The following is a 124,018-nucleotide window of genomic DNA, read 5'->3' on the forward strand; positions in this document are numbered from 1 at the left end:
GGAAATTGTGGTTGACAAAGACAGATGGCAAATGGCAAAGATACGTGAACTATTGATTTTCCACATTGAACTGGTTGTTGACCATGAAAAAGCTATATTCATTGTATATCACTTTGAGGAAACTACATATATTATCAAATAGACAGACATTTTCCGAATTGAGAATGTTAAATTATCACATGCTTAAATCGATAACCCTAGTCTGTTATGATTTCGGTGCATTTTGTGCTTTATATAATATCAAAGAAAATTTCAAATCTCAGTATAAATTGCAGTAGAGTAATTTGCTAACCATGAAGGACTTTGATATATTTATGTTAACTTATTAATCTTAATTAAGAGTGCTGGTTGTATGTGACATAATGACATCTCATAGATACAGTAATCCTGCTTTATTATAGCGTCACTATATGGTTTACACTTTTCTTTTTGCATTCTATCAACTGACGGGTCATTAATATGTAATAAACGAAACAACCGTGCATGGTGAGTTGTTTCATTGGCAATCATACCAAATCTTCTTATTTCTATTTACTGTTAGTACCATAACTTTCGCTATGACTCTGCGTATCACGGTACTTAAAGCAAAACATATTGAAATAGTTAGGTCCCTGTTTATCGCCAAGTACAGTTCTATAAATTGATTTCAATAAGTATGACACGTATTAATGGAAAAGCCTTCATCGTATATACACGCAATCATAAGATTATATAAAAAAAACCAAACGAATGGGAACATTGAAACCACGTGATCGCCTTACATCAAGTTGTTTGAATTTATGTAACGTAACAGTATCCCGCCAATACAAATCATAATCCAAAAAAGGATGTTCCCCAAGTACTTCTTATAAAGGGTGAACATCAGATATGTTTACACAGTAAATGGTCATGAATTTACAATTATAAAATGGGAATGAAATGTAATATAATATCTCTTTCTTTATTTGTTACCTTATAAATAAATAGATGATGACATTTAGCTGTGGTATTCTAAAGAAACGAGTTTATATTCGAGACACTCAATTTGATATGATTAATTCTTTAAAGTGTCAGATTTAAATATCTAATTGATATTTTTAGCGTTTAATAACAAACTTCACCACACTTTTTTGGAATATCATAGGGTTTTCTATCAATAATAATTTGTTTAACAATTGAGTACGAGACCCCTAGGTTAGATTTTGGCATTTGTGTTGAATAGCGTAAAACCGGTGTATTGTAAAGAGTGTTGTATTGCCTTCTGTGGGTGATTAAGTGCATCTCATTCGATGTATTTATATCTAAGAATGTGTACTGACTCAGCCTTACCTCGTAACATGATATAACTGTATAGAGGATTTCTCACGCTATATATCAAGCAGTTTCTTTTAAAATCTCATTTTTGCGCTTCTTACCTATTAAGAATGCATGTTTTATTTCTAATCAAACAGAAACAAAGTATTAAAATGTCAACATTTATTTTTTTCTTCTCTTATTCTAATTTTTTGCTGTGATCGAAATAGAAAACAGCAAGATTCGACTTTATACAGTACTTGTACTGTGTGACCTCGAGTCAAAGCTAACCAATGAAAACATCAAGATATGTTTCTTAACTGTTTTTTTTCTTCTGTCTATTCGGAGAATTTTCGGATGATAGTTAATACTTGAGTAGTTATTTTATGAAACCGCAAAATAATATGGTGGCGAATTTTAAATCAACCGAGACTGAAAGTAGTTTGTATGGGTTATATATCCCCTCGATCACAGGTCAGTATCATCATTGTTTATACATATATATATATATTTCTTGTACAGATACACCCTGCTATTGTAGATGCCACCAGATGTCACCGAATGGCATATTGAAATCAATTAAGTTTTTACTTTTATTCAATTTACAAAGTAAGAAACAATTTAAAATTGTGTGCAATCTCAACCAGATATTCATAAATAAACTTTAAATTATTAGAAAAATAAAAATCCCCGACGAGTTCAAATGCAATAATATATATGTTATTTTGTTGATATTACGTAGGTTATGTGCCTAAATAAAGCAAGAAAAACTCGTTAATCATTTGACCCTTAAAAAATTTCATTGTATAAAATAGAAGATGTTGTATGATTGCCAATGAGACAACTACCCACAAAAGACCAAAATGACACAAACATTAACAACTATAGGTCACCATACGGCCTATATTGTGTATGATTCACATGTAAACATTGTTTTCAATTTAATGTTCATAAACTTAAACTGTAGTTTTGACAATTCCAAAAATATTATAGTGGGTACATGGGATGTTCAAATGTGATCTCAATAACATTGTAACTTGAGCTTTACCTGTGTAAACTGTAATAAAAATTCACCAATGTCTACATCTAATTATAAGATAAAACTATTGATAATAATAATAATTATATTAAAAATAAAAATGTTTGACTCACTCTTAGGTTGAGTTGTTGTCTCTTTGACACGTTATCCATTTCCATTCCTAATCTTAATATTTGTTTAATTGAAACGGGTAATAATGATAACGAATGGAACCTAATAAACTAATATATATGAACCTATATATTGTCTTTTAAAACATGAATTTCACATAGATCTATGCTGGTATTTAATTATTATTTAAAATGTTGTAAAAAGTTTCACTAAAGGGTTCATTGGACCTAAATGCTCCCCATCTTTGTACTTTATTGGGCCTTTTATTTGTTATAGCGCTTTGTTTTGAGGACGAAACGCGCGTCTGGTGCATTCAATTTCCAGCCTCGTAATGTTGGTTGCAAGGGATTCATTGCCTCCCTTTTTGCACAAATACTGCAACCACATTTTTTTTAATTTTTTTTTTATTAATTTATTTATTTATTTATTTATTTATTTATTTATTTATTTATTTATTTATTTATTTATTTATTTATTTATTTATTTATTTATTTATTTATTTATTTATTTATTTATTTATTTATTTATTTAAATATTCAAAGTTGATTTCTCTTGCTTATGAATCTTATATAATTGATTTAATTTTTGTTCAAGATTTATTTATAAAGTCAACAATTTTAAGGTGATCTCCAACATATATTATTGGTTATAAGATATTTTCCTCAAATAATTTAAATTCTTATTTATTTATTTATGTTTTTTATTTTATTTTTTTTCATACAACAATCATGATAATAATGGTATAATTTCATATAGCACACATACAAAATTCTGGTGGAATAATTCAAAATTTAAAATTTCAATTGAAAAAAAATGACTCCCTCATTACATGATTCCAATATGCTTGATATGATTGTCGCATCAAATCTAAAAATAGAAAATGCTTACAGATAACGAGCTCACTGAAATTTATCTAAAAATATATCTCGGTTAAGAGCAAGCTGATTGAATAAAGAACCGCATCACTTGTAGAAGTCATGTCGGAAGTACGTGTTTTTATTGCACATTACAGCCTCAAAAATTAGAGAAACATTATGAAACTTGATATTTCCGTAATTTTTAAATAGGCGTTTAAAAAAAAAATCATAATTAAAAATCACGTAATGAAATAAAGTGCCAAAATTGTAGAAGAATGACCTTTCATTTGGGTTAAATCTTATTGATATAAATCACTTATAGGAGTACTTTAACTTTGTAATATAATCAATCCAAAAAGATGTTAGTTAGTGCAATATCTGTCTAAAAAGAAACCAGAGTTTGATAGTATGATGTATAGGAGAAATTAAGATATTAAATTTTATAGAAACCGCTGACGAAAAAGTTTGAGATAGTACTAATTTTATACACATTCTATGTTACATTGATGCTATTTATTCCGATTCTATTAAACAGGGTTTGAAAACGGAATACTATTAAGCTCTACGCGGAGCTTATCAAATTCTTTTTGGGTGCATTGCAATTTGTTTGTCAACTTATGTTTTGCCTATTTTTAAAATGTGTCAGTTTTGGTTTTACTAACTTTTTGGATTGTCTCAACTAAGCTCAGGTTTTCGTGGTTCAGTCTATGTATATCGTAGGTTTTCTCAAATATGCTCCACGGATTGATTGGCTGGGGTATAGAATTATCATCATCGATTGGCTGGCGTATAGAATTATCATCATCCATTATCTTTTCGCGTTGTGACTGTAAAACTAGACAAAGTGATGCGTCTGTTTAGCTAGGCGGGCTGTATAAATACGCTGACATGTACGGTCGGAATGGGGTCAGAAAAGTAAATAAGTGTCTGGTTTTTGTCAGTCACTTAGTATCTGCCTCGAGGGGAGTAAAAGGGGGTTGGTATCTGCACGGGAGAACGCGTAATAATATTGCTATTTCACGATGAACGACAATTAAAAATGTCTTGCACATTGAACTTTTAACCGATTTCACGAAACACGATGAATAACGAACCTATTTCACGGCTGCACATGAAATAAAAATGGTAAAACACGTTGCACGAAAATAAACTTTTCCCAGTCCACCCTCTGCAACAGTTGTTTCAGCTGATTGTTAAGGTTTAAGTCAGAACGTGTCTTGGTTTCTATCATCGTTTGACTCAGTTATGTCTTTATGACTTATAATATAAATGTGGGTTTGAGCAGCTGTGTCGTAGTGTTTATTATGAGTTGTCATAGTTGTGTTTAAGTGTCTATTATGTCTTGTAACCCCATTATTCCTATGTGTTGACTCATAAGCTGTGTCTAAGACCCCGTTTACACTCGCAACGAAATTGAATCGATCTTTATTTGAATCGATCTTGAAAAGACCATTTCGCGTTTACATTCCACAAGCAAGATCGATCGAGATCGATCTTATTTAATCCAGTCCGTTTACACTACAACATAAAAAGAACCGGACTGACCTTTATTTTCTTATCTAAATATAACATTCACCTGAAAAAAGATCGATCGCGATCGATATAAGCGTTTACACTTAAAAAAAAAGATCGATTCAAATAAAATCGATCTTTTTAAATTCACATATCGAGGTGGACTTTTTAAGTTCGATTGAAGATCGATCTTACCCGTTTACACTGGACCAAAGATCGATCTTTTGTCAGTGTAAACGGGGTTTTAATGTCTAGCTTTTGTTGATATGGTTGTTTGTAAGTGGATATTATGGGTTGAATCCGTTGTATCTTAGTGTTTATCTGTATGGATTAACTGAATGAGACTCAAAGATATTAGGCTAATATATATTTTTGCCGCTGGACGTGCTTTTAATTTTACAAAGGAATCGTCTGTACGACGAGCAGCTGAAATTTAAGCTTAATAAGGGTTCTCCATCTGTGTGTTATTAACCCATGTCTCCTGTTTTTTGCTTGAATGATGAGTTGATTGATCCAACTGTATATAAAAAATGAAGATGTGGTATGATTGCCAATAAGACAACTGTCCACAAGAGACCAAAATGACACAGACATTAACAATATTTCGCTTGTTGTCTCAGACTTATTGAAGTCTTGTTCCATAATATCAATTTTCTGTGAAATTAGATGCTGAATATTTGACTGTAATAATGATTTTAAAGCAACTAGTATTCAAACAAACTAACATCCGTTGCTTGAAATTTTGAAGACAAAATATGTGTGACAATTGCTGGATGTTTCCTTCAGGAGAAAGTCGGCTTTACTATTGGAACCAAATGCATTTATTCTTGCCTGTTATTTCCTTTATTCGTATCAAACAGACTTCATACAGGAACTTCACAAGAAAAACGAAAAAAAACGTTAGCAAAAATCATATTCCTCTCTTTTGATATCACCGAATGAGGCTCGTTCCAGTAAAAAGAAATCTTCTGCAATTAGCAACACGACGAATGACTCAATTGAGCATAACCTGATAATCTTTTCATGGTACCTGTGTTCACTTGTCGTCTAAAATGAAAATGATCTTGTTAGTGTTAGACATGAGACTTATGCAGGTCTGTTTCGGAGTGATTCCTAACCACAATATATTCCATATTTTGATTTCAGCAGCAATAACAAGACTTGTATCACTATCTAGGGCACCAAAGTCCACTCCTTGCTTTTATGGGATTCGTTGTCCTCATCCTTGTGTGTTATGCGAAGATATTGTGGAATTTCGTTGGCTTTTATAATGTAGCTATATGGTGGGTTTTTTTTCTTTCTTTCTTTGACATAATGTTTTTATGGTCCCAATTTGTTCCCCCTTTTTAAACAAACTATGAATATACGTGTGTACAGTACCAAATTCGCAGTAGATGGCTATGTTTTTATTTATTTAAATCGGTTCACTTAACTACCTGTTTGTGTAAAAATTGCGTACAATCCAACACATATGTGAATATATGAACTAAATGAAGCTTTCAAAACCATTGATGAACCATGCTAAATAATTTCACACCTAAAAATAGAAAAATGAATTAGATTTTATAGCAATAAGTTTTATGCAATATTTTTTACGACGTGTATACAACAGCTTGTTTATATTGCATAAAAATTATATATCTTTTATTTGTTAATGCGGAAATTCAAATAATTTGTTAGTACTTAATAAATATTTGTCATATTTCATAAAATATATTGTATAACCGAGATCTATCATACAGTTTATAAGCCCGTGTATAATTAAAGATAAGATAAGAAAAAGTAAGAACCTTTATTAATAATTCTATTCTGCAAACTTTACAAAACAAGTTATAAAGAGATTTGACCACTACCCTCATCGATCTTGATAACTATATCATTAACGGGAAGCTTCATACAAAAATTTATGATAAACTGAGAGATGATTTTTCATTTCCTATCGTTAATTATCCATTTTTAGATGGTGACGTTCAATTGTCACCATCTTATGGTGTTAATATATCTCAACTTCTACGATTCGCTCGTGTATGTAACAACGTACTGTAGTAGATTTTAGCGAGTGAAATTTATGTGTTTGGCTAGAGGTATAGGGGGAGGGTTAGGCTCTCATAAACATGTTTAACCCCGCCGCAATTTTGCGCCTGTCCCAAGTTGGCAGCCGATGGCCTTTGTTAGTCTTGTATGATTTTTAATTTTAGTTTCTAGTGTATAATTCGGAGTTTAGTATGACGTCCATTATTACAGTACTAGTATACATATTTCTTAAGGGATCATCTATCCATACCCGTACGAAAAATCGTGATTTTTTTTCGTACGGGTATGGATAATAAACCCCATATTGACAGAAACAAGTACCTGTGGAAACGACACCTATGTACCGGAATGTAAGTGTTTTAGGTTATGCAAACGTCTTTTCAAATTACGAGAGGTTTAGTTGAAATGAACAAAATATCCGATGAATATTTTCTTTAGAAACACACGTTCAAAACATTTATATATTAAAAGTACGAATGTTTGTTCTTATAAATTATGCGCGAGTGCTGTTTTTTAGACTATTTGTGTTCCAGTTTTTTGTAATTTTGTGTGGTTTTTTTACTAGTGTCGTCGAAGGTGGAAGAATGTCTAGAAATCGCTCGACTCTATCCGTCCGTCCGAAGGAACACTTTCTTGTCTTCTATGAAAGGTACTGATGTACTAATTGGTCTGACGCTCGATAAAGATGATTTGTAGCGAGATGTTTTACATCTATTGTGTAGTCACTTCCTATTTGTTGATGGTTTGAAATTTTACAGCACTAGTTGTACAAGAAAAATTTCGTCACAGTTTTTTTGGCTTTTATGAAAGGGAATGATTTGATATTTGGTCTGCAGCTTTGACAATGTGCATAAGACATTTGTAGTGAGTAATCTTTTTCGACATCAGCCGTATAACCAATTCCTGTTCGCCAATAGTTTGAAATTTTCAACAGTCATTGGAAAATCTTCGTCACACTTTTCTTGACTCCTATTGAAGTTATGATCTGAAAGTGACCAGTCTTGCTTCTATATACATGATCATACATGTTATCTCATTCATTTGTATGCTGCGACACAGTTTCAGACCCAGTATTTGTCTAGTTTACATCCGGGTCTTTCGGATAAAATTGAGATGGAACATATAAAGGGATTAATCAAAACTTAAATGCTTTTATGTGTTTTGTGTATATCTTGATAGTTGTGTTATGACTTAGTTTATTTTACATTCGTGTGTGTGTGTGTGAATTTATATTCTTTCCGATTAATTGTGTGCTGGAATTGTACACTGCCTGTATATGGACGTTTCTTTCTGGTTTATCTTTTGTCGGGTTTTTAAAAGAGAGGCAAAAAATACCAGAAGTATAGTCAGACTCGTTAGTAGAAAACAAATTGAACAAAAAACAGTAGGTCCTGGCTCTGCAATACATAGAATTGAATTTCTCGTCAAAGAGATTTGTCTTATCATATGATATTTTTCAGCATTGTGAAATCAGGACTTTAGCTATTAACCTAATATGGTGATATATTCTTATATGGATGTATTTTATTTGTTATTAATGCTGCAGTTTAAAAGGACAATGACACGAATAAATACATAAACAAATAACACCTTTTCTTTTGACGTACTGTTGCATGCAAACACATTAACACATATAAAACAGAAGATGTGGTATGATTGCCAATGAGACAACTCTCCACAAGAGACCAAAATGACAAAGAAATTAACAACTATAGGTCATCGCATAGTCAGCTGTAAAAGGCCCCCGAAATGACAATGTAAAACAATTCAAACGAAAAAACTAACTACCTTATTTATATAAAAAAAATGAACATGTCTGTATTTTAAAATATTTTTTTTAAATTGTAATTTTTTGTTACCTTTAATTTTTTTCTGTAATTTAACTCTTTCTTTTTATACCTATGGGTTGAGTGATTATAATAAAGTTAATATATTGTTTCCAAAAGCTACATTCGCCGCGGTGCTCTCTTTGTAACAAGCTCGTCATGAGGACAGGAGGCCAGGACAAAACAAAGACTTGAAAATTTAAAACTGCTGCTTTTCCATTAGGAACAAACACTGGTGGGCTGAGTCAGAATATCTTGACGTGTTCGGAAATTTACAGACTTTTGTTTATTTTTGCGAACTACTTGTATATAAAAACAAAAGGTTGTAGCACGTTAAAATCCGAATCAGCTTTTCTGTAATTCCAACAGATTTTTTTTATATAAGATTGTGTTTATTAACAAGTAATTTGTGTGTTATTGAATTGGGTGGCAAATATTATTACACATTTACCTTAACCTTTGTTAGTCATTTCAATGTCATTTACAACGAAATGTCATTTCCTATACCATCTTCACGCCTCAACATGAGATTTTAATAATTTTATAATTATCACATTAGCTTAAATAATTTCATGACATATATCATTGTATGGCTATATTTGGTAAAATAGATAACGGTTTTGACGTAGTTCTTACTACTAAAACCTCAAACTGTTTTATACACTCAACTGAATTATATTGTGATTACCCTTAACATGAATGTTTTTCATCGTCACGTCTTCAAAGAAAATATTCCAGTCTTGAAAAGTCCTGACAGAAAATATCAAATTCAATTCACCAGTTGTTTAATTGCACGAGAGAGGGACGAGATGAGCAGTGTATATGGTATGTAGTATTTTTGTCTTGTTCTATTACTTGGAGATATTTTTAAAGTCCATGTATGTACGATGTTAATGTTCCTTCCAGTCGCAATTTATTTGTATCCACCTGCCCACTTTTTGGTCCTTTTTGAATGTTTTCTGTCCTTCTATAGTTATAATGGTTCACAAGTTTGATCTATTCCTTTAATGATTATCGGTTTGTAATTATCCTGTTTTTTCTGTGCCTTTTTTATCAATGTTCTTCAGTGTTTGACTACGATCATGGTTATATGCTTGTAATGTCAGCGGTCTTTAATTTTTGACTCCGGTCATGAATATATGCTCGTTAAGGCAGCGGTATCCAATGTTCGACTACGGTCATGAGTCTGTATGTGCCTAGATGATCAGCGATATATAATGTTTGGCTACAAGATTGGTTTGGCTACGGACATGAATATATGCTTGTTGAAGCAGTGGTCTCCAATGTTAGACTACGGTCATGAGTCTGGCTGTACCTAGATGATCAGCAGTCTCTAATGTTCGACTATGGTCATGATTTTGTCTGCACCTATATAATCAGCGGTCACGAATGTTTGACTACGGTCAAGATTGTGGCTGTGCCTAGATGATCAGCGGTCTTTAATGTTTGACTACGCTCATGATTTTGTCTGCACCTATATAATCAGCGGTCACGAATGTTTGACTACGGTCAAGATTGTGGCTGTGCCTAGATGATCAGCGGTCTTTAATGTTTGACTACGCTCATGATTTTGTCTGCACCTATATAATCAGCGGTCACGAATGTTTGACTTTGGTCATGATTTTGTCTGCACCTATATAATCAGCGGTCACGAATGTTTGACTACGGTCAAGATTGTGGCTGTGCCTAGATGATCAGTGGTCTTTAATGTTCGACTATGGTCATGATTTTGTTTGTGCCTATATGATCAGCGATCTCTAGTGTTTGACTACAGTAATGATTTTGTCTCTGCCTATATGATCTATGGTCTAGTTTGTCTCTGTCTATATGATCTATGGTCTAGTTTGTCTCTGCCTATATGATCTATGGTCTAGTTTGTCTCTGCCTATATGATCTATGGTCTAGTTTGTCTCTGCCTATATGATCTATGGTCTAGTTTGTCTCTGCCTATATGATTTATGGTCTAGTTTGTCTCTGTCTATATGATCTATGGTCTAGTTTGTCTCTGCCTATATGATCTATGGTCTAGTTTGTCTCTGCCTATATAATCTATGGTCTAGTTTGTCTCTGTCTATATAATCTATGGTCTAGTTTGTCTCTGTCTATATAATCTACGGTCTAGTTTGTCTCTGCCTAGAAGATCTACGAAAATGTTTTTGTCTGTGTCTTTATGATCATCTAGTAGTTTCTAATGGTTGACTATGGTTATAATTTTGTTTGGATGTATGATCAATGTCCTAGTATAGTTTTTTTTATTTGTAATCATAATTGTGCTTTGTCCTCGTATGATTTGTTAATTGTAATCAAGATTTGGGTTTCTTTATAAAAGTAGCGCTTTGTTGTGGTTCTCAATTCTACAGGCATAATTTGCTGTTGGGGATAATACGTTTATTTCATGGTTTTGTTTCTTTTTACATCTCATAATTTCCAACAGTTGTACATGTTTTTATTATAACAATATTTTTTTTATGTTTGCTTAGTGTGTGTTATGTAATTCTTCAGATAGTAAACGGACTTGTTTAAGATTTTTCTATTTTTAGACAATAAATATATATCAAAGCATACTTTGAGTATGAAGATATATTTTACGTTAATCTTCAACTGGAAATCAATGACATAGTTCTCTTGGTTCTTGCTTTTGGCTTTCTGACATCATCGTCTTCAAGTTTCACCTATATATTTTCAATTACGAGTATGTGTCAGAAGTAAGTTCTTAAACATTTAAATGCTTAGCATGTAACCACATTATATGCAAATTGCCTGAAAGCGCTCAAAACGCTCAAAATGCTTTTGATTGCCCCCTCCCTTTTTCCAAATTAAAAACTCAACCCCAGCAAGTTCATTTGTATTTATCAACAATGAAATGTGTAACATTTGAAATAAAAGCAGGTGAAAAAACTAGTCATGTTTCTGTTTTGCTTGACATTAATTCAGTTGTTACGCTTCTTCGTCAATGAACATAAAAATGTAATCACTTCTAAACGCATCCATCCATGTACCCGGAGGTAATCCTCTTTTGCATACCGTATTGTACTTGTTGTTCGCCGTTTATTTCATATGCAACAGGTTGCAGTGATATTTCTTTAATATATGATTTTACAGATGAATTACTATTCGTCTGTCATTACTTTAAAGTTTTTTTTCCTTTCTTAAAAGTTCTTAAATCAGTCATCCGTTAACAAGGAATACATTAGTACAATTACACTAGTTTTGTTCATTTCTCGCTGACAATTTCTTAACCCTTATTGAATATGTGAATATTATTCGGCTATTATAAATTTCTTCTCTTTTCACAAACTGCTACATTAGTTGATCAATTTGAGACAGCATTCGAATATTTGAAGTAAAAACACAAATAATTAGTAGTGGTTTGTAGATCATCAAAGGCTTGCAAAGTGTGCTTTTGAAATGTTAAATGACGCATTGTATTTTATGTACTTTGAAAATTGTATACGATATGATCATGTATCTCCCAAACATATTTCCCCAAAAAACTAACTTCACATCTTACAGATTTATTTTTGAAATAATGTAATTCAATTGCTTTAAAACAGAGATCACTGTTGTAATAAAACAAATCAAACTTCGAAATTTGCTTTAATGAGTTCTTATGCTCCATTTTCTATATAACAGTGATAACTTATTTACATAAAAACAAAAATAACTTCCCTCTCACTTTTTTTAAATTTTATTTCAATTGCTATATAACATGGATAAGTTTATGTTATTAAATTGAAACTAACTTCCCAAAGCGCTTATTTTCTATTAAAAGAGAACATTATATAGATTAGACCGTTGATTTTCCCGTTTGAATGGTTTTACACTAGTAATTTTGGGGCCCTTTATAGCTTGTTGTTCGGTGTGAGCCAAGGCTCCGTTTTGAAGGCCGTACCTTGACATATAATGGTTTACTTTTATAAATTGTTATTTGGATGGAGAGTTGTCTCATTGGCACTCATTCCATATCTTCCTATATCTAATCACAATGGCTATAGCACAGGTAACACTTTTGGACCTAAAACAGTCTAACTTTCCAGCTTGGCTTTCGTTTCTCTGGATATTGAATATGTCAGATGGTAAACGATAGGGGATCACAACTGTACTTAAAACCGGCTAAACTTTTCAGCCTTATTTTTTTTCTATATGGAAGTTGAATACGTCAATTGGTAAACAATAGGAACCATAGCTACATACTTCGTTGTCGGGATTTTGTTTCTATAGAAGTTGAATACGTTAATACGTAAACGGTAGAGATCATAGTCCTTTAAATAAAACCGACTAAACTTCCCTGCCTTTTTTTAATTTTTTTTTGGAAGTTGAATAAGTTAGTTGGTAAACCATAAGGTCATAGCCGTATGCTCTAAACAAGCTAGCCTTCCCTAAGCTGGCTTCTTATTTTTTAAAGTTGAATACGTTAGTTGGTAAACCATAAAGGTCGTAGCCGTATAATTAAAACAAGCTAAACCTCCCTATTCCTGGCTTTTGTTTCTGTGGAAGTTTAATACGTCAATTGATATACGACAGAGATCATAACTTTGTTAATCTTGTATGATTTTTGTTTTAGTTTCATGTGTATAATTCGGAGTTTGGTATGACGTCCATTGTCACTGAACCAGTGTACTTATTTGTTTGGGGGCCATCTGAAAGACTCCTCCGGGTGCGGGAGTTTATCGCTGCGTTGAAGACCCATTGGTGGCCTTCTGCTGTTGTCTGCTCTATGGTCGGGTTGTTGTCTCTTTGACACATTCCTCATTTCCATTCTCAATTTGATTAAAACACACTCAACTTCGAATCTTTTGTTTCTTTGGGTTACTGACTCATTAACGTTTACCCAATCTCGTTTAATTAAGTCATAGAAATGAAAAGAATTGATGTATAAATCTCGTCGATATAAGGTCTCGAAGTTAAGAGACATACTAGTAGTAGGATCGGATACCAACAGAGAAACTCGATGGTTCCAAACTGTGTTGGTGTCATCATGGTCATGTGTCCAAACAAATAGAACTCACAAAAAAATCGATACCTCCATAACATTTTAATTTTTGTACTAATAATTGGTATACCTTAAATATTCATATTTGTGACAGTTATTATTAAGTTTAGGATGTCTGCACCCAGGTGCACCATTAGTTTAGATGTAACACGTTGAGTTGTACTTAAAGAATATTTAATTAAAAATATGCAAATTTAAAGATTTTAATATGATAAAACCAGGAATTACAAAGCGACAGATATTTCTTATGGATATTGAGAAACTCATGTTGCCTTATTTATAAAACAATATTTGCTTTTGCATACATTACAATACGTCACGTGTATTCAAAAAAAAAAGCTTGTATCAAGTGTTAAACAAATTTCTAAATACTTTTGAATTGTATTTGATATTACTTTTTCGTCTTAGCTCGTTCCCTCCCTCGCTCTTTCTTTAAAAGTATGTTTAACACATGATACAATTTAAAAAAAAGCCTAGATTTAAAAACTAATACAAATTGACTAACATTTAAACTGTTTGAAACGTGGTCTTTAATATAATGTTTAACCGCATTATCTAATATAAGCAATAAAGGCAGTGTTCAAAGAAAACAGATTCGATATTTATTCATTTTATTTCTATTTTTATTATTTGTTTTAGATTGATTTGTTTTTTTGGTATGTGTGTTCTTTTTTTATTGGCATTTGTCTGTTTATATGACACACATTTTGCAATTGTGTGAATAAACTTACATAATTACATTTTAAAAGTTAAAAGTTTTTATTTGATTCCAGTAATAATAATGTAAAGATGTTAAAGATTATTATTACTCAGTGATATTGTTTGCCTTAAATTAATGGAGAATAAAGGCTTTTTCCCCCGGAGAAGAATCCCAATTTGAAAAAAAGGCTTAAAATTATTCCCAAAAAGACAAATGTTTTCCCAAACAGTGCAGTCTCAGTAGTAATTTTGCATGAATACAAACTGATAAACACTAGCTTATACATTTTTCATGCCTAAAATTACTATATGTATTGATTTGAGGGTCTATCACTGACAAAAAGGAGTCCTATTGTAAAGCAGGGTTTAACTCTTTAAAGGGGGTCTGTAAATTGAAGCTTCAGTCACATTCATGGTTTAATCTTAATTTCCCAATTTGATGAAAATTACCAGCACATTTTCCCAATAAAAAAGGTAGAGGTATAGTTTTGAAAAAAGCCAACAATATCACTTACTGGAATCCAATAAAAACCTTATCACGTTTCAAAGTTAATGATGGGATATCCAAATAACTTTGGTTTCGCGGGTCAAATATTATAGATAGTTGTGATTCTTAAATTTGTAGTATTAAATATCTTGCAGCAATGTAGGCACAGGCGTTTGGCAAGAGGACACTTTTTCCTAAACTTTTTTTTATTCTTTTAATTTCTTTTTAAGTTCATATTCTGTGTTTATATTTTAAGGTATTTTCAATTATTCAATGTGTTTTCTTGCTCGGTAGATCATAAATTTGTACCCTCTTTTATTATTGTCTCCATAATAATATTGCGTCAATTTTTTAAATCGTTCGGAATGTCATGATATACACATTTCATGTATGCAATTATCACATGGATGACTCCTTAAGCATGATAACTTATTGTCCTAATATGACGTTGAAACTACTAAACCAATTTCAACCAAAGTAAGGGTTTATGATTTTTAGTGCATGTAGTATAAAGTTTGTCAGTTAACACATAAAGTCGTCATTGCTAAAATATAACATACTGGTAACCTCCAGTCCTTTAGTTATCTTATATCTCAAAAACAACAATTGAGAACATTTGAGCAAACACGCTCAAAATGTCAACATCAACCTACTTCCTGATTCCATAATTAGATCATTCATGAAAGATTTTTTTGTCTTTAAAAGATGTTTTATACATCAATTTTCAAGTTGTTGTCAATCATCTTGAATACTTTAATAGAAATGTAGACAGCGTAAATGACAAAAAATATCAACAATACCAGATATCAAGTCGGAAAACATTGGGAGGAGTTATTGCCCTTAAATTACGAATTTCAGTACTTTAACTTATTTAAGTATTCTTGTCTGTTATCAAATAAAGGCAACAGTAGTATACCGCTGTTCAAAACTCTTTAATCTATCATGGACAATAAACAAAATCGGGGTAACAAACACACACATACACAGACTAAGCATAAGACAAAATCCCGATGAGAATAACAAATATAACAAAAACGATGATAGATAGTTAGGAACTGTAAACAGACAAATAATTAGGAATAAAAAATCTAAGAAATGACCAGCAACCAAAACCATCGGACGACTTCTTATAAGAGTTATTGTCCTTAAATAAATGGTGACTTCTTATAAGAGTTATTGTCCTAAAATAAATGGTGACGACTTCTTATAAGAGTTATTGTCCTTAAATAAATGGTGACTTCTTATAAGAGTTATTGTCCTAAAATAAATGGTGACGATTTCTTATAAGAGTTATTATCCTAAAGTAAATGGTGACGATTTCTTATAAGAGTTATTGTCCTAAAATAAATGGTGACGACTTCTTATAAGAGTTATTGTCCTAAAGTAAATGGTGACGATTTCTTATAAGAGTTATTGTCCTAAAATTAATGGTGACGACTTCTAATAAGAGTTATTGTCCTAAAATAAATGGTGACTAATTGGCAATATTTTACCTTTTATCTTGAAAACTATTAAATAGGCAAATAGGTAGAAATTGCAAACACAAAAAAAACCGACAGTACAAGACCTTTTTCAGCTAATTAGTGTCCGAAAACATTTGAAAATCTCAGATGTTTGGTTTAATTTACACGAGTTTTTGTTTATGACCCTGAAAAGAAACTATGAAAACCAAAATGATTAACAACTCAACACCTTTTCATCCCTACATAACTTTGATGACATCAAAGGAGTTAATGTCTTAAATGACGATGTCAAGTTCTATTACCTTGAAATCTATTATTAATGGTAGAAAAGGCGAAACTGTGAACAACAAAAATGACCAGCTGTACATGATCTACAAAAATGCCAACGTGACCTTATATGGAGTCGTTACAATAACATACGATTTTTGTAAATAACTTATGTCCGATCAATTGCCTCTGATCTTGAAAAATTTAAATTTTGATAGGTAAAACTATTACCACAATTACGATCGACTGTAATACAAGATCTACAAGAATGCCGTAATACAAGATCTACAAGAATGCCGTAATACAAGATCTACAAGAATGCCAAGATGACAGAAACCATTGGCTGGTTCTTTATCTTACACCTTATCACTATTTGTCCGCCATTACTGGACATCACATGTATCGGTTCCAGCAAAATTTTAAAGTCATATAAGAAAATACATGACGACACAATGGAAAAGTGATTGTTGTATGACATCAAAAGTTCTAGCGGAACAGATTATCGGGTCAAGCGGAACAGATTTCCAAATAGCAATAATGTTTTTAAATATTTACGAACTTTTAGATGTTTGACATATGATTCGATTTGCAGAGATTCATGCTGTTAGTAAGGCGCACTTGTATACTAGTAGAAGTTTTTCTTTTCTTTTTTTTCGATTCTTAGATGTTTTGGCAAATGTAGGCTACTTGCCCGTCTGGAAGGAAGAAACTGATAAATAAGTACAAACAGGGCAAATATGTTATGTAACATTCTAAAACCCGTCTTGCATCTATGTCTTGCATATCATTATAAGCCAACATCGTAATATAAGTCACATTGTAAAAGGTAAACATGCAAGTGAATGTCATGCACTAATGTATTTTTGTTTATGATTGAAACAGCAATGATGTTTTAAACAAATTCGTACAAACCAAATGCTTACACAATGTATGGCGAAAGAGAACCAACTGTAACGTAGACCAGTTGATATTTGCCTGAGTAAGCTTTACAAACCTATTGAAAATGTAAAAGTAAAATTAACAAACGGAAATTTAATAATTTCTGTTACACGTGAGTAACTTATTTGTCAGACCTTAGAATGGCTTTTATATTTAACGCCCTTTAATACCTTATTATTCTAGATTTACAATTATTGTTTTCTGAAAAGACATGATTCATAAAAAGAGTTATGACACAAAATGGACGATTATTTTAATTTAAACTGTTGGTCACGAATATTTTTTTGTGAGATCTTTAAAATAAAAGGCGAGCTACTTAAGTTACTTGATATAACCTTTTTATCATATGTAGGACGTACAATGATATGTGCATTCTCACTTGCGGAAGTCTATTTAAAGTCATAAGAAACCTCAAATCAAAAAAAAATAATAATGCATATGTTTTTAATAACTCAACGGATAGTTTTCATTATAAAACTTATGTACATATACTTTTTTCTAAAGAAAATTCTTTAATTTATTCATATTTAGAAGAAGTGTACTTTATTTTATTTTTTTTTTCGTAAAAATCCGGTGGTCACAATACGCATGAATGTCCTTAAAGTAAACTATTATCTAAATTTACATGTTAAACACGTGCTCTCGTTCCATGCTTTTTTCTTTATTTTTGGTCGATTGTTGACAAACAGGTGAACATCGTAAAACCTCGGCTTCAAAACACGAACTTTAATTACCTGCCATATTTTCACAACAACACTGACCGATTGAAAAAAAAATTGACGATCATACGAAATTTACACGAAAATATGATAAATTACGTGCACAGAGTATGAGGTTTGTATGCATTGGTTCAAGAATTGGAAGAACATTATTTTTTCACCGGTCACTCGTTTCTTATGACTTTAAATTGTCCTGCTACCACATGACCGTCCTATATCATGCAGCTGTATTGTTGGAGTCTAAAAAGTGTAAAAGAGACAACAACCCGACCAAGGAGCAGAACATATCAAATGGCTACGAATGGGTCTTGTCTGCTTCATAACAGAAGGAACCGAATTACTAGAAATCAACAAATTTTACCAATACTCCATCATCTAAAAATTGATAAATAACTTTAAAAACTTTAGGATGAGTATTAATGCATAAATGATTAAACCTTCTTTTTTCCTCTTAAAATATCCCTCTGATATGGCCTTCTAATGTGTGATTTTTTTTTACCCACGTCCAGTCTTACTCCTGGACTTATATATCGGCTTATTAATGTTTATTTTTCTGCGACAATAACACAGAGTACGACATAAACTGGTATCTGTAGTCTTTTTTCAACCAGTCCCCACTTAAGATCACTTAACGCCAGTGGATGAAAGGGCCTGGCTATATTCAGACTGGTATCTGTTAGGGTTATATGTTGTGCTTCCCGGTAATGTTTACTATAGTATAGACTATTTTCTATTATTTTTTATTTTGATATCTATAACTAATAGCATACCTCATTACCAATTATGGAAACACAATGGGCATTTTCATACATTTAAAGGAAAAGGTTATCTTCATTATCATAGACACATAACATATAAATACATCATTACAATACCTATTACATCATCAGTTAGACTGTATCAATGGCCAAGTTTTGTACGATACGAAGTCTCAGTTAACTAGTCCGTTACAATGTAATCAAAGGGGTACTCAACACGTTGACGGGGAAAACAATGGCTCGTTTAATTTTCATAACATTTAGGATGACATTATAATATAAAAATTTCAAGAAATTGTAATTCAGTGGTTGGTTGCTGACTGCCTAATTTAATGAGGTTCGTTTCTTGTTGTTTTTTGCAGGAATTGTGCCATTTTTTATCCTTTTATCTAAAGATCCATTAAGATTTTTAATAAAAAGCATATTTCAAATTTTAAAGTTCTAAGACAGCATTCATTCTGTATCAGAAACATATGATATGTCAAATATTTCATCGCAATTCAAATTTAGAGCTTTATCAATCTTGAATGTAGCATCAATATTTGACTCTCTGTGGTCGTATCAAGGTGCGTCCTGTAGAGCATTTTATCAAGATAACTATACGGTGTATGCTTTTAACTTATTGTCGATGGCCATACAGGTCCCTATAACTGGTTATATCGTCCGTCGTTTGGTCTTCAGTGGAAATTTTTCTCGTTGGCAATCATACCACATCCCCTTATGTAAATGATATATTGCAAGTCTTGCATTTTGCGCTTTAGAAGAACTCAACTAAATATAAAATCAAGATAAACTTTTTACACTACAGATATGAAATATATATAAGCAATTTTACTTAAAGAATCATCCATGTAAAACTTCGATGATTTTGAAGTTTATAATTATTGTGCATTAATAAAATGAAACTTTAAATTTTATAACTCGTGCAAACTTTTGATAATAATGTAAATTAGTAAAATTCAGAATATTTAGCTTTTTGCATTTTGAAGCGATCACAAAAATGAAATGTAAATTAGAAAACTACTGTCACGTGTTTCATTTCTTACGTCCCACAATATTTATATTCCGATCGTGAAATTATAATTTTATTTTGCTGATATCAAATCGCATCAAATTTCAGCCAGCTATGATATCCAACCGAGAGAATAAATATTGTCTATCTATCGAATGTGTTGATAAGTCTAAAGAAAAGGTGAATGATATCTCAAACATGTTCAATGACCCAGAGTACTTAAACATTTTTTTTTAAATATCGGCAATTACTGTGAGTACTTACGGAGATCGTCTAAGTATCAATTACTGCAGTACTTGCAAATGTTGTCTAAATATCAGTTACTATGAGTACTTACGCATATTGTCTTAATATCACTTACTATGAGTACTTACCCAGAATGTCTTCATATCAATTACTGTGAGTTCTTACCCAGAATGTCTTCATATCAATTACTGTGAGTACTTACACAGATTGTCTTAATATAAATTACTGTGATAACTTACACAGATTGTCTTAATATCAATTACTGTGAGTACTTTAACAGATTGTCTTAATATAAATTACTGTGAGAACTAACACAGATTGTCTTAATATCAATTACTGTGAGTACTTATACAGATTGTTTTCATATCAATTACTGTGAGAACTAACACAGATTGTCTTAATATCAATTATTGTGAGTACTAACCCAGATTGTCTTAATATCAATTATTGTGAGTACTTACCCAGAATGTCTTAATATCAATGACTGTGAGTACTTACGCAGATTATCTTAATATCAATCAATGTGAGTATTAACACAGATTGTCTTAATTCAAATTATTGTCAGTACTTACCCAGAATGTCTTAATATCAATTACTGTCACAGTGAGAACTAACACAGATTGTCTTAATATCAATTATTATGAGTACATACCCAGAATGTTTTAATATCAATTACTGTGAGAACTAACACAGATTATCATAATTTCAATTACTGTGAGAACTTACGCAGATTTTCTTAATATAAATTATTGTGAGAACTTGCACATATTGTCTTAATATCAATTACTGTGAGAACTAACACAGATTGTCTTAATATCAATTATTGTGAGTACTTACCCAGATTATCTTTATATCAATTAGTGTGAGTACTTACCCAGAATGTCTTAATATCAATGACTGTGAGTACTTAGGCAGATTGTCTTAATATCAATCAATGTGAGTATTTACACAGATTGTCTTAATATCAATGACTGTGAGTACTTTCGCAGATTGGCTTAATATCAATCAATGTGAGTACTTACGCAGATTGTTTTAATATCAATTATTGTGAGAACTAACACAGATTGTCTTAATATCAATTACTGTGAGTACTTATACAGATTGTTTTCATATCAATTACTGTGAGAACTAACACAGATTGTCTTAATATCAATTATTGTGAGTACTTACCCAGATTGTCTTAATATCAATTATTGTGAGTACTTACCCAGAATGTCTTAATATCAATGACTGTGAGTACTTACGCAGATTATCTTAATATCAATCAATGTGAGTATTAACACAGATTGTCTTAATTCAAATTATTGTCAGTACTTACCCAGAATGTCTTAATATCAATTACTGTCACAGTGAGAACTAACACAGATTGTCTTAATATCAATTATTATGAGTACATACCCAGAATGTTTTAATATCAATTACTGTGAGAACTAACACAGATTATCATAATTTCAATTACTGTGAGAACTTACGCAGATTGTCTTAATATAAATTATTGTGAGAACTTGCACATATTGTCTTAATATCAATTACTGTGAGAACTAACACAGATTGTCTTAATATCAATTATTGTGAGTACTTACCCAGATTATCTTTATATCAATTAGTGTGAGTACTTACCCAGAATGTCTTAATATCAATGACTGTGAGTACTTACGCAGATTGTCTTAATATCAATCAATGTGAGTATTTACACAGATTGTCTTAATATCAATGACTGTGAGTACTTTCGCAGATTGGCTTAATATCAATCAATGTGAGTACTTACGCAGATTGTCTTAATATCAATTATTGTGAGAACTAACACAGATTATCTTAATATCAATTACTGTGAGTATTTACACAGATTGTCTTAATATCAATTACTGTTAGTACTTTTAAAAATCTTAATATCAATAACTGTAAGTATTTACACAGTTTGTCTTTATATAAGTTAATGTGAGTTCATCCTTCGTATGCCCGAAAACCAACAAAATAAAACCATGGCAGCTGAGGCTAAAAATAAATATGCGTATCAAATAGCGTTTATAATATTGTCTTACAAAATTATCACATCAAAACAGACATTGCTCTATTATGCATGGTGATGTCTTTCTTTGGCATTGTTTTGATGTCACAAGGTATCTTTTTTTTATATACTTTCTGAAAAATTTCTTTCATCTAAACACGTCTATATGTAAGAGGTACAACAGCAAAGTACGCCTTGTCCAAATTTGGAAAAACGTGAAATATTAGGTTATCGTGAGTTGGAATACAATTTAACAGGTTTGAAAGTCAAGGCAAGTATAAATTACCGTCTTGAAATTTTTTATTATGGTTTACATAACTTAATATTTAATAAAAATGATGAATAAATGAACAAATCAACATGTTTAGTTATATAACCTACTCTCCCCTGTGCCACATGATATGGTCCTCGAAACAACACAAACAAAATATACAGACAGACGGAATTAATATTCAAATTAAACGTCATAACAATCATTTTCTAATATGCATTGCCATTATACATGTACATGTATTAAACTATGTCAATTAAATCACTTTCTTTTGATGCATCCTTTGACGCTTGGATAGATCCAGAATAAAGGAATCGTGTTTTAAAAAAAAATATTTTGATGTTGGAAGTTTTAGTCAATATTTTATAACACCGTAAGTAATATTAACAATGTTTAACGTGTGTATAAAATGTTCTTCTAATTATAATTGTTAATCCACGTTTGTTTCAATTGATTTGTAAACTATATAATAAAGCTTTTTGTACACCGCGCAAGACATTTTTGTCTGAATATAAGAATCATAGATACCCATTTATAGAGTTATTCTATTTTCATAGTATAACCAATGTGTTTACCACAAAGTGCAGCTCCTCTGTCCTATGTTTGTAATTCGGTGATGAAGTATCTGCAAACATATCTATATAAGAAGATTGTGCCTATAGGTAAAGCATAAATGAAATAGGACCTAGAATTTAACCTTGTGGAGTAACCTGCATGCTCTACAATGTTATTTTAAGTATTGAGTGCTTCTTTTTGTAACTTCATTGGGGTGTAAGAACGTTTACCGAAGTATATTTTTCATGAAGCGTGGAAGCGCTTTATTCTAAACATGTGCGCACGGTCAACGGCTTTTTCAACCCTATGAAGTTACCAAAAAAAGACGTTACGCGCGATGTTCGTACCTCATTGGAAAATCGGTGTAGTTGGCAAGATGCAAGTCCAAAATATTTAATTTTGTGATATCATATTCACTGCTATTGTACGCATTTAAAAAAAATGTTTTTTTTAAAAGAAAAAAGAAAAAAATAATTGTTGAAACTATGTTTTATGCTGCATGCGACAAGCTTCAGTTTTAAAAAACGGCTATTTATATATATAGGCTGTCCTGCGTAACATATAAATTTCATTTATTGTAACCAATAAACTGTGATTTTCGTCTAAACTATTTAACATTTTGAAACACGTTTTTTTTCCATTATTTAACAAAAAGGTTCCTTCAGTTTTTTATGCATTTTTATGACGTTATGATGACGTCATAGAAAAAATAAAGTGTTCCATACTACAAGGACAAATCTGTCCCACGGGGAAAAAAATTGGTATTCCAGATTTGAGAATCAAAAACATTTATCTAAAATGGAAAAAGGTTAGTATTTGTATTAAATACATCAATGTTAATTTGCTTAATTTTATGAATTTAAAGACAAATATCCTGCAAAATGATACTATGGTAATTTATGAGCGATTTTTCAAAGGCTTATAAGGTTGTCGCATCGCCATTTTTTTTAGCGTAAAAACGAACTCAACTAAAACTTACGTCAATTGTTTGCTTATCAGAGCTCTTATAATGGTAGAATTTTATTATTTTTTAAAATGTTATTTTTCTTAATTTTTCAAAAATCTAAAGTACATCAATTTTCGATAAGTAGTTAAAACGCACCGTCGATTTTGCGGAGTCTTACAAGAATGTCGCACATGCTCAAAACCAACGTTTCAGTCGAAGTTTTGGTTTGAACGTTACGAAATATAAGTGACGTTGTGTTACGCTTACATGCATGTACGAACATCGCGCGTAGTGTCGAAGCATTCAATACTTAAAATTACATTTTAAGCTAGGATCATGAAAACATTAGTTTTATCAATTTTGATTTAATTTACCTGTGCACTTTATTGTGGGACCTCGTGTTTGGATGATAAGTTTTATTGTGTAATGCAATTGCTTAAGGAATAACACGTGATGTGCAGTTAGCCAATCAGAATAACGTATTATAATGAAACATACATCTAGTGTAATTATAATGAAATAATATCTCCTATTGTATGCCATTGCATTACTAGTTTGTCTTTGACTTATGAGTTTGAATGTCCCTTTGTCTTTCTTGTGCAACTTGAGTTCTGTTATTCAAAAACGAGATTAACCATTTATTTTTCGGAAAATCTTCAAATACAATGAATATGCAGTTTAAGCACCAATATGAATATATCATTAGAAACTGAATCGAAAGCATAAAAATGTATACCAACGGGCCCGGCGGATCCAAAATTTGAAGTCACTGACCCGATCCTCCATAGTTTAGGTGAGTGGATAGACTCGGACGAATATCTTCTTTCACAGTTCTAACGCCACCGTAAATGATGTTTTCATCGAAATGAAGGTGTGCACTCTTTAATCTGTCCTTGAATGTACCGCCCCCAAACCATTCGTATAGAGCCATTATCATATAGTTTGTATTTGTGTTGTTGGAAATCCGCCTATAGAATCTTGAAAAAATACATCAGAAAATTGCCATCTCTAGGTATGCATGTATTATACTTTACTATCAATATGTAGCATACCCACACGCTCCTTTTACCTACGAGGAATTTTTGCAAGCTATGATGTCATATTCTTTTTACAGTAAAAACGATCAGAATTTTGACCCGATCCCTTTATTGAATGCAATTTCAAAATATGCCTTAAGAAATTTTATGGACATTATTTGAACATAGTAAAGCTCTTAAGTCTCGTTCCGGGTCAGTGATGATGTTTGTGTTACCTTTAGGTGATAAATAGGGTTTCTTCGTCTTTAAATTTCAGTAATCGGAAGGATAGTTCAGTTTACCTAAATTTCGCAATTACAAGTGACTTTTTACATGATACCAGATTATATTAAAATGCAACGGTAAAAAGAAGCCTGTGACCCTGACAAAACTCATATACAAATGGTGGGTATCTTTTTCAACACAAATAATCCAATTCAAAGGGACTTTTAAAAAATATAAACCCCTCAAGCCATTCTTTTATATTCTTTCGAAATAATCGATCAATTGTACATCAAATACTACCCAAGAATCACTAGTACAAGGATACTGACCTTCCGGTGTGTTTATTTGCTGGACACAGCCCACGCATACGGGTAGGTTAATGTCCGTCATCAGCAAGTGGAAACACTGAGAGACCTTCAAGTGTCAAACATGATGTAGTGTTACAAAACTAGTAAAGTTATTTCATATAAGGTAGGTAAAATTTCCTGGTCTTTAATTCCGAAAGTTCTTCTGTATATCACACTGGTCGGAATGATGATGGATCAATTTTATCACTATGGACAAAGGTTTGGAAATTGTAAGTATTAATTAACTCACAATATAGATAGATAAATTTTTATTTCCAATAGAGGGCCCATTATAGGCACAATCCTTACATTGATTTGTTTATCACACAATTGCAATAGACAATACACAAGAAAAATAACAAAATATGTAACTAGTATTATTTCATAAATTCTTTTTCTTTATTTTTTTCTTTATTTTTTTTTTGTGTTTTCCATGTTATGAAAAACGGAACATGATAATCAACTGTATAGTATCTAATTTTCCGCGGCAAAAATCATTTGCGCTAGCTTTGATAATTCTTCACAATTAAATGATTTAGAAATAAAAAAAAATATGAATAAATGAATATTTTTTATACTGTATGTAATACTCTTTCTTAGAGTCATGCCATACGTATAAGTATTAAATGCATTTGCCTTCTGTTCCTATAAAGATTTGGAGACATTGACTACTTCCTAATTGTCATACAAATATATACACTTTAACTGCTGACCTTATTTATTAAATCGCCAGTCTGTTTGAACTCCCCTGTGGGCAACTGTCCATCCGAAGCACAAGTTGCTAATGACGTAGATTTCACTGTGATCTGTGTTTCTATATCCGGTTTGGTTAAATCTCAGCCGTCCTGTTAAACCAGAAATTATTTCGGGGATTCCATTGTGTCTGTCTTTGAGAAATCCGAGAAAACTGTTGCAATAAACAATATATCCCCTGATACTTGTATGCTTATCTTTGTGAAATCCAATATACATGTTTCACTTCACTTAACATCGACGAGTGTTTGTGTGCTTGCCTTTGTGAAATACCATTAACCCGTGGCACCACACTTCTTCGGTGGGTGCATGCCTAGACCAGCCTATGTGAAATACCATTACCTGTGGTATTAGACCTCACTTCCATGGTTGCTTACATACCTGCCTATGTGAAATCCCATTTACCTGTGCCAGTGGTACTAGACCTTACTTCTGCAGGTGTTTACAGACCAGCCTATGTGACAACCCATTTACCTGTGGTACTGGACCTCACTTCTACGGTTGTTTACAGACCTGCCTATGTGAAATACCATTAACCTGTGGCACCACACTTCTGCTGTGGGTGCATGCCTAGACCAGCCTATATGAAATACCATTACCTGATGTATTAGACCTCGCTTCCATGGTTGCTTACATACCTGCCTATGTGAAATCACATTTACCTGTGCCCGTGGTACTAGACCTACCTTCTGCAGGTGTTTACAGACCAGCCTATGTGACAACCCATTTACCTGTGGTACTGGACCTCACTTCTACGGTTGTTTACAGACCTGCCTATGTGAAATACCATTAACCTGTAGCACCACACTTCTTCTGTGGGTGCATGCCTAGACCAGCCTATATGAAATACCATTACCTGATGTATTAGACCTCGCTTCCATGGTTGCTTACATACCTGCCTATGTGAAATCACATTTACCTGTGCCAGTGGTACTAGACCTTACTTCTGCAGGTGTTTACAGACCAGCCTATGTGACAACCCATTTACCTGTGGTACTGGACCTCACTTCTACGGTTGTTTACAGACCTGCCTATGTGAAATACCATTAACCTGTAGCACCACACTTCTTCTGTGGGTGCATGCCTAGACCAGCCTATATGAAATACCATTACCTGATGTATTAGACCTCGCTTCCATGGTTGCTTACATACCTGCCTATGTGAAATCACATTTACCTGTGCCAGTGGTACTAGACCTTACTTCTGCAGGTGTTTACAGACCAGCCTATGTGACAACCCATTTACCTGTGGTACTGGACCTCACTTCTACGGTTGTTTACAGACCTGCCTATGTGAAATACCATTAACCTGTGGCACCACACTTCTTCTGTGGGTGCATGCCTAGACCAGCCTATATGAAATACCATTACCTGATGTATTAGGCCTCGCTTCCATGGTTGCTTACATACTTGCCTATGTGAAATCCCATTTACCTGTGGCACCAGACCTTACTTCTGAGGGTGCTTACAGACTAGACTGTGTGAAATACCATTAACCTGTGGCACCAGACCTTACTTCTGCGGGTGTTTATACAGACCAGCCTATTTGAAATACCATTAACCTGTGGTACTAGACCTTACTTCTGTGGGTGTTTATACAGACCAGCCTATGTGAAATACCATTAACCTGTGGTACTAGACCTCACTTCTATGGTTGCTAACATACTTGCCTATGTGAAATCCCATTTACCTGTCGTACTAGACCTTACTTCTGCAGGTGCTTACAGACCAGCCTATGTGAAATACCATTAACCTGTGGTACTAGACCTTACTTCTGCAGGTGCTTACAGACCAGCCTATGTGAACTATCATTTACCTTTGGTACTAGACCATACTTCTGCAGGTGCTTACAGACCTGCCGATGTGAAATCCCGTTACTGATGTCACTAGACCTCACTTTTGCGGGTGCTTTAAGACCAGCCTATGTGAAATACCATTTACCTGTGGCACTAGACCTTACTTCTACGGGTGTTTACAGACCAGCCTATGTGAAATGCCACTTACCGATGGCACTAGACCTCACTTTTGCGGGTGCTTACAGACCAGCCTAAGTGAAATCCCATTTACCGATGGCACTAGACCTTACTTCTGCGGGTGCTTACAGACCCGCCTATATGAAATACCATTTACCTGTGGTACTAGACTTTACTTCTGCGGGTGCTTCAATACCTGCCTTTGTGAAATACCATTTACTAAATACCTGTGGCACTATACCTTACTTCTGCAGGTGTTTACAGACCAGCCTATGTGAAATACCATTTACCTGTGGCACTAGACCTTACTTTTCAGCGGGTGTTTACAGACCAGCCTATGTGAAATACCATTTACAGAGGGGGGCAAGGGGGGTCCCCATAACAGCAAAACAGTGAATTGATTTGGTGAAAAACAGATAACTAGGAATTGAAAAGGGACAATAACAGATAACAGTAAATGAAATATGAAAATAAATCTGTCCAGGAACAATCCGGCCAGTAGATGACTCGTAGATCTTAGTTTATAACTTGTGGTATGGACCTAGAAAAATGTAATTTGTATAAACAAGACGTTTCGGCCGTTGAGGCAGTTCTGCCTTGGTTGATTTTTTCCCTTAACTTGTACAATAAGTTATAGTATGGATGATGAATTTTTCTGAACAAAATTACTAGTTTCTGTTTATGATATACGGATACTTTGAATCGGCTAGGGCATTTGAGGGAACAATTTTTAATGATTTAGGTTTTTTTATTTAATGTTTGAAAGTAGTGCAGCCAGTGACACTTTATTATCAATTTGATTTTTAGATTTTTTATTTCTGAAAAGCAATATATATACATTTGTACTTAACAAGTAATAAAAAAAAAACATTGATGCACAATATATTTTTTTAATTCAATGACCTCATGATAAAACTTACTTATAAAATACAAAAATACGCAGATCAGTGGATACAGGACATGTAACTGACACACACATGCCAGTTATGGTAAATCTGATAGTAAAATAGAAATTGGAACTAGTGAAAATTTGGATGACACCAAGTGATCGAAACACCAATCATGCATCTTATGTGGAATTATAGAAAATGGAAAATTTGGGTACAGCATTGTAGAAGCTGTAGGATATTTAAAAGGGTATTTGTCGAAAAATAAAACTGAAGACACATCTTTATTTGCATTTGATCCAATGGTTTCTGAGCTTCAATTTTCGCCATGTGAAGCAGTTAAAAAGCTTTTAAAAATATGGTGGTCAATGTTCTCTTTCATGTAAATGAAAAGAGAGGGAGTAGCACTTATAATATAAATGCTAAAAGAAAACCCATACCACTTAGTAATGTAAAACAATTCAAAGGAGAAAACTAACTGCCTGATTTATCCACAAAATAGTGAACGGAAAACTTAGTAACACAGCAACAAACTACAACCACTGAATCCAGGGTCCTGATTTGGAAATAGGCACATACAGAATGTGACTGCGTCAACTTAAGCATGCTAGTTGGTGTCCAACCCTCCCCTCATCAGGGACAGTGGTGTAATAGTACAGCATAAAAATTATTATGTGGTCATTGAATAAAAAAAATCTATAGGGTGTACCAATGATTTTTTATAACAAAATCCATACTATAAGTTATTGTACAAGGATCTACAAGTAATAAGTGAATTATAATTTGTACAAAATGCTACATGTTCACAGACAACGGAATTTATTACAAAGGATAATAATAATATATACTGGAATGGTCCTGGGTCCAATTGATTTTAATATGTTTATGGGATTTATGTTACTGAAATTCTTCTGCAAATACAGGGCCACCCGATATTACCAGTAGAAAGACCCCAATAGATATACATTGTAAGAAGATGTGGTAAGCGTGCCAATGAGACTATTATCCGTTCAAATCACAATTTTCAATTGTCTTCAATTTCTACGGAAGATTGGTTGTCAAAATGGCTTTTAATGCTAACATTCCAATTTTCAATAACAGTTAACAGCAAATAGATTCTCACAATAACAGATAACAAAATAGATAATAGTCCTATAACAGCTAACAAAGAATAAGACAATAACAGCTAACAGTAGATATATTTTCAGAATAACAGATAACAAAGAATTAAAATGCCCCATAACTGCATAACAGTTAAACCCCTTGCCCCCCCTCTTTACATGTGGCACGAGACCTTACTTCTGCTGGTGTTTACAGACCAGCCTATGTGAAATCTCATTTACCTGTGGTAAGGATTTGTATTAACAAGAATCATTAGATTCTTACTATACAAATCCTTGAACAAACGAACAGCAAACACACAATCAAACACAAACTAACCAAAACAAAAATCACTCAATCCTATAAAATTCGTTGTATTTTAATAGTTATTCGGATTTCCTTTCTAAATAAGGTGCCGCATTTTTATATCTAAACATGGTACTGTAAAAATAAAAACATTATAAATATGTCATTATCAATGATCATGATATCAATGTGATATTTTAAATTGACATTTCCAGTTAGTCTGTGGCTTTTTTTGTCGCTTATCAAAAATTTCTATTTATTGACCTGTTACGTCATAATTCCCTACGTCAAACAATACTAGCCGCTCGGTCCTTGATCTCAAGTCTGTGAACTTTTGACCTTTTAATTGTTGACCTCAATCTATATTCAATGAAATAAACATAGCAAACTTATATACATAGTAAAATTTCATTCTCTAAAATGTGAGAATGAAATGAAAAGGATTTAAACATATTGAATGATCGTAATCATCTTTGTACAGCTCGAAAATCATACAAGAAGAAAAAGATTGGCGCAAGGAATTGTGGGTAAACCTACGTAAAGGTGAAAAATTTGTAAGTAGGGCAACTAGACTCTGTGTTTACAAATCACCTCGTTGGCACCATTTCTGGTGAAACAGCCAGTATGGACCATTCGGAGATGGGTAAGGATAAAATATGATTTTGTCATCGTTCCCCACTAATGCATATTTCGATTTTTAGTGAATGTTAATCAATGGAATGCGTACTCGAATTCAACATGTTGTGTATTGGTCGCCATCTTGTTAGGTTGAACGTACTGAAAATTGGGTTCATTTCGGAGGAGTTACATGTACTTTCCTGATTTTGTAATAAATTGGAAGGTTTTAATAGTAATTAATAAGTACAGGTAAGAAAGTTGCTTGTAGACAAAGAATATATTTTGTTTTAAACAGGAAAAATAACTTTCATTGAATATCTAAACATTGAGCAAAATTTTTATTAGATAATCATAAATCTGATTATTTCATTAACAACTTAGACATTAATTTTTTTGTAATTTGACAATAAATTTGTGACTGTCAACATGCAGAAGAATGGGGAAAAAAGTAGATAGACTTAATGAGTTGCACATAAGAATTGTTTTATAATTAAATACACTGTACTGTACATTCATGATTGAATAAATGATTATATAACATTTTTGCTGGTGCCTGAGTACAAATTCATAGCTTGGATCATTACTTGATGCGTTTATTTACTAATTCTGCTGGATTCAACTATCTTAGTTCTAGTATAATTACCTGAAATATATTAATCTTTTTTTTTATTCTGAAAATTAACTTGGACAATCAGAATCTGGGTCCGTTCAGGCCCCATTTATGTTCGCCTTCTTTCACCTACACGTTCGTGCCCAATTTTTATGGTTTTTGTGTTTAATAACTTTTGTCTTTGTAATCAAGTTTTGGCAAGTGTATCCCTACATATAAGTATATTTGTTGTCATTGTCCTAAATTAAAGTGAGACATGTGGTTTTTTTTTGTGTTGAATAAATCTTAATCTAGTTTTGGTAAAGTGTATTGTTAACTTTTATTTCATTGTTTCAAAATAAAGTGAGACTATGACAAAGTATCTTTTTGTGTTAAATAAATTTTAATCATGTTTTGGTTAGTGCATTGCTATGATTTTTGGAAAATTGTTTCAGATCAAAGGGGCCAAGCAGTTTAAGTCTTTTGTGTTTTTAATTTAAAATATATTCAAAGTTTTTACTCATACCAAGCTAAATACATGCAGTATTTACATAAAATTATTTAAAAACAACAATCTTGATTTTCTTATTATTCAACTGGAATTTATATAAAATTAGATGCGAACAAACCTTAGGTGCGAATGTATAGGGTGCAAACAGACCTGATACTGGACAATCATGACAATGTAAAATTTCTAAATGTCAGCTAAGAAGGTCATTTCTGATGATTTCATATCATTTCGAAAATGTTCTGGTTAATTTTCCTGATTAGTGAGTTGTTATTCTCAGGTTTGTTATATATATAATGTATGAATCATTTATTTATTCTAAACATGTAAAATGTCAAAATGGAAGTTTTTGAAGCAAATAACAAATGCAATTTATTTAGAATCTGTCTCTCCCAGTCCATCTAATACATTGAATTATACCTAAATTGTATCGTTTGACATCTTTGGTTGCTAAGTGATGAAAATAAATTTTGATTGCATTATTAAAGCATATAATTTATAAAGACAAAAAATAGACCAATGACAACAATCATCATCTGTTTTATTTCTGTCCAGGATTTTATCATTACATGTACATGTACTGTTGACAGTTAAATAGCAAGCAATTAAAATGAAATAAAAAGTCAACTAATTTCAAAAATATTTTCAAGGTGTATGTTTAGGAATACCCTTTAAGCAGTCAAAAGATGATCTTGATGATGATAGAAATCCACTTCAGCATGTTTAGTTCAAAGAAATGATGTTCGAATGATTGGAATTAGTTGATTAGTCTCAGCAACGTCTATAATCGTTTGGGATTTATAAAAATTGATTGTGGCTTTTTTCTCTATTATTTAAGCATGTATACATGTACTTCAAATCAGTTTCTGATTTTCATCAACCATCACATGACATATGCAGCCATACAAATTGCAACAAAAATATCAGCAAATGACATTAACAATGTGAAACATCCAATAATCAGGGATATAAACACTTTCTTTTTTGTCTTTAGAAACATGGTGAAATCATAGACTAGAGATTCATTGTATTTTTTTTTCCTTTAATTAATTATACCCCATACATTGTATATGAACTCATGTACTACTGCAACAGTTTGTCATCGCAACTCCTCTCAAACCACACAACAGAATTTCACGAAACCTTTTCAGATAATAAGGACATACTACATTGTATGTAGTTGTGCATATCGACGGGAAATTGCGATTCAATTTTTTTTTCTAGGAGTTACGCCTCTTTGAACTTATTTACTTTAATGAACTACTGCGACAGTTTGTCATCGCAACTCCTCTCAAACCACACAACAGAATTTCAGGAAACCTTTTCAGATAATAAGGATAATAAGGAGTTACGCCCCTTTGAACTTATTTGCCTCACTATACTGTTGACTCCTCTCGCTTGGAATTTAAATTCCCCAAAAAAACTGAACAGTAGTATTTCATCGCAGCTCCTTTGAATCATTTGATTGTGTTCATTTTACTTGCGAAGTGAGATTTTGTTTCTCCAGTGACAATATGAAGATGTGGGGTATGTGAACATGCTCCCAAAGGTTCTTTAATGAAGTATTTTTCTGACTTTAATGACCAGTACAAGTTTGTTACTCAAGAGCCTACATCATACATTCTTAATTCAAAAGGAATTTGCTACTTCATAATGTTCATTAGAGCGTAATAAGATGTTCCTTAAGTTTTTGTTTCAAACTCATATTACATTTAAAACATTATACAATGTATTCCTTTTTTTTGCTTGACAGACGCATAGACTTGTTTATTTTTGTGCCATTGAAATAATTATACAACAACAAATCCATGTCAAACCAACTAAGACCAAAATCCATATTCTTAAGAATTTAATAAGCCTATCAAATTACACTGCTTACAGCATGTTCAGCAGAATAATGATCCCAAAAGTTAAAAATACTCATTCTTCATACATTAACAGACATGTGATTTGATCCCCTTAGGTCAATATGTTAATATATATTGGCAATAAAGTAAATCATTTTTATGATATCAGGCAATCAATAACTTCAGCATTTTATTTTATAGATTCACTTGACAGCAGTGTTGGGAGTTCTGTTGGAATGTCATCAGGAGGCATGGCTGGACAGATGGGGTCCATGAACTCTATGGGTGGGTTAGATTCTCCTCCTGATATTAAACCAGACATTGGACAGCTACAGATGCCTGGTCACAACTTCTTTAGTGGATTTCCTCCAGGATTACAGATGCCCATGCCTTCCACTCAGCCCTCACCAGGGTCTGGTCCCATGCAGTCACCAGGTTTATTGTCCCCCTCATCATCAGTAACATCCCCGTCATCTATGATGTCTGTAGGCTCACCGGGATCCATTGGATCGCCAACCAATGCATTCTCTACTAAACATATATGTGCTATATGTGGAGACAGAGCTTCTGGAAAACATTATGGAGTTTATAGGTAAGTTGGATATAAGGAGACAAGAGCTTCTGTAAAAAATGTATATGTGGAGACAAGAGCTTCTGGGAAACATTATGGAGTTTATAGGTAAGTTGGATATAAGGAGACAAGAGCTTCTGTAAAAAATGTATATGTGGAGACAAGAGCTTCTGGAAAACATTATTGAGTTTATAGGTAAGTTGTATATGAGGAGAAGCTTCTGGAAAACATTATGAAGTTTATAGGTAAGTTGTATATGAGGAGAAGCTTCTGGAAAACATTATGAAGTTTATAGGTAAGTTGGATATAAGGAGACAAGAGCTTCTGTAAAAAATGTATATGTGGAGACAAGAGCTTCTGGGAAACATTATGGAGTTTATAGGTAACTTTGTATACGAGGAGACAAGAGCTTCTGGAAAACATTATTGAGTTTATAGGTTAATATAAGATGTGTATGAGGAGACAAGAGCTTCTGGTAAACATTATGGAGTTTATAGGTTAATATAAGATGTGTATGAGGAGACAAGAGCTTCTGGTAAACATTATGGAGTTTATAGGTTAATATAAGATGTGTATGAGGAGACAAGAGCTTCTGGTAAACATTATGGAGTTTATAGGTAAGTTGTTTATGTGGCGACAAGAGCTTCTTGAAAACATGGAGTTTATAGGTAAGTTGTTTATGTGGCGACAAGAGCTTCTTGAAAACATAATGTGGTTTGTAGGTCTAAATGTAAGTTGTATATATGGAGACAGAGCTTCTGGAAAACATAATGGAGTTTATAGGTAAAAGAGAGGTGGAAGATATACCAGAGGTACATCCAAACTCACTCAAAAATAAACTTGATACTGTAACACAGTGGCTAAATAAGAAAAAGACCAACTGAAAAATAATAGTTCACAAAGCACAACATAGAAAACTAAAGACTAAGCAACATGAACATATGAACCCCAAAAATTGGGGTGATCTCAGGTGCTCTAGGGTAGGCACCTGACATGTTGCTCATGTTAGTACTTACCCGTTAAATGTATAATTTGGTAGGTCAAACTTCTTGAAAAGGGATGGGATTGTAGTTACAACATCAGCAACATATCAGCTTTCATCTGTTAAAACTCTGTAAAGGTTACGAATTTGCAAAGGGATGATTTCAACTTCAAGTTCACTACTTGGAACTCTTGGTTTAACATGTTTAATTTATATCTCCATTGTGAGCAGCAACCTTCTATCATGGAAGAGACCTCGGTGGCCTAGTGGTCTAAGTAGTTACTACTGTATACGTTTTTACATTGTACTAGCGGGTCAACACTGAGGTTGTGGGTTTGGACCCTCACTCCTGCAGGTGCACTCAACTTCAATCTTATTTGACTAGGATTGTAATTTTTCCCTATCAAAGGTCAGTGGTTTTCTTTCACCTATAAAATTTTGCTGCCACAAAATAGCCCAAAAGCAGAGCTTAAAAATGGTGTAAAAGTTAAAAAATCAAACCAAATCTATCAAGGAAATCACAATAGGAAATACAAGCCCTATGTGGTATCAACTGAAAGATATATTCCATATACAGGGGCTGCTGGAATGTTGCTACATAGAAATGGAAAGTTCACAAATGGAAAGCTTAAACTTTCACATTATAATTTTTATATAAATGTGAAGACAGAGCTTCTGAAAATATGGATTTTATAGGTACATGCAAGTCACTCAGCTTGTAAAAATAGATTATGCCTATCATATGATTATTTTTAACCACTATCATGACTATTGAATTAGATTTATTTTTTTAATAAATTGTGTGCTGTGAAATGGGATGGTTTTTAATCGGTCCCTAAGTTCGTACATTTGTCGTGGGTGATCCAGGGTAGGTTTAATGACATGTTACTAGATTGCAGCCTTGGGTGGAAAGTTGTCACATTGCATATCTTGTACACTTAAAATCCTCAAGTACTACAAGAATCTTGCATACATGACTACATGTACATCATGTATATAAGTTAAACTATTAAGCATGGTATTATAAAGTATCAGGCATATATGCCTTGAAATTATGATGCAAGTGTATGGAAAAAATGACCCCCAAAAATCCCTTCCAGTAAAAGAAACCTTTAGCTTGTACAAATGTATAAACAATTTAAAAGGGTTTGTACATGGTACTGTTTGGGATGGCCTGTTTGAACGTTTTTGTTCTAGGCTATATTTTTACACCAACATATCTTCCTTGTTCTAGTGATAGTTAAAACATGCTGTCCTTCCTTTTGATCAACTCACTTTCACCAGGTCATTGCAGGTTGCACCATCAAAATGTATTTGAAGGACTAACACAATTCTATTATTTTGCAATGGAAAGAAAAGTTAGGACCACCAGGCGTAAAAAAGATGTTGAGAAGTCTGTAATGTTTAACAAACCAATTATTTGGACTCGTTGCAGTCTGTGCCAAACTGTATAAGTGTTTGTTTGTCAAAAGAGAAATTCTATTATATGTCTGACATTTTGTCGGTCAGACAGAGTTTTGGATATACTGTTGTTGTTAAATTGTCCTTGTCCTGGATCTGCATGAATGTATTTGCCACTTTTAATCTTTATGTGAATTATAAGAACAACCAATTTATCAAACCAATTTACAAGTGTTTTTATAAAAATTAAGAGAATGTAATTTTATGTGAAAATACAACAAGCATCTTAACTAAATGCAGGTGTACATACATGTACTGTACATGTTTTATTCTAGAAACAGAATAGTTTTGATTTTTACAAAATATTGAATTGTTAATGCCTAACATGCTCGATCAAGAGCAAATAAAAAAAATAATTGGGTAGATATATGATTTATAATTGTATAGTTATAAAAAATAAATCTTCTTGGAATGCCTGCCTCCCTCCAAATTCCAACTATGAATTTTCTGCATGGGCTTCCAAATATATGATTTAAATGTACTAATTATTGCAAACAATGTTAACTTTAACAAAATACAACATGTGTAAACTGGTGTATACATATGGTGTAAAATACATGTTCAATAATCAGTTTTCCAATGGACATTTGATTATTGATTTATGTTCATACAACATGCCTTTAGGTGGATCCAGTTGTTACCATTCAATAAATTAGAACCTGTTCAATCATGGAATACTTTCAAATTTTTAGTAGGATATTGATGATGTTAGATGACAAAATTGAGGTCAAATTCTTGGACACTTGTCACTTTTGCTGTTCGGGAGGTTTTATGCCCCTTCATTGCATAAACCATGAGTTTGCACATATTCCATCCTTCAGGCCTGATTAATCCACTAATTTAAAGAGTTCTTCAGATATAATTGTGCTGATATATAAGAAGCAGATATTGTTCCATTATGAATTTCTGACCTTTTTCTTTCTCATATACATGTATATGTCTACAATTTCGGAAAGCCTTTTTCACATCAGTAAACTGCAGTAGTAAACATACTTTAATACAAAATATTGTGTAAACAGTGAACCAATATTAAACATATATATACATGTATGAATCAACAACACATATATGTTATACATTGTACATATAAATAACTACATATTTTTATTTTAAGCTTCAGAAATAGGATGGATTTAAAGAAATAGTCTGTTTTACATTTACAGTTGTGAAGGTTGTAAAGGATTTTTCAAGAGAACAGTGAGGAAAGATTTGACATATGCCTGCCGTGATGACAGAAATTGTATCATTGATAAACGACAGAGAAACCGATGTCAGTACTGCCGCTACATGAAATGTTTAACCATGGGAATGAAGAGAGAAGGTAAACCCATCAACAAAGTAGTATTGTTATTATTCTTTATATTTGAACTCTTATTTCTTTAAAGCCAAATAAAATAATACATGTGTTTTCCCTAACCCTTACCTACCCGAATTTTTAGTGCCTTTCCTAAAACTTTTTATGCCATTTTGGAACAAACACTGTCTAAGTCAGACTGATTCCTTAGTAGTAACCACCTATAGTTTTCTTATTGGCAATCATACCACATCTTCTTTTTTGTATTAAGAATGTTTGTAAAGTAAACGGATATTGCAGATCTATCTACCCTTATTTTTCAGCCGTTAGAAACACATGTATTATTTTTTTTGGCCTTAATTGATTTTGATTAGAATTATTTTGGACTTCAATCATATTAAACCTATATTTGATATGATTTTTTTGGGACACATTTTATGTTGTTTTTTTTTATCAAATCTGACTCATTTTAAAGTGCTTCAGGTTTTTTGGCATTTGACAAATTTCCATAATTATTGATCCTTCTTCAAAGAATTAAAAGATACAATATGTTTTCCTGAGATAACTGGTTGTGTGTGACTATCTATATATATAGCTTTATTGTGTTGTGTTGGAACACTTTCTTTTAGCTTTTAGTTTATCCACATTTAAACTTGTGTTAATTGAAAAACCAACAGTCTCATTTATAAAACTGTAATGTTAAGATATGTAGGTGTAATAAAGTAAGATGTAAAAGTTGATCAGAAAACCCTTCTATTATTTTTTTCTTCAGAAGGCGTACATGTTTTAAATGTTTAATTCATCTGAAAACTTGAGTTGCTGTTTGGTTAATACAATGTAATAGTTTTTGGTATCTGATTGACTGACGTTGACTGACGCTTTAAAACTTATCTTGGATATATAATCAAAAGTTAAATCTGAAAACCTGGGGACAAATCATATGATAGCAGTAGAAAATAGACAATTATAATGGTTTGGTTAAATTTGAGTTGAGTCAATATGGTACAAAAGATCGAAAATTTGAAACAAAGAAACGTTGATGATGTTGATTGGTTGGTTTCCACATGACCACAAGAACATATGGCTTCTTTGACATAAAAGTTAACTTTTAGATATTTTGGAGTACCGCCCATCTCAGACAAGAAAATGTCCTCCATCTTTCCACTTTCACATGATGTTCATACATTACCCTACCTTCACCCAAAAAAACTATAGAAACTCATATTGATATTCTAGATTTCAGTGATTGGTATCCTGATTTAGACCAGGATACCTTTTAAAACAAATCGTCTCCCACTGAACAATTTTTTTACACGGAAAATATCTACTTTTTTTCACTAAAATATATGCACATTTTTACGATAAAAAATGATTAATTGTCCTGGCTTAACACTTCATTTCCTGCCTATGCTTGATTTTATTCAATAAATGTTACATTTCAGAAACTGAAAGAAACGTAATTGATTTGTTTTAGTTCAGAAAAGTAGAAATTTAAATTGATTTTGAAATCTCAGCAATGTTTTTGTTGTAAATGCCTTTGGAAAAAATCAATCTGTGACAGTTATTTGTCGTTTATAAGACTTAATTGTTGTTAACTGTAGTTTTTCATTGTGATTTTCTATCGGAATTGGATATGTACTTGCATATGTCTTTTTATATGAAATTGACATTTTTCTGACAGCTCAGTTTTCTTCATATTTAAATTTCCTGTCAAATCAATCAAGTTTTGAATTATTGATGACATATACTTAAGAGATGTCCATGAGACTTGTGGCTGATGATGTTGAACACTTCCTGGATGCTTCATTCCATTACATTCGTGTTAATAGATAAGACAGTCAGTTACTAAAGGTAATGTTATTGAACTGGTGCTTGGAAAACCCAGCTCAGGTCAATAATTATACTTGTAGCTTGACAGTCTTCAGGTGAAGCTGATCAGAGAAAATAAAAAAAGAAAGTGTTATCAAAAAGATTGATTGTACTGATTGACTAGGGAAGAAATAGAAAAACAGGTTTCTACATATACTAAGGCAAGCCTCTGAGTCATGTCTGGAATCAAATGTTTTCAATACTTGAGTCAAAAGTTGAATCAAGATTGTAAAATATTGTATCATTTGAGCACATCTACATGTATCATAATTTTTTAGCTAAATTTGAAAATAATTTAAATTTAATGCTCTATCATCTAATAATCTTTGCTCGATTACATGTATGTCATGGAGACTGAAATGTTTAATTTCAATTATGTAGCAATCATGTTCCTGGACTCGCTACTACAATTCTTAGTGAGAACCCTGAACAAATTAAAATCACAAGCTGATCATGAACTGATTATGAAGATTAGTTTTTGAACAACTCGAGTTCACAGTGGTCCAAACATTGTATATATTGTTAGAATTCAGTCTAATTGTTTATCATTTACAGATGTGAAAAGTGTAGCTCCTCCTGCAGATAACAGCGGATCATCATGGGGTGGTAAATAGGACCAATAAATCTAAATATTTCACACAAAAATGGCATGGTCTGCAAATAGTATCGAGTATTTAGTTATTCCTATACCTGCCACAGGCTTGGCTTTTTAGATTGCTGTGCCTTGAAACGAAAAATTGAATAAGAGAGAAAATTATCAATAAGTTTTGTTTTAGCGCAATTTAAATTTTTCTTCCACATGTTTAAGTTCATTATACTTTTTAACTGGCTTAAAACATGCATGTAGAATGTTTGCTATTCAATCATGTAATTTAATTAATAGAACATTTATAATGATTTAAATATTTCATTTAAATGTATACATGTACAGACTTTTAGAATTTTTTATATAAATTAGAAAAGAAAATAAAGTCAAAAAATATTTTATAAATAGAATACATGTATGTTGATATTTGAAATAGAAAACCTCTCTACAAAAAAAAATCAATGTAGTTTTTTAATGGCAATATTTCCTTCTAATAAGTAAGTTTATAAGGAAAAATTAAATACTCTTTACTGTTTCATATATTGTACAAAAATTGTGTATATAATAAATAGCTCATTAGAAAGCATTTGCGAGTGAAATATTTTCTATTGCTAGTTATATTAGATTTCTTGGGTAACCCTTTTAATCAGAAATCAATCCACACATATTTAGAATCAAATAACTTTGTATGTCAGCTTCATTATGAAGTTAGACTTTTTAACATTTTCTGGAGTTTTCGTTACATCTGGGAAAGGGTTACCATGACAACTCAATCAGTGTTTCCTAATTTGATTATCAAGATGGTCTTTTATTTACCTCCTCATGTGACTATTTTTGTGATTAACATTTTAATCAAATAGGTCATGCTTTATTTCAGTCGTTAAGTAAATTAATTATTATTTTAACTGTTGTTTACATGTACGTTGATGACATACTTTTTTTACTCTTTCCAAATATTTGATTGTAAAAAATAATAATTATAGCTTCTGCTTTTACTTGGTGTACACTTACAATTTTGATACATTTTATGCTATTCAGATTTATAATTTGGTAATTTTTTGGATTTTCATTTCATTTTCAGAGAATGAGTGAATATTTTTGGACTTTGTCTATCAAGGTTCCTTGTTCTCTTTGATAAGAATGATCAGCTGTCAATTTTCAGAAGGGTGGGAATAAATAAATTGGTATGCCAAAGTACGAAATAAAAAAAGAAATAAAGATTCATATTATTTTTTCACAGTCAATAGTATAACAAGGGATTTAGTAGGAGATAGGGAAGGATAAAAGCGAGATTTGAAATAAGAAGGGAAGGATAAAAGCAAGATTTGAAATAAGAATAGCAAGCTTTGATAATCAATTACAGGTTTCACTGTTTGTGAAGTCAACCTCTAGACTTTCTGTCCCTCCTGTGTATAACAATTGTGTCTCTTCTAACTTTATTGTTTATTATTACACTGTTTGACATTCAACTAAGATGGAAAAATTTGACATTTTACTAGGATGAAAATGTTCATTTCAAATCAAGTACAATCATGAGAATTTTCAAATTGGATAAAGAAATTTTAATTTTGTTTCTGTAATAAGTGAAATAAAATAAATTTGGAATTGAGTTTTTAAAACTTTTATGATTGCATGCTAAATGATTGGAATGTAGCAATGCTTTTATAATTAGATCAACTTGGCAATGTGTACTATTCTGTAGAGATCAAAGCTTGCTATCTCTTATTGTTCACTTTAATGTTCCAATATATGTTTCTTAGTTAAGGAAGAAATTAACGAGTTTTTCCATTTTTTTTTTAGTTTCTGCACAGATACAATGTAATTGTTCTTTAAAAGCTGTAAATTTCTTGAAGAAATGAAGACCGAGCCTCTCTACCAGTGTTGTGTATTGTTAATTAGGCTTTTGATTTGTATTTGTTTGTAGAAGTATTCATTCAGCTGTTATAGTCCAGTTGAAATCAATATCTATAACAGAATTATTTATATTGTCAATTGTGACTATTGATTATAAATCTGAAAATACACCAACCTATTTATTAGATTAGTAAATCTTGTTATGAAACGAGATGTCAGAGATGTGACTGGTAGGATATATATTGTCTGGCTTTCTTTTGCTATTCTATCATGACAAACAAAGTGTAAAAATAGTCTTTCTGTACCATTGATAATTACTTTTAAAAAAATCAGATTGAATTTTTAACTCTTTGCTATGAATATTTTTTTAGCTCTGCTGCTTTATTTAAGATTTTGAACTTTATCTCCATATTAATTCAGTGTTGAAGTTTTGAGTTCTTCTTTTTGAAAAGAAAGAAATGTTTCAAATTTTTTTAAACTTTTATAAGGGACATTGTAATCTTTTGTTGAAGTTAAGTCAGCATGATGAATAAATCAGAGTCGAAAATGCAAAGAAGTAGACTTTATTCAAATATCAAATCTTGTATTTACACAAAATGATAAAAAGACACTATTATTCACTTTGAATTTACTGCATGTATTTTTAATACCAAAATAAATAAGCAAGCAATATCTAGATTCAGTAAAAAGGAAGAAGTATGAAAGGAGTATGTTCGATAAGGCCCTTAAATGGCTCAGATTCCTGGCTTAATGTCAAATTAGGATTTATTGATATTGATATCACAATGAATCATTTGCTAAAACAATGAAAAGATAGTTTATAGGTCTATTTGTTGAAATTTTACGTATTGGCTTTCTTTTTATGACAGTCAGAAATAGGACACATTTTGATTTTCCAAGAAATTCAATAAAACCAAATAAATTTTCAATTGAATTTTTGGACTGGAATCATAAACTGAATTTGTCCACAAATAAGATCTTATCACGTATAAATGTTTGTTATAACATTTGACATACTTGAATTACATATATCTTGCCAAAGCCTGGGCTCTGTATCCTAGCTATAGACCTGAATCTGGTTGAAATTTTTGCAATTTTGTCAAATTTAACCAAAATCTCTCTTTAAAGTCTTTTTGGGGTTTGTAAATTGAAATATGCTTCAAGAAAGATGTCCGAAATTAGCTCTACTTCACTTTCTTTCATGTTTTTGATCAACTTTTATATTGCGACAATTGACATGATTTTGATTCAATACGGCCCTAACCGAACCTACTCCTTTGTGTACTTTCAGAGGTTGATGCAGAACTCTATCAGTATTATGAGGAGGATGAGGACTCAGACGATGATAGTAATAATTATTGTTGCTTTTTTTCTTTACAGTTCTGTTTACTTTGTTACCATGGTTACTTAGTTCAAATTTTACAGTTTTCTTATTGGTCATTTGCCATGTTTCAGCAAAAAGCAGATATAAAATATTTCCCAGAGCATTTAAACATTTGATAAACAGTGTAACTATCTTGTTTCAGTGTGGTGTGTAGAAACACATAGTGTTCAACAAGCTCTTACTTTCATGACTGGCAGTAATTAGGACCTGTGCAATGAAAATGAATTAAAAGTCCCTTACAAATTAAGACGTGAAGACATTATTCAATGATTTTTTCTGTTGATTATCAAAGAGGTTCATGGTTCATTACAGTATCTTTTTCTATGGAGAGCACTCTGTGAAGAGCACATCTATTCTATTTATGATTTATTTAAGTATGATATAAAAGCTGCTATGCTGTATTTATGTTTCATGTTATGTTTTTAATGCACAAGTTTTATCTTTCCTTACAATTAACAGAGCATTTTTCATGAAAATATATTAATATTCTTTTTTTTATGGAAAATAAATCAAGACATATTTCAATATTTTACATGTATATATATTGATGTCTCTCTATTTTCATTCAAGTGAGAAAGTGATAGCACCTTTTAATACTGAAATATTTTTGTGAAAAAAACAAACGAAAGTGATTTTTCCCTTCAATTCTTATGTTTGATGAAGCTTGAGCAACTTAATCTTTGAGAATTTAGATTTAATTGTGTTTTATTTTATTTGCAGATGGAAATGAGAACATTTAATGGTGTAACAGCTTATTTATATGTTTAAAGAGAATCGTTATTTAGTAGTCCTTTAAATTTAAATGTTTTTATTTATTTTCCAGCTGTTCAGGAAGAAAGACAGAGGAATAAAGAGAAAGGGGAGGGAGAAGTAGAGAGTACAAGTGGAGCCAACAATGATATGCCAGTAGAGAAAATCTTAGAGGCGGAGCTAGCTGTTGATCCTAATACAGATACATATATTGATACTCAGGTGGGTAATAGAATTGAGAACGGAAATGGGGAATGTGTCAAAGAGACAACAACCTGACCATAGAGCAGACAACATCTGAAGGCCATCAATGGGTCTTCAATACAGGGAGAAACTCTCGCACCGGGAGGCATCCTTCAGCTGGCCTTAACAGAAATGTACACTAGTTTAGTGATGATTGACGTCATTAGTTCATGGAATAGGTGGAAAGTGAAAAAATGAAATTGACAAGAAAGCTAAAATGATACTTGAATATTTTAAGGCAGATAAGTAAAATCATGTACTTATCAAATCGGGGGGAAAAAAACATCAAAGATATCTGTCTTATAATTTTAGACACAAGACACATGTATTGTCTAGATCAGTGACGCTTGAATCAAAAAACATTAAAAAGACCAAAAAAGGTGTGAAGTTAAGGCAAACAATGTAGTCATGATAGTATGATTAATCTTTGATATAAGTGATGGTGGAAAAAGGTATTTTTTTCTTGACAAAGGGCATTGACTTTATTGTGATGACTTTTAAAACTTTTTCTGAAAAACAAAGGTGCTAATAGACTTTGACTTAAATAGTAAATGTACTTGAAAATGTGTGATTTCTGAACGTTTTTGTATATATGCAGAGATGGGATAATGAATTTTATATTGAAATAGGTTTTTGGGTGTTAATTTATAAAAGCAAACACTTTTGGTATTTTCAAAGGCTACATAGACTCAGATGAACTTTTTTTTTCTGTAAAGCTGTTAATTCATATGTTTAATGATTTTTGTACTTGTCAATGATTCATAGATGTCATTGTCCTGTTGATTTTAATAGAACTCTATTTATATTAAGTGTTATTATGTTTTTGCGTTGAGAATAAGTTAAAAAACATATTGATCAAGGAAAACAACAAAAAAAACCATCTTACACGAGTTTCGCGTTCTGGTTTGTCCAGAGCCACCTATCTCCACTTAACTTTTTATCCCCTATTTGTAGAAATGTTGAATTATATACATTTGTATGTTAGTATCAATAGATTGTACATAACTTATCAGGGTTCTCTACACATTGATATCGTAAAATATCAGCCTTAAGCAAGAATGTGAACTTTTTGACAAGTAAGCACAGCAAATGAGCAAAAAAACCTCATGTTGTGTTGAGTGGGTATGCCGAAAACTCTCTAATCTATTTAGCTTTCTATCACTGGTCCTTTCCCCTGTCCCTAAGACAGTTTTATGCTTGACAAACATATGTTTAATAACGTCGCCTTGTATATTTTCACTTCTCTGATCACTTATCCTCAGACATTGTGACAATGTGGATATTGTGGCCTCTTGTCTTAAAGAAGTGATACTAGAATTATAGAGAGCCTGATCAGAGTATATAGTCCAAGGATGGAAAAGAAAAGTTTGTCTGTTTTAAAATAGCAGTGTACATAACTGTGTCATTTAACAGAGGAATGATTACAATTTTTGTGACTTCATGACTGTTTGATAATTTGCCATTTAGTTACATATTAAATATGACAACATATGGTTTATGAATTATTAAATTCCCGACAAGATTGAATAACATCATGGAGAGTTTATGTTATAACACCTGACACAACCTTAAAAAGACATCAAAATGTGGACTGAGAGAAATCTCTTATTCATTGGGAATTTTTTTTATGATTCATTGAGTGCTAAATGCAGTATGTTGGAACAAATAACAACTATGTGAATGACATGTGAGAGTAAAAAAGTAGAAAAAAAAACTAATTTTATTTTCTCCAAGATCCTCATTTAAAAAATGGAAGTCTTTTCTGGTTATGATTCCATATGAGCATCTTTCTATAGCATCAGAATAAGAAATTTAATTGTGTTTAAAATTTGATTACAGAAAGACGCAGTTACCAACATATGTCAGGCTGCAGACAAACAGCTGATTACATTAGTAGAATGGGCCAAGAGAATTCCACACTTTGTAGAGTTACCATTGGAGGATCAAGTGATACTGCTGAGAGCTGGTATACCTTCTTATCATTATGTGTCCACCATCAATAATGAGCAAGATAGAAATGGGAGGGGCAACCATACCTTCTACCATTATGTGTCCACCATCAATAATGAGCAAGATAGAAATGGGAGGGGCAATCATACCTTCTACCGTTATTAGTCCACCATCAATAATGCGCAAGATAGAAATGGGAGGGGCAATCATACCTTCTATCATTATGAGTCCACCATCAATAAAGACCAAGATAAATGGGAGGGGCAAAATTTAAATAAAAAAAAATATGTCAATCTAGTAAAACACTTGTCTAAATGAATGATCAACTACAATAATAATATTCATCTTATATATATTTTTTATAAATACATAAACACATGAATAATTTTACACCCAATGTGTGCGGCTGAAAACATTGTGTGGTAGACCATCTATGTACACACTGCTGTCCTTGAGTGATGAAGATTGTGAGTGTAATACTTGGCCAGGTATAATAAATGACTGGCATTTGTCGCTTCTTCTCTCAGAACATATCATACAGGAGCAAGAGCAAAAATTGATCAGCTCAGATTTTTTTTGTCATTAACCATTTTTAAATTGTGGTTGGTTTGGAAAAAAGACAAATAAAATTTGAATTCTATATTGTGATCTGCAATGAATTAAATTCCAAACCCCTCTGCACAGAAAAAAAATCATTGACCAACAAAAAAAGAACTATTAATGCTCTTTTTGACTTTTTAACAACTGATATATTTTGTTTTTGTCCTTTTCATTTGTGTGAGGAAATATTTTGATGTTTATTTTGTTTGTCTACTTGCAGGCTGGAATGAATTGTTAATTGCTGCATTTTCACACAGATCTACCGTAGTTAAGGATGGTATATTACTAGCTACAGGTTTACATGTACATAGAAGTAGTGCTCACCAGGCTGGTGTAGGAACCATATTTGATAGAGTCCTCACAGAATTAGTGGCCAAAATGAGGGAAATGAAAATGGACAAGACAGAAGTTGGCTGTCTTAGGGCTATAGTCTTATACAACCCAGGTATGATACAGGCTTTAAACAAAACTTTTCAGGGAATGTGATAATAAAACTGACTCAGCTCAAAGGTTAGGGACATTGTGGTCTTTAAGGGAGAAGATCCCCATTCCCCACATAAACATTTATGAATTTTCTCTTTTAGTCCAATTATAAGGATACTATTAACCAATTAGTTTGGCTAGCCATTGATTTCTGTGAATGGAATAACGCTAATATAAGTCTATATAAGATGTTTTTCCTTATAAATATAAATACATTCAAGAAAATACAAATATTGACTAAAAGGTTAGGGACATTGTGGTCTTTAGGGGACAAGATCCCCATTCCCTAATGAAATTTATAAATTTTCTCTTTAAATCCAGTTAGAAGGATACTGTTAACAAATGAATTTGGCTAGCGATTGCTTTCTGTGAATGGAAGAATAATAGAATTCTCAGAAGATTATTTTCCTTTTAAAAATACATCTAGAAAATTAGAATATTGTGTAAGACAAGAAGCTGCAGAGTCAGCTGGGAATGGCTAAAACAAAAAAATTATCGGCAAAAAAAAATCTGTTAACAGTTTGTTTCTTCATATCTAAAATTTTCACCTTTCTCAAACATGTTTTGTTTGTACAAAGAACAAAGGCTATTAAGGAGAACATTTTTTAAGTTAATATCTATATATGCCCATATCAAGTTATTTATAAAACATATATGCTTGAATGTCAGAATTACAAAAATAGTGGTGTGTTAATATAATAGTCATATGAAAATTATACAAGTTTTAAATATCTATTCAAACTACTATTCAATGGACAAAGGGAAATAACTCAATCCACGCTTTATAACAAGAACGTGCATGTTAAAGAAAACACAAATGAAAAGATAAATTCACCTCCTCAATATACAAATGCTTTGCTTATCACCTGCTGACTGTTACAAGTTTATGATCAGCCGTTAAAGTTATTTATATTTCCATACAAAAAGAAGATAATTGCCAATGAGGCAACTCTCTACATGAGATCAAAAGAGACAGAAATTAACAACTATAGGTCAATGATTATGATAGGTCACCAAACACTGTTTCACATATTTTTTTCTATGTTCAATAGATGCTAAAGGACTTACTGCTACCCATGAAGTGGAACAGTTGCGTGAGAAAGTTTACGCTTCATTGGAGGAATACTGTAAAACCCGATATCCAGAAGAACCAGGCCGATTTGCCAAGTTACTGCTCAGACTACCTGCCTTACGAAGTATTGGACTAAAGTGCCTGGAACATTTGTTTTTCTTTAAATTGATTGGTGATACACCAATAGACACGTTCCTCATGGAAATGTTAGAAAGCCCAACGAATACCTGAGAACCACATATGTGTAATTTATTGGAACAGTATCGGTCACACTTGATTGACATTAAGACTGGTTTTGACCCAGTGTGGTTACAATTTGGGCTGTATCATGATGGTCTTGTATAAAACATTTATCATTTCCTCTCAATTTTTCAGTTACAATTCTAGTTTTATTATGTCCACCTAACCTGTGTTATAAGACCACCTGTAGATTGCAGTTCAGCTAAAATTGTTAATGTTTGTAGTTGAATTATATTGTTATGACATAGTATGATGCCCCAATTTCCTGTCAGAAAATTAAGTCCTACAGATTACAAAAAAAACCGACCTGTAAACTGATATTTTTTTTTCTAAATCATCTGGTTATTTATTTTTAAAAGAATCAGTGTTTCGAAGTTCATCTGTAGTTTAAGCTACTTTGGTATTTCTGAACACACCCAATTTCCTCAAGACATCAATCAATTGATATGCCTATTGAATATAGTTTCTGCTTGACAGGATTTATTGTGCTGCTGTATTTTGAATATGTTCCATTTTGTCCCAGACAAGTGATGTCTGACTTTAATTGCCAGTAATATAGACTTTTGATTAATCCACTGTGCTTTTTTGAGATGCTTATTATTCTGGAAAAAAGGGTAGCATTTAATTACCCTATTATCAATCAAAACAATATGAAATTCAGTATATTTTACACTTTGTAAAAATCAAAATTAAAATACAAACATGAAACAATTCTCAAAATCAACCACAATGAGTGTAAGCACTCTGAAAAGAGCCCAGTTTCTTAATTTAAAATTCAATGATTCTAGATTTATTTAGAAATACATGTAGTCATGTTTTTCTTGTGATCATGCCATGAAATTTCAACATTTAATGGCAGACAACACCTACATTCAGATAAACATATGTCCTCAAGAGGTTTTGTAATGTTTATAGTTTTATATGTAATATTTGTATGTATTTGTACTCGGTTATGGCAGACAAAATGTAAGAAGTCTTGTTGAATGTTCAAGATGGCACTTCTTGTTCACATTGATATTTTTGTTTCATTATAATGTACCCTTGGTTTACATTGATATTTTTTTTCTGCATATGATATATCAGGGGGTAAAATGATTTCCTGGTCATCAAATCCACATTATTATACTGTAGGAATTACATTGGAAATACTACACAAGGTAAATATCTACTGCATACTTAATTTGGACTTTTTAACCTTTTTGATTCAAACGTGGCTGATGAATCTTTTGAAAATGAAAGGCTAGTTGGGCGTACAAAATTTAACTAATAGTATCTATGATGAGTTTCTTCACAATTATGTCAACTTTACACCATTGGGAAACATCTTATTTATTGAATAAGAAATCACTGCTTCAGAGATGATAGATATACAAGTGGCCACCTATTACCAATAATTACAGAAATCTAACCCTTCATGACCACCCATTTGCAGACACTAGGCATTTTAAAGTATTAATTCTTTTGACGAACAGTGTATTATCCTACTGTTAGTGTAAAATTATGTAAGGGTCTTCATTAAAGATCTTATTTTTTTCGTGATGATGATTTTTATTTTCGATTCCAAGTTATCCCTAGTGTCTAGTTTAATATATATCATATGTTGAAAAAGAGAATCTAGTAAAACTTGGTGATTTCATTGACTCATAAACATTGGTCAAATGTAGTCCCAATTATTATTATATGATGTAAATATGTGTTACAATGAGTAAATGGCTATTTTAACTTTGAACATAATTTCACAATTTTTGTAACCTGTTCAGACATTTTCCATGTTACATGTTTAGAATATCAAAACCAGATTTGTGCCACTATGTAGTCTAAATTTTAATTTCACTTTCAAAAATGCACTTCATATTTATATAGAAAATTCCATTTCTAGAAAGAATACATAAAGCACTGTCAAGGTCAATTGTTTTAAATTCAATACTAGTGTTAATTTATAAGTTTTGATTTTATACAGTGAAACCTGTTTAAACCGAACCTCTTTTGGACTTAACATTTTGTTCGGTTTTGGCAGAAGTTTGGTTTTGTCAGGTTCAAAGCGCATATAATTTGATATGACGGTTCTCATAAACATGTTTGGTCTATACAGGTTTTCGGTTTATACAGGATTCGATTTAGTCAGGTTTCACTGTACTTATATTTAAAATGAATGGAGTAATCATCAGAATCAACACATTGATGTGTTATGTCTCCCCTGGGTAATTAAGTCCTGTGTAGATAACTAAAATTATATGTATAAACTGTGATATGATTAAAAAGTGCTTGGGTAATATGTACTAGTATGCAAGGATTTGTTTATTTGTTATATTGTTGATGGCATTGAAGTGATTTAGGTAAATAACAGTGTTGAAGAAAATGTGATGGGGGGAAAACAGATGTTAATTGTGATAAAAGACTTTTAATGAAAATATTTTGAAATACAGGGTATATTCTACGCTTGCTAGTTAACATTTAAGGAAGACCTACACATTTGTTTAAATATAAAAAGATAGGCCTATCTTTGTTTGATTACCATTACACAACATAGCATTTTTCCTGGGTAATGTAATATAATGGTGTTTTTTAGACACCAAATGTCTCATAAGATCACTTTCAAGTAAAAGACGGCAATCTATCAGGACCTATCGAGCCATCTGTCACTAGGATATTTTTTCTGTTTTTTCCTTTTAATGGTTTTCATGTTACTGAAATTAGGCTGGTTTTTTGTATACAACTACAATTGATGTGTCAATTCTGTGATTGTCTCATGTTTTATAAGTGCTTTTAAAATCTTGTGAAAAGTTTTAATTTTTGAAAAGATAATTAACTAATTATGTATATATTAGGTTTTTTAACGGATAGATTGTTAACAGATGTCTGAAAAAAATCCAATGGTTGCATGCTTAGACAAATCTATATTAAAAAAATGCTGTAAATCTTACCAACATATTATATTGTGAATGTTCTTATTTAATGGATGTTAGTGCAGCTATTGATTCATATGAATTTAATGCTCAATTTCACTGTACACATACCGTATCCACTGTGATTCACTGTTCAGATACCGTATCCACTGTGATTTCACTACTCATAAAGTATCCACTGTGATTTTACTGTACAGATACAGTATCCACTGTGATTTCACTGTACAGATACATTATCCACTTAGGTTTCACTGTAGAAATAAAGTATCTTCTGTCATTTCACTGGACAGATATGGTTTGTTTCCATTGTGATTTTACTGTACAGAGAATGTATCAACTTTTAATTTCACAAAATAACTCAAATTAAGATTTTCATTTGAAAAATGAACTTTCCTGGTTCTGTTCAACTGACCAGCCAAAGTCTTTATTGGTATGGTTTCTGTATAACTTATATTCCTTTGGTTTCTTCATAAATAACCAGTGGGTATTTTTATTTGTATGGTTTCAACTGACCAGTGGGTATTTTTATTTGTATGGTTTCAACTGACCAGTGGGTATTTTTTTTTGCATGGATTCAACTGACCAGTGGGTATTTTTATTTGCATGGATTTTGATGACCAGTGGGTACCTTTATTTGTATGGTTTCAACTGACCAGTGGGTACCTTTATATGTATGGTTTCAACTGACCAGTGGGTACCTTTATTTGTATGGTTTCAACTGACCAGTGGGTACCTTTATTTGTATGGTTTCAACTGACCAGTGGGTACCTTTATTTGTATGGTTTCTGTATATATTTGAATTTTCAGTTGTGATTCATAAAGAAGTGTAAATTGTATATTTATGGTTGTAGATTGGTTGCTAGGTTACCAGAATTTGCTACATATATATGGATTTCAGTTTTGTTTTGACATTACCATGTATATAATTTAACAGGCACATACGAAAATCATCAGCGATTGACTTTCTATTGTATTGTAAATTAGAAATTTAGATAACCAGTTTCAAACATTGAAATAAAAAACTTTGTGAAAGCTATTTTAAATATATTTCATTTAAATTTAATGAAGAAAAAAATCAACCCAAAATTGGTTATCAGCCTCACTTCAAAAAAATCCCCTGTGTATCTGTGAACTGGTTGAAAGTTGCTAGATGATGCCATGAATTGTCTTAAATTAACCACATTATATCCTCATTATTGATTTATTCAACTTCAGATTGTTTTAGTAATATTATGGATTAATTTTACTGATTAGTGAGGGATTCATGTATAAAGGCAAAACCTTTTTAATGTTTTAACTACTACATACTTCCTGTAGGCTGCTATCCTAAAAAAAAAAATCCCTCAAAATCACGAAAAGAAATATATTCGCTGTTCTTTCATTGACTTTTATTAATTTTGAATTAAAATTTGACATTTGGTTCCATATTTAAGGGGAAATTTTAGAGATTATTTTTTTTCATTTTTCCAATCAAGAATAATTTCATATTCGATTGAATTCCTCTATTTTGGGTATTTTATAATCTAAACAGCTGATATTTATCATCTCGATTTGATTAAGAAAAGATAGCTGACATATTTTCTTAGTTCAAACACCACTACACAAAAAATGGCATATCCCAGATGAAAAATTATAGATATTGTTAGTGATACTATTGAAGCCATGTTCATTGCTTTGATAGTCCAGTGCTATGTACATAAAATGTATAATGTATGTTGAAAAAATTATTTTACACAACTGTAGAAATATATATTTTATCATTGTATATATATCATAAAATGTTGGTTTTATTGTGGTAGGCTTATTTCATCAACTATTGGGGAGTGCTATATTTGTCTTATGTCATGAATCCAGTAAAATATATATATATCAGACATTGCTAGAATAAACGATACAAGAATTTATGGTTTCTTTTTATTTGATAGTCTTTGTTACATACTAAACATCATAAATAAAGGCAACAGTAGTATACCGCTGTTCAAAACTCATAAATCCATGGACAAAAAACAAAATCGGGGTAACAAACTAAAACCGAGGGAAACACATGCAATATCTGATGGTATGTCTGATGTGCTCATCTCATCCTGTTTTTATAATTCATTTTTCACTTTTCAGGCTGGCAAATTGGTAACTTTTATTGGTCTTTTCCTTGAAGGAAAGTTGGTGAAAGCATGAAATATTGATTGCTTTTCAACGACATTGACCCCCTAAGTCATGGTTCAGTAACTAAATCAAGGAGTCATTTTCAATGTTAAGAATTTTTGCTTAAGTTATATAATATTATATTGGTATCGTGTGCATGTCATTTTGGTCCACAACCAAAAATGAGTACACAAGATTTTCATTCTATAGTTCTTTCAAGATCAAATATGTTTTTGCTATATTTCACATTGGAAATTAATTTGAGTACATTGAACAGTCATCAAAGGCAATATTTAAATATGAATTGTTATTTGTAATCACTTCAATCAAATATGATTTTCTGGTGTTTCTTGCGATATCTAATTAGTTCAATTGCAATTTTAAGTTGCAGTCTTTGGATTTTAATAAAAGTGTTTATTCTTTCTTGTAATTACAATGACACTGAAACGAAAACTGTCGTTAGGTCTTACCTTTAACTTAAAAGGTCTCCCTGGGGAACAATATTTTTGTACATTATTTTTTATTGGTTAAAATTCCAATTTATAGGACTGGTACCAAGTCAATAAACATAAGCTATACATAAACATACAAACATAATTAAATCTGACCACATTGATAAACATTGTATTTATATTTATTTGTATATCCCCTTTAATATTAAAAGAAAGTGTACAATAGAGTTTGGCTACAGACCAAATAGACACTATTAACATTCCAAGAGTATGTGCTGATTAAGACAGTTCAGCTGGGTGACTGGAAAATAAAACAAGAACATGTCTATAAAGAAAAAGGTTCTGATTGTAGTTTGACCGTTGTTTTAAACCAGTTATTAACGAGCTATTAATTTGTATGTATAGGTGCAAAAAAATTGGTACTGTTAATTTTATTATTAGCATATTTGTATATTAAGCTAACAAAGTCATTATATTTGTATAAAGTAACATTCCTTTATAGTGGAAAATTGTTTTAACATTGAATAAGCTACAATTAAAAATTGCTTGCTAGTGGAGGTCTCTGTGATTAATATTAGATAACTGATTCATTTCCCTAATAAATCTATCATGAATGGCAGATAGATAATCTTTCATTTATAGTCTTTTACAAAAATGATGAATGGATCTTTATATTGGTATGAAATCATTTTAAACGTTTACAATCATGAAATTATATTCTTACATCAATGTTTTTGATACACCAATAACAAAAACTGAAATCTTTTGAATTGATATATTTTGTAATTATTCAAAATTATATCAGAAACCTATACTTAATCATAAAATAATGAGCTTGTTAAAGGGAGACAATACTCGCATACCTTTTTTCCGAAACGACACATAATACAAAGGAATGCTCTCTTGCATACACATGGCACTTCAATATAATTGATTAACTGTGCATTCGTGCTCAACCTTCAATGAAGATTCTAAATTATAAATATAACCAAAAGTTGTTAATCTATAGGATAGTGAAGACTAATGAAAGCTAACACACTGTAAAAATATTTCTTTTAAAACTTCCCCAGAAAAATGCTTGAGCCACTTGACACTCATACCTCATAATTAACGTTTTTACACAATATTTCAATAAAGTAGTAAAATATTATTTGCTTCTCAAAATGTCAGACGCAATAAAAATCGTATGCTTGCATCATCTTACCCAAATATAGATTTGATTAAGTCCTGAACATTTCGATTTTTTTTTTATAGAAATACCGGTTTGTAACAAATCACGATAGGTACATGACTAAATGCCGATATCCCGATATCGTCAGGTAAATATGCTATATATATATATGAAAAAAGTAATATCACAAAAATAGCTCGGAGGAAATTTCGAAACGGAAAGTCCCTAATGAAATGGCAAAATAAAAACCTCAAACACATCAACTTAATGAACAACTGTAATATTCCTGACTTGGGACACGCATTTTCTAATGTAGAAAATGGTAGATTAAACCTGAGTATAGCTAGCTGAAAAAAAAGTAAAATCACAAAAATACTGAACTTAGAGGAAGATCAATTCGGAAAGTCTATAATCACATGGCAAAATCAAATAAGAAAACACATATTCGTGACTTGGTACAGGCATTTTCAAATGTAGAAAATGTTGGATTAAACCTTGTTTTATAGCCCTTACCCTCTCACTTTGATGACAGTTGCATCAAATTCCATTATATTTACAATGATGCGTTAACTAAACAGACACAATAAATAAAAGTCAAACTGGTACAGTAGTCATCATCGTGTAACAATTTTAAAAGGAACAATTTAACAGAACACAAAAACATCTACAAACACATTCATTGATATGCGTGTCTGACGTCAACAAAATTTATGCATCAATATATTTGTCGTTCAATGTACATACAAACAATTTTAAAATTACACAAAGGCAATGTTAGCATACAGGGTTAAAACATTTGAAGTATGTAAGAATAAATTTTAGAAATAGACCGAGATTTAAAATAGTCTAAAAGTTATATAGAATTTAAAAGAATCCACAAATAGTTAATTTCACTACGCGATTGGATGATTTTGACGTGTGTGGTTCAACTTTTTTTGTAATTTATGATAGTAATATATCATAATGACATAAAATAGAATAACATCATACTGACAGGATCTTTTAAAGAACAGAGTCACATTATAAGAACGAAAGAAATACAAATATTCTCATAAACAACAATCACCACAAAAAAATGAAAGACAATACAACCACATTGACGGGATGTATAAGTACCAAGCCACGTTAAACGGATATCACATAAAACAACCCAACATTAAAAGTTAAGGAAGATACATGAAAAGTCATTAAAGGTACCAGGCAAAGCCGCTTATAATTCGATACGCTTAGATAAAAATTGTTGGAAAGCCAAAACAAATACAATGTTGAAGAGCACCGAGTACAAAAGGTTATTAACAAATTACATTTACTTATTATAATCGATCGTCACTGGTCTTTCGTATACTAAACGCGGCTCTGGTGCAAATACAAAATTTCAATCCTGATATCTATGAGTTTATTTAAAGTAAACAAAGACAATCTTCCTTTATTTATCTCTGTTTAGTTCATAGGACATGGTGGACAAACACATTTTATCTCGATAACTACAGTGTATTTAATATACACACGTAGAAATCATCACGCAACATAACAAAACATGTCGTCTAAATCTTATCCTGGTCATGTTGATGAAGAAAACCCAGAACTATTTGACATTCGTGCGATGCCATCACAACCAACGGAGCTCAAATTAGGTCAGCTTCCTGCAGAGACTATAAAACGATTCTTTGAAGACGTGAGTAGTTTAGAAAAAAAATAATTTCTGATTTGAGGCGATATACTGTGGATTCATTTATGTTCGTGGGTACCAATTTTCGTGGTTTGAGGAAAACTTACATATTCGTGGATATTTAATTTCGTGGTTTTGGCAAAGTCTACACTCATTCCTTTACAAAATTTGTGTGTTCGTTGAACATTTGAATTCGTGGTTCTCCTGTACCCACGAAATCCACGAAAATTGGTATCCAACGAATATTAATGAATCCAAACATTCAACGACGCATTTTTGTTTATGATTAGATAAGCATACGGTATAATATCGACACCAAACTTACTGAAACCAAGAAATGCAATGAACCTTGTCTCACAGGGGGGGGGGGGGGGGGGGTGCCTTGTCTACTGGAGTTTGGAATTGCGATATGTGTTAAGTCAGAAAATGTTAAAGACATTGTTCATAAAGCGAAAACTGTGTTGAAGTAGAACTTTTTGAGACAGGAAATGCATGAGATCTTTATTGCTTGAAAACAATATACAATAATTAAGTCTTACTTGAAGGGATTAAAATGCAAAAGATCCACTAAAAGGAGTCATGATATGCATTTCATTTCACGTTCTGGATCCAAGAAATACAATACTTTATTGTACTAAGACATAAAACTTAACCTTTTTAGTTGTTGTCTAGTTGGTTAATAATACGTAGCTTTCGACGATATTTTTTGTTGGTTTATTCAAATACGAAATTTTTTATCTATGTGATAAGCATTAGATATGTTTTTTTTTCTTTTTTCCAGGGCTTTATAATTATAAAAGACTTTTTTAAGCCAGAAGAATTAAATCCAGTTAGGGATGCAATAGATGGGCTTGTTGAAGATCTAGCACAAAAACTTTACAAAGCAGGCAAAATAAAAGGTTTGGATATTTATATATATTTTAAGTCATGTGAATTTTGAAATATAATGCTTCCTTTATTTATCAAACTGCAATTCTAGTTCAAGATTTACAAAATGTGTCAATTAATTCAATTCAAATCTTTCCAATTCAATCAATTAAATGAAATTTTAGAACATGGTTTCCTTTTAAAACAATTAAATGGGTTTATTATTCGAGTATTAATTATAGATTATTGTTGGTTATCTCAACGAGATTGATTTTCTCGCTTGAGGATTTTCTCGCTTGAGCCGGTAACCAATGGTAATCTGTTTATCGCTATTTTACCTATGACAAAGTGTCAATTTCATGTCAATTTCATTAGCAACGGCCACGTGGCTCCTTGGTTTCTAGCGATAATTTTCCATCTGAAGCGAGTAGCATGATATGAAAAATTATCACTAAAAAAGATCAAAGGAAAAATCCACAAAATAGCGATAATGTAAATTACATTAAAGGACAGTTGATATAATATAAGCAATTCTTGTTGGTTGATACCGTTTGTCATTTTTGTTACTTCATCGTTTTGAATTTACCTTGGAGCTCGATATATTTGTTATACCTTTTCCTTGTTTCAAAATGCATGAACGCAATTTGATATGTGTTAAGTATTGTCGCATTTGTATTATTTTGTAGAATTATTCAGTGAATATGGATTATTTCAGCGTCTGATAAAAATAGACGAAGCTTTTCCTGGTGCAAACATTATACTTCACAAAACTGGCAATCTTCCTCAGGTAAACTCCTATTGTGTAGAATTCATTCAAAGCAAATCCACAACGATAATCTGTTATAACATACCGAAGAAGGCAATAACAACGATATCTTATTGCTCCAATAAAAGGTAAAGGAAGATGATTTAGTTCCAATATATATCACAACTTGAAATAGCAATGCAAAAAAAGCAAAAGTTGATATAAAAATAGTTTAAAACCTTAGAGCAAGATTGACACAACTGACCTGTAAGAAACAAAGCATCGGAAACAAAACAGACACATAACACATAACGGAAACTCTATGACAGTACGTACGTGTTGCATTTTAAAAACAACAGCCAGAATATTTTAGTGTGTATCACAATGCGAATGTTTATCTTCTAACTCACAAAGCAGATACTCAAGTTCATTTCCATTCCAGTAATGTTAGCAACAACAAAAAAGAAGTAACTTGTAAAAATGTATTATTTATAGGCTTTTCGAGACTTATGGTCCAATGAACGCTTACTCAATATTATAGAGCAGTTGATTGGTCCAGATATTGCTGGTTCTCCGGTCTGGAACCTCAGGACAAAGACACCGAAGAATGAAGCAACGCTAGTTCCTTGGCATCAAGGTTATTAAAGATTTGATTACATTTACTGTATGATCTTTACAAAAAATTATGATGATGATGATGGGATTGAAATCGAACCCAAGATTTCCTACGCTCAAGGCTACCACGAATTAATCGAAAACCAAATACAACCTTTCATGCAGTATTTGCAACTTTAATTGAAAATTAAAAAAAAAAACACGTTATCAATTCCATGTGTTCGAAGCGCCTTTGAATAACTTTCTCACTGATAAAACGTTAGGGTTTCTATGTTGATATTATATTGTTTTGTTCAGTAATGTTGTAACTCACGGTGTTAACCTGTTTAATTCAGATATTGAATATTGCATTACAATTTTGAATTATGAATTTCAAAGATACTAAATTTGAAATTTCAAAGTTACTTACAAGTATCAGATACATATTTTCCATTGTAGAGTCTTTATAACACATAAAAATGGAGAGAAAAAAATATGTTTAATCTCATATTTATAGTTCTTACATCTATCAACAGCAAGGAATGAAGGCGTGATATACAAACTCAGTTCTGTTTTATTTGTCAATAGTTTAACGATTTAAACACTCATCTAGAAGCTTGTTTTATTGTACACTTATTACATTGCGATCCCATTAACGTTCGTATCATAAAGCAAACGTAGACAAATCTTTCAGTGAATAGAAAACCTATCAATACTTATCAATAGAACGGTATTTCCTGAACATATAGTCTGTTAAATTCACTTTCAATGTAAGTCTCTTCTTATCTTTCCAGACAGTGCTTATTTTGACAATGAATCGTACAAAGTGTTAATACCTTCAGCTTGGATACCTTTACTGGATACTAATGAATTCAATGGTGGCATGGAGGTAGGAACTATGGAACAACCAATTGAATGAACTTTGCTTAAATATTAGTGCATAATTACATTTGCTGAAAAGTTAAGGACGTTCTATTTAGAAGCATATTTTGATAGAGGCATCAGACGCACTATAGTGTCTACACTGGTGTATGTAAGCTGACTGATACTGATGCATTTGGACGCAATCTTCCAAATGATATTTTACTTTTCAAAACAATACTTGAGAATATCGGAGAATATGGATAAACCTCAGAAACTTAAATATTGAACAATTTATCCTCAAACAAATAATAATGGCGTCTTGTTATTGATAAATAAGGAAACTGTTGTACACTTTTCTGTACCTACCAGGTGTATCTGTATGATTTTTGTCGAGCCTTCGACTTTAGTCGAAAAAGCGAGACTAAGCGATCCTACATTCCGTCGTCGGCGTCGTCGTCGGCGGCGTCCACAAATATTCACTCTGTGGTTAAAGTTTTTGAAATTTTAATAACTTTCTTAAACTATATTGGATTTCTACCAAACTTGGACAGAAGCTTGTTTATGATCATAAGATAGTATCCAGAAGTAAATTTTGTAAAAATAAAATTCCATTTTGTCCGTATTTTACTTATAAATGGACTTAGTTTTTTCTGCGGGGTAACATAACATTCACTCTGTGGTTAAAGTTTTTAGAATTTTAATAACTTTCTTAAAATATCCTGGGTTTGTACCAAACTTGGACAGAAGCTTGTTTATGATCATAAGATAGTATCCAGAAGTAAATTTGGTAAAAATAAAATTCCATTTTTTCTGTATTTTACTTATAAATGGACTTAGTTTTTTTCTGCGGGGAAACATAACATTCACTCTGTGGTTAAAGTTTTTAGAATTTTAAAAACTTTCTTAAACTATCCTGGGTTTGTACCAAACTTGGACAGAAGCTTGTTTATGATCATAAGATAGTATCCAGAAGTAAATTTTGTAAAAAAATTAATCCATTTTTTCCGTATTTTACTTTTAAATGGACTTAGTTTTTCTGCTGGGTAACATTACATTGTCTCTGTAGTTAAAGTTTTTAAAATTTTCATAACTTTCTTAAACTATCCTGGGTTTATACCAATCTTTGACAGAAGCTTATTTATGATCATAAGATAGTATCCAGAAGTAAATTTTGTAAAAACATAACTCTATTTTTTCTGTATTTTTCTTTTAAATGGACTTCAATTTCCTTCCAGTTCACATTACATACAGTCTGCAGTTAAAGTTTTCAAAACATTTATTATATTCATTAAACTATCATAGATTTTTACCAAAATTGGACAGAAGCTTCTTACAATCATAAGATAGTATCAAGAGGAATATTTTTATTGATTTTTTTCCTCATTTTTGTTGAGCCTGCGATTTACAGCAAAAGTAGGCGAGACACTGGGTTCCGCGGAACCCTTACAATTTTTAAAAAAATCCGCGTGAAATCAATGTTAACAAAGGAAAGATGACAATAGAAACAATTGACTTGAAATCAGAAATCAAGAGTTTAATATAAGGATGAGTTACATGACTGCCAAAATGATATTGGACGGATACAGCATGCATCTGATTCTCCTGGATAATTCAGGTATTTCAATGTCCTTTCAGTGGTTGATTTAATAAAAACTTTCCAAAATAAAATAATTGGGAGACTTTTTAATGGTCCAGGACATAGAATAATATGTCATGCACTAAAATATTTTTCGAATAACTTTACAGATGGTTAAGAAGGCACATGCTAAAGGAAAAGTAGGAACTCATACGTGTTGCTATGGAAACACGTGGTATGTGATGATGGAGGAAGAAGAAATGTCCAAGACACTTGGTTAGAATCTGTTCATGTTTATTTACATAAAATGTTTTTTTATTTGTTGTGTTTTAAAACTTTATAATCGAGGACACACATGTATCAAGAGTCAAATACATCTAACTGTATACGTAGTATACGGTTGAGTATTGTTTCTTATGCTTTGGTCTTTCAATCTGTAAGTTGAATAAATATCCGGAGGAAAAAAATCAATGGAAGTACGTTTCAGATTAGTGCCGAAATAGCAGAATATAAAAAAAACAAGAATGTGTCAAAAGTACACGGACGCCCCACTCGCATTATCATTTTCTATGTTCATTGGACCGTGAAATTGAGAAAAAATATAATTTGGCATTAAAAGAAGAAAGATCATACAATAGGGAACATGTGTACTAAGTTTAAAGTTGATTTGACTTTAACTTCATCAAAAACTACCTTGACCAAAAACTTTAACCTGAAACTCGCACTTTCATTTTCTATGTCGGATGGAACTTGGTATTGGGGTCAAAAGCCTAATTTGCCACTAAAATTAGAAAGATCATATCATAAGAAACATGTGTACTTGGTTTCGAATTGATTGGACTTCAGCTTCAACAAAAACTACCTTGACCAAAAACTTTAACCTGAAACTTGAACTTTCATTTTGTATGTTCAGTGGACCGTGAAATTGGGATCAAAAGTCTAATTTGACTTTAAAATTAGAAAGATCATATCACAAGGAGCATCTGTACTAAGTTTCAAGTTGATTGGACCTCAGCTTCATCAAAAACTACCTCGACCAAAAACTTTAACCTGAAACTTGCACTTTCATTCTGTATGTTCAGTGGACAGTAAAATAGGGTCAAAAGTCTTATTTGGCTTCAAAATTATAAAGATCGTATCATAAGGAACATATGTACTAAGTTTCAGGTTGATTGGACCTCAGCTTCATCAAAAACTACCTTGACCAAAAACTTTTACCTGAAGCGGGACGAACGGAAGGACGAACGTTCAGACGGACAGAAGGACGCACAGACCAGAACACATAATGTCCTTCTACTATCGTAGGTGGAGCATAAAAAATGACTTTCATATCTTCACTAGATTAAATCTAGGTAATCAATGTATACATGTATAGTAACAAAACATCTTGAAAAGAGAACGGTTTGTAGCAGCATAAGTGAGGATATTAATAGTAAAAGATTTTGAAGTTGGTGTCTTTATGCTTCATTAATGTAAATGTTAGTTTTCCTACTTTCGATTTTTAACGAAACATTATATTTTAATAGATGTTGATATAGAGAAAGAGTCACAGAAATGCGAGGTACCTTATGGTGGTTTGATACTTTTTAACAATATGACTCCTCATCGCAGGTAAGTGTTTATCTGTGAATGTCTAACTAACCAGCCTATATAAGATAGTCTTTCCATTCTTAATAGTTTTATATTTTTGTTTCCATCTGTAGTTCGTATAAGAGTATTTGTCTATGTCTATTTGATTTCATATTAAAATTAAAAAAATAAGTGAATCCTTTTTAAAATTACATTTCGGACAATGTTATTGGTATCTAAAGATCTTAATCCGCGAAAGCCGCTAGCGAGTTGAGATATATACCAATACCGTTAAACGTGTGTATTGTTGAATTCAAAGGTCTTCCTTATAAATCTGTTTGATGTCTTTTTTCGTAAAGAGAACCATATTAACGAAGTCTGTAAATTGCACGAGGGTAACGTTTTAACTGAGATATGTAAGCGTAATTTGACAGAGAAGATGGTACTATTAACATTCTACAGTCAGCTTAAACTTTCTATTTTATAGTATAAATATGGCTACTTATTGTAGGAAATACTATCTTTCGGAACATACCTAACTTCTGTTTACGATTTAAAATGTCTTTTTATTCAGTCTTCCAAATGTATCAAAAGATATAAGATGGAGTTTGGATTTACGTTGGCAGCGACCAGACGCACCTTTCGGGCTATGGAATTTGAAACCAGGGGTTGTTATGAGATCATCAACTGATCCGGAATTGAAACCAGACTGGGACACGTTTTGTTCTATAGATAGAACAGCAGCACAAAAAGAGTCTATAAAAGATTTTGTAGAGGTAGGATAAATTCTTCAACTAGATTCTCCAAAAGGTGTTTATAATAATTTAACATTTATATGCATGCCTTCGACTTGCATTTCGTCAAATCTCTAAAAGAAAAGGCTACTTAGGTAGCTGAAAAGAGACATGGAAATATAGATACCCCACTAATAAAGCCTCTAATCAGTATACATGTTTTTAAAGCTTAGTCACATAAAGGAAAGTAATTTAGTGGTACGTCATCTGGAAACATATGGTATCGTATGTTATTACCCATAAAACAAATAAAAACTTAATATCAGCTAATACCCCCAAAGCTAGCTGCAAATTTAAATAGAAAAACTATCATTGTTGTGACATTGTGTTAGTACCGAATTAGCTATAGGCCAAAAGCATGTATGCCTTCTCCAATCATACATTTTTTATAATAAACCGATAAACATAATGTCACATTATAATCTTTAGTTTACTGATCTTTTAATGTATTTGTTAGGTTCGATGACCATTACAAGGTGATTATACGTTCAAACATAACCAATTTAAAACACGTTTTCGCGTCATTTAATATTTAAGAAAATATTAAATGCCAAACGAAAACGGACGAAAGCTGGATCCCATAATTAATACCTCACACTCTCTATTTGGTAAAGCAAGATAAAATAACTTTGCATGTTTATAAACCAATCAGTGTTGTGGTATAAAAGACGTCAAATGTGTCTTTACTGTAATTTGCTTTTTAAGTGATTTATAAAAAAAACAATTCTCAAGATTGATACACAATTTTTCAGCATCTCATTACTTAAAATGTTTTATTTTCTTTATCTATAAGTGCATTTTTGTATTGAAGGTTCCGGACGATGAGTTTGATACAACTATTCAGGGGCCATGGATGAAGAAATGGGAAATAGTTCATATGAATGCCCATACTGATAAACATGAAGAAGTAGAGAGAACAAAGAGTTAACAATACAAATGTATGCCCGTTACAAAAAACAATTATGACTTTTATAAAGATCAGAACTATATAACGCTTTACAATGTGTAAATTAAAAAAAAATAATCTTCGACTAACTTTGAAAAATAAAGAAGATGTGGGATATACATCTGAGACAGAAGTACAAAAAGTAGAGGCATTTTCATTAAACACCAACTTGATTGATGCCATTGTTGGTGACTGCTTCGTCTCCCAGGGTATTATTGTCTTAGTAGTACTGTTGAGTTGTCATAAAATAGCACTGTTGAGTTGTCATAAATAAAGGCAACAATAGAATACCGCTGTTCAAAACTAGAAAATCTATGGACAAAAAACAAACTTGAGGTAACAAACTAAAACTGAGGGAAACATCATTGAATACTGAGTATTACATTTGTGAAAACTGCAGTTTATAAAATATCTAATCACGTTTGAAATACATAGGTTTTTCTCATCCAAGAAGTATAAGGCAAAACTTTTCAGAATTTTCGTGTTCAATACTCTTCACCTTTGTATTTGATTCGTACTCCAACTGTTTTAATTCAAATGAATATTGATTGATCTGTGTTTGCTTTCCGCCGCAAAAAGGCTATATCGCAGCAAGAGCTAATTCGAATATCTTTAGAATTCAAAGTATATTTTCATAACCAAATAAAAGGTCCTTCAATAAACTTAAATTCTAGACTAAAACAAATTTAATTAAAATAATACTGATGATTTCTATGAAGACGAGCTTTGCAAACGTACTAAAATATAAGCCTGGTATCTTTGATGAGTGGTTTCATTAAGTGTGAGGATTATTTTCTAAGTTTTATTTATGCCTAGCGCTGATGTGATAAGCTGTACCTTTTCGAACTGAATTTTTAAACTTTATGTTCAAATCTTCGTTTTTTTGTGTGATTTTAAACTACAGAATATTGATTCAAGGAGGTTACAAAATTAAGAAGAAGTGGTTTGATAGTCAATGAGAAAACTGACCACTAGAGACCCAAATGACGTAATGTGAATAAATCTAAATTCCCACACAGCATTCAACACTGAAAGAACCCAAACCCGACATTACTATATGTTAAACGACTTATATGATCAAATCAAACAACCTGAATTTTTACAAACAAACATGATTGACACAGCCTGATTTTGTATGTGATATCCTAGGTCAGGATGCTGTAATTCTGTGATTAATGGTTGTTGCTTACTGTCATAGTGGTTGTTCATTTATCTTCAGCTTTGTAAATTGTTTCATATTAGTAACACAGGGGCCCTCAACAGATTTCTATAGGGTATAGGGTTTGCTTATGGTACGATGACCTATATGTGTTTACATCAACGTCCCCTTATCTCTGGTAGATATTTAGGTCATTTGCAATGTTAACAATTCTTTATGTTTTTATATTGTTGTTTGGCTTTGCAAATTTACATGCTTTTACTCTTATCCTGTAGTTTACAGGAATCGTTTTGTATTTTATAGTATTTTACGGTAAACATAAACAAATATTTTGCTGTTTCACATTTTAAATTGCTTCAGATTAAATGGTATACATAAGTCAGTAAAATAAACAATTACACGTTTTATTTAACACTTGTTGTTACTCCAGCAGATATACAATGCCGTGCGCCATCTACATATAAAATCTGACCAGAAATAAATGATGCCTCATCGGAAGCTAAGAAAGAAATTGCTGAGGCCACATCTTCTGGTACGCCTACTCTTCCTAGTGGATGTTTTGCTGCTTGTGCAACTAAGAACTGAAACGAAAATATGTTGCAACATAATATTTTGCATAATATTAACCAAACTAGCTCCTTGAATCTATGAAACTATTGAAGTCAAAATTAATTTTCAGATACTTACAAAAAAGTTAGACGTACATAGATTCATGTTGATGAAGCTTATCCAACAATATTAAGAAGGAAATCGATAACTCCGCATTCAAAAAATAAAATTAACACTTTATGAATGTGAAGTCTTCGAATATTATTTCTTCAGAATATGTAAAAACAAAACAATGACTAAAGGTACCTTTTGATAGTCTTCATCAGAATGGTATCCTCTTTCTCCGCGTCTAGCTATCTTCGACACTATTGTACCTGGACTAAATAGAAAACAAGTTGATTACGAAGCGGTAAAGTCTTACATTTAGAAGGTAAGTATACGAATAGCATAACAAACACAGACAATGCTTTTAGACTTTCAACATATATGTTTGTATAAAGTCTTAATGTGAGATGTGGTCACAGAGTGGAAGTTAGTTCATGATTCATCACTTGTGACCACCGTCGTGATGTACATTTCGAATAGCAAGAAAGCATATTGTAATACATCAATGGGAAAATTGAAATGTTTTGTTTTGTCGAAAAGTTTAATTTTCTTGTAACCCTCGTTGTCAATTATAAATGCAAGTCAAGGATACATAAATGTATGAGCTGAAAAGGGATTAAATTTGCAGATACAAAATGTTGTAAACAGACACACATTTTGAAAACAAGTAATGCATATTTGACAAAAGGGGGTAGGCAAGATTAACTGATTTGGAAAACATTAACCGTAATTTTACCAAGAACAACTATATTCTAGTCAGTTTCGAGTGTTTGAAAGACAAAATAGTTGTCGTTAAGCAATCCAGAGTTGTTTTTTTTATGTAAACATACACTTTATTATTTTCTATAGAGTAGCGTTTGACAGGTATTTGATACTTGGTTCTATGCCTAAATTAATAATTGTGGAAAATGGTAGCGTTCGGGTATGGAATGCTACTATATCATAAAAATAACATTTATAGTAATATAATTATATCATCATTAATTTAAAAACAAAATTATTGAATCATGTCAAACGTTTTTTTTAATGATAAAATTACTTTCCTGAAGTCGTTGTGGGTCCAATAAAAATGTCTAACTAGACCAACATATCAATATGCAGACAAACAACCAGACTGTCAAACGAACACGGTGGCTCCTATATACGTCAACCTTGTTTTTCGGGGTGATATAACCAGAAGGCAAAAAGATGTATAATGAAATCAAGATACAATATTAAAGCAAATATACCATAATCAATGAATTCCGTGGTTTCCAGAAAGAAGCTGTGTGTAAGGTGCTTTTCAATAGATTTGATTGTTTTACAATGAACCCTGCTACCGTGTTGTTTTTCATTAAAAGACACCAACAAAATAAGTTACTTACTTAACAGAGTTTACTCTTACACCAAATGGCGCCAATTCTGAAATAAACATTACACATTAACCTATTTATATATATATATATATATCTAATAAATCTTTTTATTTCCATATCTATAAAAAAAAAATCTAAATAAGGGAATAACAACATTCAGAAAGGAAATCCTGATATGAAGCACACGTTAATGCATAAGGCATAATTTTTAGGACATTATTTAAACTTCATACATATGCATACACAATATGCAGATTAGGTTTAAAGCAGTTACATAAAAATGGAAAGTTGGGGGTAAATAGAGTATACAGAATATTAAAACATACAGTTGTTGCAAAACTTCTATGACCATCAACTCTTAACATGAGAAAAAGAGATTAATCTGGGGTTTAACTTCTAATGTGTCAAGCAAAATTCTCCTCATGTCCGAAAGCTTTATTTGCTGTTAGTGCATTTATGACAGATGATATAAATAGTTTTCTTACCTCCTATTCATTTCAAGGAATATTATTGGTTTAAAGCAACCGCGTGAAGGCCGTGTATGTTCCATATTGGGTAAGTAGAGCCCCATATTGAGTTAGGTTAGTAGGCGGGGTTTATTTCAATCCATGATTAGAAATGGTGTTACGTCCCTTTAAAAAGAAACCACGGTGTTGAGGAAAGATCTAAAAGGTTTCAACAGACGAAAAATTGATGATATGAGATGAGACCAGTACTAGGGGTGAACGAATGAAGAAAATGCAAAAAATACATTTAAAGTTAAAAAGTCATTATTGTTGGCATTTGTGTTTGTATAGACAATGGAAGCAGGTTCATTATACTATTACACGGCATTGGCAACTTGACCTCTTTGATAGGCCACTAGTCTGAATATCACATGTTAACCAGGACTTATAATTTGATGCATGGATTTTGTGTTCGCACATTATTTTCAGTAGAATGGATTTAATGCAACTGTCATACCTGTGAGAGGTTTGGCTAGCTATCAAATCAGGTTTAATCCACATTATCAACGTAAGGAAATGATGTCTGTACCAAATTAGGAATATAACAATTGTTTCCCATTGGTCTGATGTGTTTGAGCTTTAAATTTTTCCATTTGATTAGATACGTTCCGATTTGAATTTACCTCGGAGTTCGGTATTCTTTTGATATTGGTTATTTTTACATCAACTAAAGGATATCCCTACCGTCTATATTATTCAATGCAGTTACATAAGAAAGAAGGAAAAGTCAGCGGAATTGAGCTTCAATGATTATGTCGCTTTTTTTTTTTAATATTATAAAACAGTAGCTGTATAAAAACTGCGACTGTTAAAACAACCGGACAATCCAAACTCTAGCGCTGATATCCCCTATACTAGCTACTTGCCCTTAAATGTATTTTTCAAAGTGTCTGTTATCTTTGCAACTTGCTTACGTACCTATCTAGTTGATCAAATACAAAAGGCACTGCACTTGAAGGTATTCAGTATACTAACCTAAAGCAAGACATTGTGTAAACATATCAATAGCCGCTTTACTCATACAATATACAGGTAGCTCTCCCATCTGTAAAGACAAGGTATAATTACCCATTCCAACCATCAACACATGCTTCACCTCTACTCTCTATTCAAATGTTTAATATTTCACAAAATAAATACCCTTTAACATAACTGCGATAGTTTTTCCTTATGATGAGCTGGTAAAAAATATAAATCCATTTCATATTAAAAGTTTTGATTTTTTTCTCACTGTACGTATTTGCGAGAAATATCAAATACACTAGTTTTCGTACACATTCTAGCATAGGGACGATCTTTATTTTGTGGATAAAACAGAAACTTTATCTATACAAATGTGTTTTTTTTTAGTTCTATCGACTTCTGTTAATTAACGACAAACGTGTAAATATATTCTTGTTTTATATGTATTCCACAAAATAGTATGAAATGTGATGTCCAGTTTAATTATCTCCCTAAATTGCACTTATTATTTTACCATTTTTCGAAAAAAAATATTGAACTCAACCCGTCGTGCACGACATATACTTTTGACACATGGTATAGAAAACAGTAAAAATAGCAAAAATACCCATGTCCAAGGATATTCAAACCAGGGTGTAAAAATCTAAAACACGTCAAACGAATGGAAAACAACTAAATTTGAAAAAAAACCTTTTGATACCGCACAAACTTGCCACATAACACAGGAGTTGAACTTACCGGTCTACCGCCACAAATACTTGAAACAAATACAATATTTCCTGTAGAAAGAAGGAAGAAATAATAATGAACGGTAAACACAGATTTGCACACAAGTGTTACTAAAATGTCAAGGCAAAATTCTATGTATCCTTTTGCTGGAAGTATATTTAATGCTGTATTGTTTTATTTCACTAATTCTATTAGTTGTGACTAGAAAATAATAACAGTTCATTCTAGCCAGAAAGAAACCATTGTTATTGAGGTAAAAATTAACTTATTGCTTAAACACAATGGAATACACAAATATTTACGTCTAAAGAGACAAACTCAAAGAGAACAAATCTGTTTTTGACCTTTATCAAAACTGTGAGGGTCATATAAATATATACCATTGTAATAGTGGTATGCACATTTCTAGATAAGAATGGAAAGAACAAACTCTTACTTAGCATCTGATTTGTGTGTAAGAACTACAAGTTCGAAACATTTTTGTCACAAATAGAGATGGTTATAATTTTAATCACCTAATTCAGAAAATAAATTTTCATGATTATTTGTGATTATGTTTCATTTCTGACTTTCGACAAAACAGAGGGCGCAGAGCTTTGGTCAATAGTTATAGACGTAATTGAGGCAATGAGTAGATATTCTTTAGGCAATTTATCATAGCAAGTACATTCTTCCAAAAAATTGATAATATCAGCCTTTAACTGTCCAAATTGTATATGTTGTGTACAAGTTATCACTTTGTACAATCATGACTTTTGTAAATTGTAATGTACTATCATTGTAAGGTTTATTAAGTGGTTATGCATTGAATAAAAACGCTTTTGTGTGTATCAATGCTTTTTTATAACAAAATCTATACTTAAAAAAGTATGATTGTTATAAGACTTAGGGAATTCTAGTCAAATGTAAATTCAATATACAAAGGAATAAGATTGGTGGTATAAAAATGTTGATTTCCTCGGGTACGTAACATCAATCAGCTGTGGAATCGACCCTCTTGTCACATTACCGAAAATATCAAGATTATAAATTTAAATCTATATCCTTTTTTATATTATGCTGAAGCTTTACTATTAAAACCTGTCAAAATTATTTTCATCTCGTTCGTGTAGATTGAAGCATCCTTGGACTTTTACCTTATTCTAATTAATTACCTTTTGTTTGTTTTATATATTCCATGGCGGCTTTTGTTAGCATGAATTGTGCCTTGACATTTGTGTCAAACATTTCATCATACTCTTCATCTGATGTATCACCAGTTTTCAGATAGTGCACCATTCCTGCATTATTTACCTAAAAATTACACATTAATCATATTAATCTCAACAAGGTTGATAAAGACCTTAGGGCGCCATATATTCATCTGTTGTGGTGGTCGGTTATTTTTCAGGGAGCAAGCTCTTTTTACAGTTTTAATTTAAATTCTTGTTTTTTTTAATCAATGCTGTTTTTACTTTTTTGTTCTGAAACAACTTTTATAGTTTCTAACAATAAACAAATCATAGATACCAGGTTTGCAATTTTGTATTTGCGTCAGACGCCTGTTTTGTCTACAAATGACTCATCAGTGGTGCTCAAATAAATATAAAAGTTAAAAAGGCCGAATAAAGTACGAAGTTTAAGAGCATTGAGGACCAAATGCTGACTACTGGTCTGGTGATACCCTTGGGGAATAAAACATCAACCAGCAGTGGTATCGACCCATTGGTTGTAAATAAACTCATCATAGATACCAATTTCTACAGTCAAACAATTTATCTTAAAAAAAAAGCCACAGTGAATGGTTTATAGTATACAGGTATTGTATAACTGCTTTAAAATAAAAATGACAAAACTAGCACAAAATTTGACATTACTAACAAGAGGCTCTCAAGAGCCTGAATCGCTCACCTGATTTTTTTTGGTTTAATCTCTCATCAATGATTATTTTGGCTTTTCAATTTATTTAAATGTTCTTTGAATCGTCCTATTTTCTTCAAAAGCAAAAAAAAAAATCATTTTCTCCTATGTTCTATTTTAGCCATAGGAGCTATGTTTCTTGACATACAAGGAAATGAAATATAAAATTTATACTAGATACTCTGAAACTCTGAAACTCATTTAGCCTAAGTTTGGCTGAAATTGATACAGCAGTTTCAAAGGAGAAGATTTTTTAAAGTAAGTCAACATGATGAACAAATTGTGAAAAGTCTTTAAAGGGCAATAACTCCTTAAGAGGTCAATTGACAATTTTGGTCAAATTGACTTATTTGTAGATCTTACTCTGCTTAACATTTTTGCTATTAACAGTTTATCTGTATCTATAATATTATTCAAGATAATGACCAAAAACTGCAAAATTTCCTTAAAATTACCAATAAAGTGGCAGCAACCCAACAATGGGTTGTTTGATTCATCTGAAAATTTCAGGGCTGATAGATATTGACCTATTGAACATTTTTACCCCATCTCAGATTTGTTCTAAATGCTTTCGTTTTTGAGATATAAGCCAAAAACTGCATTTGACCCCTATGTTCTATTTCAAGTAACGGCGGCCATGTCTTTTGCCGGATAGAAAATCGAAGCACACACTTTGTGCAGAGTACTCTAAGGAACAATCATGCTAAGTTTCATTCAAATCCATTCAGTAGTTTCAGAGGAGAAGATGTTTGAAAAATTGTTAACGACGACGACGACGGACGCCAAGTGATGAGAAAAGCTCACATGGCCTTTTAGGCCAGGTGAGCTAATAATATACCTGCTACATACCTGAGTAAAATTGCTTTAAAAAAATATTTGAAACGACATTTAAAACAGATCATTTTCGTAATTTTTTAGACAACGGAAGTTTGTCAAACTATGTTTCAGTGCCATATGGTTATATTATAGTTATAGTACATATATGTGTTGCATTTTATTGTTGTGTTTCTGTTTTGTCGTGGTTCTCCTCTTATATTTGATTTGTTTCCCTCAGTTTTAGTTTGTAAAATGGATTGGGTTTTTCCTCAATCGATCTATGAATTTCGAACAGCGGTTTACTACTGTTCCCTTTATTTATTCAGTGCGTATGGTTAAGTGGTCAAAAGGTTACATCCTAGATTGGGGATGATGCCTTCGGGAAGACAAAGAACATGAAATCAAACTTTTTAAGAAAAGAAGCTTTTACTCAGGGTAAAATCTTTAGGGCAAATTCAAGACAATAACACTTTAAAACAATTTTGAGATTTCTGTCAACCCAGAGGGTCGAAATGAATGATACATGTCTGTTTTTATTATAACACAGCGGATCAACCAATCTAAATGTACATAGATTTTTTTAATATTTAAAAAAACTCTGAGACCAACTTTAATATCAAAGTTATTCAGAGCAATGATTATCAGCGATAAAAGATCAAACACATAAATTAGTTTGTTATGAATTATATCCTATACACAATGTTGGAGAGATGCCATTGTTACAAATACATATCGATTAAGATAGGCAAGATATACTCATTACAATTAGAAATTTGAATTTCACCAGGAACGCTCAAATCTAAACCATAATAAAGACAGCCAGTGGTATTTAAATATTTGAAGATCGAGCTATTTCACCGAGATTGGACCATATAAAATAAATTAGCCTACCCTTCTTCGGTCAACTTTGCCTGAGGGAGTTGGCACCATGGCATTGGCAGTTCGTTCTTTTTTATAAATAAAGCTAGTGGCTAAAAGAAGTGAGTAAAATGCTTTATTGGGACAGCTTTCCTAAAATTATATTTTTATTGTAAAACCGAAAATAAATATCTAAATGTTGACATATAAGTAATACTATTCAGACATGACACCTGTCCTAAGTCAGGAATCTGATGTACAGTATTTGTCGTTTGTTTATGTAATATATACGTGTGTCTCGTTTCTCGTTTTGTTTATATAGATTAGACCGTAGGTTTTCCCGTTTGAATGGTTTAACACTGGTAATTTTGGGGCCCTTTATAGCTTGTTGTTCGGTGTGAGCCAAGGCTCCGTTTTGAAGGCCGTACTTTAACCAATAATGGTTTACTTTTTAAATTGTTATTTGGATGGAGAGTTGTCTCATTGGCACTCACACCACATCTTCCTATATCTATGACACATGGTATTCTCGCTATTATCACAAAACTGACTATATTGATCACAAATATATTCTAAAGGATTAACTACAAAGGACAAATTATGGCTTACATAATATTTAATAAAAAAAAAAGTTTATTAATGTCTATTATCAATTTTATTAATAGCACAATCTGTGATGGTATAAGTATCTTTGAATAAACGCCTGCTATTATCTAGTCGATTTCCCTAAATAACATGACGTAAATTTAATCAAATCAGACGAAGAAAACTTAGCAAGGCTATTTTAACATGTAATCAAAGACATCACCCTCAAGCCTTACTTCAACAATTTAGATTTAGCCAGACTAAAGTTATTCCATAATCCTTCTGTCACTTGTCACAGACTAGTAAATGCATACTACGAATTCAGTACACACAATTGTGTCAAATGTTATATAAGACTGTGATTCGAAGTCAAATAACGATATCATGGAACTTCTTATTCTTTTTCATGAATTTTCAGATGCAAATGTCCTTTTATAGATAGTGAAAATCAACTAGCTTACAGACGTATAATTCGACATGGGAATCATACCATGGAAAAATTTTAAGTAAATCGGCAAAAATGGAATACCATAATTTAATGCACTCATATAATGAAACCTCTGCCATGAATATTCAGTAAACAGAAAAATGGATGTGTAAAACGCATCGCAATGTGCTCAAATGACGCTTGATACTGAACTTTGGGAATTTGTAGTGGACGAGAAAAATGCGACACAATGCCATGTGACAAACGGATATTGGTAAGATTGATAGAGGTTGAACTTAAATCAAAATGTATAGTAAGAGGATATATCCAACCCTACGTCAATTAATTGGTACCTTTTAATGTGCATGAGAGTGTTTTGCAGTGTTCAAATAAACTTGTGGTCACCAAATGTATGAATCTATAGCATAGTGCAATGCTCCAGCTAGAAATTGAAAGGGACAGGGTGCCAGTGGAGGGCAGGGCCCTCTTTAAGTTTAGGAAAAGGCACCTCTCGTTTTTTTGTCTCGTTTCTGTGTGTATCCGTCTGTTTTTTTTGGGTCATATTTTCTCATTGTTTCGCATTGTTTTATTCAATAAAGATGTATATCATAAGTTGTTGTTTTGATTATTTATTAAAAAAAAATGCATTAAATATATTATAAGTCATTCATACATTGTCATTAAACATTTAAACATAGCAATACACATTCACACCTCAAGTAAATAATAAATTATTACCAAATAAAAATAATAAAACATGAATGTAGATACAGCACTATTTAACAATTGCACTTACACTTAAGCACTCTTAGATATATGTCTATGCAAACATTTCATCAATATAACAGTAATAATATATTTAAAGTCAAACCATTTTTCATAAATTTTCTAACACAGAGAGTTGATTCTTTGGCCTTAAAGAACTGGGTAACTCTAGGTTGAAGTAAGTCAGCAAACATTGTGTCATTACAGTTCAGTTTTACAATTAGTAGTTGGGTTAATTTTTTGGTCCTCAAGCTGTTTCTGCGACTGGTCTTAATAAGTTTCACTTGAGAAAATACCCTCTTCACCTCTGCTGTACTTAGTGGAAGTGATAGATGTCTTGGAGTCCTGTGACTGTATTGTTGTGAATAAGTTGTATAAGTTTAGTCGTTGTCCTCTCCTGTGCTGTCAGGGTGTTACATAGTTGAATTAAGTCTTGTCATTGTGTCTGTAGTTCTTCTGGGTCCATGGAGAAGAGGTCTGCTAGGCTGAACACAGCATCGATCCCAAAAAGTGCTGGGAGTTATCAGATATACATTTCAAATCAACGACAGAAAGCTGGTAAATGATGTTTGTGTCAACAAAATCAGTCTTGAAAGATGTTGATCAATTGGGTCAGGAATCATGGTTCTTTGATGTGTTAAATTCAGATCTTGATGATGTTATTAGTTGTTTCCGGCATCCTGATGATTTTGTCTACTGTTGTTTTTACCATGCCAAGGTTCACATCCCTACATTGAAATATCAGTGATATGGCAGATATGTGTGGTAGGGTGTCTGCAAGTAGTAACAAGGATCTCAGTGTGGTTAGGATGCAATTAACAACTGGGTCAGTGCTGATCTCTGATGTCTCCAGGTTGACAACAACATATTTGTAGGATCGGACTATGTTGGAAACTGGAATAACTGTTGCTGATGTTTGGCTTGATTGAGTTTCGTCAATTGTTTTCATGAGTGGTACAAGCTGTTTCTACAAGCCAGTGCTGGTCAATGATATATGCAGTGGTTAGTGATCAATGAAGGTTGTTGTCTTTTAGTTTTTTTGCTTCCCCATTCTTTCTACCTAAGAATACTGCTACACCATCGGAGGCAAAACCAGACATTTCCCTCGTAAGAAGTTCTTTTGTGTTTATCTCGGTGATTATAGAGTTTGTAACTGTCTCTGATGTTGCATTTGGTAACTCTGTATCAACTTATAATACTGTCTGCAGTTGTCAGGTTTCGTTGATGTCTGGAACAGATATCTAGGTGTTTAATCTATATAAATCGGTTGTCGGATACCCCATCTACCATAAATGAAACACACGAACTTGAGGTTAGCAAAGAATGACACATACTCAAGTTTAGAAATAGTACACGAGCTACTCAAATGAGGGGCGAAAGTTATTAAAGAGACAGTCAAACTCAGAGATCGAAAATAAACTGACAACGCAATGGCCAAGAAAGAAAAAGACAAACAGACAAATAATAGTACATAAGACAAAACATAGAAAACTAAAGACTAAGCAACAAGAACACCACCAAAAACTGGTGGTGATCTCAGGTGCTCTGGAGGGGTAAGCATCCATTGTGTTGCTTATGTTATTACAAATTTGGTAAATAGTATAATTCGGTATACATGTGAAGCAGGATCTGTTTACCCTTCCAGAGCACCTGAGATCACCTCAGTTTTTGGTTTGGGTTCGAGCTATCCATGTGTTAGGTAAGTTGGTAGCTCCAAGTTCAATGCAAAAATCTACCATGCTGTTGTAGTGGTCAAAAGACAAGTTCTTGCTGATTAAGTAGTACATAACTTTGAATGCACCAACAATGGCTTTCGTGGCATAAGACGTAATATTTTTGACATGTCATTGACAGTCTGATTTAGTTCCAAGGGGAGTGTGTGTTAGTGCCAGATTACATGTATAACTGGCATTCTGCAATATGCCTCTGTCAAGTCACGTCGGAAAGCTCATGTGTAAAATGTAATTGATATAAAAAGAAATGAACTTACAAGTACATCTATTTTTCCGTATTTCTCTATAGCACCAGATAATATTTTTGACTGCACAGTTTTATCTGTAATATCTCCGACAACCGAACCAATCTGAAAATAATCAAAATCACCAGAGTAAAAACTGAATTACATAGCATGCTGTTATTCATTTTTAGTCTTTTCATTGACATATTTACAAAATTGTTCTCAAACTTTATATATAAAATAAAAATTTTCTTCATTTTGAAGATCGTTTGGCTATGTTTTTAGCCACTTCTGTTGGAAGGGATATTTTACTGCACTATATGTATTGAAAGTGATCACAAATTGCATATATCCATTGAAAGAAATACATGTCAGTTTTATCCATCCGATAAATTGTAATTTATTTAGTGGAGAAACATGTTAATTTACATCTAAAGAATTGAACAAGGACACACAATCTTCGGTGATTAGCTTTTAATTTTGACTTGCAAATGGATAATAATCATGATAATACATGCAATTTTACAAATAAATGTAGGTTGAACTTGATGAATTCATTCGCATAAGTTAACAACATTTAAATCCATGTTGCTCACATCGTATTATATTTCAAGGGAAAAGATAACACTACATGATAAAGGTTTTACATATTTCTTTTTCATTAAAATGAAATTAGCAAACAAACCGTGACAAATATCTAAAGAGTTCTTATTTCCTACTGACTAAAACCCCTAGTTAAAAAATATGGAAAATTTCCCGGCTAACTTCATTATAGCAGGGACACATCTTCACTAAGAGTGTTTCTGGGTAGTTTTATGGAAATGGGCTGTAGAGGGAATTGAATTTTTAAAAAAGTAAGAAACCCACGTATAACCAACCGCTCGATATCATCATACAATAACCCTAAAACAAACTCCCCGGCAGTTCTTGCTCAGATCCACATACGGGTCCGCATACTACTCTACACTAATTGTAAGCTGGTTTTCGGCTGACTAATACACTTTGTTCATATGTGTTTAAGTGAAGCGAATACAATCAGATTCCAGTTTACACTAATTGATGGAGTAAAGGAAAATAGTTCCTGAACAAAAACGAACACTGTACGGAGGTTGACCCTAAAAACCGAGCTACATTTGTCAAAAATCTATGTCGGTGAATGAGATGCCATTTTCGGGAGGTCTGACTCATATTTTCAAAACTTACATTTTCATCAGGTAACCCTAACTGCACACACTGGTCTTTTGTATTTTGTAAATTATCGCTATTTCGACCAGTAAGAAACAGTTTAGCCCCAAATTTGGCGAAGTGTAGCGCTGTTCCTTCCCCAATGCCTGCACTAGCACCTACAAACAAATACACGAATGCAAATATTACTAATACACCTAAAAAATTGAAAGGGGAATTATTAAGATTAAATAACCTGATTCTATAAACTGTTAGTATTAGAGGTCGGTAATTTAAAAACGTATCAACCGTATCGTATACGTTGACGAATCCGCATTTGCAGATTTATCAAAAATGAGTATGTGATCAAGAGCTTAAGAACACTATTCGTTTCGAAAATTAAACAATCAAACATTCACTTACAAAATTTGCAATAGTGGTGTTTTGTTAAAATAATAATAAGGCGGTCTATCAACTACTTTTACATGCCCTTAAAACGGAACCAATATTGACGAAAATCGTACACAATCCTTCAATAATCTAGTTTGAAAATATTTTAAGATCTTACATGAATAAACAAAATAAAATCAAATGTTCTACTTATATACATGTAAGGAACTTTGAATATTATTCATTTGCGATGTTATCATAAGGGGTAATAGAAACACGAGTTGTCTTAAGATGTCATATAAATACATGTACATCTAATAAAACAGTACTGAGTATCACTCTATTTGTCAAATAACAACTTGGTTCTACGTGAGCACAAGTTAGCACACAAATAAACGATTTTACCGTATTCACTCCTATTATCTTGGGGTGGGGGGGGGGGCACTTCAAACTTTTTTTGGTAGGGGTGAGCAGCTGAGACATCAAGTACCCCACCCTTTTCATATATTTTGTTAATCAAAAATATATACCTTGTCATATATTAATTAACAAAAAAACAGACCTATAGATATATTTCAATATTTTTCCCGCTCATCATCACGTTCTTGTTAAGAAGAAAAATAGTCGCAATAATATCATTTTCTTTTGCAATAAATTTGTCACATCTTAAACACTTTTTTCTTATACGGTTGCCACGTCTTTAAATGACCGACCTCTATTGAATGATGTTATTACAGCGCTATGCCAATCGAAAATATAAAGTTCAAGAACAATATTGGCGATATAAAGCATGCATAATGATAGAATTAATCAAGTTTGCGAAAAAAGTTAATGTTAAATACTGATAACTTTACAAAATTTGCATCCTCATTTCAATTCTCAATTTTAGATTCCGGAAATCTTAATGGCAGGATGAGATTATAATACTTTTATTTGTTTCTAATAGAGTTCGTTCATTTAAAAACGGATCAACCGTATCGTATACGTTGACGTTTCCGCATCTGAAGATATATCAAAAAGACCATTTTACGTTTTGCTTCATTTTTTAAAAACTAACTGGAATCTCTTCGAGACAAGCAAACATTTACTTTCAATATTTGCGATAGTGGTGTTTGTAAAAAAATAAGGGGGTCTCAGAGGCGGATAAAGAGTGTTTTTCAGAGGGCACATTCTGGATCCGCCACTAGGTCTATCATCTACTTTTACATGCCCTTAAAAAGGAGCCAATGTAGGGCAGGTACACGAATATCGTACACAATCCTTTAATAATCTAGGTAAACGATATTTCAAGATCTTACATGAATAATCACCAAAAAAATCAAATGTACTACTTATATGTATACATAAGTAAGGAACTTTGAATATTGTTCATTTGCAGTTTTGTCATACTAGTAAAAGGTAATAGAAACACGAGTGGTCTTCAGATGTCATATAAAAACATTTAATTTTTTTTACTGAGTATCACTCTATTTGTCAATTAACAATTTGGTTCTAAATGAGCACAAGTTAATACTCAAACAAACGATTTTACCGTATTAGTGTAAACATATTTATTTATAGTGGATTGGGAAACAAGTTTTGCAACTTATATTAATCCCTTTCCACTTTGGGGACTTTACCGTATTCATGCCTGTAAACTGGTAAAAATATCCAGAATATTTTAAAAAGTCTAATTACATGTTCAACCAAAAAAAACCTCGATATTTCCTAACTGTTTTGTTATTTTTTGCATTAGAAATTATTCATTTGCCTTTTCTGCATTATTGAAAGTACATAAAATTAAGCTTGGAAACAATTTTTTTTCGGTATATCTGCAGATGCGGATACGTCAACGTATATGAAACGGTTGATACGTCTCTAAATGACCGACCTCTAATACCATTTAATTCAACTTTCAAGTAACCTGAAGAAAATTGACTTTTACCAGAAAAAAAGGCTAAAGGTAATGTACATGGTATGGAAAAACAAAGGATTGATTCAAGGCTACTATAACTATGACTTGACGGATACTTCTAACAATATTCTCCATTTTTTTTTTAAATAATATTTTTATTTGATCATATATGATATATTCAGATGGACTTTGCTGAATTTATTCAAACCTTCTTGACGTGACACATTCATATTTGTTGTAATAATAATAATAAGGGAAAAGTTGAAACACTTTGTCAACATTGGCGTTCCATATATGTATTAATGAACTTATATCCTCTTTAGAAGATGGAACAATTTGTAAATACTCTTATGATGACCATATTACATATAAAATAAATAAAGATTTTTTTTCTATCACTTTTATTATTATCGTTATTAATGTTGTTATTGGTGTTTAACTTATAAACTCTCTCCGATTTTTCTTTAATTTTCTCCTAGGACTGTGTTGTACGAAGTGTATTTGCCATGTACACAAACAGTGTTTTTCACTGTCTATACTATTGATATTAGATAACGCATACAGTGTTTTGTACTGCACTATACTATTGATATTAGATAACACATGCAGTGTTTTGCACTTAGTACACTATTGACATTAGATATTATACCTGTGATTACTATGACCTTTTGTTTCCAGTTCGTCATTGTGAAATAACTTAGAACTGACGATAATTTCTGTATCAACGAAGTGATACTGATAACATAAGCGGTGTTAGTATAATTTGAATCAGTGTCATTTAAACCCGGACTCAGTTTGATATAGTTTATTTGTTCATACCATGTCAAATTATACACCCGTTTACGGGGATGTATTGTGGTACCGTTGTCCGTCTGTCCGTCCGTCGTCAACATGTCGAACATTAACTAAAAAACGCTTTTTACCAATTTGTATAAAACTTTGGTAGATGTTTATATATGTTGACGTGTGCTCCCTTTCGTTTTTTTTCAAATTTTAGATTTTACGTTACCGAGTTACAAGGTTTTGTTCATAAAAAACTTTCAGCAGTTCTCATGAAACTTTGTTACGAAACCCGGCAGTCAAAACATTTTTTTTCTACTTTCTGTTTGCTGTTCTTACTAGGACACACAACTTCCAGTAAACATGATAGACATTTTCCTGGATTGATTTCCCCAAAAAGATGCAAGATTATTTCAAATCTATTTATATGTTTCAATTCAGCATAAACTTATATATTTAAACATAAACGACAAAATTATTTTAATTAATCATTTGTGGATTCTTAGAAATTCTACAGAACTTCTGGACAATTTTAAATCTCGATTTATTTCTGAAACTAATTCTAAATAAAGGCAACAGTAGTATACCGCTGTTCAAAATTCGAAAATCTATGGACAAAAACAAAATAGGGTTAACAAACTATAAACGCATTAAATATAAGAAGAGAACAACGACACAACATTAAAATGTAACACACACAGAAACGGACTAACCATTAGACAAAATCCGATGAGAATAACAAATATAACATACTTTAGATTTTTTAACCCTGTATGCTTGCATTCCCCATGTGAGATCATGAAATTGTTTTGTGTAAACATTAAAACGACAAAATGTCTTCCTCTGTGACGTATAAATCTGACGTCAGACACGCGAAGCAGTGAATGTGTTTTTAATTTGATAGATGCTTTTATGCTTTTTTGTGAAATTGTTTGTTTTAATATTGTAACACAGTGATGACTGCTGTACCCATATTTTGACTATTTTATTTATTATTTCTGTTTTGTTCACGCATCGTTGTAAAAATAACGGAATTTAATGAGGCTGTCGTAAAAGTGAGAGGTTTAACGCTATAAAACCAGGTTTAATCCACCATTTCCTACATTTGAAAATGCCTGTACCAAGTCAGTAATATAACAGTTGTTGTCTATTCGTTTGATGTGTTTTGTTGTTTGATTTCGCTTTGTGATAAGGGACTTTCCGATTGAATTTTCCTCGGAGTTTAAATTTTTTTTAATTTTACTTCGTAATTAAACCCAAAAAAAAAATGGAGCACAGAAAAAAATTCAGAAAAAAGGGATTATTTTATTTCCCTCCATGTTGAAACTGGAGTTGTAATACAAGACTGGTTCTCAAAGGTAAAATCTCAATTTTGTAAAGAGCAATTTCTTTGATTTTTTCCCCCAAAAAAATGTACGCCCTTTCATGACCAAATTCGTATGTCTGTTGCTGTTTTTCCCTTTATATGATAGTAACACTATAAAATCGGGAGAAGCATTGTTCTGTACCTTCATCAGAAACTCTCACACGAGAAAAAAAAATCATATAAGGACAGCTTTCCCTGAGAGAGTTGAAACCTGAGGGTCGTGATATTTCTTAAATTCAATTTAAATCCTGACAGTACCGAAGTACTTACACATAAGTCTATAACAACCTCAGGTACTAAGTACCCACAAAAATGGGGTATCAACTCAGTTCTAGTAAATGAAAATAGTACTTTACAAATGTAGTGCGTCCAAAGCGCTTTATGGATTTACCTTCCATGCAACAGGAACGTTCAAATAGTCAATCATTCGTCAATCATGTATGAATGTGTAAATATTTTAGGAGTAATGTTATATTTTTTAAAATGATTCTAATATGATTTGCATATTAGGGAATACGTTGATATGATTGTTTTGAGAGGACTTCTTGACGTTCTTTATCTTTCGATAGACGATGACACAACTTCTTTTCTTAAACAATGTAAATGTTCCGGACCATATGAGTATTTGGACCATATGGGTATATACTCATATGGTCGGGGTAATTAACACTCTGTTACAGTTTACTTTAAATACGTCTCAACTCTTCATATGGTATGAATGTTCATTAAAAAGACGCTATCATATAGGTAATTTTATTTTAATTTATACAATCATAACAAAAAGATTAGCTAAAAAAATTAGAAGTTTCAAATAGTTAATTTTATTTACTTGTCAAAAAAACTATAATAAACACATTTTATACCAATGACCATTGCCGATGGTCATTACCGATGGTTATTACCGATTTGTTATAACGAGGGAATGGCAATAAGAAATATTTCCAAAATTTTCTTAATGAACTGTTACACAAGAAAGTAACACATTTTATTTAAGTTGTCTTGTGAATATGGTGTATTGAAGTCGTGTTACGATATTTGAGACCTAGAGCTTCTTAAAACATCATAGATATATCGGAATGTCCCAAGACCTCGGTATCACTGTACGCAGCTGCAAAAAGGCTAACTTTCATTTGCAAACAAAAGATCTAAATGAAAAGGGTCGTGCACAACAAGGACAAGTAAATGCAAAAAAGCTATGATACCGAGTGGAAGTAACTGTCACCTCAAGCCTACATACAAGAATGTAATTAGCGATGAAAACTAACTAGGGCATCAATATTTAATTTTTACGTAGTCTTTGAATTATAAAATTAATACATTGTCATGTAACTATCATTGATTTTTTAGATAGTTTTTGTATTGATTCGTTTATAATGTATGTGAAGTTAGCAGCCGGTTCGTTATTCGTTCATCGATATTCAATATCCAACCGGCTGCTAGCAGTCGGTTTGATATTCCAAATTTTATTGAAAATCACGTTTATAATGTTATTTGGAAAAAAAATACCTATATGGTCCGACCCGTTAATAACCAAACGAGTATTATACTCATATGGTCAGACCATACGCGTACGGTCGGACCATATGCGGATGGTCGGACCATAATTATGAGTATACGCATATGGTCATGACCATACGCGTGTGGTCCAAATACTCATATGGTCGGGAACATAAACAAGATGACGACGATAATGACACAATCGGCGGATTGACGTTACCAAATCTATTTTCACTTCGCGTTAATCGTTAAATTAAATAATAAACACAAAACATTTGTTCGAATTATAAGAGTTTTGTAGTTTATATTTTTTTTTTATCAGAGTGCGAATTTCATTGAGTACATATTTTTGCGTTAACCAACATAATATATTCATGCACCAGACATATTTAATGACACAAATATAGTTTACGTGTGATAGATGTTACGAGGTAAACAATAAAGTCCTTTAATATCTCCAATTTTAAAGAATTATAAGGATTAAACCCCCAGTTTGATATAGTTAATTCTTTTAGACCATGTCATTTTTTGTTTATAGTTCACAAACAAGTAGACTGGTTCGCCTGTCTAGATCAATGCGCATATTACATATTTCATATATCAAATATATTTTTTATAGAACAAGGTGATTATATATAGCGGGATCCCAGTCTGACAAACAAGAAACAAATACATTAAACCAATTCAATTAGTCAAAAATATAAAACATTACTCCGTTAATTTAAATGTTTTTCAATTATGAGACAACAAAAATGAAATACTGGCTTCAGCACATGTAAATAAACTCGACCAATCCACTCACAAACAAACACAAATCCGAAGGACCTTTCTGATATTTTTGTTAGTGAGTAACTTTTGATCTTCAGTGCTGTACAACTTTGTACCTTTTTCACGTTCGATCTTTTATATCTAGGCGTTATGTATTCAGGTTTAGTTTTCTGTAATTAGTTAATACTTCAGTTTCTTTGTGTATATCTCTTTCCTATTCATTTGATAAAATTTACTGTTTGCAATAGCATGAATTGTTCTATATAATAAGAATGTTCTTACCCCGGGCATAAAAACAATGCCGTATTTGGCGAAACCTTTTCAACTTTTGATCTTCAGTGCTGTACAACTTTGTACTTTTTTCACTTTCGATCTTTTATATCTGGGCGTCACTGGTGAGTCTTGTGTGAACAAGGCGCGTTTTTGGCGTATTGAATTTTTAACCTGATGCTTTTTGTTATCTATTATTCATGTTTTTCTTTGTCTAATATGTTCTCCTATTTATTTGTATTGTTGTCCTGTAATATTATGTTGTCATTTCAATGTTATATTTAACTTTGCCATTAAAGTGCGAGGTTTGGCATGCCATAAAACCAGGTTCAACCCACCACTTTTATTCCACTTTATAAGTGTCCTGTACCAAGTCAGGAAGATGGTCATTGTTATATTATTGTTCGTTTCTGTGTGTGTTGCATTTTAACGTTGAGTCGTTTGTGTTTTCTCTTATTTTTGAGATAAGACGTGGCACGGTACTTGTCTATCCCAAATTCATGTATTTGGTTTTCATGTTATATTTGTTATTCTCGTGGTGTTTTGTCTGATGCTTGGTCCGTTTCTGTGTTGTGTCGTTGTTCTCCTCTTATATTTAATGCGTTTCCCTCGGTTTTGGTTTGTTACCCCGATTTTGTTTTTTGTCCATGGATTTATGAGTTTTGAACAGCGGTATACTACTGTTGCCTTTATTGATACAGTTTATCACCCAATAAATTCCTTTAATAACTACTCATGGGACACACTATGTATATTCGTATCCATGATCGGACGGTACATGGTAGATTTTTTTTTTCAAAGTGTTTCCTAATGGCGTCATCATGTCATGTCATAACACATAAAAATCCAATTTTAAGCCATGAATTTGTTGATAAGTAATGTATAACGAAAATAGGACGAAGAGGTACTACGACAAACGACCTATATAGAGGCTATCTGTTGTAAATTACATGCATGTCTTCCTTGTTTGTGTATCTTTTCTCTTGTGAGTATATTGTTTCTTTGTTGTGTTTGTGTGTTTGTTCTCTTGTAAGTTACATGTTTCTAAATTTGTCTTGTTTGTGTGTCCGTTCTCCTGTAATTTACGTGTTTCTTAGTCGTCTTTGGGTATTTGTTTTTCTGCAAGTTATGTATTTCCTCGTCTTGTTTGTGTGATTGTTCTTCTGTAAGTTATTTGTAGTTTTGCCTTGTTTTTGTGTCTGATCTCCTTCAATAAGCAATTATCAAAGGTACCAGGATTATAATTTAGTACGCGCGTTTCGTCGACATAAGACTCATCAGTGACCCTCATATCAAAATATTTATAAAGCCAAGCAAGTACAAAGGATCCAATTTATGTGTTTCTTTGTCTTGTTTGTGTAATTATTCACCTTCAAGTTACGTGTTTCTTTGACCTGATTCTGTATTTGTACTCGTTAAAAATACGTGGTGTTTTTTCCTTGTTCATGTGTTCCTTTTACTGTAAATAATTTGCTGTTCTAGTGTTGCCTTGAATACATATAATCCTCTAGATTAATATTGTGATTTGAAATTTTCTGTTGGAGAAAGTAAATCTGGTAGTGTTGACTTAATACTTACATATAATACCTATGCATTTTCGTTTTACTATTGTTTCTTTAATCATTACAAATATCAATGCATCAATTAATAAATCTGAAATCTTTGTTAGTTTTCCATAGTCTCCATTATATTTCAAATGATTTTCTTCTTTTGCATCCTGTATGCTATATATAAAAAGTGAGAATGGAAATTGGGATGTGTAAAAAAAAACACAACTCGGCCAAAGAGCAGAAAACAGCCGATAAATATTGGAAGATGTGGTGTGAGTGCCAATGAGACAACTCTCCACCCAAATAACAATTTAAAAAGTAACCATTATATGTTAAAGTACGGCCTTCAACACGGAGCCTTGGCTCACACCAAACAACAAGCTATAAAGGGCAACAAAATTACTAGCGTAAAACCATTCAAACGGGAAAACCAACGGTCTTATCTATATAAACAAAACGAGAAACGAGAAACACGTATGTATTAAATAAACAAACGACAACTACTGTACATCAGATAGCATTTAATGGATAAATGCAAATAAAACGGTCACGTTATGATTCTTCAATGAGACCGCGTCTGCTTAAATCACCATCCTTTGGCTGGTTTCCACATGTCAGTTATCTTGTTCCCAGAATGTACATAGAAAACAGTGTGTTGACAAGCGGTGGCACATGACTACAACAGATCGAAAACACAGAAAATTAAATATATATACTGATCTCATACTTTAGACAAAAGTGTGTTGACATATTTCCGACTAAACGTTAAAACAAAGTAGATGATAACGACATCTTTCCAGCAGCGCATACAAATTGAGAATATTTCTTCAAGTTGATGATGATATTACTTTTTGGAATTTTGGATGATCAATGCTCTTCAAGTTTGTTCTTGTTTGGCTTTATAAATATTTTGATATGAGCCTCATTGATTTTTCTTGATAGAGAGAAACTTACTGGAAAGATATATGTTCCTATTGTCTTAAGCATATTTCATTATTTTTTTTCCCATCGAATGCTGCATCAGCGATTGTGTATTAACGTTTGATCTACACAAATAACACAGCGAAACAAGAAAAGCTCACCAATTTAGAGCGCATGCGTTCATCCCCGATTTTTGTTGTTGGGATCGTGTTGATTAATCCTTGGATTGCATAGTTGGAATCTTGTGATTTTCAGTGGCAGTCTATTAGTTCAATTTTGGCTGAAACGTGTTTATCTGTTATTCAATTTTTGAGATTTTGTTTTACAAATTTGTATAAACGCATTGTTACAAATAGGTGACATCTGTTTTAAGTATTTAAGTAAAAGTACTCACACCAAACCACGACAACTTTTTAAGCTGCCATGTCAGCGGTTTCAAACACAGAACGATTTCCATGAATATGCAATAACCTTTTTTCATGTCGGTTAATCAGATGTTTTCTATAACTATTCTGTAACTTACATGCCATGGAAAGATAAACAACTGTGATCCAATAGGATATTTATCATAATTAAGTTTATCTCCGGATTTTGTAGTTACTTTACCAATCTCTTGTGAAAATCCAATTACTCTGAAATAATGAAAACAAAATGTTTTTCAAGATTTGAATTACTATATAATAAACCAGTAAAAACAATTTAAAAAGAAATCTTGATTTTACTTTTTGACAGTTTAAAGAAGCTTGAACCATGAATTAACAACCATCATCGTAATGGATAATTTTCATAACTTCTATACGACACGGCAGCCTTAAAATACAATGAGGTAGATAAAACGGAAGGATGCTATTATATGATACTTTTGGATTTTAGAATTCATGGGACCAACAAAGTTTCCTTTTTATAACTTCTGTCTGCAGTTTTGCAGTGGAGAAAAGATATAAGCTAAAAGATGTTATCTGTGTTTTAAACTGTAAACATTGGGTTAAATCAATATTGATTCCAGCCAAAAATCACAAGACTCTAAAAATACTTAATAACAACAGAATAGGTGACATAATTATCAATCAGCCATAAGTAAAAATATAAAACTCCTTCAAAGACTTTTTAGACGATTTCTTTACCATTTGCGTGGTAAATACTATCACTGTTTAGGTACTACTAAAAAAAGGCACCTGTAATAACGCACATATACAGTCCTTACTTTAAATCAGGATTGTCCACAAAAGTAGAAAATTGGTTTGGATGTTCATTCATTCCGTCATAACTAAGAGCCAGGAATCCACAATCTACCAGGAAGATATTATGGCTTGGTTTATGTCCAATAATTCGTGTGGTCAAACGACAAGCTATGTCATCTGTGTCACAACTGCCAATGGTGACCTGTTGCATATCTAAAACAATGTATGTATTTGATAATTCGTTCTTTAAATTTTTATATGTACGCAAGTTACATTTCAATCATGAATAGTCAAAACATTGAGGTAAACGAAGAATAATTTTTAAAATTAATTGACTTCTTTACTAATGACTAGAGTGAAAATTAAGATACATATTTTGTATTTTCACGAGTGAAACTTAGAAAGATCTAAGATTATATGGTTTGAGTGCCAATGAGACAACTCTACATCAAAGTCACAATATAAAAAAGTAAGTCAAGGTACGGTCTTCAACAAGAAGCCGTGGCTCACACCGAACAGCAAGCCGTTGAGGGCCCCAAAACATTACGAATGTTAAACCATTCAAAAGGGAAAACCGAAGGTCTAACCTATATATATAAAAAAAAAAGCAAGAAACGAGAAACACTATTAAACCACATCAACAAACTACAGAACATCGGACTCCTGACTAAGAAGAGGTGCAAAAAAAATGCAGCGGGTTTAAACCTTTTTAATTGTACCAAACATTCACTCTTATCTGAAACAATAGTGTAACACCACAACACAGAAAGACACCGTCATCCAATATCAATTGAAATGGCTTTACTCAATCAAAAGACGCACTTAAATGTATATAACAACAGCAATTGACAATTGTAAATTAAATGGTATTTCTTTTAAAAAAAATCAACTTTCGTTATAACACGTGCTTCTCGTGACAACAGCAATGCATATATGTGAAAGCAAACGAAAAATGACTATTTCTCGTTATTTCATGGTTGTAGCATACAAATGTTATTATAAGAATTAAATGATACTTTAGAAACTTTATAAGATTGTAAAAACACCCTCACTTATATAAGGTGTGCTTTGGTAAACGATTGAACACCCCAATAAAATATCAAAAAGAAGCATTAATTCTTGAATAAAATAAATGTAATGTTTAGTAGCCCTTTTGAATATCATGAAAATTATTGTATGGAGAAATTATACTGGAAATCAATGCTTCTTATCTTAATCTGTATTACAATGTTGAGAGTGTAGCCATACAATTGATGTAAAATTGGGAATCGAAATGTGTGAAAGGGACAACAACCCGATCATGTATGTGGCTGCATGTTCGCTGTAAAGTGTTAAAAAAAAAACCGTGAAAATAACCCATCAAAAACTTGACATAACAACTTAAAATACGAACCATAGAATATGTAATTTCCCGGATGGAATTCCGTCAGAACATTCATACCGTCATGTGGACGTGAACAACTTGGTGTATTACCAATGGCTAAAGTTCTGCATTCGATATTGTTGTCAGTAAACCTATAATCATTTTAAAATATAAAAACAAATAATATGCAAATTATTAGAATTATGATCATATTGTAAGCATTCTGTTCAATAAAATCATTGACATTGATAAAACCCAGAAGATGATCATATTTAGATGTATACGAATGAGATAATGAAATTCCTTTATGAAGGTAAAGCTTTTTGAACATTTCACAACTAATATTATCACACACAACCTTTTATCCAGCCGTTTTTGTTACTAAATGCGTTGAGAGTGTACATATATCACATCGTCTTATTTTGAAGAAAACAGGATCATACGTTATCAATGGATGTCTACAAGAAAACAGGATCATACGTTAAAAATGGATGTCTACAAGAAAAAAGGATCATACGTTATAAATGGACGTCTACAAGAAAACAAGATCATACGTTATAAATGGACGTCTACGAGAAAACAGGATCATACGTTATAAATGGACGTCTACGAGAAAACAGGATCATACGTTATAAATGGATGTCTACGAGAAAACAGGATCATACGTTATAAATGGACGTCTACGAGAAAACAGGATCATACGTTATAAATGGACGTCTACGAGAAAACAATGGACGTCTACGAGAAAACAGGATCATACGTTATAAATGGACGTCTACGAGAAAACAGGATCATACGTTATAAATGGACGTCTACGAGAAAACAGGATCATACGTTATAAATGGACGTCTACGAGAAAACAGGATCATACGTTATAAATGGACGTCTACGAGAAAACAGGATCATACGTTATAAATGGACGTCTACGAGAAAACAGGATCATACGTTATAAATGGATGTCTACGACGTCTACGAGAAAACAGGATCATATGTTATAAATGGACGTCTACGAGAAAACAGGATCATACGTTATAAATGGATGTCTACGAGAAAACAGGATCATACGTTATAAATGGATGTCTACGAGAAAACAGGATCATACGTTATAAATGGATGTCTACGAGAAAACAGGATCATACGTTATAAATGGACGTCTACAAGAAAACAGGATCATACGTTATAAATGGACGTCTACAAGAAAACAGGATCATACGTTATAAATGGATGTCTACGAGAAAACAGGATCATACGTTATAAATGGACGTCTACGAGAAAACAGGATCATACGTTATAAATGGACGTCTACGAGAAAACAGGATCATACGTTATAAATGGATGTCTACAAGAAAACAGGATCATACTACAAGAAAACAGGATCATACGTTATAAATGGACGTCTACGAGAAAACAGGATCATACGTTATAAATGGACGTCTACGAGAAAACAGGATCATACGTTATAAATGGACGTCTACGAGAAAACAGGATCATACGTTATAAATGGACGTCTACGAGAAAACAGGATCATACGTTATAAATGGATGTCTACGAGAAAACCTTCGAGATGCAAACAAAAATATGAAAGGAGTGGTGGCGATTTTAGCTGATTTCGGGTTCTTGACAAAGTTTTAAGGTAAAGGAACAGTAAATGGGCTATGTCGCAGATTTTGCTACAAAATTGCATACAACCTTGGCTCGTTGAACTACAACTGAAAATCGAAAAAATAATACATTTATCTCTTTTATTTGCTGAAAAGTTGCAGATTGATTCCTCTTAATATGGGTGAACATTTGTATAGAAAGCACATAAAATCGGCGAAAAACCTACTAAAATTTGTCTTAAAATCGCCAAATCTCTAATTCTACTCCATAGATTTTTCTTAAAAAACTATATATTGTTGACACATAAGTTTCTGTTTTAATGATATAAAATAATCATAGAGTCACCGACTTCGTTTTTTATCTGATAATCAATTTTTTACCTTATTGGTAGTGAAAAACGTAAAAAATCAACGTTTTACGGCCTGCAACGCGATAACGTTACGATTATTTCGACGTTTTGTTTGATTTTTTCACAAAGAACGCAACTTTGAATGATGTATACTGTAAAAACGAAGTCGGTTACCCTATCTTTATTTTGCATCATTATAACGGAAATTTATGTATCAACAACATATAGTTTTTTAAGAAAAATCTATGGAGTAGAATTAGAGATTTAGCGATTTTAAAACAAATTTTAGAAGGGGTTTTCGCCGAATTTTTTTGCTTTCTATACAAATGTTCACCCATTTTGTAAGTATTCAATCAGTAATATTTCAAATGATAATTGAGATAAATGCATTATTATTTCGATTTTCAGTTGAAGTTCATCGAGCCAGAGCTGTATGCCAAATTTTACTGAAATCGAAGACATAGCCAATTTACTGTAACTTGACCTTAAATTAACATTTAGCCTACGACCTTTGATGTAGAGATGTCAGAAGATTAGTTCCTTCCTTGTTTGCAGATTCTATTCCCTTCGTGCCTTTTGCTTCATACGTTCTACCATTGAACAAATACAATCCCTGTAAGTCTATATAAGGAGATTCGGAAGCTTCTTTTGCAAGTTTGATAACGTCATCACTTTCCCAAGGTACACCACCTAACCAAAATGAGAATACATCATAGAACAAACCAGTTTAGCACGTTTATTGAAAGTTGTAAATGCAGTATATCTGATGAGTTTTTGTTAAAAATGCACCAAAGATCTACTATAAAGAAAAAAAGAAAAGAGCAACACATATTGATATAACAATTACCGACGCCTGACTTGTCTTAAGTATGTAGACATTGGCAATATTCAATCGAAATAATAATTCAGAAGATAGCTCTTCAAGGGAATGTGCTTTCAGAAAAAAACATTCTGGTCACCATACACCTCTTTACTACGTAACAAGATATGTAAATTTGTTGTAAAATCCTTCAGAAATACGTAAATATCCGAGTTATATACCTTAAAAATTTGTAAGAGTTCCGCGGAACCCAGTGTCTTGCCTCCTTTTGCCGATAATCACAGGCCCAACAAAAACGAAGAAAAAAATCAATAAAAATATCCATCTAGATACTAGCTTTTGATCATAAACAAGCTTCTGTCCAAGTTTGGTACAAATGAAAACTAGTATAAGAAAGTTATTAAAATGTTAAAAACTTTAACCACATCTAGTGAAAGTGTTGTTTCCTGGCAGAAAATCTAAGTCCATTTAAAAGTAAAATACGGAAAATATGGATTTATTGTTTTACAATATTTACTTCTGGATACTATCTTTTGATCATAAACAAGCTTCTGTCCAAGTTTGGTACAAACCAAGGATAATTAAGAAAGTTATTAAAATTTTAGAAACCCTAACCACAGAGTGAATGTTATGTTTGCCTTTATTTATGTTTCCCAGCAGAAAAACCATTTATAAGTAAAATACGGAAAAATGAAATTTAATTTTTACAAAATTTACTTCTGGATAATATCTTATTTTCATTAACAAGCTTCTGTCCAAGTTTAGTAAAATCAAGTTTAGTTTAAGAAAGTTATTAAAATTTAAAAAACTTTAACCACAGAGTGAATATTTGTGGACGCCGCCGCCGTCGCCGACGACGACGGAATGTAGGATCGCTTAGTCTCGCTTTTTCGACTTAGGTCAAAGGCTTGACAATAACACGTGGATTATATTTTTGTCAAAATTTGAGTGAAAATCTTACACATTTCTTCTTGAAAGCAAATTCTTATCTAGACCGATAATTTGCAGCTATTTGCACAATCTTCGACATAGACTTCATATCTTCACCGTATTACCTCTGTCAAAATTCCACTCAATTCCATTTAAATTGTTTAAAGACAATAACAATCAAAACCAAGGAGTAAACAAAAACTAAAAAAACCAAAGGACATTTACATCAACAGTTATAAATAATAAATAAGAAACAACACGAACTCCACTGAACCGAGAGTGAAATCATGTGCTCCGGAAGGGTAAGCATTGCATGCACCGTATATGGCTGCCGTCGTGTTATTTCTTTGTTCAGTTCGGTAAAGGTTTGTCGAAATAGGTTTGCGAAAATGGTGTTGCAGAGTATATTTGTAACTTGTAGTTTTACAAAAACAACACTGTATGAACTGTGAGGTTAAGAAATCTGCGCTGGAGATTGCTTTTGGCAAAACAAAAATTAATTTAGACCCTTGACTTCAGTATAAGGATTTTAGACCCTTGACTTCAGAATAAGGATTTTAAACCCTATTACTTCAGTATAAGGATTTTGTTTTTGTTTCGAAATGATTTGATTTTATCAATTAGTTACAAAAGTTAAAAAAAAAGACGTACTTCTGCCACTGCCGTCGTCGATCTCGACATATACAGACCACTTCTTGTTGTTCTCTAACGGATAACTCAACAACGCATTCAATCCATGGAAACTTTCTATCATCACATGGAAAGCTTTTAATCTGTAAGCTAACTTTTTGCATCTGAAAAGATGGAAAAATGATTTAGTAATGTTGTATTTTGAAGCCATATATTATTAGTAATCATTATTCATTTAAAAAAAATTCAACATGTCTTATGTATATAACAACGATTCTCTTGAAATACCCGGGTACAACTAACTATTCAGCACATGACCAAGCAATAATTTAGTATTTTTGAGAAGCACTTGACAGAATAAAACCATTTTATTAATATTTTACCTTCCTTATAATCCGGGAAAGAAATAATGTAAGCAGTATAAATCTATTTGTTAACAAATATGGTCACCTCTAGATGTTCTTTTAGATTCAATGATGTTGTGGTATCTCATTCGCGTTCAATCTTCATTTCTTAACTTTTATATTCACAATAACGAACCTTTCAATACGGGAAGCTATTAGTGGATGAGCAAATAGAATATCATCAAATCCATTATTAGCATAGAATTCCGCTTCTTCTAATGTTGACACTTCTATCCTTCTATTTGTCCCGTTGGTCATTAACGTACCGAGCTCCCTAAAAAAAAAGGCATTGTTTATTTTATCTTTACATGGGGATTTCTATGTTATTCCTTTTTGTCATAACTAAAGTTGTATATTGTAAACATTATATCAATGTTTTGATTTGGGACATTTTCACTGTAACTGTTGTAAAATTTGATTCGAGTTGACTAATAATTTGAATTTGTATTCCTTTTTATAAAATATATTTCAAGACTATATATGCGAGCAGCTGCTAGAATGTTGAGGAAAATATTAAATGATTTATAATGTGTGGCTTATTTTACTGCGGTATTCATGAAAAATACCATTATTAATAACGAATTTTAAAACTTCAAAAAGACGAGACATAGCTTTCTGGACATAATAGTAATTTTTAGTATCGTAGTATGACGTGTCGTCATTTAATATTTCATGAAAATCAAATCAGATGTAAAGAACCCTTTGAATATATCAGCATTTTTCATCATACAATTATTCTTATGTAATTTTTAAAAATGACAAAAATATATATATGCATATTAGTTTCCCCTAAAAGGATGCTTAAAAATACTACAAAATAATACCATTTCCCTTTCTATGAGAATATTTTATCCTTTTTTTTCTAATTTATAGATATAGATTGAAGATATTTTTTATATATTGCTACAAAAGTATTTAATACAAACACAGTTTTATGCGTCTTCATATGTGGACGTAACTGAACTCCAAGTCTCTGACATGTATCTACCATCTTCTGAGCATTCTTCTTAACTTTGTCCAAATCTACTAAGAAACTTGGTGTCGGAACATCAGAAATAGTTGCTGGCATTTTCTTATCTTCCATGTCTTCTCAATAAAACTAATTGTGTAGATTTGAGAAAACATTAGTTGTTTTCTGTTTCAAGATGTGTAATTCTAAGTCATGAAAATCAAGAAATAAGTGCGGGAAGTACAAGTACGCAGCCACATCAGTTCAGAATGAGACGTTCAAAACGATTCCTCGTGTATATTGTCATGCTCTCTGCACGAAAAGAACCCTCGCAACAACTATTTGGCGTGTCAGATAATGCTCTGTTGAAAGACAAATTTTCTGTCACTTTCTAATATAACCTCATTTTCAAGTGACAGTCAACAACGACATTCATCCAGCATTTTGTTTATGTTTAATAGACGTTGCGCACGATATTGGTGTCACTTTGGAAATGTGGATTAGAAGGCGGGTTATTCAAAATAAATCTCTTATCCTATACAATAAATAGCCATGTTATGCATATCACTCAAAAGGAAATAAACCATAGAAATCAATAACATAGATGATTTTGTGCTTCTGATATTTTTTAATGAAAAACTTTGCTCATTTCGATGCCTATAACGTCATTTTAAGGGTGTCCCAATGTTACAATTTTATTTCATGTGCGTCTTTGAAATCCCACTGCGGAATCATTAGTAAGTAGAATGGTTAAAAATTTAACAAATGTATTGTTGACATTATACGTTATATGAAGTAATAGACGTTTTTAACTGTAAGAGAAGGAAGCTTGTCAGAAGAGTTTAAATAAAAAAGTGAAAAAATGTCCCAATTAGCTACTCAACCCTAAAAAAAACTTTCTGTCTTCATTTTCATAAGATAAAACGGTCGAAAATGGCTTTCAATTATATCAGAAAAATTATACATGTCCCGAAGAAGCTATCTGAATTCATCATTATGTAACTGCGGTCTTATTTTTAAAAAATCGTCATTTTTTCCGTGTCCAATAAAATGTCCCGATGGACAAAATAACACAAAAAATAATTCAGAGGCTTTTTACCAAACGAAATTCTACTATATCTCAAAATTTTAACACCTGTTTACTAATATGAATGGAAAATACATTTAATTTCCTTTAAAATGGAATGATATGAAATTTTTTTTGAGTTGCAGATTGAAAATTCGAAACGATCTAAGATGTCCAATGAAATGTCCCCGTAACCGTAATTTAACGTTCGCGTTATCATAACGTTAAACTGTATACGAATTTTCTTGCATATTTATCATAACATAATTTCTTGAAATGATCTGATCTTTATAAAATAAAGTTCTCGTTAAATATGCATAAAAATACAGATCTGCATTAATTCATGCATATAAGATGGCGAAATATTTAACTCGGATATTTCAAAAAGACAATGCCCCGGAGGTATAACTTTCTAATGACCACACTCCCACTTTACAAAAGCAAGATACATTCAAAAAGTCATGATATGCGATCAAAAGTAAGATCGTCTTAATTATCCTCCTAAGCCAGATAGTATCTGTAGTTCCTAGCGTTGCTATATCACATGAATGAATGAAAATTCTCACAAAAAATTTATGAGAAAAAGTACACCTTATTGTGAACATTTCAGTAAAACGTGCAATCATTTTTTTTGTCGCATCGACTCATTTAACAAAACGTTTTATCAGAGAAATACTTGTATGCCATAAACATTGCAATATAGCTAACTATAATTTTTTTATCTACGTTAATCGAGGGAGCGAAATTACCAAATTACAACAAACATATATATATATATATAAACATGTAATTGGGGAAAAGAGACAGAAACAAGAAACGAAATATTTACAATTTCACTAGCAAAGATAGGAGACGTCTTCTGGCAGAGAGAACACAACTTTTAAGAAATAGAGAACAAATATTGTTGAAGGCCGTACAGTGACCAATAGTTGTTAATTTCTGTGTCATTTTGATCTCTTGTAGATATTGACAACCATACCACATCTTCTTTTTATATATTTAAATAATTTTACAAGACATCAAATTGTCATTTTGTGTTATTGCTGTAGACAATTTTTCGCAAATATTAAAAGTGGTTCATGTATCTAAAATTTTGTTTTAATTCAATGGAATTTTGCATTTGCACCTGCTTAAAAAAAATATAACCATATAAAGAAGCAACTTCGAACATCTCTTTACTTTCACATGAGTAGAATATAAGGTCGACGTTTGAAACTTTCCGTGGAACAACGCGGTCAAAATCGTTGTTTTATTAGGAACGTCGTGTAACGCTAAGTGGCACCAATACCGTGCGTAACGTCTATAGATATTTCATATCTTTTGGACAGTTTTGTGGTGTTTCGTAAATTATACCATAGCTTTTGTTGAAACCCCCGGCATTAACCTCACGAGACGAAGTTTTAACCTATTGTATCTTTCGCTGTAAAAAATTGTGTATTTCATACATTTTTGTTTGTTTACATCGAAATCATTTTAATAAGAATCTGTAAAATAACCCTTTTCGGACCTTACACTTAAGGCTCCGCCTACTTTTTAAAACTAGCGCGGGCTTCAGAAACAGCGGGTATTCAGTTTGAAAAGATTTTTCGACAGCGATGGATGTATCTTTACAGTGGTGACGAAAAACCTGTTAAAGATGTTCTGGATAAGGACACAAGAACTTTCTAGTACAGATTTCTTATATTTTGGAAGATTGCTGCAATCCCAAACTAACGTACAATTGAACTGCAAAGGGTAGGTTTTTTTAATTTTATTATTTGTTTTCAAAATGTTCGAAATGTTTTATTTTTTTAACTTAATGATTTTGAGGAAATTAACTTCACAAGAATCTGTCTGAGAGTTTGTATGAATTATGCCACTTTTAACATTAAACCAGAAAAGTCCATGGGGGAGGGTGGAGAAGTCCTGATCCCGCAATCCCGGTCTGTTTAAAAACACGAAATCCCAAAATCCCGAGGTTCCGAAATTCGAAAAAAAAAAGAATTCTCGGACCCCGAAAGGTTCAATCCCGAAATCCCGGGCTTAAAAACACCCGATCCCGGAGTCCCGATAAAGGTCCTATCTACCCTTGCCCATGGCGTACACTGAATAGGATTTTTAAAAAATCGCTCATTTAGAGCTGGGATCAAATGTATAATATATATTCCTGTTTAGAGTAAACAAACGCTATCTGATTTTAACGGTCAAACCTGAGACTACTATAACACTATATATATACTGTGTTATAGTAGTCTCAGGTCAAACATAGAGTATAGCCTCATGAAAAGTCTAGATCTCAGCAGTGTTTAATAAACCGGGTGTGGATCAAACACTTTTAAAGTGGGGTAGGGCCATAATAAAAATAGGTTTGTTTGCCCAAACGCTACCTACCCAGAAAAAAGCTGCTTACTCAAATTCTTTTATTGTCCTTATTTGAAGAAGTTTTTTTTTAATCAAATAGGCATGAAGACTAATAAACATCAACAATTCTGATACTTCAATTTTTTTTTAAAAGAAAAGAAAATGACTACGTACCTACCCACTTATTCAACCTTTGGTAGGGTATGGGCAAACCAACATATTTTTAAGTGTGGCCTAGGGGTAAAGCATGCCAACATTTAAAAAATATTATTAAATAGATTATTTGTTTACCATATTTAAAGTTCTTAAAAAGGGGTGTGCTTCCTGTCACCCCCCACTATCACCTAAAAACTAAACCGCCTTGCCAAACAAACGGTTAGATGTGATTCATGTACATATATCGAACTGTAGCTGTACAGTGGAGCCTATAGAAAGATTACCATTTAATTACCGAAAATCAACATATTTTCAAACCTTTTTTGTTAGTTCTGGGAGCGAATCTTGGTTCATTTAAAATAAAGGACAACAGAGTTGGTGTATGTGGGTTCGATTCCCACCCTAAGCAATCATTTATTTCAGCTGGTGCAAAGCGGGCAGTTTAGCTTAGTGGCCCCACACTAACTTTGTTGTTTCTATAAAAAAAATTCAGGCGGCCGCGTCGAGGTCTTGACATTTTTTTTCTTTAGAATTCCTTATACAACAAAACCATGGTATAATTGTGAAAATTATACCATGGATAGCTATGGTATAATTTTCGGTTATTGGGATTTATACTCGGGTTGCACTCCTATAGGTTACATTGTACAGCTATAGGTTAATGTTAAGTTATTTACGGCCTGTACATGTTCGACATATTTGCCACTGGACGTTAATCAACCAATAACCAATCAATCTGGTTTTTTTAAAACACAGTATCAGTAAGATAAAGTCCATCAAGGATTTGTACAAATAATTGACGTCTATATTTAATTAAACAATTAATTTCATGTATGCACACATAAATATTGACATACATGTCATTAAAGGAATAATTTATTATTTTAAGATTTACTACGACATAGCTGGTTAAGAAGTGTGTGTTCACATACATATAAGACAAATGAATTGGGTTTCTCTTTATTGATAGTCAAACAAAGAAGACCGGTTAATATGTACATGTATATGTATTTATGGTTTTATGTGCTGTTTACTACAAATTGAATAGAACGTTTAAGTGAGTTACAAAATAAAAATACAGCTTTATAATATCAAATCTCTGTCAAATATTACAATCGAGTCCACATAAAGAATGACTGAAAAATACCATAAGAAATACACGTACATGCATATATACATACACAGAGAATACACTTATGTATATAAACTTGCTAGTCACTTCAAGTTGTATCAATGGACACACATAACATAAAACATATTACCGTTTGCTATAAATATTTGACCGTTGTGAGTGCAATAATTATAATCAGCAAAGCAAAATCTATATCTAAATAGAGTTTTTTTTAACTTAATTTGAATAACTTACCTGTCTGTGTTTATACGTAGACCAAGAAACACCGGTCAGAGAAAAGTGATAAGAAATTATCAAGTTTACACAGAATATCTGAACGGTAGGTATTAAACCTGTTAAACCTACACAAAAGAATTGGTAATATCTGATAGACAGAAGACTTGAATAATTGTCATTCCACAGACACACCAAATATTAATTTAGGATTTATTAACGGCCTTTGTTGTATTATTTTAGTTTTAGTTTCTTGTGTACAATTTGAAAATTAGTATGGCGTTCATTATCACTGAACTAGTATATATTTGTTTAGGGTCCAGCTGAAGGACGCCTCCGGGTGCGGGAATTTCTCGCTACATTGAAAACCTGTTGGTGACCTTCTGCTGTTGTTTTTTCTATGGTCGGGTTGTTGTCTCTTTGACACATTCCCCATTTCCATTCTCAATTTTATTATTGGAGATTGAATTCAAATGCTAGCCGTACATGCCGTAGTAGAACATATTATACTATCCGGGATTCAATGTCATTTCTAAATCTGGATTTTTATCCCATACTCAGTTGATACTATGCTTGTTAGTGTGTAATATGATTGAACTAATGGTTTTCGATTGTAAATTTGGACTCGTTAGAAGTATTTTCAATGATTTGCATTAATCTTCATTGGTCAAAGTCGACAAATTGGGGAACCAAAGCAAAATTGCGATTGTCATCTACAAGTTAAAAGATAAGTTTTAACAAACAAAATTTATGAATTGATCTGTTCATCTTTTAAACGTATCTTAAAGTCGCGAGTCTATGACTAACGTTGCTTAGCTTTATTGCTTCGTACTTTTTATTCCTTATATCATTTGCCGTATTTCTTCGTTACTACAATCCCCTTCCCTTTCATGAATGTGACCTACCGAATTAGACTATTTACTGGATTTGTTATAACATGAGCAACACGACGGGTCCAACATATGGATCAGGATCTGCTTACCCTTCCGGAGCACATGAAATCACCCCTAGTTTTTGATGGGGTTCGTGTTGCTTATTCTTTAGTTTTCTATGTTGTTTCATGTGTACTGTTGTTTGTCTGTTTGTCTTTTTCAATTTTAGCCATGACGTTGTCAGTTTATTTTCGATTAATGAGTATGACTGTCCCTCTTTTAGTATTGAACTAATCGGTATATAGGGTGTTAAATTTGGAGGAGTATTTCAGGAGCGAATGTTTCTTGTAAAATGGCAATGATAGGGATTGTACATGGAAAACCCACCGTCAAATTCCAAAATACTTGTAACCGGACTATCTTACCTCATATTCTTCTGAAGAGTGCTCTACTATTTTTTAGGAAGCCGTCAGGTAAAAAAAATACAAGCGCGTCATAAGGTATTTTTTTATAACATTTCGACTAAAGCTTTAAATTTACAAGTTTGGAAAATTCAAATAATAACCACTTAAATGTACTGAAATTGCGAATTGACTGGGATAAGATTTACCGGCCCAATGGTGTAAGTGTAGGACTGAAACTCCCTTTTAGAGTACAACCAGTACTTACTTTTATTAAAAATTCCCTTTCCGTTGATGGTAAGATAGTGAACAAGAAGATTGAAGTCGAGAATCTAAGAATGATTCATCAACAAGTGTAACATTTGCAGAAACATTCTTTTGTTGGTCTCAACATACCAATTATCCTTTACCCAGAATGTATGTATAGAAAACAGTGTGTTGACAAGCGGTGGCACATGACTTAAATCGAATGTTCATGTCATGATGTAAGGAAATAGATTTCTTTAGCAATATGTTGACGAAGAAATATGTATTTTAAACAGTAATAAAGCTAAACGTCAATGTTGTTATATCCACGGTCGGACGGTTCATGGTGGATTTATTAAGTGTTTCTCGTAAAATCTCTCTCCCCTAACAAGTACTTAAAGGGGTCTTAATGGGGTGTGTATTCTAGAGAATAATGGCAATAAGTTCAAAATAAAGAGGGAAAAATTAACAATAGGCAAAAGAAAAGAAAAGAATACAGAATAATGAGGTGATAAATTATAAAGGAGGGAGAATAATCAATGGACAAAGTAAATATTAGTAAAGAATAGAGTAAATTGGTCTAAAAAATAATTTAAAGAAATGAAGTCCAAAATCAATAAACTCTTACAATGAATTCATGAAAGTTAAATACGAGTTCACATATATATAATATGTATGGATTCTTCTTCCTTTGTTATTTGATCAGTGTATTGTCATATCAAAATTGTTCCATCGAGTTTGAGACAATTACACTAACCCCAGTATCAAGAGTCAAAGGTCGAGTATTTTTGAAATATTTGAACACAGGTCCATATTAGTGTACTTTTACTAGACTAAGTTTACTTCGTTAACTTGGAGAGAACGGAAGTAGATCGTAACCCTTGGCTTCATGCTGATGATAAATAAAAAGCCGATTTTAATCCATATATTTGTTGATTAGGAAGACATATCAAAAATAGAAGAGCTATTACGACAAACGACATAGATGAAGGTTATTTATTGTAAAGTACGTGTCGTTTTGATATGAGCGTCACTGATGAGTCTTATGTAGACGAAACGCGCGTCTGGCGTACTAAATTATAATCCTGGTACCTTTGATAACTATTTACACCACTGGGTCGATGCAACTGCTGGTGGACGTTTCGTCCCCGAGAGTATCACCAGCCCAGTAGTCAACACTTCGGTGTTGACATGAATATCAATAATGTGGTCATTTTAATAAATTTCCTGTTACAAAACTTTGAATTTTCGAAAAACTAAGGATTTTCTTATCCCAGGCATAGATGACCTTAGCCGTATTTGGCACAACTTTTTGGAATTTTGGATCCTCAATGCTCTTCAACTTTGTTCTTGTTTGGCTTTATGCATATTTTGATATGAGCGTCACTGATCGTCTTATGTAGACGAAACGCGCGTCTGGCGTACTAAATTATAATCCTGGTACCCTTGATAACTATTTGTCTTATTGTGTATCTTTTCTCGTGTGAGCTAAAATATCTTTGTTGTGTTTGTGTGTCTGATCTCTTGTTTTTAAAGTGTTTTTGTCTTGTTTTTGAGTACATTCTCCTTTCATGTACGTGTTTCTTTGTCTTGTTCTTCCTTGCGTTTTTCGGTAAGTTACATGTTTCTTTGTCTTATTCGTATGTCCGTTCTCCTATAAGTTACATGTTTCTTTGTCTTGTTCGTATGTCCGTTCTCCTATAAGTTACATGTTTCTTTGTCTTATTCGTATGTCCGTTCTCCTATAAGTTACATGTTTCTTTGTCTTGTTCGTATGTCCGTTCTCCTATAAGTTACATGTTTCTTTGTCTTGTTCGTATGTCCGTTCTCCTATAAATTACATGTTTCTTTGTCTTGTTCGTATGTCCGTTCTCCTATAAGTTAGATGTTTCTTTGTCTTGTTTGTTAGTCTGCTCTCCGATAAGTTACGTGTTTCCTTTTCTTGTTTGAATTTCCATTCTCTTGTACGTTACATATTTCTTTGTCTTGTTTGAGTGTCTATTTTTATGTTACTTATGTGTTTCCTTGTCTTGTTTGTTAATATAAAAAAGAAGATGTGAAATGATTGCCAATGAGACAACTGTCCAGAAGACCAAATGGCATAGAACTTAACAACTATAGGTCACCGTACGGCCTTTTCCTGTAAGTTACGTGTTTTTCCTTGTTCATGTGACTGTTCTACCTGTAATTTTAGTATTTCTTTATCTCGTTTGTGTGTCCGTTCTGTAGTAAGTTATTTTTTTCGTTGTCTTGTTTGTTAGTCTGCTCTCATGTAAGTTATGTGTTTCATTGTCTTGTTTGTGTGTTTGTGCTCCTTTAAGTTACGATGTCGTGGGGTTTTCCCGTTGTTCCTGTGTCCGTGCTACTGTTATTTAGGTGTTGCTTCGTCTTTTTTGTGTGTCTGTTCTCCTGTAAGTATTGATATGATGTTCTAGTATTTCTTTGCTTTGCATATGTATTGTCGTCTAGATTGTGATTAGTAATTTTCTGACGGAGGAAGTAAATCTTGAAATGTTGACTTAAAGTTTATACTTACTTATGATATCTAGTCATTTTCGTTTCATAATACCATGACATATATCAATGTTTTATACTAGAATATATACTACCAAGGGGTGTTCGATTGTTATAAGTATGCACATTACTTTCGAACGTCTATATAGCAATATTAATTTACGTATATTACTTATTTCGGTATGCAGGTTTCTTTCTAGTTTTTATGTAGATTACAGCGTTGGTTCTCCTGTTTGAATGGTTTTACGCTATTTATATTTAGAGTCCGTTATAGCTAGCTGGTCGGTATGAGCCAATGATAATTGGTGAAGAGCATTCTTTGACCTATGATGGGTTCTTTTCAAATTGTGACTTGGATAGAGAGTTCTCTCATTGGCACGCATATCACATCTTCTTATATCTTTGATATCACTTTCAGGGATACACTTATCCAATTAATACATGAAAAGTTCGCTCACTATCAAACCATATGGCAAACTGTATTTAATCTATGCTAAGGCCAAAGAACTTGCTACTTAACAATAGTACTTTCGGTTATTTACAAAACCAACAACAGAATTGATCATTGCATATTTGTTATCCTTGTATCGAAAGTTATTTGTATGTCATATTGAAAGGGGAAAACCGGATATGTGTGTTAGTTTGCCATAGTCTCAATTATATTTCAAATGGTGTTCTTCTTTTTTAATTTGTATGCTATAATTTAATGTGTAAAGGCATAATGAACTGTATAATCAATGTTTCTTTAAGGAAACGCAGTATTCCACCGAGTCTGTTTAAATCACCACCCTTTGGCTGGTTTCCACATGTCAGTTATCTTGTTCCCAGAATGTACATAGAAAACAGTGTGTTGACAAGCGGTGGCACATGACTACAATAGATCGAAAACATAGAAAATAAAATAAACATATATAAAAATCGCATGCGTTAAACGAGATGTGTATAGACAAATATTTGTTGGTAGGCTTACGACTTTACAAGAAAGATATAATAACGGCATCATTCAAATAGCGCATGCATATGAAGTATATCTCTTCCAGTTGGTAATATACTGGATTAATGTATCTCCCTCGTGCAAAGCTCTGATTCCTTTCACGAATTTGGCTATACTTTTTGGACCTTTTGGATTATAGCTCTTCATCTTTTATATAAGCTTTGGATTTCAAATATTTTGGCCACGAGCATCACTGAAGAGACATGTATTGTCGAAATGCGCATCTGGTGCAACAAAATTGGTACCGTTGATTTTATTAACATGATTAATGGATTTGAAATTTATTCATATAATTTTTCGTGCATAAATGACAGTTTATCATAGGCCTCTAAAGGCTGGTTGGTATATATATATATATACATGTTAATTGACTGCTAATGTTTAAAATTGTAATATATTGTATTTCATGTATATGTACCAAGTTGTACTTTAAAATAAAATATCTATCTATCTATACTCAAGCTGGCTTTCAAAATCACGATTTTATTTATGATAGAGAGTTACTTACAATTAATATATATAGATATAGGAAGATGTGGTGTGAGTGCCAATGAGACAACTCTCCATCCAAATAACAATTTATAAAATCCGGTTCGTTTTTGCTCGACTGCGACATCAGGAAATGATTATCTTCGGATAATTTTGATTAATATAACAATGGCCCTATTCCTGACTTGGTACATGACATTTTTAAAGGAAAAAATGGTGGGTTGAACCTGGTTTTGTGGCATGCCAAACCTCGCACTTTTATGGCCATGTGAAATACAACATCAAAATGACAACACAACACCACAGGACTACAAAATAAATAAATTACAGAACACAATTGACAAAGATTCACACGAACAACAGCCAACAAAAGGCAACAAGTTCAAAATTTGTATACGCCAGAAGTGCATTTTGTCCAAACAAGACCTACAAGTGACGCCCTGATACAAAAGTTTGAAAGCCGAAACAAGTTCAAAGTTGAACAGCATCGAGGACCAAAAGATCAAAAAAGTTGTGCCTAAAACGGAAAGGGTTTTCTGTTACTTACCAGAACATCCCTATTATTTAGAATAATTTATACTTTTGCAAACAGTAAATTTTATAAAATGACTATACAAAAGATGTACATGATAAAACTGAAGTAGCTTATTAATCTATTGCAATAAAAAATCATAAAATCTAATAAAACTTGTAGATTTAGCTAACTAAGTCCTTATATTTGTATAAAGTAACATTCGTTTATAGTGGAAAATTGTTTTAACGTTGAATAAGCTGCAATTAAAAATTGCTCGCCGGTCCCTCTCTGTGATTACCATTAGATAACGCTGTTTTTTTTTTTTTTTATCTTTAATTAGATAACGCTGGTTCATTTGCCAATCAATCGAAGATGAATAATTCGATTATCGTTCATAGTCTTTTCCCAAAATGATGAACGGTTCTTTATATTGGTATGTTATCATTTTAAACGTTTCAAATTTATTAAATTATATTGGTACATCAATGTTTTTGATACACCAATAACAAAATTGAAATATATTGAATTGATACATTTTGTAATTATTCAAAATTATATCAGAAACGTAAACTTAATTATAAAAAAATAAACCTGTTAAGGGGAGAGAATACTCGCATAACTTTTTCGAATTGGCACATAATACAACGGAATGTCACTCTTGCATACAACTGGCACATCAATAGAATTAATTAACTGTGCAATCGTCCTCCACCTTCAATGATGATTCTAAATTATGAATATAACCAAAAGTTGTTAATCTATAGATAGTGAAGATTAATGAAAGCTAACCCACTGTAAAAATATTTCTTTGCAATTTTTTAAAACTTCCTCAGAAAAATGCTCGAGCCACTTGACTTTCATGGCTCAAAATTAACGTTTTTACACAATATTTGAATAAAGTAGTTAAAGATTATTCGCTTCTCAAAGTGTAAGACGCAATAAAATCGTATGCTTGCACCGTCCTACTAAAATACAGATTTAATTAAGCCCTGCACATTTCCACATTTCTTCGTATATTTATATCAAAACCGGTTTTAACCAAATCACAAGTACGTGTTAAGATCCGACTGAATACATATTTCCCGATATGGTCAGGGAAAGTTGCTAACTGAAGTATTAACTAATTACAGGAAACAACTGAAATACATTACATAACCAGACATTTGCAACACAAAAATTAGACACATCCGAATAAGTTTAAACCTCAACGCCAAGTGTCGTCATATTTGAAACTGTAAAAAATTGACAAAAAAATGACGTCATTCAAACGTGTTCTTTCGTTATTTTATTTTAGAAGATATATTACGAATTTGTATTTAAACGTACTGTTAATTTTGATATCTGTTTTGAGTATTTTAGTAAATTACTCACGTCAAGCAACGACAACTGTGTTAGCTGCCATGTCAGCGGTTACAAACACAGAACACTTTCCAAGAAGAATTAATGACTTTATAAGTCTGTCGGTTATTCAGATGTGTGATTTTTGCGTTCTTTATAACTTTGCTGTAACTTACATGCCATGGGATGATAAACAACTGTGATCCAATTGGATATTTGTCATAATTAAGTTTATCTCCGGATTTTGTAGTTACTTTGCCAATCTCTTGTGAAAATCCAATTACTCTGAAATATTGAAAAAAAATATTTGAATTCCTATATAATAAACTATTTAAGGGCAAGCTGAAGGACGCCTCCGGGTGCTGGAATTTCACGCAACATTGAAGACCTGTTGGTGACCTTCTGCTGTTGCTTTTTTCAATGATCGGGTTGTTGTCTCTTTGACACATTCCCCATTTCCATTCTCAATTTTAAGTAAAAACAATTTGAAAAGAAATTTTACAGTTTAAAGAATCCTGAACCATAACTTTACAACCACCAATGAAATAAACAATATCTATAATTTCTATAGGACACGACAACTCAATAATACAATGAAGGAGGGGAAAAAAACAGAACGATGCTATTTTAAAATACGATACTATTGGATTTTCGAATTCATGGGACCCCAAAAAGTGACCTTTTTATAACTTCTATGTCTGCAAAATTTCAGTGGAGAAAATATATATAAAGGCAACAGTAGTATACCGCTGTTCAAAACTCATAAATCCATGGACAAAAACAAAATCGGGATAACTAACTAAAACTGAGGGAAACGCATTAGATATAAGAGGAGAACAACGACACAACATTAAAATGAAACACACACAGAAACGGACTAGGCATTAGACAAAATCCGACTAGAATAACAAATATAATATCAAAACCAAATACATTTGTTATAGAAAAGTACCGTGTGACACGTCTTATAGTAATGTGAATTCACACTCAAAAATAAGAGAAAACAAACGACACAACGAAAACTCAACGTTAAAATGTAACACACACAGAAACGAACTATAATATAACAATGGCCATATTCCTGACTTGGTACAGGACATTTTTAAAAGGAAAAATGATGAAAGATTTTTTCGTGTTTTAAAGTGTTAACATTGGGTCAAGCAAACCCTACATTGATCCCTACCGAATATTCCAAGACAATAATTTCACAACAACAGAATAGTTGCTACTATTATCAAAAAGTCATTTAAGCTAAATAGAAAATACATTTAAAAGTTTTTTTGGGACAAAACCATTTGCGTTGTAAATAATATAGATATAAGAAGATGTGGTATGAGTACTAATAAGACAACTCTCCATACAAGTCACAATTTATTGAAGTAAACCATTATAGGTAATATGACTATGTGGGTACTGGTGCTAGTCAAAGAGGGACGAAAGATACCAAAGGGACAGTCAAACTCATAAATCTAAAACAAACTGACAACGCCATGGCTAAAAATGAAAAAGACAAACAGAAAAACAATAGTACACATGACACAAGATAGAAAACTAAAGAATAAACAACACGAACCCCACCAAAAACTAGGGGTGATCTCAGGTGCTCCGGAAGGGTAAGCAGATCCTGCTCCACATGCGGCACCCGTCGTGTTGCTTATGTGATTACAAATCCGGCACCTCAAAAAAATGCTTACTTTAAATCTGGATTGTCCACAAAGGTCGAAAAATCATTTGGATGTTCATCCATTCCGTCATAACTAAGAGCCAAAAATCCACAATCTATCAGGAAGATATTATGGCTTGGTTTATGTCCAATAATTCGTGTGGTCAAACGACATGCTATGTCTTCTATGTCACAACTACCAATAGTGACTTGTTGCATATCTAAAACAATGACTATATTGATAACTTGTTTGCAAAGATTCCATTATGTATGTACGCCGGTCACATTTCAATGATAAATGCATTCTTAATAAAAAACAATAAAGAACTACATAGTTATAATTAGATTACATTGCATAGAAAAACAATCCAGAAAATTCCTTGTATTCATAATTTCATGCTTGTAGCATAAAAATGTAATGTCGAGGATCCTTTTTGGACTTTATAGTGTTGAAAAATCATCCACACTTATATAAGGTGTGCTTCGATAAACGCCAGAACATCCCAATATAAAATTTAAAAAATCTTTTAATTCTTCAATGAAATAAATATAAAGTTTTTGTACGCGTTTTGAATATATTGAAAATTTCTGTATTGCGTTAGAATACCGGTAAACGATGCTTCGTATCTTAATCCTTCAATCAATTGTATGATTGTAGCTATACCATTAATGTATTTAGATAAAGGAAGATGTGGTATGAGTGTCAATGAAACAACTCTACATTCAAGTCACAATTTATAAAAGTAAACCAGTATAGGTCAAAGTACGGCCTTCAACACGGAGCCTTGGCTCACACCGAACAGAAAGCTATAAAGGGCCCCAAAACTACTAGTTTAAAACCATTTAAACGGGAAAATCAATGGTATAATCTTTATAAAAACAACAACAAATGGAAGTTTTTAACGAACTTGACTGGCTATACAGCCCTTGCACGGTCGGGATATAAAAACGAGAAATGAGAAACACTTATAAACAACATAAAAAGACGACAACCACTGAACATCAGATTCCTGTATTATGATAGGTGCAAACAACTGCAACGGGATTAAACTTTTTAATGGTACCAACTCCCTTATCTGAAACAATAGTGTAATATCACAACTTAGAAGGACACACTATAAAATATAAAAATCAAAAAACGTAGTTACACAAATTAACATACAATGAACGAATAAATTTGATCTGTAATACAATGCAAATACATATTAATATAAATAAGGGATGCATAATTAATGTAAAAAGTAAATAAATAGGTTTGGACTGAGGTAAAAATATAAAACCGCTGTGAAATGTTAAACAATTTTAAGAAAACAACATCATTTGTCTGCATGTTCATTGAAAAATGTTAATTAAATTAAGAAACTAAAAACTAACAAAAACAAATTACCAATCTTAAACTTTAAACTACGAACCATAGAATATGTAATTTCCCGGATGGAATTCTGTCAAAACATTCATACTCTCATGTGGACGTGAACAACTTGGTGTATTACCAATGGCTAAAGTTCTGCATTCGATATTGTTGTCAGTAAATCTTTAACAAATTTAAAATGCAAAAAAAAATTATATGTGCAAATTATTACAAATGTCGTAATTTTTTAAGCATTCGTTCCCTTGATATCATTGAAATAGATAAGAACCAAGGTGATGAACAAATTATTATGTAAAAAAGTTAAAAAAAAATCACAATTTAAAGGGAAACTATTTGATCATTTCACAAATGGATTTTCAAAATCATACACGATATTTATCTGACCATTTGTTATTACAATATGCGACGATAGTGTTTATCACATCGTCTTATTATAAAGGGGAGACAGATGAGGAATTTTAATGTCATACCTTTTATACAAAGTTTGTAGTAGATCTGTTCCTTCTTTGTTTGCGTTTTCTATATCTTTCGTGCCTTTTGCTTCATACGTTTTACCATTATACAAATACAATCCTTGCAAGTCTATATAAGGAGATTCGGAAGCTTCTTTTGCAAGTTTAATAACGTCATCACTGTCCCATGGTACACCGCCTAACCAAAATACAAATCAATCATTAACAAAACTATTTAGCAAGTTAATAAAAACTCATATCTTTTATAGTGTTTGTTTTAACAGAAACAGCAAAAGATCTTTTATTTTTGACTAGAGTAAGGCAGAGATAATTGTCAACTAGTTGTTTTGATACTCAATCTGTGGCGTATTTAAAACAAAAATTGCTACTAAAAGGAATTTGAACTTATTGTGCAAAATTGTATGGTTTTGTGCGGATTATACATGTTACAAAAAGATAGAATTTAAAATAAAACTTTAGAAGATATTCTTTCAGAAAATTGAAATTTTTCAACATATTCGTTTTCTTGCTACATAAAAAAATGTAAATTTGATGACCATTTCTTTGAAAGAAATGAAATATCTAAATTATATACCCCGATTTTACAACAGTTTTTAAAATGTTCGATCAACGAAAAGGTTTTTCTTTGTTTTTTTGTCAAAATGATGTTATCATAAAATAAAGTTGCAAGAATTTCTTCATTTGAATGAGAAGTCGCAAACTTAACTTTCATTTCTGCATCAACTTTGCTAATTTCAGTACATTTGATGATCTGGGAACGTATGCATAAAACTACTAAAGTAAAGATATCTATTCGTAGTACTAATTTATCGTAGGACATGTCAAAATATCTTAATTTTTTTAAAAGCAGTTTTATGTATCCGGGTCCAGATAATTTGAAGATATAACCACTGGGTCGATGCCAATGCCGGTGGATAATTATTTTCCCGAGGGTATCACCAGCCCAGTAGTCGGCACTTTTTGTGCTGACATGAATTATCATTGATATGGTTATATTTATAAATTATCTGTTTACCAAATTTAGAATTTTTGAAATACTAAAGCTTTCTACCTCAGGCATAGATTTACTTAGCTGGATTTGGCAAAACGTTTAGGAATTTGGTCCTCAATGCTCTTCAACTTCGTACTTTATTTGGCCTTTTTATACTTTTTTGGATTCGAGCGTCACTGATGAGTCTTTTGTAGATGAAACGCGGATCTGGCGTATATACGAAACATAGTCCTGGTATCTATGATTAGTTTATTTAAGTCGAAAGGTATTTTTAGACCACATGTACCCCAAATATGAGTTTATTTTAGTCGAAAGGTATTTTTAGACCACATGTACCCCAAATATGAGTTTTTTTTAGTCGAAAGGTATTTTTAGACCACATGTACCCCAAGTATGAGTTTACGGACTTTTCTATTTCGAACTGTTCTGTGTTTTTCCCTTCTGTGTTAAAAGTAAACGAAAGACATACTTCTTCCACAGCCGTCGTCGATCTCAAGATATACAGACCACTTCTTGCCGTTCTCTAAGGGACTACTCAACAAAGCTATCAATCCATGGAAATTTTCTATCATCACATGAAAAGCTTTTAATCTGTAAGCTAACTCTTTACACCTGAAAAGATGTATAAAAACTTTTAGGAATTTTGGTCCTCAATGCTCTTCAACTTCGTACTTTATTTGGCCTTTTTAACTTTTTTGGATTCGAACGTCACTGATGAGTCTTTTGTAGACGAAATGAGCGTCTGGCGTATAGTTAATTAAGTCCTGGTATCTATGATGAGTTTATTTATAACAACATTTAATTAGTTTGAAGGAATATATTATCAATAATCGATCTTTTCATGATGAATTTGAAATATAATGTTTCGATACTTTTGTAGTGTATCGTTATGAAACAAAGAGGAAACATAATTAGCTTTTGGTATTTTAATGATGATTTAAATATATGTAAAGTAAATATATGTAAATTATAAATATTTTAGAAATACTTCATCTGCAGAGTCATTAAAAAATTAGAAGGTAATAAATCATTTAACCTCTAGATATTCTTTTTAATTTTATGGTTTAATGTTATCTCATTAGTGTATATCCTACATTTCGTTTCTTTGATTCATACTCATACTATAACGAACCTTTCGATACGGATAGCTATCAGTGGATGAGCATAGAGAATATCATCAAATCCATTTTTAGCATAGAATTCCGCTTCTTCTAAAGTTGACACTTCTATCGTTCTATTTGTGCCATTAGTCATTAAGGTACCGAGCTCTCTGTAAAAAGCATAATGAGACATCTATGTCATTCCTGTTTAACTATATATATATATAAAATGACTGAATAAATAGTCAACGATCAATCTTACAGGGCGATGGATCATGTAATATGATTCTGTACACCACAAAATATAATATATAACAAGTCAAAAAGGGTACAACATCACTATTAAATAACTATAAATATACAAATATTAGATATTTCGGATAACAGATATCCTTCTTCGGTAATTGCACAATGACAAATGAATCATGTCAATTCAAATTAAGACTCTATCAAAATCTTGATTTATACAATTTAAGCGAACGCTGGAACAATTTTAAAATTTCCAAACACACCGCAAAGACTACAGAAATATGCCAAAAATAAAAATAGTTATTTACGATGTGAAATGGCACAACTCTAGATTTCCAAAGGTTGTGACAGTTGAGATGTTATAACTGCATTGAGGGCAGTCCTCAAACATAAATATCAAAAATGTCCTAACCGATGCAGGATGGTATAAATTAGACAACGGTAGGGCAATTACAACAAAAACTACATATCTAAGCCTCCCAAACGAATAGCTGTCTAATAATGATTGAAAAAATAAGTTTTATATAATGAGGTAAAATAGTTAAACGTGGCAACGTACTTATACATCATCCCGAATCAATGGAAACCTGTAATTTAAACTGTTATTTTCAAAAATAATTTCGAACTGTAGAGCCAGTACTAAATCCGGCGTTGATTGAAACAGGTGGTCACAGGAAAATGAGGGACTCGTTTTATGTTTTTTCATTGATGCCCTCTCGGGAAACTGTCCGTAACTTTCTTATCCAAAATCTTTCCCGAGCGACTCTGTCGACCTTCGACCAACCCTCGTTGTGGTCTATGATCGTGATGGTAAGGTTTTTGAGATCAGCTTGTGTGTGTCCAGGTGATCTCAAATGACGACTTACGGGTAGGTCGGGCTTGCAAGTGTAGTCACTTCGATGACCATTCATGCGTTTGTTAAATGGCTGCTCTGTCTCGCCAACATACTGCATGCCACATCGACACTGAAGGAGGTATACAACATTCTGGGTTTTGCAAGTTACATTGCAATATATAGTGTACACAGACCCAGTCGAGTGGCAAGTGAATGTTTGAGTATTCAGTATTTGTTGAAAACTCAGGCAACGTCTATTACCACATGACTTGCACCATCCTGCAATTGAACAAACTTTTATTTGAGGAGACGTCAGCTCTAACAAATAAGTCTTTCAGACTTGCTGGTCCCCGAAAAGCTAAGACAGGAGGGTTGGGAAAGATCTTGGATAATTTAGGGTGTTTGGCAATAGTTTGCCAATTGGCACGGATCAAACGTGAAAGGTTATTAAAGGCTGGGTTGTATGTAAGAACAAACGGGACTATTTTGCTGTGCCTCTTCCGTTTGTACTGTAAGAGGTCATTGCGGCTGTTATTGTTAGCGCGCGCAAACCCCTTATCTATGCCCAATTTCTTATAACCTCGTTTTGTCAAAAATCCGCGAAGTTCATGTAACCGTTTCGTGACAGCCTCCTGAGAGGAGCAAATCCGCTTGACTCTGAGAGCTTGACTGTACGGGATACTTTTTGTACAGTGTTTGGGGTGACAGCTTTGGGGAGAAAGGTATTGATGTTTATCTGTGGGTTTACAGTAGAGGTCTGTTGATATGACACCGTCCTTTATAGATGTGGTTGTGTCTAAAAAAGATATCTTAGAGTCGGAAATTTCATACGTAAATTTAATTGAATGGTGGGCGTTGTTTGCATGTCTAATGAAATCATCCAGTTTTTGTTGAGATTCAATCCATTTCATGTCAACATCATCAATGAAACGGAACTACGTTCAAACCTATGATTGCGTTGGACAAAAACTGCAAGTTTTATACGTGTGCATGTCACACAAATTTCGTTGAAGAAGGGTCTAAAAACAGCACAAACAACATTTTCCAAAAGACCAAAAAGGTGAAAAAGTATATATAAGACCATTATAAACATTGCTGCCATCTTTTGAGTTGGACAGTTTTTAAATTAAATTATTACTGCTTCAATTTTTTTGGGGGAAATCACTGACATAACACACCAAAAGAGGAGATACTTTTCTATCTATTTTTATTTTAAAAAAAAATTAATTGCAGGAACATTCTGGAAAAAATTAACATGGAGCACTAAGGTTGCCAAAATGTTTATCAAGAGCAATACGATCAACACAAGTTATCCTACACGTGAGTACTAGTTTGTTGGCAGTTGTGCTTTATAAGATATCGTTTCGTTTCATGACAATAGAACAACTCATGGAAAGGACAAAGTGTATCCAATTTGAACTAAAATTGTCCGTTTATAAATTTATAAATTATTAAGAAACTAAGGTTTCAACTCCCTCAGGCAAAGTTGGCTTTAGATGAATTTTGCTATTTATTTTAGGTATTTTTTTTACATACAGCTCTTCAAAGGTTTCGGTACTTATACATCTTCGGATTTCAAATGTTTGGCTTTGAGCGTTCCTGATGAAGGTAAATCCAGAAAAGAGCTTCGGACGCAAGAAATTAATCACGTGTTGTTTTCAATATTTTGAAAGGATTGATGACTATAACTATTTTACAAATCTAGGGGTGTTGCTTTTAATTTAAACAACGAGCACAGAGTAGTGTGGAGGGGTGATACGGGTTACGGATGTGATGGCTAAAAGTCCGCATAATATTAAACTAATACAAAAAAATGCACAGGAGTAGTGATACAGGCACAGGTGAAGACCGACAAATTAGCATAACGCATTTCAATAAATACATAGGTTCTTTGTAAAGGTTTTTGATCCATCTTGTAGCCAAACAATTTTTCTATTTTTTCATTAACAAAGGTATTTTGGACAAGCAATCCGCCCGCAATGAAACACAAAATTACTGATTTCTCATTAAAAATGGTTTTGATGTTTCTCGATATAAACAAAAGAAAATGTGTTTTTTTCAAATACCGCAACTTTTTTTTCTTTATGAAAACTACAAAAGAAGATAATTGATATTTTAATTTACGAACGAGGAATGAAGATCATTTTTATATGTTGCTACACCAGTTATAATACAAACACTGTTTTGTGCGTCTTCATGTGTGGACGTAGCTGAACTCCAAGTCTCTCACAAGTATCTACCATCTTCTTGGCATTCTTCTTAACTTTGTCAAAATCTACTAGAAAACTTGGTGTTGGTAAATCGGAAACTGTTGCTGGCATTTTCTTGCGATCCATTTTTTCTGAAGAAACAGCCATTTTTTATCCTGAAATTGAAATTAGGTGATTAATTTTTATAAATGAACAACTTTCATTTATTTGAAAATGTAAGTGCAGAAAGGTCACTTGTGTCACTGTAACGTGTCAAAAATTACTGTATCCAAAACAATATTTTAAATCCAATCTTTCTATAAAAAGCATGAGCACAGCAAATACGCATGCAGAGAGAATAAATATTTCAAGTTATAATAAAATACATTTCAGTTATACCAAAAGATTAAAGACATTTGTTTTGACGTCTGTCTATTTTTAGGACCGTGTGTATATTTACCTCTAACGTGTATTTTGAATATTTTTTTTTGGTTGTTGTTTAATGGACGAACAACCCCCTTTTTCTTATGTATCCAGTTGAGCATGATTCTTATGAGGAAATTACATTGTCTCCGCCAGGACTTGAACCCGGCTCCTCTGTGTTACCAGGTAGCACTTTAACATGTTTAACCGACTGACCTAAAGAAGTATTTCCTTATCTTAATCGCTTACAGCTGACTAAGTACTACACAACTAGGGAAACATTCCCGTCACACTTTTTCCAATTGAAGAGTCATATCACCATGACTCTTACACACATATCCTAGCTATAAACCCTCTTTAACCACCGTCAGCTTTTAGTTGGGCGCCAAATTTAACCAGAAAGCATGATTATCATGAGAATGTCGCATTGTCTCCACATGGAATTGAACCCAGGACCTCTGTGAAACAAGGCACCGCTTTTACCGACTGACCTAAAGAAGCATGCATAACCTCAACCGCTTATGGCGGTCTACGTAATATTTGTATCTACTTCTTATGAAGGGAAGCAATCCCGTAACTCTTATACAAATCATTTTACCACTAAAAGTAAGGTCTGAGCATTAAAACGTAAACTAACAAAAAATACTGAACTCCAACGAAAATTCAAAACGGAAAGTCATTAATCAAATAGCAAAATCAAAAGTTTAGATATATCAAAGGAATGGAACACAACGGTCATACTCCTGGATTGGAAAAGGTATTTTCTATATAGAAAATATTGCAATAAACCTGGTTTTATAGCTAGCTGAACATCTCACTTCTGTAAAAGTTGCATACCAAATCCATTATATAGACATCAAAGTGTGAACAAAAGACCGTAACTATAGTGGCCGAGACGCCCAGAATCTAGAGTTTAGTGGACAAAAAACAACTTATGTTATCAGAAAACGGATCATTTAAATGTATATCTACTGATACTACACGCTTCATCTTATTCATAATAACCTTTCTTTTGAAATTGTGATCTGAACATGAATAAGACTAAGCAGGATAATAATTAATATAAAACAGCATGTTAATATATTGATTAAACCTTTTCTGTATTCAACACAATATAACAGGGCCAGTATACATAAAACTACTTAAGTGAAGATTTTCCCTTTTACACACTTAAGTTTAAAAAAAGTCCACCCTTTTTCCCGAAGTGATATTCATAAAAGGTCTTATTAACACAACGTTGATTTAACAATTAATTTAAATGTATGCACACCTATAAACTGGCTTACCTGTCATTATATCTATGGATTATTAGTGTCAGATTTACCACACAGCTGCTACAGAAGTATTTGTTCACATTATATAAAGGCAACATGCAGTAGTACACCGGTGTTCAAAAGTCATAAATCGATTAAGAGAAAACAAATTCTAGTTACAAACTAAAAGCGAGGTAAGCGCATCAACTATACATAGTATACATGTATATGAGTGTATTTAAGGCAAATGGATTAACTAACTTAACGGTTGCAAATTATTTATAGTCAAGTCATGAAAAATGTTTATAAGTCTTTTTGTTTGGTTGTTGTTTGGTTTTTGTGTTTGTTGTTAGCTATAGACTGAATAAAATGTACAAATTGTTTTGAAGAGCAAACTTTTACATTCAAGAATGCAATATTTTTTTTTGTCCTGATCGCATTACAAAACATGACACAATCATTCACACATACCAACCTCCTCACTCACTCTGATAATTTAAACTTGAATTCGAAACGGTAGAGTAGATCATAAATCAAAGTCATAATATAACTATACACGCATAGAGAGTGTTCAATTTTGACAATCTATTTTTAGCACCCACATATACATGTATGTACTTGCTATTGACCTCAAGTTGTGTCGAGGAACATACACATATTATTGTAGACACTATGAAGATCAATATTATTTTATCACCGTTGTATGCAATTATCAAAAAAAAAAACCAAGATTTATCAACAAATACAGTAGTATCACATTATAAGATTTGATAAATTATTTGTACAACATACCTAGTTTATCAAGAACCACAGGTTAGAGAATAGTGATAAGAAATTACCAAGTCAACACTTAATTTATATCTGAACATATACAGCTCACACCCATATATACATTATTTAGTGGTTCATATATGGAAGGCCGAAGACGCTATTGTCCTTCCTCAGGCACATCAAATAATTATTTGAGATTCATTAGCTAGTCGTACAAGGGGAATAAATCACACAGAAAATGGTTGCATTACATTCACAATCTTCACACTAACTGGATATTCATTTATTATAAAAAGTTATATGAAACTTCAAGCTAAAAAAAATAATTATGCATAACGTGACGGTACCAAAATTGCACCTATTTTGACAGTTTTTTCATCTATGTTTTTCTAAGATAAAGACAAAAATGTCCATTCTGTGGCTATTTTGTAGCCGTATCCTTCTTTATTATAAAGGTATACCAATTAGATTTTTATTCCATATGGAATCATAGAAAAATTGGTCTAAACTGACCTCCAAACCATTAATGATTCTGAAATGAGGAGTACCCAATTTGCATCCATGCTTAAATTCACATCGTCAAAAAGTCTAATAACAGAGCATTTGTTTAATTTCTTCAAATATTTTGAACAATTGGATATTAGTCCATGCTTACTCTTCATTTTTTTTAAATGTATACTTGTAACATATTGTATTTGCTCATTTTAAAAAGATGACGTTTGATGACGTTGCATGGCGACGTTTCGGTACATTTTGCTTTTTCAGTAAACACATCTGTTGATAAATACTGTGAACGTTTTGTGCATATCTAAATAGTTTTACCTATGTTGAAAGATGTGCTTAGTATCTAATCATAAAAATACTAATTGTTTAGTCTCTAGGAAATCTTGCAAGATTTCCGCTGTTATTTTTGCTAAATATGTGCAATTTGATTACTCGGTGCAATTTGGGTACCGTTACGTTATGTTTTTTATTACTTAAATGCTAGTTTTTCTGTAAAATTTATTCATATAAAATTGAGAATGGAAATGGGGAATGTGTCAAAGCGCCAACAACCCGACCAAAGAGCAAACAACAGCTAAATAAACTATTTTCTGAAGGAAATTCTTTAATTTGTCCAAATTTAGAAAAAGTTTACCTATTTTTTTGTTAGCTTACAACCAACAATTCGCCGACATCTGTTCGTATGCAGCTACTTCAGCGTAAAAATCTTGAGATCGCAATACACAAGTGCGAAGGGAAAAATCAAATTGGCGGAAACAGTCAACAAATGTAAACATCGCTCCGTCTTACAGTCTTATATATCTTATGGTACATTTTATACACGTGCTTACCTGATATTCATGCTTCTTTGTTATATTTTTTGTACGAAAGAGGCAATCAGCAAATGTCGGTTTCAAAACACGACCATTTAATTGGCTGTCATATTTTCTCAACACTGACCAAGTGAAATATTTTTTTGACGAAAAAATGTTATGGATACTTTAAAAAAATAATAAAATCGTGTACAGAAGAATAAGTTTATGATATAGACATGCATTGGTACAAGAATTGAATTAATATCATTTGTCACCAGTCACTCGTTGGATATGACTTTGATTACATTTGAAGACGGGGTTCAATTACATGTAAACCGAAAAACATGATTCTTATTAGCAAATCACATTATCTCCTACTGAACTCGAACCCTGAATATCTATATTGCAAGTAACCGCTCAAACCGACATGGCTAAAGAAGTAACTCCATACACCACAGATACTGGTTTTAAATGGGCACTTAAGTGACAAAATTTAATTACAGATGAGGTAATTGTTTGAATAGAAGTACCATGAGCACAGTAAAAACAGGGGAAAGACAACAACAACAACATTTATAACAAATGGCTGTAATTGTAAAGTTTTAATCGTACAAACAAGCAGTAGTTTCAATCAGAGTAAAACGCCATATGTTTTTGCTATATTCGTTTAAACTTATTTTCATTTTTCAAGGGAAAAAGTTGGGGAACCAAAACTAAATAAAAGAAACCCGCAGAAATTATGTTTATTTTCATGTTATTGTCTATCTGATTGACATATATTCTCTCATTTTATTTATATAATTCCAACTATGTAAGCAAAGAAATAGACACAGAATTTTAACTAACAAATCAATCAATGTTTACTCCTGTCCAAGTGTATAGCATTTTAAAACTGTACCCATTTTATTGCACCTCACGCGCATTTGGACATTAATGTGATAGTCGAGGAAAAAAAATGAAATTCAAAACTTATACAAACGTTGAAGGACTGTCAATAAAGGACCAAAAAGGAATTAAACCACAGAAAAGTAACAAGACCTTTATTTAAGGCTGCAATAGTTTACCAATGTTCAAATTCTGTAAACTGATTAGAAAGAGACATGTAAAGGTATCGAACAGAAACATTAAGTAGGAATTTAATGAGCTCCGAAATGAGCGAGACGGGTTTGACGACAGGTTAAGGGTCCGAATGCGAATGTCACAATCGGGTGAAATTGCAGATCATTTATCAAAAGATCTAAGATGAGGAGTTTTCGTAAATAGTGTTAAAAATGAAAACAACAAAATATAATTTTCATGCAATCAGACAAGTCTCCAACCAAGCCACAAGGTATAAAGGTCAACAATAATAACAATTATAGGTCTTTAACACGTAGTCTTAGCTCACACCGAACAACAAGCTATACGGGGTTCAAAAAACGACAAATGTAAAATAATTCAAACAGGAAAAACAATGCCTAATCTATTTTGTTTAAACTTTATCTTTCCGGAAGACACCACAAAAGTAATAATTCCTTTTAATTTTCAATTTTGTTTTATGTATTCCGAACTTACTAGCTAGGTCTAGTCGTTAATTATCTTACCTGTCTAAACTTATCTGTTACCTAAATATGTTTCATATATTATAAACTTGTTTATCCTGTTGTTATCTGCTTAGGCAGGTTTTTATTATGTGTTTTAGCGTTTTTGTTGTTTTTGTTTTTTTTCTTATCCCAAAATTGTGAAATAGAAATGGAAATAAATTTGAGTTTCAGTTTATGTGTTCTTTGCGGATTTCGATAGCAATGGTTTTTCTTTTAATTTGGATA

At 32.2% G+C, this 124,018-nt stretch overlaps 4 protein-coding genes across 18 annotated transcripts; 2 read left to right on the forward strand and 2 right to left on the reverse strand.

Moving 5' to 3' along the window:
• The first annotated feature begins 1,622 nt into the window (after positions 1-1,622).
• Positions 1,623-54,332, forward strand: LOC134708257 (retinoic acid receptor RXR-like). 11 transcript variants are annotated; one of them, XM_063568651.1, is made up of 8 exons: positions 1,623-1,746; positions 34,385-34,775; positions 38,361-38,518; positions 44,092-44,148; positions 45,008-45,156; positions 47,017-47,143; positions 47,948-48,172; positions 49,263-54,332. In XM_063568651.1, exons 1-8 carry the CDS (start codon positions 1,659-1,661, stop codon positions 49,511-49,513), a joined length of 1,446 nt encoding a protein of 481 aa, XP_063424721.1. In that variant the 5' UTR covers positions 1,623-1,658; the 3' UTR covers positions 49,514-54,332. The 11 variants fall into 11 exon arrangements, with proteins under 11 accessions (XP_063424721.1, XP_063424722.1, XP_063424724.1 ...); XM_063568652.1 differs by lacking the exon at positions 44,092-44,148 and adding an exon at positions 40,916-40,966 and having other exon boundaries at positions 1,624-1,746; XM_063568661.1 differs by lacking the exon at positions 1,623-1,746 and adding an exon at positions 17,521-17,539.
• Positions 54,333-57,567: 3,235 nt separating this feature from the next.
• Positions 57,568-66,135, forward strand: LOC134705499 (uncharacterized). Its single transcript, XM_063564218.1, has 9 exons — positions 57,568-57,868; positions 58,644-58,761; positions 59,416-59,516; positions 59,970-60,111; positions 60,863-60,957; positions 62,679-62,784; positions 64,035-64,119; positions 64,652-64,853; positions 65,683-66,135. The coding sequence occupies exons 1-9, from the start codon at positions 57,731-57,733 to the stop codon at positions 65,797-65,799; spliced, it is 1,104 nt and encodes a 367-aa protein (XP_063420288.1). The 5' UTR covers positions 57,568-57,730; the 3' UTR covers positions 65,800-66,135.
• A 1,229-nt stretch (positions 66,136-67,364) lies between these two features.
• LOC134708259 (uncharacterized oxidoreductase TM_0325-like) lies at positions 67,365-82,691 on the reverse strand. Its single transcript, XM_063568663.1, has 9 exons — positions 82,588-82,691; positions 79,694-79,833; positions 78,524-78,616; positions 72,338-72,476; positions 71,193-71,233; positions 70,467-70,536; positions 68,995-69,031; positions 67,832-67,904; positions 67,365-67,557 (listed from the first exon to the last, which is right to left on the reverse strand). Exons 1-9 carry the CDS (start codon positions 82,622-82,624, stop codon positions 67,381-67,383), a joined length of 807 nt encoding a protein of 268 aa, XP_063424733.1. The 5' UTR covers positions 82,625-82,691; the 3' UTR covers positions 67,365-67,380.
• Positions 82,692-88,717: 6,026 nt separating this feature from the next.
• LOC134708260 (D-serine dehydratase-like) lies at positions 88,718-121,063 on the reverse strand. 5 transcript variants are annotated; one of them, XM_063568666.1, is made up of 9 exons: positions 120,934-121,063; positions 118,455-118,641; positions 115,225-115,362; positions 114,562-114,704; positions 113,099-113,279; positions 112,669-112,790; positions 111,288-111,477; positions 89,614-89,722; positions 88,718-88,845 (listed from the first exon to the last, which is right to left on the reverse strand). In XM_063568666.1, the coding sequence occupies exons 2-9, from the start codon at positions 118,631-118,633 to the stop codon at positions 88,756-88,758; spliced, it is 1,152 nt and encodes a 383-aa protein (XP_063424736.1). In that variant the 5' UTR covers positions 118,634-118,641; positions 120,934-121,063; the 3' UTR covers positions 88,718-88,755. The 5 variants fall into 5 exon arrangements, with proteins under 5 accessions (XP_063424736.1, XP_063424738.1, XP_063424735.1 ...); XM_063568668.1 differs by lacking the exons at positions 88,718-88,845; positions 89,614-89,722; positions 120,934-121,063 and adding exons at positions 106,912-107,129; positions 109,770-109,878; positions 120,617-120,714; XM_063568665.1 differs by lacking the exons at positions 88,718-88,845; positions 89,614-89,722; positions 120,934-121,063 and adding exons at positions 106,912-107,129; positions 109,770-109,878; positions 120,175-120,329.
• Positions 121,064-124,018: the final 2,955 nt, after the last annotated feature.

The sequence above is a fragment of the Mytilus trossulus genome, chromosome 2, assembly GCF_036588685.1.
Source record: "Mytilus trossulus isolate FHL-02 chromosome 2, PNRI_Mtr1.1.1.hap1, whole genome shotgun sequence".
Lineage (NCBI taxonomy): Eukaryota > Metazoa > Mollusca > Bivalvia > Mytilida > Mytilidae > Mytilus > Mytilus trossulus.

Coding starts and splice junctions, on each gene's coding strand:
- LOC134708257 (XM_063568651.1), top strand. CDS start 1,659: ATGAAACCGCAAAATAATATGGTGGCGAATTTTAAATCAACCGAGACT. Junction 44,149..45,007: donor TGAGGACTCAGACGATGATA/GTAATAATTATT, acceptor TTTATTTTCCAG/CTGTTCAGGAAGAAAGACAG. Junction 47,144..47,947: donor AGTGATACTGCTGAGAGCTG/GTATACCTTCTT, acceptor GTCTACTTGCAG/GCTGGAATGAATTGTTAATT.
- LOC134705499 (XM_063564218.1), top strand. CDS start 57,731: ATGTCGTCTAAATCTTATCCTGGTCATGTTGATGAAGAAAACCCAGAA. Junction 60,958..62,678: donor AATTCAATGGTGGCATGGAG/GTAGGAACTATG, acceptor ATAACTTTACAG/ATGGTTAAGAAGGCACATGC. Junction 64,120..64,651: donor AATATGACTCCTCATCGCAG/GTAAGTGTTTAT, acceptor CTTTTTATTCAG/TCTTCCAAATGTATCAAAAG.
- LOC134708259 (XM_063568663.1), bottom strand. CDS start 82,624: ATGACGAACTGGAAACAAAAGGTCATAGTAATCACAG. Junction 67,905..68,994: donor GTAAGAGTAAACTCTGTTAA/GTAAGTAACTTA, acceptor TTTTCTATTTAG/TCCAGGTACAATAGTGTCGA. Junction 67,558..67,831: donor CTGATGAAGACTATCAAAAG/GTACCTTTAGTC, acceptor TTTTCGTTTCAG/TTCTTAGTTGCACAAGCAGC.
- LOC134708260 (XM_063568666.1), bottom strand. CDS start 118,633: ATGGCTGTTTCTTCAGAAAAAATGGATCGCAAGAAAATGCCAGCAACA. Junction 113,280..114,561: donor CGACGACGGCTGTGGAAGAA/GTATGTCTTTCG, acceptor TATTTTGGTTAG/GCGGTGTACCATGGGACAGT. Junction 111,478..112,668: donor GGGAAATTACATATTCTATG/GTTCGTAGTTTA, acceptor TCATTGTTTTAG/ATATGCAACAAGTCACTATT.